The sequence below is a fragment of the Cibotium barometz genome, chromosome 1 (assembly GCF_041138505.1).
Source record: "Cibotium barometz isolate CiBa-2024 chromosome 1, ASM4113850v1, whole genome shotgun sequence".
Classification (NCBI taxonomy): Eukaryota; Viridiplantae; Streptophyta; class Polypodiopsida; order Cyatheales; family Cibotiaceae; genus Cibotium; species Cibotium barometz.
The window spans coordinates 21121131-21265309 of NC_141046.1; the positions used below are offsets into that span (position 1 = coordinate 21121131).

A 144179-nucleotide genomic window follows, 5' to 3' on the forward strand; every position below is an offset into this window, starting at 1 on the left:
GTCATGCTGCTCATGGAAGTTTCCTAGAGAACTAGGTAAAAAGTTGGATTTGAAATTTTGTCGCTCGTAATATATTGCTCATATGTTTTTGCTGAGAATACTGACACACCCTGCTTTATGGAAGAAAACCGCCTTTCTCGTGGACGCCTCTCCCTTAGATCAAAATCCATTGATGTGATTTTCATGCTTTGAAACCCCTAATCCCACTCTCATACAGCATGCTTATGTAAAAATTGTCCCTCCTTGTGATTCAATGGCGTTTTAGCTGGTGGCATGCTTTTCTTTTTCTCCTTGCATTGATTTTTGCACATCATTTCTTAGCTTAAGCTAGACTTAGCTTAGCTAAGCTAAGTCTAGCTTAAGCCTAGACTATAAGTCTTTAAAACCTTTGACCATTAGTTTATACAAACTTACAAGCTCCATAATATAAGCCTTTTGATATCTGCAAAAAGGAGGAACTCAAGAGAGCACATTATCAGTTGTAAACAACAAATAAATTTTTAGAATTTGGGGCCAATTAACTTCATTTTTTTTAGAAGACTTCAAAGGTAGAATTTCTTGAGCTCCTTGTTGGCATATATGTGTCCACTTTGATATTACTCAATGGATTGTTTTATCACTCACAAATTATTCTTCTTGCCACACACTTGAATAAGTCGATGACTTCTTACAAATTATAGGTAAAAGCAATAAGCATTACCATCATTTGAGAAATTTTCAATTCTATCTATCTATTTGCATATAAAGTTTACATTTTTTTAAAATCTATCTACATTCCTTCTTCACCATGAATCCTTAAGTCCCTTCTGTTCATGAGCAACTCCTGACACTTAAAACACAAAGTCATAGAAAGGGAGATGACACTTAAAACACAAATAGTCATAGAAAGGGAGATGAGAAGGAAGTTAGACAACCGCTTAAACCGTAGAAATAGGAGTAGAAGTGAAGATTCCATAGATTCTGAAGATTATCAAATTCAAAGAACTTTAAGGCCACCCTTAAATCTCAAACTTCTAGAAAGAAATCTTGCCTTAGCCAAAAAGCTTTTCAATTTCAGAATTTTGATGGGAGAAAGGATGCACGCGATACAATTTTCAGAGAAAGATAAAAACCAGTGTGCATACAATCATTTAATTGATAATGCATGATTATGGGCAGAATGCTACTAATAATGTTGAGATATAGAGCTCATCTAGTGAGGCGGTGGACACTATGACCCGCCTGGGGGATAGACCCCACACTTACACCACTGGTGTGGTTGGTGAGATCATGGGTGATATGCGGCCAGTGGGATGACAGGCTGTGTGATAGCCATTCTAGAGACTGACATAGTTATAGTGCCAGCTCATTTAGTTGGATTCACACTCTAGTATGTATTTGGTTGAGTACCTTTTCATATGGTGTGTACTCTTATCTTTGTATATGGTGTGTTGAGTGTTGTGTGAAGAAGAAGAAGATTTTCAGCCTCTCACCTTGGGTGTTCTCTTTTAGGGTTTTGTGTGTGTGTATGTGTGCTTGCAAGAGCTCAAGCTCTCTTCTCCCCTGTATCTTTTCATGGTATCAGAGCTTGGTTCATACTAAGAGTTGAGCTACAAGCAAGAGAAGCACAGGAAGCGGTACGAGGGTAAGAGCTTCATCTACTCTTCCCTTTTTGTGTTGGCGAGGACTACACCCTTGTCGGGAGCTCTATAGGAGGCACCGGCAAACGATCTCTGATTGAGGAGCTTTCTTCGCGGGGAGTAAAGCTATAGGGCAACTATTTTGTCCTATCGGACCTCATTTTTCGGGCCAAAAATACGTTTCAGACGCGTTAGAACCTCCGTTTTTTGTCAGAAAGCATGCAATTTTGAGCACTGTGGGTAAGTCATCGATTCTTTGTATGTGCAGAAGTCTGTTTTAAGAACTGCAGGAAGACAGATTGGTTGTGCAAACATTGTGTGTGCTGCAAGGAGTTCAACAATTTCCATTGGGTATATGTATGCACATTGAAATCACTGGTTGTGACATTTGAGTGTAGTATAATACCGCTGCAGAAAATACAGTAGTTTGTGCATGACAAACCAGAGTGTTGTTTCTGGTAAATTTGTGTGTCTAGCAAGATGTCAAATGATGGCATAAACCAGATTATTGCTGAGAAGCTTGATAAGAACAACTTCAATGCTTGGAGGTTCAGGTTGACAAATTTTCTGATGATGGAAAAGGGTTACTGGGACTATATAGAAGGTGAGCATGAAGAGGCACCAGAGATACCGGAGATCAATTTGACTGCTGTAGATGTGAAAGAGTTCAACGATTGGAACCAAGGAGCCAAAAAAGTTATGTATTGGCTCTCTATCAGTATACAGGACACCATGATTGGGCACATACAGGATGCCAAGTCCCCCAAGGAGGCGTGGGACACCTTGGTAAAACTCTATGAAACGAATACCAAGGCACGAAAGATACAGTTAAAGAATGAACTTCATACTGTGGAGAAAAAGAGTATGTTTGTGAATGACTATGCATTGAAGATCAAGGGTATTGTGGAATCCCTTGCATCTATTGGCGTTTCAGTAGTTGATGATGATAAGGTGGAAGTCTATTTACGTGGTCTTGGGCCACAATACAAGGCGTTCAAGACATCTATTCAGACTCGGGAAAACATTCCCAATTTCACAGATTTGGTGTCTATATTGATTATAGAAGAGAAGAGTTGGGTGAAGACCAACAGTCTTCACAAAACAAAAACAGTTCAAAGCAACAGGCCTTCTACACAAGTTCAGGAAGAGGACGAGGTAGAGGAGGCCGTGGACGCGGCCAAGGAGGTGGCCGAACAGGTAATCAGAATTATGGCCAGCAGTAGCAACAACAACAGTCCCAGAATTCACAACAACAACACGCAAGTGGAAGAGGCCAATTCAGAGGCAGGGGCAGTCAAAGAGGTCGTGGAAATTGGCAAAGGCAGTATAATGATATATGTGGATGTTTTTATTATGGTAAGCCTAGACATGTGCAGGCATATTGTTATAAGAAGCAGGCTGACATGCAAAATGGAAAATTGCAGCAAAACAACTATGCATCCTCGAGTAGAAACAATGAGGATAATGAAAGGTTGTTTGTTATGCAGCATGTCATTAATGCCATGTCTGAAAATGTTAAAGCAGCACATAAAGATGATGTATGGTACGTTGATTCAGGTGCTTTCGAACCACATGACAAGTCATGGGGAGTGGTTCAAGGATATGAAAAACCTTGAAAGACCAGGTTTTGTGGAAACAGGGGATGACACTGATCCAATTGCCCATGTTGGAGATGTGCCATTGTCTATGCAGGATGGCAAAGTGAAGTACCTTGCAGATGTACTTCATGTTCCGAACATAACAAAGAATCTGGTTTTAGTTAGCTAGATGATTGAGCAGGGTTTGCAGGTTCGGTTTAACCCTGATGGGTTGTTATGTTGAAGACTTTAAAGACAAGTGCAGGTTTGTTGCAAAAGGCAACAGAGTGGGCAGAATGTTTACATTGAATGTAAACATGCCTGAAGTGAGTGCTAGGATGTTTGCAAATGGTTCACGAATTATTGCAGACACAGACATTTGGCATAAAAGAATTGGACATGTGAATGTGCAGAGAATGAAGTCTATGCAGACTAAAGGAATTGTGACAAGGCTGCCAAAGTTTAAAGTTGAAGGTATGCACAAAATATGTGAAGCATGCCAATTTGGAAAGCAAACAAAGCATGTATTTTCACGTGACAGAAATGTGAGCAGAAATACACTAGATGTTGTGCATTTAGATGTATGGGGTCCTACGAAGACCATGTCTATGGGAGGCTGCAGGTATTATGTGACATTTATTGATGACCACACAAGGAAAGTGTGGGTATACTTCATGAAGGAGAAGAGTGAGGTGTTCACTCATTTTTAGAATTTCAGAGTTATGGTTGAAAAGCAAACAGGGAAACATGTAAAGTGCCTAAGGTCAGATGGAGGGGGAGAGTACTTCTCCAATGAGTTCTTTGAATTTTTGAAGAAGAATGGTATTCAGAGACAGTTTACATACAGATACACTCCGCAGCAAAATGGAGTTGCTGAGCGAAAAAACAGACACATTGTTGAGATTGCACGAGCATTGATGGGAGAGAAAAATATGTCGCATAGCTATTGGACTGAGGCTATTTTTACAATAGTTTACATCATGAACAGAACTCCAACTGCATCCATACATGATGCAACTCCAGAGGAGAGGTTTACTGATAGAAAACCTGATTTGTCTCATCTGAAAGTCTTTGGATGCATTGCATATGTGCATGTGTGAGTGGAAATGTGGTTACATAGAATACAAGTCAGCAATCTCACAGTCTTTGAGTGGACCAGGAGAGTCCTCATCTAGTGGTTCAGTTTTGATAGACCAAGGAGTGACAGGCTGCGTCATAATACCAGCCCTGCAAATGTGATTAGTACATCACATAAAGACAAAGAGAAAGTGGTTGAGCCCCTTAGTATGCCTGACATTTCTGCAGGGCATTCTCATGTTGATGGAGAGGCTAGTGGCTCAGAGATGAGCCTTGATGAGGATCTTGGGATACCAGCTATGAGAACACCTGGTGTAAAGAAGGCTATAGAAGCCATGAATGCAAAGCTGCGAAGATCTAGGAGAGTGAAGAATCCTGTGCAGAGGTTTACCTATGATGGTTATGTGGCACATCACTATGCATACATGGCAAAAGTTATATAGGTTGTAGAGCCCACATGCGAGGCTGTTGGAAATGTGTGCTGGGAGAAAGCTATGGATGAGGAGATGGATGCACTATATGGAAATGAGACTTGGGATTTAGTGCAATTGCCTGAAGGCAAGAAAGCCATTGGATGCAAGTGGGTGTACAAAGTAAAACATAATAGTGATGGAAGCATAAGTAGGTACAAGGCTAGATTGGTAGCCAAAGGATATGGCATTGATTATGAGGAAACTTTCAGCCCAGTTGCCAAGATGGAAACAGTGAGAGTTGTGATAGGCAGTGGCTGCGTCAAAGCAATGGTCTTTACATCAGATGGATGTAAAGAATGCATTCTTGCATGGGGATTTGCAGGAAGAGGTGTATATGTTGCAACCACCTGGTTATGAGGATGTGAGTCACCCCGAGCACATTTGCAAGTTGAAGAAGGCCTTGTATGGCTTAAAACAAGCACCAAGAGCATGGTCTGACAAGATTTTTGAATATCTTGTCACTATTGGCTTTCATGTAGCCAATGCAGATTTCTCGCTGTATGTGAGACACAGTGATAGAGGGGTTGTGCTTGTTGTCATCTATGTAGATGACCTGATCATTACGGGGGACCATGATGCAAAGATCTTTGATGTAAAGATCTTGCTTAGACAGAAGTTTGAGATGAAGGATTTGGGGGAGCTCAGATATTTCTTGGGCATTGAGGTGATTAGGTCACCACATGGTATTGGATTACTGCAGAGACAGTATGGCTTGGACATGTTGTCCAAGGATGGTATGACAGGCTGTAAGCCTATCTCAGTGCCATTGGATCAGAATGGCAAGTTGAGTGCAGATTTTGGAGAGATTTTGGAGGATCCTACTATGTATAGACGCATAGTAGGAAGCTTGATCTACATGACGATCACCACGCCAGATTTGAGCTATGCTATTGGGTTGGTAAGTCAGTTTATGCAGGTTCCTCGGAAGCCGTATTTGGATACATTGAGACGCATACTGAGGTATGTGAGGTCTACTTTGCATTGTGGACTATTTTATGAAACTGGGACAGAGATGTGTACATGGGTACACAGATGCTGATTGGGCTGGTAGTATCTCAGATAGAAGATCTACTAGTGGCTTCAAGTTTTCTTTGGGGAGTGCTGCTATGACTTGGAGCAGCAAGAAACAGCCTACGGTTGCTCTATCCAGTACTACTACAGAGGCCGAGTACAGAGGTGTTGCTATGGCAGCATGTGAGGTAGCTTGGTTGAGAAAGCTACTTGCAGATTTGGGTCTATCGGTGGATAGACAAGTTATCATTTTCTGTGACATTAGTAGTATACAGTTGGCCAGGAACCCAGTTTTTCATGCTCGCACGAAGCATATAGAGGTCCACTACCATTTTGTCAGAGAGAAGGTTTTGGCAGGAGACGTTGACCTTGTTTATGGTCAGCACACAGGATTAGGTCGCTGACATCTTCACAAAGCATTGGGTACAGAGAAGCTCCGCAGATTCAGGGCTTCGCTTGTGGTGTACATGAGATAGAGTTGAGCTCGAGGGGGAGTGTTGAGATATCGAGCTCATCTAGTAAGGCGGTGGACACTGATGACCCGCCTAGGGGATAGGCCCCACACTTACACCACTGGCATGGTTGGTGAGATCATGGGTGATATGCGGCCAGTGGGATGACAAGCTGTGTGAGAGCCATTCTAGAGACTAGCATAATTATAGTGCCAGCTCATTTAGTTGGGTTCACACTATAGAGAACCCTAGTATGTATTTGGTTAAGTACCTTTTCATATGGTGTGTACTCTTATCTTTGTATATGGTGTGTTGAGTGTTGTGTGAAGAAGAAGAAGATTTTCAGCCTCTCACCTTGTGTGTTCTCTTTTAGGGTTTTGTGTGTGTGTGTGTGCTTGTAAGAGCTTCAGCTCTGTTCTCCCCTGCATCTTTTCAAATAAGGGCTATCATAGCTAGCTAATTTATCCTTCAAGCTCTATTAAGCAAGTTCATCTATCATCCTCAAACACAAAAAAAGGGCTATCATAGACCCAAAACTTGGAAGTCATTTTAAAAGCGCATTAAAGAAAATTTCTTGGCACCATAGTATAAGGCTAGGGCTAGGTAGTAGTGGGATAACCTTCAACAATTGGAGGAGGAGACAGTTCAGAAGTACTTAGATAAATTTTGGCAAACCCTAATCCAACTTCAAGCCATAGAAAAGGTGTCTAAGAAGAACTAGAAGAGGAAGCTTATAGCAAGACTCAAGACTAGCCTTTGGGCTGAAGTGAACATGTTCCATCCCTCTTCTCTAACTTCTACTATTTCCTTAGCTTTGAATTGTGAAGAATGGAATTCCTAAGAAGGCTAGATCTTATGATGCGTGTACTTCTAACTATCAAAACAATGGTTCTTTTTCTAAAAAAATTAATATGCATTCAAGGATGCAATCAGTTTAATAAAGTTCCTAACAACAACAACAATAATGTCGATGTCTGGTCTAGACCCGGCACTTGCATCAAGCTAATGCAATGAGATTATGTGGGTTTGTTATCAATCAATTGTCATTATCTTTCTATTAGCCTAATCACTCTTTGTATTTTCTTAATCAATATACGTAATCATATTCCTCATATGCTTTGATCCACCTTGATCAAGCTTGATTTCTTAACAAGGTGAAGTTATGCCAAATTTCAACTCCACTTTAACCCGATCTTAACATACTATATCACACTGTTTTAACTTCTTTGGAAAATCAACTTGGTAGAGTTGATGGCCACCAAAGCAAAGCTTACACCTTTTCGTCAGACACAGGGAGTCACAGATTTTTTGCGCAGAAGAAGGTTATGCTTGATCTTTCTCATCATGTTGATTACAGTCCTTGCCATACATGCCTATAGACTTTGGACCTATTTGCAATGCTTCGATTGAAGCTGCTAGAGAGAGAGAGAGAGAGAGAGAGAGAGAGAGAGAGAGAGAGAGAGAGAGAGAGAGAGACCCCCTCTTTTTGGTGTGTTTACGTGTGGGGGGTGTTTCTCTGTGTGTGTCTCTGTGTCCATCATGGCTTTTGCAAATGTGGAGTTCTTATGGTTTGTGGGTGACCTCGCCTAGGCTACTTTGACAACCGGAGCCTCCGAGATGCTTTACAACATTACAGTGAAGTTATCGAGTCCTAGATTATGAACAATTGTAAGACATGCAGATCTCAAGGGTTTGGGTTTATGACTTTTGTTGATGAAGAGTCTATGTTGGATGCTATCGGCTCTATGAATGGGAAGGAGTTGGATGGCCGAAATCGAGAGAGGGAGAGTTTATCAACGTGGAAGGCCAAAATGAGTAGTGAGATGTAACAGAACATGCATGAAGCATCTATATTCATTGCAACAAAGAAAAAAATAAAATTTGATGGCTTCTAAACCAGCGAGTGCCAAGAGCCATGCCCACCAACGACTCCCCACTAGGTCAAAAACGATGATAAGATTTCGGCAGCTAGGTTCTCTCCCACTAGAGACTCAAAGTCTCTAGAATCTACAAGTAAGCAACTGGACAAGAAAATCATACACTCTTTGATTATGGAAAAATATTACATGAATTAATCAAATTGGTCGATTTTGCTTTAGTTGATGTTGTCGAGGATCCAACCATCCATGGGTTCGGTAAATCGGGAGACTATAGTGAGGAGCAACACATCGAGGTCTAGTTTCTCCCTCATATAGCTCTCCTGCCACTCGGAATTTTATGTTCCCCCATCTTCCTATAGCCACTCTATGAAAGAAGAGACGTATTAACACCTTGACCTGACTTGAACTATGCAAAGAACTACTACACGAGCTGGTATGACCTGTCTTTCTAATGTGTAGGGATATAACTATGGTAGAGCATTCTCTTTCCAGACTCACCAAAGTCGATGTTGTTCCATCTATGTTGTTCCATCTAGATTGAGTGCAATTTAAAGTAGATAAAATCTAGAAATCGGGCTCAAGCGATGGTGAAGCTTCACTAGGGGTAAAACCTTCATGCAAGAGCTATGCAGCATACTCATTGGAGAGGGAGGGCTTGGGAGAGTCTACCTCGCTAGTTGTTGGAATCTAGCCAAAGAATTACCGTGAAAAGATAGAACGCAGTTGCTGACATCTTCGGATTCCAAGCAAAAGTAAAGCTGCTTTCACATGTGCATCACCGCTACATAGTCAAATTCTTGGCCTACTGGGACGAGAAAGGTTAGAAAGGGTGAATTGTTAATCGAAATAATTAGCACTAATGAGCAACTTTTCTGCACAAACGTCCCCAACTCCGCCCACGTTGGTGACCCACACCAAGTTGAAGTAGGAGTGGCCGTTCAGGGGGTGAAGTGGATGCCACCCATCTTGAGGCATGGGACCCTCTGGTAAAGCATGGACACGATTCCACCTTTATAGATGCAGACCTTCACGAAGGTCGATTGCGCCAAGTTGAAGTGCTACAATGATAGTTGGACACACAAACTACATAGAAGAAAGCAATCAGAGCTTACCATCCTTCCGCATGCCAAAGTGTTAGATATCCGTAACGCCACTACGGGCGTTACCACAAGAGGGGACGGCCTCTGGCTCACCACCCAGCCATAGAGGAAGAATGAGGATTGCCCCTCATCCCCCAGGCTATATAGTGTGTGGCCTGCCATCCACACTAGCCTGGCCGCCCATGACTCCGCATGGGCGTCCTCTCCCACTGAACCCCGGACATGGCCATCCGGTCTGCCGTCGGTCTCACAGGCATTACAGCCTATGTGACATTACCCCCCCTTAAGAAGAGTTTTCGTCCTCGAAAACAAACTGGGGAAACCTTTTGGAAATTACACTACGGCGTTCCCAGGTAGCTACCTCCTCATCCCTATCTGTCCATTTAACAAGTACCTCCTGGTACACTTTATGTCGGGTTTGTCTGTCACGATACTGTAGAATCTTTTCAGGTTCATGTGGTATCTTTGGTGGCTCTATCAAGTCCACCAAAATCTCTGGAGAAACTGCGTTCTCTAACCCGTGAACTGATTTCTTTAGTTTACAGACATGGAAGACAGGATGGACTTGAGAACTCTCCGGTAACTCAAGTTTATATGCTACATCCCCAATCTTCTTAAGGATTTTAAAAGGACCACAATATCTCGGAGAAAGTTTATCACACTTTCCCGTTTTCATGGTTTCTGACTGCGCAGGAACCTTGAGGAATACAAAGTCACCTTCTGCAAAGGTCACCTTTCTTCGTCCTTTATCCGCATAAGTTTTAGCGCGATCCTGAGCGCTACGAATGCTCTCACGTGCGGCTCTGAGCATATCATTCATATCTTCAAGGAAATCCTTGACAGATTGAATCTTCTCCTTTTCTAGGCCTACAGCCATCGGAGATCTCGGCTGGAATCCATACATTAACATGAATGGTGTAAATCCAGTTCGCTGAGTGTTTGGAGCTGTTATAGGCAAACTCCAATAAGGGCAAGTACTCTTCCCAATTAGATTGCTTCTTACTAACATAAGAACGCAACATATCCTCTAGAATTTGGTTAACTCTTTCAGTTTCACCATCAGACTCCTGATGATCTGCCGTACTCATACTCAGAGTAGTATCCAACTTTTTGACTTCCCTCTAAAAATGACTGTTGAACTTTCTATCTCTATCCGACACTATATCTGCGAGCAGGCCATATAGCTTGTAGAGATGTTCAATAAAGAGTTTTGCCAACTCTGACGTTTTAACAGTTTTCTTCGTGGCGATAAACTTTGCCATTTTAGTTAACCTGTCCACTACCACCCACACCGAGTCATTCCCTCGACTCGTCTTGGGTAAACCAGTAATGAAATCCATGGAAATGCTTTTCCATTTCCCTTGAGGAATCTCCAGTGGGATGGAGTAGTCCTCCAACCTTAAGACGTTCATGTTTATTGACCTGGCACTTACTGCATTTCAGCACATAAGTCTGGACGTCCTTAAACAAACTACGCCAATAAAACTATCTTTTTACTAGTGCATAGGTCTTCTGAATCCCAAGATGACCCGCACTTGGACTATCATGACTTTCTTTAAGAATTTGAGCCCGAAAGTCACCAATAGTTGGTACACATACTCTACCCTTGTAAAGTAAGTACCCGTCGTCAATGGAGTAATTAGCATATTTCTCCCCCCGACGAAGTTTATCACTCCCCTTTAAAGCCGTGGCAGTCAAAGGTGATGAAGGGCCTACGTCAGAGCTCTCCGGCTCCCAACTATACCCGAAAGACACGGCTAGTCTCTCCGGACTAACTCTCGCTTCCCTTCCCGTTGCACCTTCGGCCAGTCTCTCCGGACTAGTAACATGTGCCAACGAGGGAGGTGGTCGCGTCTGTGAAGAAGTGCGTACGCGTACAGCGCGCCAGACCTCTGTAAAAGATGGATCATGCTCACATAAACTACGTAGTGACTCCAAGAAATCATTCTTGAAGACTGTGAAACTAAGTTCATTAATCTGTGGCATGCAACTAAGTGCATCTGCCACCACGTTATACTTACCTTTCTGGTAACGTATCTGAAGGTCAAACTCCTGTAGAATCTCCGCCCATCGAGCTTTTCTACCCTTTAGTTCATTTTGACTTGAAAGCCATTTCAGACTTTCATGGTCCGTCCGGACCTCAAAAGTAGCACCATATAAATAGTGTCTCCACTTTTTCAGTGCATGAACTATCGCTAGTAACTCTCGCTCGTAAGCCGAGTAGTTACGCTGTGCACGATCTAACTTTTTACTCTCAAATGCAATTGGGCGTCCCCTTTGCATAAGTACGGCCCCAATGGCCTCATTACTAGCGTCTGTTTCCAAAACAAACGGCTCATTTGGATCGACAATAGTCAAAACAGGTGCAGCTGCTACGGTCACCTTGAGCTTATCAAAGCTTTTCTGTTGGGCTTCCCCTCAACTAATGTTTTTAGTCTTTGACCGTAACTGGCCAGTCCTCAACGGGACTGCGATCTTTGCGCAGTCCTTCACATACTGTCGGTAGAACCCCGACATGCCAAGAAAAATCCTTATTTCCTCGAGATTCTTTGGTGATGGCCATTTAAGAATAGCCTCTACTTTTTCTGGCTCCATCCGCGTACCATCGGTGGATATAATATGGCCAAGGTAGTGAATTTCTATTTCAAAAAATTCACATTTGCTCTTCTTTGCAAATAGTTTGTGCTTTCGCAACAACTCGAACACTAGACGCAAATGCTCTATGTGTTCTTTCTGTGTCTTACTGTACATAAGAATATCATCTAGGAAAACTACTACGAATTTTCCCATATATGGACGTAAAATACTGTCCATCAGCGTCATAAACGTCGCTGGAGCATTGGTTAGCCCAAATGGCATAACCAAAAACTCAAAATGCCCGAAACGGGTCCTAAATGCTGTCTTCGCAACATCTTCTGCTTTTATTCTAACCTGATGATACCCAGATCTCATGTCTATTTTTGTAAAGTATCTCGATCCATAGAGTTGATCAAACAACTCATCCATGCGTGGCATTGGATACTTGTTCTTAATCGTTATCTGATTAAGAGCCCTATAGTCTATAGTCTATGCACATCCGCATAGATCCGTCTTTCTTCTTTACCACCAGAAGAATAGGCGATGCCCACGGACTTGAACTAGGCCGAATGAAGCCTTTGTTCAAATATTCCGCCGTCAATTGTTTTTCCACCTCCTGTGCCTCGGAGTGGCTTAATCTATAAGCAGGTTTGCTTATAGGTTTTGATCCTGGCATAACTTTTCGATGCCATGGTCTACTTCTCTAGGTGGTAAACCATCTGGTAAATCATCAGGAAAAACATCCTGAAATTCCTCTAATAAATTCATTAAAGTATCTGCGTACTTTTTCTTTAATGTCTCATTCACCTTGGATTTTTTCTTGTTTGAATCACATGCATGCCAAACAGGGTTTTCAAACAGTGGGTCTCATCCAAGGTTATCTTGTTTTCCTTATTTGTCTACGCAAACGTCATTTATCGTTTCATCTACGGAAACAGAATTCAAAAGAGGGTAACAAGCATATACCTTTGCTATCTGGTCTCTGCGGACCGCTGTACACAGCTCCATGGAGGAAATAAGTGGTGTGGCAGGGACAGTACGGTCGCCCTGCAAGGTAATGACTCTTCCTCCGTGCTCAAAACATAGCATATTATGTAAGTAATTCCGAGCTAGACTAGGGCCCAAGCCATACAGCCACTCCCTGCCTAGATATACGTCTGCTCTGGCTAAGTGCATGACCTGAAAGTCAAGCGGAGCCTCGTAGTCCTGCATAGATAATGGGACCCCCAATACTATGGTATTCCATACCATTTTATCATATCCGTTAGCTAGGCCAACAGTATACTCATGATCACTCCGGGTCTCAGTCAACCCCAACTTCTTGACTAACGAGTAGTTCAAGAAGTTGTGGCTAGCTCCATCATCAATAAAAACTGTGACTCTACGGCCACCTATGGTGCCATACATGCGCACCATGTCATGCGGACCTACAATAGGCTGCCACATGGCTGGTGTCACTGAACAAGCGTGATGCTCATCACAATGACACACTGTCACCTCTCTGAACTCTGCGGAACTGAGAGGGAGTCTCTGCACTGTATGCAACTGCCTAGAAGATTTACCATCTTTTTTGGGCTCGTTGCCACTCGTGCTGGCTTTAGATTTTGGACACTCAGCCTTCGTGTGCCCTACTTCATTGCAATTAAAGCAGCGATTTTCCTTTCGCGCTTTAATATACTGCTCTTTCTTGTGGATTTCGCTGTCTCTTTTCTTCTTGGATGGTCGCGGTTTTTTACACCAATGACCACCCTATCCTTCCTGGTCTGTCCTATCCCCTTGTTTATCACTGCGGAACCCTTTTCTTTTGAGGCCTGACCTCCTCTTTTCACTACCCTCGGCCCTGCTAGAACCACCACGCGCACTATGGCGCTTGATGTCATCAAATATCTGCGGATATTTAATTGCCTCTACTAAGTCTTTAGGCTATAAGGGCTCTACGTACTCAAGGTAATCATCTTTGAGGCCTCTTTTAAAGCCTCGCAATGTTTGGAATGCATCAATTTCCTTTAGCTTGAATACTATCTCCCTATAGTCTGAGATGTACTGAGTTAGGGATTTGTTCTCCATCGAGCACTTGTCCCATAACTCCCAACTTCTCTCTGCCTCATTAACAGGCAAAAAAATTTTTCGAAACATCGTTTCAAATTCCGTCCAAGTGGCAGGGCGAGTTGTCAAACTCATCCACCACTTGTACGCTTTGCCGGTTAATGAGAGGCTAGCCTACGGGCTGTATCCAGCTAGGCTGCTGTCGCAGCGCGTGCAAATCTGACCACTTCGCTAGAAACATATTGACCGAGTCCTTGTTTCTCTCCTTTTCCTCGCCACCAAAACTAGGCGGCTTTAAGTCTTTTAATAACCACGAAGCTGTCGCTCTACGGACGGCCCCGCAGGCGCATCGGCCTGTACTCCTGCAACCACTGGCGAGGCTACGCTCACCCGTGCCGCAGGAGCTTGGCTACCACGAGGAGTCGGAGTACTAGCCGATGCGGCTGTCAGTGTGTGTGGAGATGCTCTGTAGCATCGTGACTAAATCAGCCTGGACTTTACCCATATTGTTTAGTTTGGCATTAAGATATTTAAACAATCCACTAGAGAGCTCCGTCTCTGTCAGGACATCAGTAGGGTCCAAAAGGTCATAATCGTCGTCGTCATAATCCAAGAGGTCCTCCTCGGTCCCCTCGGCGACGTCGGTGTTCATGTCCTCTGGCTCGTCGGCCAGAAAGGGGTCATCTGCCAATGTGGCCACTGCAGGCTCGCTGGGTCCTAAGGCGGGGTCAATAGACGAGGAGGGCGCTGGCGGATCACGCGTGATCGACGAGCGCACTCCGGACCGAACAACGGTCGGGCGTGTATGGCCTGACAATTCGGTCGGGGTCAAACCCGCGACCGAGGACAAGAGACTTGAAAAACCTAGAGAAGTAGAAGGCGGTGGGGACACACTATGCCTAGCAGACATCTTTAATTCTTGCAAAAAACAATGCGAGAACTCGAAAATTACTTTTAAAAAAACGCTAATAAAATGAGCAGTGGTGGAGAGAGAATAGTCACCCCCCTTTACGGTTGCTTGTCGATTTGTGTTTCCTGCGAGCCTAGACAGCGCCGCTTCTCCGGGATGCTCTGATCCGAGAGAAAAAATGCCTGCGTTTTCTTGCTGTGTGTGACAGAGAGAGAGAGAGAGAGAGAGAGAGAGAGAGAGAGAGAGAGAGAGAGAGAGAGAGAGAGAGAGAGAGAGTTCTTCCCTTCAAAATCTTCCTTTCAATTCTGGCCGCCTCCCTCCACACACTCCTTTGTGGAGATAAGGATGAGGAGATGAATGGTTGAAAACCATTGAGTGGGCTCCGGTCGTCCGGTCACGCGCGGACCCTGACGACCCCCATCGAACCACGCTCTGATACCAGTGTTAGATATCCGTAACGCCACTATGGGCGTTACCACAAGAGGGGACGGCCTCTGGCTCACTACCTAGCCATAGAGGAAGAATGAGGATTGCCCCTCATCCCCCAGGCTATATAGTGTGTGGCCTGCCGTCCACACTAGCCTGGCCGCCCATGACTCCGCATGGGCATCCTCTCCCACTGAACCCCGGACATGGCCATCCGGTCTGCCGTCGGTCTCACAGGCATTACAGCCTACGTGACACAAAGTGACATCACACAGTGCACCTACTCATAGATCAATGCCAGTGGAGCCATCTTCAAAAAGCTCAACCTCATGCAGCTCAATGATGTAACCCTAGCACTCTTCACAGAGTTCTTGAACTATGGCGACTTTTTTTTTAGCAAGAGAAATGTTTATATATTTAATATATATTATTTGCGGGAAAAAGGTATACATTCGAATTTACACATAGTTCTATAGTACAAAATTTGAAACGACTATTATTTATTGGTATGGAATATTTTGCTTGGTGTAGGCTGCAAGTCAGAAAGGTTCTTGTTTTTTGCATTTTTAAGCGAGATATGGATAGTGCTCACTAAGTTCTCCATAGGCCTCCCGCATTATTGGAGGACCATGATGTTGGTGGGTAGTTGCTCTTACTTTCTCTTTTGTTTGTATTTTTTACCTTGCACCTCATGGTGGAGAAAATTTAAAATACACGACAACTCATGCTAGAGAAAATTACCACCACCGCTTTTCACGCGATAAAACTTACAGAGGCTGAGCGAGAGAGAGAGAGAGAGAGGTTGTATTAGAAATCCCATAAGCAATGCTTTTTTGAATGCCAACCTCGAGGTCCTAGCATCAAAGCAAGAATAAAAAAGTTCAGAGAAACCATTAGCACTTTTGAACCATGAGGAATGACAGTTAACAAAAGATCATTGATTGTGTTATTTTAGAAAATGAGTGGAGTGTACTGTTTTAATTTATCAATCAAGGGTACCTATGTGCTTTTGGGCTAATTATTCTATAACACAATATAACATTTTTTTCAATAGATATTGGATTTTTACAGAGGACGAGTCTGAACTCTGGCTGACATAAATGTGGTTTTTGTTAGATATGTAAAAGAAAAACACTTTAAAAAAACATAAAAAATTATGAGATGCTTTCAGCCTTGGTGCTATAGATCATGCAAAGAGAGCATTTGCAGTGTTAGGGTTCGGAGGAGGGACTTACATTAGTTAGTAAGTTTGTGCATAGGTATAGGTATGCTATGTTTGTACTTATGTATGTCTAAAGATAGATTAATATAGACGTTGTTCATATGTATAAGTATTCTATGTGAGTACCATGTTCACATATATGTGCAAATATATACTCTTTTCCCACTTATATACGCATTTGCATAAAGATAAGTTAAATATGCATATACATGTATGTATACTTGATTGCTTCTATGCATGGGTACATATGGATGTACAGGTATATTGTTATGTGTGTGTATGTACACACACACACACACACACATGAATGTGTATATATAATGTATATATGTTGTGAACATATATATTTATAAAAACATAAAATATGTTTATGTATGTAGACATATGTGTGTGTGTGTGTATGGATAGACATATATGTGTGTGTGTATATTTTTATATGTGTGCCAATTCCTAAAGTATTCATGTATGTGTGTATGTATATGCATCTCTATATTCTTTTGTCTCCACATGTATGTATACACAAAACTGCATGTATGTATATTTATACATGTGTGTGTATATTTTGGCCAGTCCATAGCTTTCGCATAAGCAAAGATATTTTGTGTGTGTGTGTGTGTGTGTGTGTGTGTGTATAAACATGAGAGAGAGAGAGAGAGAGAGAGAGAGAGAGAGAGAGAGAGAAGCTATGTCTGTGAGTCTCTCTCTCTCTCTCTCTCTCTCTCTCTCTCTCTCTCTCTCTCTCTCTCTCTCTCTCTCATGTTTATACACACACACACACACACAAACTGTAGGGGGAGATTGAGAGAGAGAGAGAGAGAGAGAGAGAAGCTCTTTCAAAAACAAATCAACTCTCTCTCTCTCTCTCTCTCTCTCTCTCTCTCTCTCTCTCTCTCTCTCTCTCTCTCCCCTTGCACTTTATCTCTCTCAGTCCTACTCTCTCTTTACATAGAAAATGCAAAGAGAGACTTTTGGTTTGTCTATGTATGTGGAGAAGAGAGAGAGAGATCAAAGAGAGAAAGAGGGAGGGAAAGCTATGTATTTTTTTCACTATGCGTATTTGTGTGTGTGTGTGTGTGTGTGTGTGTGTGTGTGTGTGTGTGAGAGAGAGAGAGAGAGAGAGAGAGAGAGCCACATGTTATTCATAATGGTAGCATGGTCCTTTCTACGAGGTCACTGATATATTCTGTATACTCCATTGCTTAGGGGGAATCTTTATGAGGTTATATTTAAATAGATTTGGTGGAAGCTTAGGAGTCTATTTTCTATTTTTAATTTTATGTTTCATTAGATGGCTACTTCCCGTTGAGATGGGTCATGCCACTTCTTACTATATATAAAAGAGAACACATCTCTCTCCATGTGTCTATGTATGCCAATTTTAGAGCTCTATTCTCAAAGAAAACGAAGTGCTTGAGGATCTCCCTTTGTGGATATCTATCACATATTAACCATGGTGGACAACCAAGGCACAAGGAGAGGAGAGAAAAAAGAAATCCTGGATTTCTTAAAAATAAGAGGGAAAAATCCCATCAATTTGAATCTTTGTATTCCATCTTCCATTCTTGATTCAACCCTTTGTATTCCGACTTCCATTCCTGCATTTTGCTTCTTAATGTCTTTTACATACACCAGCAACGCGCGGATTGAGTACTAGTCTCTACTATATATTACAGGGCTTCTCTTGGAGGTGCCACGTGTTGCGTTTTTTGAGGAGAAGGGGTCCACTGCCATGCAGTGCCTACTACCAATTGTCGTCTTCAGAGGTTGGAGGGGCACGTTGGATGCAAAGGCAATTCAAGGGCATGTCGAATGCCAAGGTGATTCAGGGGCACGACGGATGCAGAGGGGCTCCAAGGGAATTTGCAGCCACCGCCTGTCGGATGCAGAGGGTTGCACAAAAATTAAAGTTGCCGCTCACTGCCTTGGTTTCAAATTCCCTCCTCGGCCTTCTCCTTCGTGCATATGGTCTTTGCTAACGTTCTGTCCTCCCTCCCCCCCTACAATTGAACAATCCATGCTGAGGCGTTCTCCTCTCGCTCTCCCCCTACAAAAAAACCAGAACCAAGTTAGCGTGAACTCTCTCTCTCACACACACAACTAACTATTACATTGTTTTTTTAAATTGTAGGTTGTTCATCATTCTCTCGCTCTCCCCCTACAAAAATCAAAACAAGGTTAGCATCAAAATCTCTCTCTCTCTCTCTCTCTCTCTCTCTCTCTCTCTCTCTCTCTCTCTCTCTCTCTCTCTCTCTCTCTCTCTCTCTCTCTCTCTCTCTCAACTAACTATTACGTGGTTTTTTTCATTTACAGGTTGTGTGCTGTGCCATTCTCTCGCTCTTCCCCTTCAAAAGTCAAAACCAGGTTAGCATCAAACTCTCTCTCTCTCTCTCTCTCTCTCTCTCTCTCTCTCTCTCTCTCTCTCTCTCTCTCTCTCTCTCTCTCTCTCTCTCTCTCTCTCTATTACATGTTGGCCACCCCCTCTCTCCCCGCATGCATAACTCTCTCTCTGGTCTGGCCCGCTCACATGCTTTACAAATACTGTAGGAAGAGAAAAAGCCAGGTTGCTCTACAACATTGCGTGGAGGTGCGCAAAATTGCATGGAGGTGGCACCAGGTGGGAAGATCGACTACGTTGCTGCCCCCCTCTAAGATGGATTGTTCACCACCCTATCACCCAACCAGTTGCTCTACAACAATGCGTGAAGGTGCCCGCTTGCTCTGCAGCTTGCATGGAGGTGGTGTCAGCCCCTCTCTCCCTGCATACATAGTTGACGTGTTGGCCATATAATAAGACCATAGGCCCATGCGCGAAGCTTATACGTTGTAGCCTTATTAAGTTATTTGAATAGCAAAAGTTTTTTAAATGTTTTAATAATTTATTAATATGATTAGCAAGTGTGTGTGTGTGTGTGTGTGTGTGTGTGTGTGTGTGTGTGTGTGAGAGAGAGAGAGAGAGAGAGAGAGAGAATGTGTTGGTTGAGAGTGTTTTTTAAAAATGTTAAAAAAAAATTATGATGTTTTATTTATTTGAATTGTGTGTGTGTGTGTGTGTGTGTGTGTGTGAGAGAGAGAGAGAGAGAGAGAGAGTGATTGTTTAAACTTTGTGTGTGTGTGTGTGAGAGAGAGAGAGAGAGAGAGACAGAGAGAGAGAGGGGTAGAGTTATTTCGACGTGTCTTAAGTTTTTGTGTTCTTTGAGAGATTTGTTTTATTAATGTTGAAAGTTTTTTGAAATGTTTATTAATTTGAATTGTGTGTGTGTGCGCTTTTTTTTAAAGATGAGTAATTTTAAAATATTTTACTTATTTGAATAGCAAAAGTGTGTTTGGGTATGTGTGTGTGTGTGTGTGTGTGTGTGTGTGTGTGTGAGAGAGAGAGAGAGAGAGAGAGAGATTTTAGTTACCTGAACAGGAAAAGTGTGTGGGGGGGTGTGTGTGAGAGAGTTTTTTAAAATGTTTTATTAATTTGAATAGCGAGTGTGCACACGCGCGCGCGCGCGCGCGCGTGTGTGTGTGTGTGTGTGTGTGTGTGTGTGTGTGTGTGTGTTTTGCCTAAATTAAAATACATAATTATACACAGCTGACAAAATGTCAGAAGACCAAAACAACTCCGACAAGTAAATGGGAAAAATTGTATTATTTCATTGAAATTATACAAGATTTTCAAGTGAAGAAACAATGTTTCAAAAGAACAAAATTGCCCATAGGCTTTACTGTCCAGCAGCAACATCAACCCAAAAACATCCTATTTGAAAAGGTGAGCTCTGTTACCTGCATCCATACACAAGCAACAACAGAAATGTTAGTCCCTGTGCATATTACAGGTGTCATAAAGCCCAACCACGTGTTATAGATGTCCAACAAATAGGATTTTTTAAAGTTAACATTTGAATCATTATGAAATTTATCCAGAATATCATTGTCAGATATTCTACAAAGTTTGTAAGCCCATCAGTTATTCATGAATATTCTAACATTTGTAATATTTTAATATTAACCAAAGTCTTAATCTGGCCACAAGCAGTCTAAAATTAGTTCTGCACTTAGACAAGATTGGTGCAGATCCTTGAAAAATTGCAGTTCCGGGTTTTACCTACCAGATACATTCATTACAGATTATATACCATAAGCAATTTGAAACTTTTTACCATCCACTCAGAGTATGTCAAACCAGTATGCAACTCTAATACTGTTGAAACATATAAACTCGAATGCTGTCTAGATGAATTACGTAATTTTTTCATAGGCTTAACAGATTCATTAAATGTTTCATTCTACATGTTAATTTACAGATTATATTATAGCATACTAGAATACCCCTGTATATTGAAAACAAGTAGATGACTACATAGTAGCAGTCATGTACAAGTTGTACCAACATTATCAGAAATCCAACCAAATCAGATCAAAAGCACGACATGTGTGTGTGTGTTTTATTAAAGGTGAAATTATTGTAAAATATTTTAGAAATTTGAATAGTAAAAGTGTGAACTTTTTTTATTCGAATAGGAAAAGTGTGTGTGTGTGTGTGTGTGTGTGTGTGTGTGTGTGTGTGAGAGAGAGAGAGAGAGAGAGAGAGAGAGAGAGAGAGAGAGTTATTTTGGCATGTCTTAAGTTTTTGTGTTCTTTGAGAGAATTTTTTAAAAATGTTGAAAGCTTTTTGAAATGTTTTATTAATTTGAAGTGTGTCTGTGTGTGTGTGTGTGTGTGTTTTAAAGGTGAAAGTATTTTAAAATATTTTAGTTATTTGAATAGCAGAAGTGTGTGTGGGTGTGGGTGTACATGTACGTGTATGTGTGTGTGTGTGTGTGTGTGTGTGTGTGTGTGTGTGTGTGTGTGTGTGTGAGAGAGAGAGAGAGAGAGAGAGAGAGAGAGAGAGAGAGTGACCAAGACGGAGTCGCTTTAGTTATTTGAATAGCAGAAGTGTGTGTGTGTGTGTGTACATGTGTGTGTGTGTGTGTGTGTGTGTGTTTTATTAAAGGTGAAAGCATTTTAAAACATATTAGAAATTTGAATAGTAAAAGTGTGAATTTTTTTTATGAAGGTGAAAGTTTTTTAGAATGTTGCCTTTAAATTGTGACAAAGGTTATGTGGGGTTGTGATTTGAATGGCATGTATTTTGTATATGTGTTAACTTTGTAGTATACATTATGCCATATGTTGCAAGAATCCAAGTTGCACTTACACCTAGGGGGAGTGGATTAGTAAGAGCAAAATCTTATGCACACACACATGCACTCACACACACGCACTGAGAAAAGGGTGTGTACTTACACACATGTACATACACAAAGGGTAAGCACCCAAATGTCAAATCCAAACACCCATGTAAACACACATAGTAGTTGCAATTATGATTTTTTACACCCATGCGCACGCATTAGTAGTTACAATTATGATTTATACACACATACACACACACACACACACACATAGTAGTCATGCATCTACTTGTATGTATGTATGGTTGACAGAGATAGAAGAGGTGACTTGCATTTTTTTAAGCACGTGAGGAGTACTCTTTCCGAGGAAACGATGAATTTGGCTGTAAAATTTGAGCGTCGCTTTTTTCATAGTCCAAAGAAGAGCTAGACGAAGCATTGAAGGAAGACATGGATGCGTGAAGAGAAGCTGCCCCACGACAAGAAGACTGAAGACAAGAGAAGATGTGAGGCTCCAAGAAGTGAGGAGCCATGTGAAAATCTGAGAGAGAGAGAGAGAGAGAGAGAGAGAGAGAGAGAGAGAGAGAGAGAGAGAGAGAAACCCCACAACCCAATGTAACCTACCCCAATAGAGTAAAACCACCTCTAAGCCACCGATGATGTAGGCCATGGTAGATGTATGTGTGAGCACTTTAGTCAAGGTCACGGGCACTTGTAGTACCCTTGGACACATAGAGAGAGAGAGTGTCAAGGACTATGAGTTTAGGGACTTGAGGCACTGGTCGTGGACTATCAAGTAAGAGGGAAACTTGGTATAGGGTCCAGGTGTGCTAGGAGTATTCACTTGAGGGGAGGTGTTGAAATATACAAGTGAATAGGGTGTGTGCGGGAACAAGCCCTTGGCAAGAGGCTGTAAAAGAGAATCTGTAAAAGAGAAACTGAAATATACAAGTGAATAGGGTGTGTGCGGGAACAAGTCCTTGGCAAGAGGCTATAAAAGAGAATCTGTAAATGTGAGAGAACCTGTGAAAAGGTGAGAAGTATCTACTGGGAGAGAATAAAGGGTAGCATAAGGAGATTTAGGAGGTGTGGAGATATTCTGGGAGAGGTGGAGAGAATCAAGCAAAAGAGGTGGAGTGAATCAAGGAGAAATCAGTGGGATTAGATGCTTGGATGTAAACTCTATAAATTGAGGCATTGGCCTAATGAGAATTTGCTGGTTTTTTATTATCCATGCCTACATTAAGCTATCAATTAATTGCTCACTAATCACGTGTTAATTATCATCTAATATCTTTGTTAATGATGTTGATTCTAGCATTTGATCCACCATAGCTCATCACATTGCTGTAATTTTAACAAGTTCGTCTCGGCTTTGAATATCGGATGCAACACGTGTGACTCGCCGGTCGTAATCATTTACAGACAAGGACTTGCATTTCGAAAATAAAATGTTACTAATTTAACGGATTACTTTAATGAGAATGGAATTGAAATTGAAACATTTGGAAGGGTTGAAAATGAGGAGGAGCATAGAGAATTCCATGGTGGAATCCACTTAGATTCAAGTAACAGAGCAATTGCCAATGCTACAGTACTTCAAGAACCTATTAATGAACATCAGAATGCTCAGGCACATAGCAATATGGCACGAGAGATAATCCAGTTGCCCAAAGATTGTGTTAAAGCTTTGTTCAGGTGTGTTGAGATTGTCAACATTATATTGAAATGGAATGCTAGATGCATATTTACGTCAAGTTTGGTGCTTTAGTCAAAGAAATGTAAGTGCTTTAGGAACTTCTACGTGGATATATATGGCAAGCATGGCGTGTTTATATATAGGTTGGCAAGTTGAGGCCCATCATGGGCTTCAAATATAAGGCTTATCTCTACTCACCCTCCGAGAACAAGCATTTTTTTTGTTGGAATTGGCTAGAATTAGAAAGTGCAACACAACACACACACCCATGCATGCCATTGCTTGTGCAATGAGGGCTTGAACCCGTGACTTTGGGACTCTTGAGCAACAGCTCTCTCCACTGCACTAATTTGTGGTCGACAAGGATGAGCCCTTCGTTTTTATACATGCAAGAATGCTCTTGCCCATCATGGATGGGTCAAGCCACTAGTAGATGCAAAGCATGGTGCCTTGATATACAAGTATACCAATTTTGATGCTTTCTTCAAAGTCTTCCAACCATGAGTGCCAAATGGTCTTCTAGAATTATCTAACCTGGCTAACGCTCCCCCTCCACGTGGTGGTTTTTTTTTATAGCAATGTCGTGCACCCGCCGCAATTTATCATCCTACCTAGTGCTGCATCGTCTTCCTCTCGCCGATATTTAGCTTGAAATTGTCGTAGGACACCGTGCACCTGCCGCCAACATTTAACCATGTAGGCCACCTTGTTTGCTTCCTCTCCGCGTTCCTATTTTCTTCCTCTCCACTACGTTTGCTCTCTGATACATGCGTTTGAAGTTCTCTCTCTCTCTCTCTCTCTCTCTCTCTCTCTCTCTCTCTCTCTCTCTCTCTCTCTCTCTCTCTCTCTCTCTCTCTCTCTCTCTCTCTCTCTCTCTCTCTCTCTCTCTCTTTGTGTATGTGCAGATGTCTCCGACTGTTTCTCTCCGGGGTCGCCTTCGTCATCTTTCGGTCATCGTCGTCTCTCGGTCAGGCCTCCTTTTCTATCGACACTTCAAGCTTGAGAGAGTTTTTCTTTTTTATGTGTGCAGGGGTATGTGTGTGTGTTTGTGTTTATTTTTAAATATTTTTTTAATGTATACAAGTTGTGTGTGTGTGTGTGTGTGTGTGTGTGTGTGTGTGTGTGTGTGTGTTTGTGTTTGTGTGTTTTTGTTTTTTAATACTAAAGAGAGTGTATATGTGTGCGCGGTCTCTGTGTGTGTGTGTGTGTTGTGTGTGTGTGTGTGTGTGTGTGTGTGTGTGTGTGGGTGGGTGGGTGGGTGTGTGTGTTTGTGTGTTTGTGTGTTTTTGTTTTTTAATATTAACTAGAGTGTATATGTGTGCGTGGGCCGTGTGTGTGTGTGTGTGTGTGTGTGTGTGTGTGTGTTTTTAAATATTTTTTAAAATGTATACAGATGGGTGTGGGTGTGGGTGTGGGTGTGTGTGTGTGTGTGTGTGTTTTTTGTTTTTTAATATTAAAGAGAGTGTATATGTGTGCGCGGGCCATGTGTGTGTGTGTGTGTGTTTATTTTTAAATATTTTTTAAAATGTATACAGGCCATGTGTGGGTGTGGGTGTGTGTGTGTGTGTTTTTGTTTTTTAATATTAAAGAGAGTGTATATGTGTGCGTGGGCCAAGAACAAGTCGATTCTCTAAAAGAGCAAGTATGTACATTAGGCTTGGAGGTATTGAGCCTAAAGGTATCTATTAATCGACTCAATGCTATAATGAAAAAGATAAGCCATATGTTGGAGACTAGGGTAGATGCCTAAAGATTTTTGTGACAGTAATGATGCTTTTGCTCAAGGAGCAAATTGTATTGCAACTTTCTAGATCCGGCTCATTGTGGTGATATTTTTGAAGTTTCTATTTTCTCAAATTGTTTGCATCTCTATTTCTATTTTATTCTCTCAGTCTTCTTAGTATTTGTTATTTTGTTTTTCGAAGAAAGTTGAACATGGTTAGGAGTTGCATATATCTAAGCTTGAGCCAAGTTTGTCGGCTTCGAATTTCGGATATAACATGTGTGTCTCGCCGTAATTGTTTCGCAGATAAGGACTTGCATTCAAAAACAAATTGTTACTAATTTAATGGAGTACTTTAACAAAAATGAAATTGAAACATTTGAAAGGGTTGAAAAAGAGGAAGAGCATAGAGAATTCTATGGTAGAATCCATTTAGATTTGAGTAACAGAGCCACCCCCAATGCTATGGTAGTTCAGGAACCTATCAATGAGCATTAGAATGTTCAGGCACATAGAGATATATCACAAGGCTGCGTTTCTTTTGATTTGAATGAGCTACCTACAAATGAGATTGGTTGCATTGATGATCTTCAGATGTGTTATTGGCGATGTGAAAGGTATTAAATCCCAATGTCACTCTATAAGACGTGTGTCCATTACCTCGAAATGTTAAGCACCCAGCAACTATGGTGGTATGTTCTGGAGAATGTACCCTTCACTCTATAGAAGCCCTTGATTATAAGTGCCATTTTTGTCATGCACTAATTTGGAAATGTGAGGCATCAAGGAAGCTTAGACAATATGTGGGCAAACATTGTTGTGCAAGTGGGAATATCTCTTTGCTGCCTTTGGGAAATCCTCCTTCTTCATTGGTTGAGTTATTACTTGGTAATGATAATGCAAGCAAGGAATATAGAAAGAATATACGCTCTTATAACAATGCATTGACATTTGTTTCACTTGGTACTCAATTAGATAATTAATTCATTAGAAGGGGGAGGAGTATTTAATTTTCAAATCCATGATTCTACCTATCATCATGTTGGTTATGTAATACTTGATGAAACACGAGGTGCGGCTCCTCAATTTGCCCAATTATATGTGTATAATACGGAGCATGAATTGGAGAATATACTTCATGGAATGCCTTCTTTAAATCCTATCGTGCTTCAAAGGTTGCAAACAATGATGTATGAACATAATTCGTATGCGCGTGCTTCTTATAATGAGAGAAATGTTGCAGAGAAGTCCACATGTTGATTTGAGAATGGTCATCAAACGGAAGCTCGACCAACCTCAAGGCAATACTTGGTTCCTACAGGGAGTGAGGTAGCTACTATCATGGCGGGTCAAGGAGATGATTTTCATGTAGGTCGTCATAGAGATATTCAAATAATGTCACGAACAAGTGTTATAAAAAGAATATCTAGCTTGCATCGTTCATATATGCCTCTATTATATGTTCTTCTATTTCCTCTAGGAGAGAATGGTTGGAATCTTGGAATTCCACTTCATGGTAAGAATAGACAAGGTTTAAATGAGGATTTTAAGACTATAACTCAATGGCAATATTATGCATATAGATTACAAATAAGAGAAGATACAAATGCATGCCTTCTGTGCGGTGGCCGAATTTTGCAACAGTTCATTGTTGATGAATATAGTAGCATGGAAGAATCAAGATTAGTATGGATATGTAATAACCAGAAAGCATTGCGTGCCGAAGTATACTACTAAAGGCTTACAGATATGGTTAATACAAGAGATGGGGTAAATAGAGTCTCTAGAGGCATTGTTAGACGTAGGATAGTTCTACCATCTTCATATACTAGGGGTCCTCGATATATGCATCAATTGTATCAGGATTCAATGGCAATTGTTAGGAAGATGGGTAAGCCTGACCTCTTTATTACCTTTACTTGCAATCCTAAGTAGGATGAAATAAGAAATGCTTTACTACTGGGTCAAACTGCCCAAGATCAATCGGACTTGATGGCATGGGTCTTCTATGAGAAGCATAAGGATATGATGCACTTATTGGTGAAAAAAACATTATTTGGAAGGGTGGTAGGATTTTTTTCTATTATTAAATTTCAAAAAAGAGGTTTTCCATATGCACATATATTATTGATATTGGAAAGTGGATGTAAACCGACTGAGGTTGCTCACTATGATATGCTGGTATTTGCTAAACTTCTAAATAAGGTGATGTTTCCTGAGTTGCACAACATAATTAGTCATTGTAATATTCATGGACCATGTGGGGATCTAAATATGCGCTCTCCTTGCATGGTTAACGAGAGCCGCAAACATCAATATCCTCGGAAGTTTTCTGAGACTACTATTGTTGATGATAATGGGTATCCAACATACATGCGGCGAGACGATGGTAGTTTTATCCAAGTAAAAAATCATAGGGTGGATAGTCAATAGATTGTTCCATATAATCCTTTTCTCTCTATGAGATACAAAGTGCATATTAACATAGAAGTATGCTCTACTATTACATTAGTCAAGTATTTGTATAAGTATATATGTAAAGGACATGATAGAGCTACTATAGAGTTGCAAGATGATACACATGGGGTTATTGATGAGGTTAGTCAATATCTGGATACACGGTACATGTCTACGTCTGAGGCATGCTCGCGCTTATACCAATATGATTTGCATGATGAAAAGCCTGATATACAAAGGTTATATATTTATCATCCAATGCAAAATAATGTGATATTCAATGACCACGATGATTTGCGTGATGTAATTAGTTTGACAAAAACCAAAGAACTACTCTCTCTGAATGATTCAGATTCTTTGAATGATTCAGAGCCAATGAGTTGCATGCAGATGTAACATTAGGAGAAATGTGGACTCATTTTTGGGCCTTTTAGTTTTAGAGAGAGAGTGGCACTCAACCAATGACGAAGAGGCTTCCGTAACGGAGAAATTCGGCATTTTAAAGCAAGAATTCAAGTAAATAGAGTAAAATTATACTCAAAATGCATCTTAAAATAACATTTACTTAACTTAAAGTAATACTACTACCGAATCTTTGAACGTAAGCTAAAAGATAGTGGTAGTTAATGATAGAGAATCTCTAAGTTCTCCCCCAAAACTAGCTCTGATCTTCTTCGTCTCCAACATAGTCGTTCTTTCTTTTTCTAAGTCTCCTCCAAATTAAGGTCTCATCTTCTTCTTTCATGTGTCTTTTGCTATACAAAATGGCAATATGTAAAAAGCCTCGTACTAGCATTTCAGCTATTACTGTATTCAATAGTTATAATAAACGGACGATGGGACATGGATACCATCTACAATTACAATCGGGAGCTGGGTACTTTTACAAAGAAGGAAGAGGAAGAGAAGAAATGCTAATGAATTTGTGGAGCCATTCAAGGGACAAGTTAAAGAGTTCAAGGTATGTGAATCTAGCAAGCGTGTGATAGAGGTACTAATACAACATGTTTTCCAGCATGTAGACTTGAGGGTGAAAAAATTTCCTCCTAATCTTCCACGATATCATCCCAGTTGTTGTGAGTAATATCTCAGTCAAAGCTTCTTTTGTTTAAAAGTGTTTAATTGTTGTTATTATGCAGTTGTTTATCCATTCAATCATGTTTCCTTATTGTTTTAAAAGTGTCTAATTGTTGTTTTAAAAACGTCTAATCTTTTGGTTTTATGCATATATTTATCCATCCAATAGGATAGACTGACAACCAATGGAGAGTATAAGTGGGATTTTTTATGCTTTCCATGCATATGTAGGAGAACAAATTTACAAAGGAAGAACTCATAGAGATCTTGCAGACCACGGCATATTTTTCTATGATATGTAGTACTTTGAACCAAACACGTCTTCTGGATGGGGTCGTTTGACTCCATTATCCCTCCCATTATTTGGAAGCACAGATTGGCCATTGCCAACTTCACAAACTAGTGAAAGTTATAGGATCAGGTTGTATCATGACATACAGAAGTCTCTTAAGGAATCTGTTGCCAACAAAGAATGTCAAGCTTACTATTTTTACGTCTATCGAAGTGTTTGTTGACTTTTTCTTTGATGAATAAATAAGAAATAATTCAACAATGTTTATTTGCAAGTCAAGTAAGGCACTGGACTTTTTGGACAATGGTTGGGACAGGAGAAAGACAGAAGGTATCATTTCTGTTTTGGAGAAGAAGTCAATAGTTTGCAAGTACATTATTGGCTCTCAAAACTTCATTGCAACTTTTCACTACACCAGATATCATTATGTTAATGGCAACCTTGTTCCATTAGATCGAGATTTGGAGTCAGATCCAGAGAATACGCCTCTAGTAATGGAGATATATTTGGAAGGGCAATTACTTACAATGCTGAACACACTATCTAAAACATCTCTTTCTCAAATTAGAGAAGACCTTACATACAAGGAGATTGAACAATTGCCAAGAGATTATACATTTACAATGGATACTAAAAAGATAAACCATTTATACTTACATTCATCATTTAGTATGCTATACATAACATTATAAGATACCACTAATAAAACCCTATTTTTACAAGTGCCAAGGCGAAAAGAGAAAATGACTTTCTGCAAAGAATCTCTCTCATACTATTCACTTGATTAGTCGTTGAATGATGACAATCAAAACATTGTAACTCCAAAAGCAATTTATTATATGAAAGTTTTTTTTCTTACAAAACAATGTCAGGTATCTTACAAAATTAATGTTAATGTTACAAATGTAAATAAAAGTCTAATGATGTTGATGTCAATCAGAAGATTTTGGGGCACGCAAGCGACGCTATGATTGAGAACTCAACTGTGCTTGGGGCTGAGCGGCCTTCGATTTTGCTCCTCTTGTAGTCTTTCCATTTCTTCCCACTGTCTTTCTTATCTTTCCCTCTCCACCTGCATCTCGACTTGCCTCCTGGAGTCCACCCATTCATCCACCTCAGCTTGCAGCCTGTCTCATAACCATTGAGGGCCAGCCACATGTGCTTTGACTTGTCTTTGTAGCTCCTTGTCTTGCTGACGTACTCTCTCTGCAGCTTCCCTTACAAATTCGTCTGCCCTCCTGATCTCTTCTTCTGCACGATCATGTGGACAGCCAAAATAATTCTTTGTACAGCTTTGGTCCTGAACTGTTTTTTGTGCATGGGAGCATATTTGTTCAGAATTATTTCCTGTACACAGAGAAAAGCTTTGTTAGGGACATTATAGCTACGTTAGATTATGCAAGTCTACGTTACAAACATCACAGTAGGAATATCAAAAGTTTTCTTTATTAAAAGGTAGGCGTTTAGGGCTATCCTCCATCCACATCTGACATCTCTGGGCTGGACTGGCACCCTTATCCTACAATATGTCATGTTTTGTACAAGGTTCAACTCCATTAAGAGATGTTCCAATGCATATACAAATTTTTTAGCACATTTGAGAGGTCGAAAAAACAAGCATTAGCTTATCCTGCTTAAATAAATCTACATGCTTGTGGAAGAGGAAAATGTCAATAGGGACTTACTCTCTAACGCGGCCATGATATTTTTGAACAGAGTTTGCAAAATAACACGTGTTTTACTCAATGTCATACAAAAGCAAACTCCAGTGCTGACTAAAAAAAACAAAGAGGACATAGGTGTTATTAAAGAAAACACAAATAGATTACCAAATATTTGATGTCAATTTAAAACTTAACATGAGACTCACTCTTCATGGTAAGCCGTGAAAATAAGTCTTGCCAAATCGAGGTTCACTGGTTCAAACCAGGACATAAGGCTCAAAAATGATGAGCTATCATTTTGTAATGCCGCGCGGAAATGAGAGGATCCACAGTATATGTATAGTTTTGGACCTCTTCTGGTAGTAGTAATATACAATACCTAAAGGCAACAATGAAAAGAACAAAGAATTAGTCCATTGGTACTTACAGCTCAATCATGCATCATACTATATCCATCATGCATTATATATACTATACATACCATGGTAAAATATTGACAATGTTATCTGTGATTTCCATCGCGTCATTCCTCAAAACACGTAAATCGAATCCATCCAGACGCCTAACAAGTCTTTGGCCCCGAAGTGAAAATGCCGCTCTAACCAGCAGAGCTGCCTCCAAAACTGTCAATTCTCTGATATTCTCTACTTTAACTAGACTTAATTCCCTCTCTATCTTGTCTGCATCTTCTTCTTCTTCTTCTCTGCAAATTCAACTTCAGCGGAGGGTTGTGGCTGTGCTGCAGTAGCCTTCGGTTGTGGTTGTGCCTCTGGTTCTAGTTGTGTGTGAGGTTCTACTTGAGGGGCATCATCACTGTGGTGTTCTAGTCTTAACCTACTATGCGAATGGGTGTCCCTATCATGAGGAGCACGGGAGCTCTCAGATGGCCTTGTACGAGGATGGAGGGGGGAACTGTAAGGATATGGCACATTCGAGGATCGCTTAGAGAAACGGAAACAAGCATCTGGTCGTATCTGTACCGTAATCGACAAAGGGTATCAAAATCCCTTTACATTATTGTCAGCCTATGGGCATGAGCGGCGAGGAAGTAAGCATCTTCAAAAAACTCGATGATCTAGTCCTCAGTGATTTCTTGAAGACATAATAATGCAGATGCTTGCCACCGCATGCCAACACTCCTTTGCTCACAAATTTCACGCACAATCTTCTAGAAAGGGAGCCTGGATATCGCAGGCTGCATGTGTCGCTCAATGCGACAAAACTCCTGCAAAACTACCCTGTGAGCTTGATACCTCCTTGTTCTGTCTTGCGCCTACAGTGACTCGATAGGTCTTTCAAGCCTCCGACGAGAAGTTGCCTTGGTACTACAAGCCATCCAAACAAATAAACAAAGCGTGATGAGAAACGCATTTAAAAAAGTTAGTACCAAGTGATATAACACAAATAGGATTCCAGAGTACATTGTATTGCTTGGTACTGACCCCATGACCAACGTTATCACAGTGGGGTCGGTACCAAGCGATATAGAGCAAACAGGATTCCGGAGGCCTTTGAATCACTTGGTACTGACCCCATGAAAAATATTATGGACAACGGGGTCGCCACCAAGAGATATAAAACAAACAAGACTCCAGAGGGCTTTGAATTGCTTGGTACTACTGACCCCACAAAAAACATTATGACAATGGGGTTGGAACCAAGTGATATGAAACAAATAAGAGTCCAGAGGGCTTAGAATTGCTTGTTAGTGACCCCATGACCAACGTTATCACAATGGGGTCGGTACAAAGCGATATAAAGCAGACAGGATTCCGGAGGCCTTTGAATTGCTTGGTACTGACTCCATGAAAAACATTATGACAATGGGTCGCTACCAAGCAATATAAAACAAACAGGACTCCAGAGGGCTTATAATCGCTTGGTACTGACCCCATGACCAACGTTATCACAGTGGGGTTGGTACCAAGAAATATAAAACAAACAGGACTCCAGAGGGCTTATAATCGCTTGGTACTGACCCCATGACCAACGTTATCACAGTGGGGTTGGTACCAAGCAATATGAAACAAACAGGAGTCCAAAAGGCTTCGAATCGCTTGGTACTGACCCCATGACCAACGTTATCACAGTGGGGTTAGTACCAAGCAATATAAAGCAGACAAGATTCCAGAGGCCTTTGAATCGCTTAATATTGACCCCATGAAAAACATTATGACAATGGGTCGCTACCATGCGATATAAAACAAACAGGACTCCAGAGGACTTGGAATCGCTTGGTATAGTGACCCCATGACCAACGTTATCACAGCGGGATCGGTACCAAGCGATATGAAACAAATAGGAGTCCAGAGGGCTTAGAATCGCTTGGTACTTCCCCCATGACCAACGTTATCACAGAGTGAGGTCGGTACCAAGCGATATAAAGCAGACAGAATTTCGGAGGCCTTTGGATTGCTTAGTACTGACCCCATGAAAAACATTATGACAATGGGGTCGGTACCAAGCGATATGAAACAAACAAGAGTCCAGAGGGCTTAGAATTGCTTGGTACTGACCCCATAACCAACGTTATCACAGTGGGGGTCGGTACCAAGCGATATGCACAGACAAAAACACATAGGCCTTTGAATCGCTTGGTACTGACCCCATGACCACAAGATATCACAATGGGGTCGGTACCAAGCGAGAATCAAGTAAGCAGAAATTCACAGGCCTATTAATCGCTTTATATTGTCCCCATGACCAAAATTGTGCAGGGTTTGTGCCTGCGGGATTTGAACCCGTGGGCAACATTCCACAAGAGGGTTAGTACCAAGAAACTTGCTAATCGCTTTAGTACTAGACCCATGGGCAACGTGAGCCAAGGGAGTCAGTATTAAGCGATATGGGACCAGAAGGACCCCAATGAAACCCTGAGTGCTTTGTATAAACACTATTATCAACATTCACAAAATAGACCGCAAAATGTTAAGAGGGTTTGAAAGAACTCTGAAATACCTGCAATGGATGTGGAGGCCGAAGGCGTTTGGCTCAGTTTGGGGGGCATTGAGGAGGCTGATGTAGTCGAAGACTCAAAGGACGATGGATGTAGCAGCGATGGCATTTGGCTCTTGCTATTTTGTCAAAGACTCAGAGGTGAAAAAAATAAACACATGCAAGAAAGGAGAGGAGTGAGCACATAGTACATACCATATTGATGCGTCATTAATGTGTCTTATCTTTTAAATGTCCGCACGAGTGGTACGAGTCGATAACGTCCCAAATCTCCCTTGGGAGCAGTGTCAGGGAAAATATTTTTGAGAAATGTACCCAAATTCCCATTAGACTCTTCTCAGACCAGCAAATCAAGCAATTTGGGACATACATTTTTAGAAATTTACACTATTTCATAAATTTTCTTTGCAAGCTAAAATCCTTGTAGGTTTAATTCTAATAGCTAACTGGCTCTGTGAGATAAGCTGAGACACCCATTTGCATTGAGTTACCCTACGTTGCCATCTCTCTGCATCGCTAACGCCATCGCCCCTTCGTCTTGGAAAACTGAAGCTTTCAATTTTTTCTGCAGGTATGCCCATCTCTCTCCCTCCCTCTCTCTCTCTCTCTCTCTCTCTCTCTCTCTCTCTCTCTCTCTCTCTCTCAAAAACACTCAAAAGGAACACACACACACACACACACACGATGAGGTGGGGGGGCGAGCCGGTTTGAGCCCCCCTCCACTAAATCAAAAACCTCCAGCCACTCGGATGGTTGGAGAAATAAAAATTGGGCCCTCAAATTTTAAGGCTGCAACGGCCTTCAAAGGCATTTTAATTTTAACCTTCAGGTGAAGGCCACCATGGAAACTAAGGTTTCAATTGAAATCAAATTTTCTAGAGTAGTAATGGTTTGCAAATATGTAAACATGAAGGCCAAGTAAGTTTATAGGCCTTCAAGTTGAAGCTTAGGGCAAGCCTGGGGAAGACAGACTATTTCAGCTTACTAAATACAACTAAAATACAAAATATGCCATTTGTATGTTTTTTATTTAATGTATAAAGGCTTCATCTCAAAAAAACAAAACAAAAAAGCGCGGTGATAGCTCTTGAATTCTGCGTGAGCCCTCTACCGCTTGGTACTAACCCCTCATCCATTTGCAAATGTGTAAATGGATGAGGTATTGACCCCTCATCCATTTGCAAATGTGTAAATATAAAGGCTAAGTAAGTTCATAGGCTTTCACGTTGAAGGTTAGGGTAGGCCATCAATTTTCAGGCCTAGAAGACATACTATTTCAGCTTACAAAATATAACTAAAATATAAAATATGTTGCTTGTATGTTTTTTATTTAATATATAAAGGTTTCATCTCAAAAAAAAAACTTATTCACCCCTTTATGTCTCTTTAAATTTAGGGTTTAGTACCAAATTTAGGGTTCAGTACCAAGCAGTGATGGGCTCGTAAATTCCGCGTGAGCCCTCTACCGCTTGATACTAACCCCTCTATCGCTTGGTACTAACCCCTCTTTTTTTTGGTGCTAGTACTAAGCGCGACAGGGGGCTTGCATTTGTATATCCAAATCTCCTTATCGTCAGGTATTGACCCATGTATAATAAGTGTGCATGTTCTAATTGTGAATGACTGAAATGTTTTTTTAAAGACGTGTCTTCAAAAGAGTTGGACATTGTCTACGAATCGGATGATGAGACAGAAGTCTTGTGCAGAAAAGCTATTTATGTTCTTGTACAATGCACAAGCCCACGAGCGTTTGCATGAGTTGTCTTCACTGTTCAACAAGGAACTTTCTCTTGAGAACGTCATTAATTCTTGTAGGATTGTTCTTGGGTGGTGACCGTGAGCAGGAGTATGAAGACACTATTTTTGCCAATATCGTCATGTCCGATAGTGAACGATATGTCCATTCATCTGATTTTGCAACAGACAAGTCATGAAGAGGAGGCTTAGCCGTTGTCTTGAAAAGATTCCCAGCTGCAATAATAGAGTAGAGGAGAAATGCCTAATAAACTCAAAGAAGTGTCGCCTGCTCCAATTTAGTTATGGTTTTCTTTTTTTTCTACATCTTCGTACTGAGGACTCAGAGCCCGAGACAGTGACTTTGGCAAGCACTCAAGTGCCAATCGAGGATGATGGGGTTGAGGAAGAGGTGGATATAGACCCAGTAGAGGAGAGGGTAGAGGCCAAAAAGGAAACCTTTGAGGCTAATGCATCCCTTATCCCCTTCGATACAGCACCTATTTCATTGGAAGACAGTCAATCTAATGAGAATGAACAGGGGGAGTTGTCACTACCTTCCTTGCTTAGCTTTACTATGGTAGCCCAAGCTGATTATATATTATTAACAGACATTATGTAACATTTAAATATTCGTGAAGACTATTGCTTGGCTGCCTTAGCAAATTTTAGTGAAGCAGACATGGGCTGGATAGAGGAGGAGTTGACAATTATCTACTAGTAGCTAATTCTGCAGTCCAGGACTCCGAGTACTTGCCTAGTAAGAAGATATTAAAGAAGATGTTCGATGAAGCTAGGACATATGAAACCCAATTGCCTTCAAAGGAGGAGGCTGCAGCAATTGCCGACCGTCTTAGTTTGGCAAATATGGGTAAATCTTTGGCACCTACTGTGCATGAAGATAGTAAGTCCACGATCCCTTTATGGACAAGATCCATGCTTGAGGGTGGGTGATGAAAATCAATAGGTAATAGAGATGAAGATTTTTCAAACTATAAGAATTTGATTTATGTGGACTTTGTCAATTGTGTCAGTTAAGCATATAACATTGGTACCAGGTTTTTATATATGATGATGATTTTCTGAAGAGAGCATCCGGATCTTCCACTTCAAAGTCAACAGGTCATCGAAAGGATGTTGCTCTCGCTCAGTATATAAGACATTTGAATCATCAAAAGGTATGTGCAATTTACAACACTTGCTTAAAATTGACAACAGCAAGCAGTGACATGAGTCATGATGATTATAATTTTCATACTCAGATCATTATATTTCACAAGGAATTCTCAAAAGACAATGCAAAATTCCCTTTATTCGCATTCAAAGTACTATCCAGGTTTTGTGGTGGACATGAAGTGCCTTTAAATGTTGAGAAGGTGGTGCTTGTCGAGAAACAGTTTGCACTACGGGTGTTTGGTCAGGGGTATGGTTGCCAAACACTAAGATGCCCCAATGACCTGTCGAGAAATAGTTTGCACTACGGGTGTTTGGTCAGGGGTATGGTTGCCAAACACTAAGATTCCCCTATGACCTGTCATATACAACGCATGCTATTGTAGCGGGAATTACAGACCCAAACACATTGCATCCATATGGAAAAAAGATATCTAATAAGGACAAGAAAAAGCCGGTCGGAACTGTTGCCTCCAACGGTGCAAATGCCAAAAATAGATCTCCCAAGAGATGAAGAGGAAAGAGGAAAAGGAAGACGAAGAAGGAAGACCACTGAAGAAGATCAAGCCCACCTTATCTAGACCACCAACCCTAACTCTTGAGCGACGCCACATCTGATGGCGCTCTCTCGCACTTGACTGATTCCGAGCGCATTGTCATTTTTCTTTATTAATCAATTGTATTGCACGTGTCAATGATAAGGACTTGAATGTGTCTTTTTGTTTTGCTTTGTGAATCAATTTCTTGTAAGTCCATTGATATAACTCTAAAAAACTATTGGCTCGATTCTTGCCTCCACCATGTCTAATGTGCTTAAAGTAACCTGTTCTTGCCATGTAATGTGACTTCTCCATGCCTTAAGTTGACCATATTGACAATCAACCATATGTCTTTACGAAATATGGTGTATGATTATATAGTATATGCTGCAATCAATGACAAAACAGAAAAAAATCAGATGTATGTATTAGTTGGTCTCACAGTATTGAGATTGCAGCAGTTTTTAAAGTTCTTACCATGTAATGAGTTACATGTTGATCACTCCATCCTACAATGAATGCCTTCCTTCGAGTCTCTAATATGTTTTCAAATAATGTTATCTCACTATTGCTCCAGGTCTTTTTCTCCATGAATGCAAAGATCTTGTCAAGTGAAATCCACACATCTACCTTCCGATTTTGGATTGACTTGACTATATTATGTAGATCTTTCCATTGATTAAACATATTTTGCTTGTTTTTATCTCGATAGTCTTTGAGGCAGTATGACAAAAATCTTTTAGCTTTCACACCACCTATTGATGGTTTTTTTGGTACTTTGTTGCCCCCTTGTGATCGCTTGTCGTCCTCCTCGCCCCCCATGCAAGCCAATGTTTGATAGCACCTTTTCTATTACTTTGATCACTTTTAAAGATTCTTTTTAGGCTTTAACGTCCATGCAAAGCATATGTACAAATACACTAGCTTCTCTACAATTCTACACAGTGCATGCAATGTGCATATGTGCACTCTGGATAGAGGAATATTAAGCACTGCTTTGAAATCTTTATCTTTTAAATGCATGTCAAGAGCTTTGTTCCATAGTACACGATCTAAAGTCTTGGCACTTGACATGCAATATAGACATGGAATCTTTGCATTTGCACCTTTTCTTATGTTATACATGCATTTTAGAGTCTTCAAATCACCTGCCATGTGCCATTCCACTTTATAGTCACCGAACCCAGGCACATGAAGGGCCCTTCCATTTCTTTGCTCACTAATTAGTGATGGAATTGTAGTTTGATGAAACACCCAATGCAAAATTTCAAAGTCTTCTTTATCCACCTATGTCATTAGGAAGAAGCTCATGTTTAATACAAGTTTCGTGTTTAAATTATTTCAACGTAATACATAGTCATATTCAATGATAAAGAAGATACCTCAAAAGATCCAAGTGGCAATATGTTATTCTCCGATTGAACACTAAAATATCTTGCATCATCTTTTGTAATTGATATGTCTAAGGCCCTCTTCATCATTAGAGTGATAGTAACCCCCTCCATTTTTCTGTTCTTTAAAATCTCACACTCATCCAGTTTCAAAACAAATTTTGGAACTCCTTCACATTCTTCTTGACTAATCTCAAAGAACTGAACTCCGTACCTTTGTAAAGCTTCAAGATCAAAGATAATATTGTTATGCTGGTTAAAGAGTACCTCTCTGTCTTTAGCAATGAATGTTGCTTCAATATTTATTGGTGAACCAACCTTCTCAAACACCTCTGAGTTCACATGTTGGCGTGCAGACTTTACTTGCATTGGTTTTGGAAGTAACGAACCTTTATGCTTCTTACTTTGACATTTCTCTGCTAGTGCCTTAAATAGTATACTATATGCTTTCTGAGAGATGTTAGTCTCATCCAGCATTGCTTGCACCTGAGTTGCAAAACGAGTTGGTTCTTGTAAATAAAAGAAGACACATGCTTCTCATTGATTTTTTGAAACTTCTTTTGATACAACATCTCTTCCACTATTCCTTTTTGGTACCAAATGACTGTAATGCACTCCAGCTTCAGAATGTACCTTGGACTCTGGATGAAGTAAAGATCTAAAAATAGAATAACATCAAATCTGATTACTTATGACTAGTTTCAAACAAAGAACCTAATCTAAAAAGAGAAATATATATGAAACAAGAGTTAACATAACCTTACAGCCTGTGCTCGCTTCTTCATCCCTCCACTTCTAACTTTCATTTTCTCTATGTGTTGCAAAGTTGCCTTCTTCTTTTACGTGGCCCTAGTACTATGTCCTTTCTCCTTAAAGCATCAATCTTTTTCTCTAAGTCTTGAATTGTTTCTTGTTTGCCATAAGCTTCTCTGCATACAACCCATTTAGTTTTTTTATTTCAATGTTCTCTATCTGTAGAAAATCCCTCTGCTGTTCTGCAACCATCGCTTTTGTTTCCAAGTGTTGGGCATAACCCAACAAACCTTGTCTACTACCCAACACCCGTGAAATGTAGTAGGTTTGTAATGTTGTAAAATAGAGGTGGTGCATTTGTAAATGGATCCTTGGGATACATTAACCCATTGGTCCACAAGTCCAAACGACGCTCTCCATTATTCCTCCTTTGCTCTTTTTGCTCATAACATTAAAAAAATCTCTTATTTCGTTTCTTCAAAGGCTGATACTCAGATTGTATGTCCACATGAAGATGGTAAGTATCATATGTTCTTTTACATGCACCATTTCTACTACTGTTACTGAGACTTTGAGTTTCTCCATGTGTTGTTGAAGGTGGATTAATTGGAATCCCCAAATTTGGATTAATGTTCTCATTTGCAAAGCTAGTATTTTCTGTCATCATAAAACATATTAATAAAGAATTGAAACAAGAATTAACTAGATTAGTAATAAGGACGTTTTTTTTAAGTTTCAGCAGGAAAACCCCCACGGTCGAGATGATGATTAAAGCTTTCCTCGAATCTATTAAATGCATAACTACCTCAAATCTATGAAATCTTGGTTGTGTGACAAGTTTTACGTGCATCCAACAAAGAATACCGCCTCATGATGAAACCTCATTGAAAGAATATGTATATTTTAATATATTTAAATTAATTATTATAATAGTTAAAAAATGAGCTGAATTGCAAATTTGGATATGTTTTAAATCTTTTTTATTTTCTCTCTGTAAGCTGAGTTGGCACTTCTTACAGGGCCCAAAATTGAGTCCACATTTCTCTAATGAATAGCTTGCTATATGTTGATTTCCCTTGCAAGTGGGTTTGGAATTCAGCTCTTCGATCATGGACTAAAAGGAAAAGGGAAAATATGATTGGCCGTATGTATAATGTTAGCCCGAGTGCAGGTGAGCAATACTACCTATGCATGTTACTCCTCACAATGTGTAAAGGCTCTAAATCCTTTGAGGATGTACGAAGTGTAAGTGGACAATTGTATCCCTGCTTTAAGGCTGCATGTGAAGCTAGAGGAATGCTAGAGAGTGATGAGGAGTGGTGTATGTGTCTTCAACAAGAAGCTGCACTGTAGAAAATAGAATTCCAACTACGTCAACTATTTGTCACTATACTGGTTTTTCGTGAGTCTATATCTCCTGGACAGCTTGGAGCAAATTCTACACAGAACTTTCAAGTGATTTTTTCATGGCTTGCAGAGAGAGGGTGTGATGATGGTGTTTGTCTTTCTATAGCAAAGAACCAAGCTCTGTTGCACATGGAAGAGCTCTTACAAAACAATATGGCAAATGACTACATGATTTTGAAGAGTTGTCTATTCCTGATAGATCAAGTGTTGCTATTATCAACAATGGTTTACTGATAGAAAAGATGATGTTTGATTCAGTTTAACAGGCTAATTTGTCTGTATCCATGGAAAGGAGTTTAAATAGTTGTCAATTAAGAGCATTTGATACTATCCCCTTGAGACTGTTGCTTTGAATAATGGTGGTGTTTTTTTCCTTGATGGACCAGGTGGATCAGGCAAAACATATCTTTATAATGCCTTGCTATCTCGATTACGTGGAGAGAATCAAGTTACTTTGGTACGTGCATCGTTTGGAATTGCTGCATTGTTACTATCAAATGGTCGTACATCACAATCACGTTTCAAAATCCCGTTGGTTCTGAATGCTTCTAGCACATGTGGTATCAAAGGTAATAGTCCATTGGCTGAGGTGTTAAAGCTTGCAAGGTTGATCATTTGGGGGATGAGGCTCCAATGATGTATTAGTATGCCTATGAAGCATTGGACAAGACATTAAAAGACATTATGTAAAGTGATATTGTGTTTAGTGGAAAAATTATGCTTTGGTAGTGACTTTAGGTAAATCCTACCAGTTGTGGCAAAGGGATCGTGTGAGGATATTGTTGATGCAGTGTTATGCCGATCATATATTTGGAGATATGTGAATGTTAAAGCTCACCCAAAACATAGTGCATTTGATTGTACAGAACTAGAATTTGTCAAATGGACTTTACAAATTGGAGATGGCTCTTTAGATGATCCAAACAATCAAGGTGGAGTGGTAATTCCACCACGAATGTTGATCCACGGAAACTCCCTTTTGAGTTTGGTTGAATGGGTGTACAAAGATGTTCAAAGAGTGGAGGACTATGCATGCTTCTTCTGAAAGAGAATACCTCAGGGCAGACATGATTGTTTCATATGAGAATGATAGAATAATGTATCCACTTGAGTACTTGAATAGTTTGAATTTAGGTGGTGGATATCCACCTCACCGCTTGCTTTTAAAGATGAATGCTCCTATCATGCTGCTCCGCAATTTGGACCCTCGACGGGTGCTTTACAATGGTACCAGATTGATATGTAAGCAGTTTCACTCAAAGGTGATAGAAGCATAATAAATCATACCAACTATACCAACATTGGAGACAAGGTCTTTATTCCCACGATAACATTCATAACAACTATGCTTGAATTGCCTTTTGACACATGAGAAGGAGATAGTTTTCTGTGGGGCTAGCTTTTGGTATGTCAATAAATAAGTCCCAAGGACAAACATTGAGTGTTTAGGACTTTATTTGTCCACACAAGTATTCACACATGGATAGTTGTATGTTTCTATGTCACGTGTTAGATTATCTGATGCAGTGAAAGTGTGTATAAATAAATCCCAAGGACAAACATTGAGTGTGTTAGGACTTTATTTGTCCACACAAGTATTGACACATGGATAATTGTATGTTTCTATGTCACGTGTTAGATTATCTGATGCAGTGAAAGTGTGTATAAAGGAAACTGTGGAACATGAAAGCAGCATAGAAGGTTCAAAAGAAGTCTACACAGCCAATGTTGTCTACAAAGAGGTATTGCAAATGGTATGTAGAAGAGTGAGCTATTGATATTGTAGCCTACAAATGGTAGAGACTACATTCCTAGATGTGGCATGTATTGTAATCAAGCAAGCATTTGAAAGGAGAATGCTTGCAGAGATTTGGCATGTGCTACCTTATGTTGTCTTTCTATAAGTGTGCATGCTTTTAAGTTGATTGATGCTTCTTATAGAATGAAAACTATTTTACTGTGTTGTGAAGACATGAAGTTTAATAGGAGTTGGATGGCAAATTTCCTTCAATTTATCTCTTGTTGGTAATTTTGAATTGATATATATAAATCTACTTACATTCTATGGATTAAATGGCTGACATCGAGGTAAAGCCACCATACAGATGCACAATATGGTGTGACCCATTTATTGTTCAAGGGATGGTTCAAATTGTTGATATGGCTATAGTGGCTCGGTGAGTTCATGTTTGTTTTTTTAAACATTTGGATAAGCAATGTTTAGCTTCTTACTTCCATTTACAGTGGCTTTATTTATTTTTCTTGCTTTACTTAAAATACCGAACGTCCCATATATATATATATATATATATATATATATATATATATATATATATATATATATATATATATATAGAGAGAGAGAGAGAGAGAGAGAGAGAGAGAGAGAGAGAGAGAGAGAGAGAGAGAGAGAGTGGCCTCAAAATCTTGATTTGATATCATAGGTATATTGCTTAGCATGGATGTGGAAATGAGATCATCTATTTATTTATGGTGATGGACAAGATATTAAAGGTATCCTTCTTGACATTCTCTATAATATAGTCATCATTGTTTACCATAATCTATATTAATTTTCATGGTTCAATGGTAGACTTGTCGTTTTGGGAAGGACAAGCAACATCTCTAATAATCGAACTATTAGAGAGCACATGTGTATTACTGCATGAAAACTAGCTTTTTATGTAGCTTTTGTGTTTTATGTCAATAAAAAATATTTTTGATTTTGATTTTTTTGCTTGCAGGGAATATCTTTATTTTTTAGAACCTGGATTATTGCTAGGTTTGTATGGTCGAGACACTTATAACGATAGTTTCGGGCTCCTTGGAATTTACCAATTAAGATTGTAAAAGATTGCGGATCAACTTCATGTACATGTAATGTTTGTAGACTATGGAATTTACCAATTAAGATTGTAAAAGATTGCGGATCAACTTCATGTACATGTAATGTTTGTAGACTATGGAAAGCCTAATAAGTTAGATTTTCGGTGCATAGGCACTGGACATTATACAATATTCCGCTTTGCTATCTACAAGCCTATTGAAATGCCATTCGTCTCAAATGTTGATCGGATGGGTTATGCCACTAAGTACAGGTATAGTTGTGTGAGTGTGTAAATAAGTGTGTGTGTGTGTGTGTATAAGTACATGTATGCTATGTTTGTACTTATGTATGTCTAGAGATAGATAGATGTTGTTCATATGTATAGGTGGTCTATGTGAGATAGATAGATGCTGTTCATATGTATAGGTAGTGTATGTGAGTACCATGTACACATATATGTGCAAATATATGCATTTACATAAGGATAAGTTGAAAATGCATATACATATATGTATACTTGATTGGTTCTATACATGGGTACATATGCATGTATAGGTAGTATGAATGCGTATATATAATGTATATATGTATGTGAACATACATATGTGTATCTGTATTTAGGCATATATGTGTGTACGTAAATATATATGGATAGACATTGTAGATGTATGTGTATATGTATATATGTTATATATGTTTATATGTGTATATATGTGTGTACGTAAATATATATGGATAGACATTGTAGATGTATGTGTATATGTATATATGTTATATATGTTTATATGTGTGCCAGTTCCTAAAGTATAGATGTATGTGTGTATGTATATGCAAAGAGATTTTGTATGCGTGTATAAACATGAGAGAGAGAGAGAGAGAGAGAGAGAGAGAGAGAGATGTCCACGACTCTATGGTACCCAAACCTTTCATATCCGGAGGATGGGGGATGGGTTGTGTCTTCACCAAGCTGTCTTTTTTAATGGTGTGGTTAGCTTAGCCCGTGGTGTGGCCAGTACTCAAATATAAAGCCTGCTCTGGGGACTAATAGAGAATAATACAACGTCCTTTCTCATTTCCTATATATAGGTAATCACAATAGCCCGCGCCGCAGTTTCGTTAAGGCAAAAATGTGGGGAAGCTTCACGTCTTACCAGTGATTTAGAGACACGCGTAAGGACGGCACTCGGACACTCACGCTGCAGAAAAGACCCGAAACGAAGCGTTGCTCTCCTCGTGCCTCTGTCACCAGAAGAAAACGCCATTTTGCGCACCTATTTCTCTGTAGATACCGAGTTAAAAATGAACACTCTGCGGCGCAGGAATGGGGGCGACGACAAGCTAACTGCGAGCGGGAAGCCATATGTGTTGTCGCGGGAAGAAGAAATAGGAGAAGATAAACAAGATGAAGTTGCTTCGTCTTCATCATCGCTCCATGATAAGCCCTCAGATAAGGCTATGGCGGAGCAAAAGCTTACTTCCCATGGAAAACTTGAACAGCCTGAAAAGAACTCTTCTTCTGAGAAGCCATCAACAGATGGCGAGCTTGAACTATGCGAGAAGAAGAAGAAGAAGACGAAGAACAAGAACAAGAAGAAGCTCTCGCCTGACCCTCCTCCTTCACATTCTTCTTCTTCCGTGGAATCAGATAGACGAAGCGAGCTCAAAAACCTTAGCGACGATATATCCAGCTCCCCTTCCATCATCGATGGCAACTACGAGGTCCCCTCTTCAGCTCCTGCTGCAAAGCCTTCCTTGTCGAAGAACAAGAAGGCTTCAAAGCGCAGTGGCTGGGGATGCCTGGACACATGCTGCTGGCTCATCGGCTACGCGTGTTGCGTGTGGTGGATGCTCCTGGTGCTCTACAAGGCCCTGCCTTCTCTCTCTGAGGCCATCTCGGGCCCCCTCCCAGATCCCCCAGGCTTGAAGCTCCAGAAAGAGGGGCTCAAGGCGCAGCATCCCATTGTCTTTGTTCCCGGCATTGTTACTGGAGGTCTCGAGCTCTGGGAAGGTCAGCCTTGCGCAGATGGATTGTTCCGTAAGAGGCTCTGGGGAGGGACATTTGGCGAGGTTTACAAGAGGTAAGTGCTCCAAGATCGATGGATTTACTAGGAGTGTGTTTAATGGATGTGGGCTGCAGTGGTGGTTTATATGTGGGCTGCAGTGTGCATGTTACTAACCCAAGAAGACCCTAGTGGGTGATAGGTGCTTCACAAATCATCTCCATCATCCATGTGAGGCTTGTGAAGGAAACCGCTATGTTGATGTGTGCACATGACACTAAATCCATAAATCCAGATTCCATCCACCCCGACACCATGTTGTGGGCATAAATGTTGAGGAAGCCCACCGTATTCTCCCGAGTCCTAATGTTGGCTAATCAGGGATTAACATAGGAAACAACCATGTCAATTTGCACATGATAGTTAATTCATAAATCCGTCCACCCTGATGCCATGTTGTAGGCATAAATGTTGAGGAAGCTCACCCGGTCCTCCCCAGTCCTAATGATGATCCACTGAGCTTTCCCTTGGTTCATGGTGTGTGAGTTCAGAATTGAACGGAGTAAGTGCTCACTAACTAAGATTCAAACACTCCCCTTGTTCCCCTCTAGACAAAAAGCGGGCGACCAGAACTGAAGGGAGAAAGTGCTCACTTATTGGGAGCTGAATTTATAGTCAAGTGTGATCACCAAAGCTTGCAGTACTTTGTCACGTTGATGGCACGGAAGCGGTAAAGCTGTTTACGCCCTTATAGCATGCCACACTTCCACACACGCATGCAAACACACCAGAACACCAGACCAAAGAGCATGAACAAAACTTATATTTTCAGATCTGGCTTTCTCAACTTGTTCCCAAATGAACAAAGGAGAAAAAAAAGAAACTCTCTGGCTTCACCAAACACCAGCCACAGCTAATCAAGAGAAATTTACAATTCTGGCTTGAGTCTCCAGAAGAGGTAGAAATCCACAAAAGACCACACACACCCTCTCTCTCTCTGGCTTTCTGCTCAGCCAACTCTGCACAGCTAGCAAAAGAAGCACACCACTCCGCCCAGAGGCGAAAACCTCGACAAGAAGCCTACTCTGCTCTCTCAGATACCAGCTGGAGCAAACCCATTACCATTATCAACACTCTCTTTGGAGGAGAGCAAAAGTTTTACAGCCCATCGACTCAACACAACCAGAATCATCCTCTACTGGTGTGACCTTGTAACTAAGCTGCGATGGTCATGACCATCACCATAACAGAGCCGCCCAATTCATGTTTTAGTTGCACTTCAACAAGGTAGTCATCTCTGCACTACCAGCCTTTACGCCATAAGCAAACAAAGCAACACCTAAAACTTCCGCTATCAAAGGCGGCCAACTCAAAAAGGAACTCCCTCTCTCCGTCGTTACTAACCACTGCAGCAGTCCACTTCTCTATCTTTTTGTTGCCTTTCACTGTGAGCTGGCGGCTCCGCCAAGCAAAAGGACCCACCTCTGCAGAGCGTGCTATCACCAGCACCTCCTTGGCTCCCGTTCTCTGTCAGCTGCACCAGTTGTCACCAAGTTGAACGGCAGCTTTCAGGCTTCCCTTTACTCGCCACGCCTTCACCTACACGAGCCCGTGCTGCAGCCAATCATCAATCACCCTCTGCTCTGTTAGCACATGCTTCACAACCTGTTCGCCATCTGGGATCGCCGCCAGCAGCAATGAATCCCCCAAAATATTAATGTTTCCCTTTGCTTTCTTCTCCAGCTACGCCGCCTCTCCTCTCTGCTTATTGCACCTGCAATTCAATCCTTGCTCTCTCTCAACACGGCCTGCTCCTGCGCACCAACCTTGCTTTTCTGGCTACGTGGTCAGCCCGCCTGTCTCAGCTGCAGCTCAGCTGCTACACCTTAATCCAATTGGCGTCTCCAATCACTACCCCAGCCCGTCCTCAAGCACCTGGACCACGCTACCTACTGTCGCCAGCCTATCGGCTCCCCTGCAGAATCACCAGAGTCACTCCCTTTTCCAGGCCCTCGTCCTCTTTTTTTCGGTCCCCCTCGTTCCGAGCCTGGCGTCCATTTCCTTCAAGGCGGCCACCTTCACGTGCTTGCCATCTCTCTAGATGGTGTGCGCTGGCAGCCAGGCTACACATCCATGTGGTCATTTATTGGCGGCCACATTAATTATCTTTTCATTCCTTTTAAAGCCTATGAGACGGCCACCTATATTGCTTTCACACCAACCAATTTTAAAGGCAACAAAGGCCCCTTCACCTATTAATTGCCCTCCCTTCCCCTTCCTTCAATGTGACCTTCGGTGCCCACTCATTTGGACGCGCACACAAACTCAGAGCCAAACGAGGAGCTGAAATCAACTCTAGTGAATCTCCAGAAGACCACGTCCAGACAGGCCTGTACATGCTCACATCAATACCATCTACTCTGTACACCTGGCAACGCTCTCAAAAGCAAAACTTCACACACACCATGTACATGTATGTACACTTATGAGGCCCTGCATTGGCATATTTAGCTGATATTATTTAGGATTTTTCTAACCTTTTCTAGGCTATTTAGGCATATTTATGCTCAAGGACAGCTGTCGGCCTGGAACAACTGGCCGACCAGCTCATATGGGACATATATAAGGGATCACTCCCTTCTCTTCAGATCCCATCTCATTCTTGCATATCTGCCGGAGGTCATTGGCTGTAGCAACAATCTCTTATACTTGTAAGCACCTACGGGCTTCCCTCGTGCTCATTTTTAGCAATAATCAATTGTTCCCAGCCTTCTACAGTTTGTGCGTTGGGCCTACAACTTGTGTTTTCTCTTTCTTTCAATTTCCTCTCCATCAGATTTTGTGCTCCTGGCAAGAAGAATGTGGTTGCAGATGCCTTGTCAAGAAAGCTATATGTGGTTGCAATTGGAGTTGTCTGGGATGAGAGACATGTATCATTTGGATGTTGAATTTGTAGATATATGGGCTGATTTGATGACTGGTCATGCATATGTCTCATATGTGGTGAAAGATGGCTATCTCTTGAAAGATAATTGCCTACGTGGTGGGGTCTCGAACATGAGGCCAAAAGTTTTGGACGAATGTCATGCCTTGTTTTATGTAGGACAGAGGAATATTGCCAGCAAGCTCATTTCTTGCCTGTCAGGAAAACCATAAAGGTTGAACCTATGGTCATAATCCTTGTATCATAGGTGTTTAAGCATCATGGGATGCCCAAGTCAATTGTGGGAGATAGAGATTCTAGGATAACGAGTCTCTTTCAGAGGGCTCTCTACAATGTGGGCACTAAGCTGAATTTTTTTGTCAGCTAATGGATGAGCAAAGTGAAACTGCAAATTCAGTTGCGTTGGGTTTGCTTAAATGATGATCATAAGACTTTCTAGGAGAATTGCCGTTTTATGGAATTTGCATACAACACCACCATGCATTCTTCTTCAAGGAAGGCCCTATTTGAAATCACGTATGGCAAAGTGCTATTGCCACCCACCCTTTGTACAAAGGATGAGATATTTGTTGACGATGAGTATGTTAGGGACTTTTAAATTGCGTTTGCATAGATGCGGACAACCATTGAGCATTAATAAATTCTTGAACATTGCACGTTATACGACAATGTGTTGTCTAATTGAATGTCTCCTAACCTATGTGCGGTAACAGAATATTGTGTGCATGTATGATTAACACAAGGCAGAATAGAGAGTTAAGTTCATCTCGATTCCTTTTAATATTATGCTCTTTCTTGCAAGAAAAAGTTATCTGCTAAACTCATGGAATATGGGGGAGGTTATCTCAATTTTAGGGCTTGGCTAGAGTTACACAGTGATGGTGTGGTTATGTATGTCAATTGTTGTATTAGGCCTTTTTGCTGGATGGAGCACATGGCATTGGACAATATAACAGGATTGGATCCACCAGGTGTGAGAGTAAGACCTGTTTCAGGATTGGTGGCAGCAGACTATTTTGCCCCAGGATATTTTGTGTGGGCTGTTTTAATAGAAAATCTGGCAAAGATTGGTTATGAAGAAAAAAATCTGCACATGGCAGCTTATGACTGGCGGCTTTTCTCTCAACTTTATACGGACCCTCCCACTTTGTCTGGAATGCAGTATGAAAAGTGCTATCCAGCTTGCTATTATACCTGAGAACCAGATCACCTTCCTCAATTTCTTTCTGCTCCACCTTCTCATTCTCTCTCTCTTGTCTTTTCAATTGCATAGCTGCATAGTGATCAAATGCTAGCTCTCTGTCCAGTTGAACTATTTGCAAAGCCAGTAATCTTTCTCTGTAACAGTTAATAGGTTCATGCCCTTCTTCAATCAAAAACTTCAAAGCTGGAATTTCCCCATCAATAGGCATGAGTGCTTCTTTCCCATAAACTAAATGAAAGGGTGAGAATTGTGTACCAGATTTTACAGCAACCCTGTATGCCCATAATACACGATTCATCTCTATATCCCAATTCTTGATATGGCCTTCTGTCATTTTGGTTATCATCAGCTTAAATTCACCATTGAACCTTTCATTCAAGCCATTGCATTGAGGGTGATAAGGAGTGGAGTATTTGTGGTTGATATTCAATCTTCTGCATAAATGGTCAACTACCTCTCCTCTAAATTCAGGTCCATTATCTGATAGTATCTCCAGAGGAATTCCAAACCTGCAGCATATATGTCCATACACAAAATCAGCCACCTCTTTACTATCCACTCTCTTTACTGCCTTCACTTCCGCCCATTTTGATAAGTAATCTACCGCAGTAAGCACATAACACTTTCCTCTGGCTGTCCTGGGAAGTGGTCCAACTGCATCCACTCCCCATCTTTCAAAAATATCATATACCAGCATGATATTTCTCGGCTCCATTTTTAAGATCCTCTTCCCCATTCTCTGGCACTCATGGCAAGACCTGCACCAGTGTTGAATATCCTTCTGGATGGAAGGCCATACATAACCCTCCAGTAATATCTTCTGCAAGGTGATCTTAAATGCATAATGACCCCCACATGCTCCCTCATGATTTGAAGACAGAATATAATAAATCTCTTCCCTCCAGGGAATTCTCCTCAATACCTGATCAGCTCCCTGCATGTATAATTCATCCCCAATCATGACATAATGCTTACTTTTCCTGATAAAATGATACTTTTGGCCTTTTTTGAGCTCCTCAGGCAAGCGACCTGAGAGTAGATAATCCACCACTCTGGACAGGTATTCCCTCCCTCTGTATAATGGCTCTTCGATTTTTGCAATTACTGGATCCTGATTAATTGCCTCCTGAGCCAACTCATGTGCCATATGATTTTCCTCCCGCCGCACATGTTGAATACTCCATGCTGTAAATTGATGTAGCAGCCTTCTAACCTTAGCCAGGCATTCTTTTAATCTCGGATTCTTTGCTCGCCAGCTACCCAAGACCTGCTTTACCACTAATAGAGAATCTCCCTTTATGATTAGCTTTTGAATCTTCTGCTTTAAAGCAGCCTGTAACCCTTGAAACAATGCTGTGTACTCAGCCTCATTATTACTTTCAGCTTCCAGATATATTCCATTCTTTAGAATCAGCATGCCTTCTGAATCCTGGATTATATATCCCCCGGTGGCCTGATGTATACTCCTTTTATACGAACCATCAAAGAATAAAACATGAGCTCCAGGAATGATAATCTGTTCCTCTTTTTCTATCTTTGAATCCACTTCCTTCACCAGTATCGGGCCATCTTTGTATGTTAGAAGATCTGCCAGAGTTGCTTTGCAAGTATCTTCAATCAAAAATGAAAAATCATACTCTTGAAGCTCCACTAACCATCGCATCATACCTTTTGAGAGTGAAGTACCATTCACCAGCTGAGGGAGTAAAGTATAATTTGTCAGCACCACAAATGGTTTCATCAGGAGATATGACCTGAATTTCCTGCAAGCATACACCAGACTTGACAAAACCAATTCGGCCTCAGTATATTTCCTCTCTGCTTCTGTCTTCACTCTACTTGCAAAATACACAGGCTTCATATATCTGGATTCATCTCCTCTCTGCATTAAGATTGCTCCAACTACATCCGGACCAAAAGATGGATTCACATAAAAGACCTGAGAGAAATCCGGAGCTTTCACACTGGAAATACCTCCCAATACCTCCTTTACTTTCTCAAACACTTCCTCGCATTCTTCATTCCATTGCAATGGTTCCTTCTTCATAGCCTGCTGAAGAGGATAAAGCAGTTGAGACATTAAAGGAACAAATCTTGCCAGATATTTTACCTTCTGGACAAAAGTCTGCAGTTGCCTGGATGTTGATGGTGCAGATAATAAGACAAGAGCTTTTATCTTCTCTGGATCAGGCTCAATTCCATTCTGAGATATCATATGCCCCAACAGCTTCACCTTTGAATGTCCTAAATGACACTTCTTTGGATTCAGCTGTCCACCTGCATCATCCATTTTAGAAAATACTTGCTCCAATTTATTACCATGCTCTTTTTGAGAACTATATACACATATATCATCCAAAAAAGCTCTCACAAAATGATCCGTAAGAGGTGCAAGTACTCTATCAGTGTTCCTCTGATACCACGAGGGTGCATTTTTCAAACCAAATGGTACTACTCGGTAACAGAAGCAACCCCACGGTGTAATGATTGTGGTTTTAGCCTGATCCTCCTCAGCAATTGAGATCTGAAAATACCCAGAGAAACCATCGCATACACTATACCTCTCATATCCAGCTACCCTGTCCAAAATATCATCAATAAACGGCAGAGGATAATGATTGCTTTTTGTTGCAGCATTCAGAGGCTTGTAATCAATACAGACCCTCCAACCACCTGTATGTTTTGGAGTGAAGACCACTGGATTTGCCCAATCTGAGTGATCAATTGGATAAATTAACCCTGCTTTTAACAACTTACTCAGCTCCTCTCTTAATACAGGCAACAACTCTCTATTTATTCTCCTCAGTTTCTGAAACACTGGCCTCACACCCTCTTTCAATACTATAGGCATTGGCTCACATTTGAATCCTCGGATCTCTTCATATGAAGTAATAAACAAATGAGGGAATTTATGTATTACCTTCATATACTCTTCTTTCTCCACTGGCTGCAATTTAGGATTCAGCATGCCCTGTAACAGCTCCTCTTTCTCCGCACTGGGTGATGGAGGCTGCATCAGACTGTCCATATCTTCAAGTCTGCTTTCTTCTTCCCTCTTTAACTCCTCTTCAGCTTGCATCATATGCTTGCTTTCTTCCTTCATTATAAATGATACCTGGCTCTCATCATCTGAAGTAGAACTCTCTTCTTCAGTTTCACTATCTGAATACCCATCAACACTTGTTTCTTCAGGCTCACTCTTCATTTCCCGCTTACTACTCATGTTAAATTTCCTGGCTCTCCCTCTCCTATTATGTACTGTTATGGTTCCCTTTTTCCAGTTTTGAATGGCACCCACCTGTCTGAGCCAAGGTCTGCCCAAAATCAGTGGATAGGCTCCCAAACCAGCTGGCATAATATGGCAATTTATATTGCAAACCACACCAAAAGCAGTCACTGGCACTTCTGTGCATATACCCAGACACTTTACTTTTGCATGATTTGCCAGACGGAGTCTAAAGTCTGAACTAGCATTCAGCTCCAACCCCAATCTCTCCATACAGGACTGAGTCATCACACTGATTTGTGCACCGCCATCAACATATGCCTCTCCAACACTCACATTTCCACACCAGGCATCAACTGATGGACAAATATCAGGAAGGTCTTCCACAGACATCAGCTCCATTTCGCCTTGTGTGGGTTCCTGCTCATTTACTTTCCTCGGATTTGCCAACTTCTTCCACTCTCTCTTAAGCTTCGGACACAATCCAAGCAATTGGGCAAATGTTATATTGGCTACCCTTCCCTTTAAATCTCCCATTAATGTATACTCCTCTTGGCCTTGACCAATATGCAAATCTGAAGTTTTATAATGTCTCCTTGGCTTCCTCTTTTTCTTCTCTGGTTGAGGGCTTATATCAAATTGGACATGCTTACCTTTTTTAGAAGATGGTTCAGGTTCTGCCATTGTACTCCTTGTCCTCTTTGCCACAGGCATAATCTCTGGAATGGTCTCCACTTCTATCAAGCTGAGAGCCGGTCCCTTTCCCTTATCCTCCCATTTGACTCCACTGGTAGAGGGTTGATTTGGATCTTTTACTTCAACACTATGATCCCCCGATCTATCATTAGTCCTCTGCATCACAGGATATATTCCACCACCTGCTCTGGGCGGCTTGTCACATTGAGGGCTGATATGTCCCCGCTCCCCACAGTTCCAGCATTGGACATTACTCAAATAGTAGCCCCGTCCTCTCCCTGTTCCTCCCATGTTCCCTTCACCTGTTGAGATACTGTCCCTTCTATTATTTGGTGCACCTCGGCTTCTTCCCTTTCCACCTGCTTCCATCCAATTCAAACTTAGAGACTTCATGAGCTCCACTGCATCATGTATGTCCCTCTTCAAAGTGTCTTCCTGTTCTGGAACAACAGCAGCTTCCCTTTCAGGATGTATACTCTCAATCTCTGGCATCTTCACAAACTTCTTCTGCTCTTCCTGCATTCCCATCTGCCGCAGACGCTTCACCTTCCACTCCTTCTCTCGAGCTACTCTGACAGCCTCCTCAAAGCTATCCAGGTTCTTCAGCTCCACCTTCAGACGGAGGGTTGGCTCCAGACCAGCCACAAACCGGTCTCTCTTTATCATCTGCGGGGGTACTTCAGGAATCAGAGCCTCACACCATAGACTCCACAGTCTACCAAACTCTATCAGATACTGATCCACATCCTGACCATCTTTCTGCTGAATGTTGCACAATTCCTTCCACACCTCATTTGGACTCCTCACTGGGGCAAACTGTGCCAAGAATGCAGCTCTGACTACACGGTACTCGGGATCCTGTTGATGAATGTTCCTGTGTGTAGTCACAAACATCTGTAACCATGTTTTTGCATCACCCTGCAAGCAATAAGCCAAAATCTGAGAAAGGATCTCCGGGGTTGCCCTGTCTTTCATCAAGGCTGTAAATTCCATCTTCTCCAGAAACCTGACTGCACTTTCCTGTGGCAATCCCCAATACTCTGGAAAATCTTGAGCCATCTCCAAATCTTTCTTCACACAACCCTATTCTCTTTCACAATCCAGAGGAAATCTGTTCCTCTGTGGGGGCACCAAAAAGTGATGGCACGGAAGCGGTAAAGCTGTTTACGCCCTTATAGCATGCCACACTTCCACACACGCATGCAAACACACCAGAACACCAGACCAAAGAGCATGAACAAAACTTATATTTTCAGATCTGGCTTTCTCAACTTGTTCCCAAATGAACAAAGGAGAAAAAAAAGAAACTCTCTGGCTTCACCAAACACCAGCCACAGCTAATCAAGAGAAATTTACAATTCTGGCTTGAGTCTCCAGAAGAGGTAGAAATCCACAAAAGACCACACACACCCTCTCTCTCTCTGGCTTTCTGCTCAGCCAACTCTGCACAGCTAGCAAAAGAAGCACACCACTCCGCCCAGAGGCGAAAACCTCGACAAGAAGCCTACTCTGCTCTCTCAGATACCAGCTGGAGCAAACCCATTACCATTATCAACACTCTCTTTGGAGGAGAGCAAAAGTTTTACAGCCCATCGACTCAACACAACCAGAATCATCCTCTACTGGTGTGACCTTGTAACTAAGCTGCGATGGTCATGACCATCACCATAACAGAGCCGCCCAATTCATGTTTTAGTTGCACTTCAACAAGGTAGTCATCTCTGCACTACCAGCCTTTACGCCATAAGCAAACAAAGCAACACCTAAAACTTCCGCTATCAAAGGCGGCCAACTCAAAAAGGAACTCCCTCTCTCCGTCGTTACTAACCACTGCAGCAGTCCACTTCTCTATCTTTTTGTTGCCTTTCACTGTGAGCTGGCAGCTCCGCCAAGCAAAAGGACCCACCTCTGCAGAGCGTGCTATCACCAGCACCTCCTTGGCTCCCGTTCTCTGTCAGCTGCACCAGTTGTCACCAAGTTGAACGGCAGCTTTCAGGCTTCCCTTTACTCGCCACGCCTTCACCTACACGAGCCCGTGCTGCAGCCAATCATCAATCACCCTCTGCTCTGTTAGCACATGCTTCACAACCTGTTCGCCATCTGGGATCGCGCCAGCAGCAATGAATCCCCCAAAATATTAATGTTTCCCTTTGCTTTCTTCTCCAGCTACGCCGCCTCTCCTCTCTGCTTATTGCACCTGCAATTCAATCCTTGCTCTCTCTCAACACGGCCTGCTCCTGCGCACCAACCTTGCTTTTCTGGCTACGTGGTCAGCCCGCCTGTCTCAGCTGCAGCTCAGCTGCTACACCTTAATCCAATTGGCGTCTCCAATCACTACCCCAGCCCGTCCTCAAGCACCTGGACCACGCTACCTACTGTCGCCAGCCTATCGGCTCCCCTGCAGAATCACCAGAGTCACTCCCTTTTCCAGGCCCTCGTCCTCTTTTTTTCGGTCCCCCTCGTTCCGAGCCTGGCGTCCATTTCCTTCAAGGCGGCCACCTTCACGTGCTTGCCATCTCTCTAGATGGTGTGCGCTGGCAGCCAGGCTACACATCCATGTGGTCATTTATTGGCGGCCACATTAATTATCTTTTCATTCCTTTTAAAGCCTATGAGACGGCCACCTATATTGCTTTCACACCAACCAATTTTAAAGGCAACAAAGGCCCCTTCACCTATTAATTGCCCTCCCTTCCCCTTCCTTCAATGTGACCTTCGGTGCCCACTCATTTGGACGCGCACACAAACTCAGAGCCAAACGAGGAGCTGAAATCAACTCTAGTGAATCTCCAGAAGACCACGTCCAGACAGGCCTGTACATGCTCACATCAATACCATCTACTCTGTACACCTGGCAACGCTCTCAAAAGCAAAACTTCACACACACCATGTACATGTATGTACACATTTCAACTCCTATTTTTGTCCACACAACGTAAACTAAGCTTTTTGAGAAACATATGAGGATGGCCAATTTTTGTTGGAATATATCATCTCCAAAGGGTTTACATGTACCTTTTCATGCTTGTACTGGTCATTTTTATGAGGCCCTGCATTGGCATATTTAGCTGATATTATTTAGGATTTTTCTAACCTTTTCTAGGCTATTTAGGCATATTTATGCTCAAGGACAGCTGTCGGCCTGGAACAACTGGCCGACCAGCTCATATGGGACATATATAAGGGATCACTCCCTTCTCTTCAGATCCCATCTCATTCTTGCATATCTGCCGGAGGTCATTGGCTGTAGCAACAATCTCTTATACTTGTAAGCACCTACGGGCTTCCCTCGTGCTCATTTTTAGCAATAATCAATTGTTCCCAGCCTTCTACAGTTTGTGCGTTGGGCCTACAACTTGTGTTTTCTCTTTCTTTCAATTTCCTCTCCATCAGATTTTGTGCTCCTGGCAAGAAGAATGTGGTTGCAGATGCCTTGTCAAGAAAGCTATATGTGGTTGCAATTGGAGTTGTCTGGGATGAGAGACATGTATCATTTGGATGTTGAATTTGTAGATATATGGGCTGATTTGATGACTGGTCATGCATATGTCTCATATGTGGTGAAAGATGGCTATCTCTTGAAAGATAATTGCCTACGTGGTGGGGTCTCGAACATGAGGCCAAAAGTTTTGGACGAATGTCATGCCTTGTTTTATGTAGGACAGAGGAATATTGCCAGCAAGCTCATTTCTTGCCTGTCAGGAAAACCATAAAGGTTGAACCTATGGTCATAATCCTTGTATCATAGGTGTTTAAGCATCATGGGATGCCCAAGTCAATTGTGGGAGATAGAGATTCTAGGATAACGAGTCTCTTTCAGAGGGCTCTCTACAATGTGGGCACTAAGCTGAATTTTTTTGTCAGCTAATGGATGAGCAAAGTGAAACTGCAAATTCAGTTGCGTTGGGTTTGCTTAAATGATGATCATAAGACTTTCTAGGAGAATTGCCGTTTTATGGAATTTGCATACAACACCACCATGCATTCTTCTTCAAGGAAGGCCCTATTTGAAATCACGTATGGCAAAGTGCTATTGCCACCCACCCTTTGTACAAAGGATGAGATATTTGTTGACGATGAGTATGTTAGGGACTTTTAAATTGCGTTTGCATAGATGCGGACAACCATTGAGCATTAATAAATTCTTGAACATTGCACGTTATACGACAATGTGTTGTCTAATTGAATGTCTCCTAACCTATGTGCGGTAACAGAATATTGTGTGCATGTATGATTAACACAAGGCAGAATAGAGAGTTAAGTTCATCTCGATTCCTTTTAATATTATGCTCTTTCTTGCAAGAAAAAGTTATCTGCTAAACTCATGGAATATGGGGGAGGTTATCTCAATTTTAGGGCTTGGCTAGAGTTACACAGTGATGGTGTGGTTATGTATGTCAATTGTTGTATTAGGCCTTTTTGCTGGATGGAGCACATGGCATTGGACAATATAACAGGATTGGATCCACCAGGTGTGAGAGTAAGACCTGTTTCAGGATTGGTGGCAGCAGACTATTTTGCCCCAGGATATTTTGTGTGGGCTGTTTTAATAGAAAATCTGGCAAAGATTGGTTATGAAGAAAAAAATCTGCACATGGCAGCTTATGACTGGCGGCTTTCCTTCCAAAATACAGAGGTAATTTTTTTTCTCATATTCATGTCTCAGACAGCCTGTAAATACTAGCTTATTTAGGAATGGATTTGATATTGATATTTTTTGGTAAAGAGCAGTTACGTGACAAAAGTTTAAGCAGACTCAAGAGCACCATCGAACTTCTGGTACAAACAAATGAAGGGAAGAAGGTGGTAGCCATTCCTCACTCCATGGGGACTCTGTATTTCCTGCACTTCATGAAATGGGTTGAATCCCCTGCACCAATGGGTGGTGGTGGAGGTCCTGATTGGTGTGCTAAACACATAAAAGCTGTCATGAACATAGCTGGACCTTTGCTTGGTGTCCCAAAAGCTGTGTCTGGGCTCTTTTCTTCTGAAGCTAAAGATATAGCAGTGGCCAGGTAAAAGCTTACAAACTATTGGTCTGTTGGTTCAGTACATATTATCAACACTCTTTTGTTTTGGCTGCTGGTGGGATATTGCTGTAAACCTCTTTTCATATGCTTTGCTGTTTTTCACAATAAGACGTGGGTATTAGTTATAACAATGATGATGCAATAGCAAGTCCCGTGAAGCTAGACCATGTCTTTTGGTATCTATGTAGCACGCATAGCAAGTAAGTGATTACTACACTATCATGCTCAGTTTGGATGCCACATTCTGGAGCTGTCATGGAAAATTATGAAAATGATATTCGTAGAAATGTATGTATGAATGCGGGTGGCAATGTTAGAATTTAATGCGCCCTGGTTTTGGGCTTGCTGTGGTCACAAGGCCTCCATTGTGAGGAGAAGATTCCAATGCTGCAACCTTAGGGTCATGGTTGAGCTACTAATGATGAGTGCACAAACTATCAAACATTTTGCAGTCTTTGGACAAATGAATCATCATCAAGATGTATGGAAGCACCTCCATGAAGCTGGCTGGGGCCTGGGCATTAAAGGGGCTCCAGACAGCATGGCTCAGTACAAATGCTAGACATGATGCTGAACAGCTACAGGCATGGCAGGCCATGCCTCTGAGCCTGTTAGTGAGGGGAGGCAGAGGCGATGCCTTCATCTGCTGCCCCGGCCTGGCCGAATCTTAAAGAATGGGGCTGTGAGGAGAGGCGATGGGGTTGTGTGAGCTCCACCCGTTGGGTCGGTTCTCCCAAAGCCATAGGTGCCAGGATGCGATGCCCATGACCTCAAAGGGGGGGGGGGGGGGGGGGGGGGGATCGATGTGCCACTTCCGCCCTTGTAAGCCCACTATGCAGAACCATCAAAGAACTGTCGAGTGCGGGTGAGGCATCTGTCACGTGCATCTTGCACTTGGATGCCATGTGGACATATCTGAACAAGCAGTTGTAGGACCTGGAGTGGAAACTGGTCCCTTGTGAGCCCCAGTTCAGGATGAGTCAGCCAGGGTTCCACCCTAAGCATCCAAGGTCAGGTGTACAAGTCCCATACACGGTCTTGGTCAAGTGTGCAAGTCCTGCACATGAAGTAGCGACAGTTTGCACTTTGAGTCACCCTCTGGAATGATGACAGGTGTTCGTCTTGTAGCCAGATACTAGGCATCTGAGTAGAGCATGTAGTTGCATGTAGAAGGAAGGGGTAGCCCCAGAAGAGGGTTTGAGATCCTTGCCTAAGAGGGGGGTAATCTTTGTGGATCACCCTAGGGCGAAGGAGGCCCATGGCCAAGCCCAACAGCCAAACATGACAGGGCATGCTGTCGGCTAGGCCTAGAAGGACCTGGGCAGCCAGTCGGCCAGCCCTTATGGCTTGGCCAGCCAGTCGGCCAGCCCCACTGGACTGGGCAGCCAGACTGGTAGGCGGTCAGTGCACAAAGGCTGCCAAGCAGTCTGGATAGCAAACAACCAGAGCTTGGGCAACAAGGCACAGATATTATGCATGAGAAACAGGTCGTGTGTAACATGCATCGGAATTATGTGTAGATGTGAATGCTGAAATCTGCTGTAGGGCTGAGAAATGCAGGTTGACTGAATCACTTCTTGCTTATGCTGATAATGCTGCATTTTGTTGAAGGCTGGCTGCCTGTATGTTGCAAAAGGATGATGATCCAACTGCTGAATGCTGAGATGGCTGAGATGATATGAATGATGCAAGCGATGGCTATTTATATGAGCATATGGTGCTGGTTGGTTGGCTACAGAGCTGGCCAATTGCTGAATAAAAGCTACACGACTTGAATAATGTGATACATACTGTTTTTAATGGTAATAAGCTGGCCGACTTAGCATTAAATGCTACCAGCCATATGATAATAATGGATAAATGGTGAAATAAATTCTAAGGCTTATGCAAGGGTTTACATGCACATGGGATGAATGCTATGCAGTGCAGAATGCTTTCTAATGCAAACCCTAAAGCTTCTACTAACTTCTATATGCATGAATGATTCTCTTCAAGGGGGTTAAGGGACTTGATTGACTGATTGAGGCTGAGGAATGACCTATACCCTTTTCAGTTACATCCCCGCAATGGCAGATCTGCTTGAGATGGCTGAGAGACATGTGAAGATCCCGAACTCCTCATGTTCCCAATGGACCGTCAGTTGGATGGGAATAACTATGGCACATGGAAGGTTATGATGGAATCTGTTCTGGAGTCATACGACCTTGTTGGTTTCATCGTTGTTGGGGTTCCACGGCCAGAGGTAGAGGAAGGGGAGTTACTGTTGATTCGTAAGGATCGGGAGGCACAGGCACAATTATGGGATTGTGTCAATGCCAGGGTCTGTTCATTCATCTTCCTCAACTGCACACCGCAGGTAATCAATCATATAAAGCATATGGCGCTGGCAAGAGGTATATGGCAGCATTTGGCTTCTCTTTATAACAGGGTATCGCCCATGAAGAGGATTTCCTTGGAAGTACAGATGCGGGTTATGAACCCTGCAAAGTGATCGACGATGCGGGAGCACATTAACAAGCTGTAGGCTCTTCAGCAGGAAGTTCTTCAGGCTGGGAAGGAGATATCATCGGAGGACATGGTCATAACATTGCTGTCGCATTTGCCCTCTCAGTACGCAGCATTCTACTCGTCTTTGATTACCAGTGGTAGGCTCAGCACCATCACGTGGGAGGAGCTTGTGCCCATGGTCTTGGACCAGGAGGAAAGATTCTCGAACCCTCCACAGGGGAGAGGTTCGGAGGCCTTAACTGGCCAACGGTCGAAAGGCCGTAACAAGGGCAAAGGAAAGGCTTCATCGGAGAAGTCTTTTGAGAAGAAGTCCGACTTAGACCGCGAGAAATTGAAGGCAGAGAGGACCTGTAATGATTGCGGCGAGAAAGGCCACTATTGGAGGCAGTGTCCCAAGCGAAACACCAAGAAGGGCGAAGAATCCTTAGCAGCAATCGTGAAGACTCCAGCATTTGTGCACCTGGAGGTGATGGACATTGATGTTTCATTTTCTTCGCACAGGGAGGAGGTTGGAGGACTCGCTGCTACGGATACTCGGGAGTGGATTCTAGACAGTGGTGCTTCCAGGCACACGACTCCTTCCCGTTCAGATTTACAGGATCTCTGCAAGCTTACTGGGGATACATCCACTATCCCAGTTCACAGTGAGGGCAGGTTGGAGTTAGTTCGCGATGGCAGAGGGGGGAAGCATTCCTCCCAAGTGTTGTATGTTCCATCACTTGGTTTTCATCTGATGTCAGTGCATCAGGTTTGCAAGACTGGCGTACGGGTGGAGTTTGATGAGCATTTTGTTGCTCTCCGGGACAAGGCAACAGGCCAGGTAGTTTGGAAAGGCGGAGTGGAGAATGGAGTTCACAAACTTTCAGCACTCTCTCTCCTAGGTTCTTAGTTTTGTGATGAGTGGCAGTCTGGTAACGGCCACTTAAGTGTGGATACGCTCCAAGTGCAGGCTTTCTGGGACCAGATGGAGGATAGCTTGCCAATTGATGGCAGCAGTTGGCACGAACTTTCCAGTACAGATGTTGGTAGTTCTTGTGTTAGTAAGTCAGAGGAAACTTTACAGGTAACTTATGCTCGATGTCTTGTAGTATTCGGGACAAAGAAACTCCTGTAGATGAGGAAGTTCTTTCCACGGGGACCTCTTGGAAAGCTAGGCAGGTGACAGTTGATTACTTGCAGAAGGAGGTGGATGTTGCACATTCTCCAGGCTTTGTGGTTCCAGACTCAGAGGGGGTTGGTTACAGGTTTCCGAAGGCCTTGAGTGGTCTTTAGCAGGTTTCCAGGACTTGGCATCCCATCGTAACAGTTGTTGATCCTTGTGAGCAGTATGGTGCCTCTCTGACTTGGAAGCAGAATGGTTCATTGATTTGGTTGAGGTATACCAGCTTGGACGGGAGCTTCCTGATGAGGCTGTTGAGCTCATGTTTGCAGATGACTCTTTGGGAGGCAAGATTGCGTATCTTGTGGTTTCTACAGCATGCGAAGGATCTTGGACTCTTTTACACAGGAGAGGGATTGATGGATGGAGTTCGACTCCACGGTTGGAGTGACTCAGATTGGGGAGGAGATCCAGACACGAGGAGATCTACTTCAGGTGACAGTTTTACCCTCAGCTCAGGAGCAATTTTTTGGAGCACTAAGAGGCAGCTATATCTTGCCTTGTCGACAGAGGCAGAGTACCGGGTTGCTTGTGGTGCTGCTTGCGAGGTGGTGAAGTTGCAGAGGTTACTTGGTAGGATTGGGTGGAATCCTTGGTCATCCAGAGGCACTTTGTTCGTGAAAAGATTGTTGCTGATGACATCTTGCTAGAGTTCTGTTCGACGGAGGACAGTGCGGTGGACCTCTTCACGAAGTCACTATCTCAAGCGTTGCTCCGGTGGCACTCCAGCTCCTTGGGGATGGTTCCACAGCCAGGAGCTGAGAGGGGGTGTTAGAAGTCATCTCTTGTCTATACATATACACCAGGACCTCTGTTGTGGGTGTGTCGCCCGTATTAGGCGTTTTCTCATTTTTCCCCACTCTCCATATTTTTTCCCATTTTTTCCCTATTTTTACCAAGTGTGGGAGGCAGTTTTGTGGCTCCTGGCTGATCCAGACACTGGTCGACTGCCGGTCAGGGTGTCCTGGATGCTGGCCGACTGCTCCTTCTGATCCGCAACCTCTCATGTGTGCTGGCCGACTATGTACAGCTGGCCGACTGGTGGATATAGCTGGTCGTGGACATCTAGGTCCAGTTGGCTGCCTTTTCTACAGGCCGACTGCATGTTTGGGGCCATATAAAATGGCCCCATGGCCCCCACACCATTGTATCTTGTTTTCGGGATTTTCCTTGTGTATATAGAGCAGAGTTTGCTGCGCCTCCTATGATGGTAGAGGCCATATTTCAGACTATATGCCTGCTAGACAGATTCAGAGAGATGCCACAGGACAGATTGTCATACAGAGCTTTTGAGGCGTCTAGTGAAAACCGGCCTTCAGAAAGCAAAGGGCGGTGGAACAAACACTTGCACATAAAACACTTCAACGCCATTGAGGACCTAGAAAAGGAAAACAAACAGAGGGAGCTAGAGTGCTCCTACAAATAGTACACGGACACCGATTGGCCCCAAAACGCAGTGGCGCCCCTTGCGGTATTTCTTTAATTGATTATAAAAGCTTTGATTACAATATAAGGCTGGAAAACACAGCCGTCACAATAGAACCCTGGAAGCCTGCAAAGAACCTGCATCTGGCTTCTTTTCCACTCGGCATCCACAAACAAGTCCAGCCATTGTTCACATCGAAAGACTCTCTCACATTGAGTCTGCATACAGAAGCTTTCTCCCATGATCAAAGTTGCCACAACCATCCATAGCCTCTCACACTATGAACAGCATCACACCCTGACACATCCAGTGCTCCTGTATCACAACACAGACTCCCAAACTGTCTCTCAGAAGAGTATCACAGCACAGCATAACATAGAGTCGACACACCTGTACCAACCCTCTCTACCTTCCAAGGGTACTATCCATCTCTGTCATGGATTCCCTGACCCCTGTCTTGTCAGTAGCAAGGCTGAACCAAACATGTGTCCATTCCTGTACCTTCTGCCTGCATGTGACCTTTCTCCTGGAGAAACTCAAAAACATGTTTCTTCGAGAAAACCTATGACCTGTTCCCACATGAAACCCTTCGGCCTGTTTCCCTTTGAAACTTCTGTCTTGTTTCCCATACATCTAGTTACCTGTTCCCTCATGAAACATCTGGCAACATAGAGATGCCCATAGCTGTAGTTCCCACTGTTCCTTTCTAGCAGGAAGAAAACAATCTGTTCCATGACTACGCAGCCATGCGAGCTTGCTTCACTCCCATGCCAAGAAACATAACCACATGACCTGTACTTGTAGCCAGAAACCCAAGTACATTGCTGAATTTGCAGCCAAGCAAAAACAGCCCATAAACTGTCCCAAAACAGTCCTGAATCCAAGGCAAAGAGAAGCTGAAAGTTCCATCAGTTGAACGCCATCGACACGATGTCTATGTTCATGAATATCCAGCCCTTGTTCACCTTTATGCTGACTTTGAATGTACAGATCTGAAAAACAGCCCCGTACCCGTCTGTACCACCTCGGGATACGTGCCAGGAATCGTACTTGCACAAGCAGCCAGCTGTCCTGATTCTGGTCGCCTGAATCTGTGTAACCAGGCCTGTCCAGCAACTGTCTGCACCGCTTGCAGCAACTGTACTTGCTGTACGTGGCTGTCCGTACACTGTACGGCAGCCGTACAGTACTGTACTTGCTGAACCTTGTCTGCACAGCCTGTTCTAGTCCTGTGCGCAGCCAGTCCAGCAGTGAAGAAGACCCACAGCTTGTACCAGAGAGAGAGAAAGAGAGTGTACTTGCACAGATCTGGCCGTACAGTGCTGTACGGCTGATTTACACTCAGAAAAACAGCAGCAGCACTCCAAGATCTGCAGTCGACTTGCTCTCCAGCTTCTCCACGCGTGTGTACATGCGCTTGAAGGCTCCTCCACGACTCCTTTCCCAAAAGCTAGAGAGAGAGGGAGGAGAGAGAAGCACTCACTCCAAAAGTGGCCCTCTTCCCCAAAATAATCCCTAGGGCCCCAAACTTTAATAAGTTCCCTAGGGCCACTAAGGCCTAGGGGCAAACTTTAATAAACATTAAAGTTTAATGTTTCTAGTTCCCCCCTTCACACCTGGGGTTGTCCCCACATGGGCTTCCATCTTCACTCCCACCTGATGCCATTCACACTGTCCACCATGTCCCCGTGCACATCTACATCTTGTCCAGAGAAAAACACAGGGTCATGACATACCCCCCTCTTGAAAAATGGCAAGCGTCCTCGATTGCACTCAATGGCACAGTAAAGCATCTCATGAGCAAAGATACCCCATATGGCAAAAACAATGGCCTTCCAATGCATCTGGATGATAGAACAATCATCCTGCACAATAAGCCACACTGTCCTCTTGCTTGTTCCTTCAGACCCTACAGCAAAAGTCTAAAACCAAATGGAAACACGTTAACTGTGTTAGCCAAAAACAAAACCATGCATCATTCTACATATGGCACACATATGCATGACACACATATGCATTCGCAAACAATATGCTCCTCAAAATGCTCTACCTACTCCAAAGTAACAGTCTAAGGGCTGCTCGCAAGCCTTACGCCCATGGGCATCCCGCAGGTCCCACGACTGAAGGTAAAACATGAGCATATGCAAGCACTCAATGCATCCAAACACTACATCTAGTAAGTACTTTCCCACATATGTCTCATGGCCATCCCGCAGGAGTTACACCCAGTGGTGCATCCATGAACATAATAAAGCACTTGATGTATCATACCAACATACATGCAGCACAAGACACAATGCAGAGTATTTCCCAATGTATTCTCAATGATACCAGGATCCAATGGCACCAGAATACAAAAATACCTCTACCTCAAAAAGTGAAGGCATACATGGACAAACAGAGTTCGATTCATATTTCCATGAACCAAACCAACTCTAGGACTGCTCGCAAGACTTATGTCCTCCATAGAGTTATCCATAGTTGCAGTTATAGTTCCAGGTGCGCGCGACTGTGAACCATACTCAACCACCATCTCCTGTGTCTAGAACACAAGATCATAGAAGTCCCATAAGCAGATGTACTGTCAGCCTCAATACCTTCGGGTGAATATAAAGATGTCACCAAGCGACTCCTACATAACAAATGAGCTTGTCTGTAACAAGGGAGCGGAGGTGCTACCCCGCTCTTGAGCATCAGGCAATGCTCCAGACCCATGCTCTGCTGAACCTGAATGAGCCGTAACAAGAGTTGACTCCAACTCATAGGCATCAAGATAAAGCTGCAACTCCTTTCTCGGAAAAAAAAAAAAAAAGCTGCAACTCCTGAGGTGAATCTGCTAAGTCACCCTCCTCCATCCATTTCGCATCCATCAGTGAACCTCCTCCATTCACTTCGCATCCATCAGTGAACAGCTCTTGAACTTCACAGGATAGCGACGGGAAACTTTACCCTGTACCTTTCTTTCCTTATGTGCCAGTATATGCTCAGGAATGAGAACCTCGTCAAGTTCCTCCACTTCCATCTGAGCCTCATCTGATACATCCTGAGGCACCCAAAACCTGCTTGCACTCCACCCAAGTGATAAGCACAAGTCCTCGATGAAGCATAGTAGATCACCACTGCTAAACATAGAAGGAAACTGTCTTCCGAACCCATGAAGCCTCTATGAAGATACCACCGGTGACAAACTGTCGAAAGCCATAGCCTTCAACGCATCTCCTGCACCATAACACTTCAACTGCTTCTTGTTCCTGGCCGACTACTTCTTGTCCTTGGTGTCTTTTCTCCTGAGCTTCATCTTCAGCTCTTGCTCTTCACCTCATATAGGCAAAGACACAAAATCCTGTACTGTGTCCTGCACTTCCTTTTCACTTTCCTCATGTTGAAGCTTTTGATGTGACTCTCATGAGACAACCACGAGCTCGCCCCCTTAGGAAAGTTGGCGATTGTCCCGACCAAAGCAACCACGGACTCGCCTCCTTGAGAAAGTCGACGATGTGTCCCGGCAAACGGAACCTTGAAAACCGGCCTTCAGAAAGCAAAGGGCGGTGGAACAAACACTTGCGCATAAAACACTTCAACGCCATTGAGGACCTAGAAAAGGAAAACAAACAGAGGGAGCTAGAGTGCTCCTACAAATAGTACACGGACACCGATTGGCCCCAAAACGCAGTGGCGCCCCTTGCGGTATTTCTTTAATTGATTATAAGAGCTTTGATTACAATATAAGGCTGGAAAACACAGCCGTCACAATAGAACCCTGGAAGCCTGCAAAGAACCTGCATCTGGCTTCTTGTCCACTCGGCATCCACAAACAAGTCCAGCCATTGTTCACATCGAAAGACTCTCTCACATTGAGTCTGCATACAGAAGCTTTCTCCCATGATCAAAGCTGCCACAACCATCCATAGCCTCTCACACTATGAACAGCATCACACCCTGACACATCCAGTGCTCCTGTATCACAACACAGACTCCCAAACTGTCTCTCAGAAGAGTATCACAGCACAGCATAACATAGAGTCGACACACCTGTACCAACCCTCTCTACCTTCCAAGGGTACTATCCATCTCTGTCATGGATTCCCTGACCCCTGTCTTGTCAGTAGCAAGGCTGAACCAAACATGTGTCCATTCCTGTACCTTCTGCCTGCATGTGACCTTTCTCCTGGAGAAACTCAAAAACATGTTTCTTCGAGAAAACCTACGACCTGTTCCCACATGAAACCCTTAGGCCTGTTTCCCTTTGAAACTTCTGTCTTGTTTCCCATACATCTAGTTACCTGTTCCCTCATGAAACATCTGGCAACATAGAGATGCCCATAGCTGTAGTTCCCACTGTTCCTTTCTAGCAGGAAGAAAACAATCTGCTCCATGAGCACGCAGCCATGCGAGCTTGCTTCACTCCCATGCCAAGAAACATAACCACATGACCTGTACTTGTAGCCAGAAACCCAAGTACATTGCTGAATTTGCAGCCAAGCAAAAACAGCCCATAAACTGTCCCAAAACAGTCCTGAATCCAAGGCAAAGAGAAGCTGAAAGTTCCATCAGTTGAACGCCATCGACACGATGTCTATGTTCATGAATATCCAGCCCTTGTTCACCTTTATGCTGACTTTGAATGTACAGATCTGAAAAACAGCCCCGTACCTGTCTGTACCACCTCGGGATACGTGCCAGGAATCGTACTTGCACAAGCAGCCAGCTGTCCTGATTCTGGTCGCCTGAATCTGTGTAACCAGGCCTGTCCAGCAACTGTCTGCACCGCCTGCAGCAACTGTACTTGCTGTACGTGGCTGTCCGTACACTGTACGGCAGCCGTACAGTACTGTACTTGCTGAACCTTGTCTGCACAGCCTGTTCTAGTCCTGTGCGCAGCCAGTCCAGCAGTGAAGAAGACCCACAGCTTGTACCAGAGAGAGAGAAAGAGAGTGTACTTGCACAGATCTGGCCGTACAGTGCTGTACGGCTGATTTACACTCAGAAAAACAGCAGCAGCACTCCAAGATCTGCAGTCGACTTGCTCTCCAGCTTCTCCACGCCTGTGTACATGCGCTTGAAGGCTCCTCCACGACTCCTTTCCCAAAAGCTAGAGAGAGAGGGAGGAGAGAGAAGCACTCACTCCAAAAGTGGCCCTCTTCCCCAAAATAATCCCTAGGGCCCCAAACTTTAATAAGTTCCCTAGGGCCACTAAGGCCTAGGGGCAAACTTTAATAAACATTAAAGTTTAATGTTTCTAGTTTCCCCCTTCACACCTGGGGTTGTCCCCACATGGGCTTCCATCTTCACTCCCACCTGATGCCATTCACACTGTCCACCATGTCCCCGTGCACGTCTACATCTTGTCCAGAGAAAAACACAGGGTCATGACATACCCCCCTCTTGAAAAATGGCAAGCGTCCTCGATTGCACTCAATGGCACAGTAAAGCATCTCATGAGCAAAGATACCCCATATGGCAAAAACAATGGCCTTCCAATGCATCTGGATGATAGAACAATCATCCTGCACAATAAGCCACACTGTCCTCTTGCTTGTTCCTTCAGAACCTACAGCAAAAGTCTAAAACCAAATGGAAACACGTTAACTGTGTTAGCCAAAAACAAAACCATGCATCATTCTACATATGGCACACATATGCATGACACACATATGCATTCGCAAACAATATGCTCCTCAAAATGCTCTACCTACTCCAAAGTAACAGTCTAAGGGCTGCTCGCAAGCCTTACGCCCATGGGCATCCCGCAGGTCCCACGACTGAAGGTAAAACATGAGCATATGCAAGCACTCAATGCATCCAAACACTACATCTAGTAAGTACTTTCCCACATATGTCTCATGGCCATCCCGCAGGAGTTACACCCAGTGGTGCATCCATGAACATAATAAAGCACTTGATGTATCATACCAACATACATGCAGCACAAGACACAATGCAGAGTATTTCCCAATGTATTCTCAATGATACCAGGATCCAATGGCACTAGAATACAAAAATACCTCTACCTCAAAAAGTGAATGCATACATGGACAAACAGAGTTCGATTCATATTTCCATGAACCAAACCAACTCTAGGACTGCTCGCAAGACTTATGTCCTCCATAGAGTTATCCATAGTTGCAGTTATAGTTCCAGGTGCGCGCGACTGTGAACCATACTCAACCACCATCTCCTGTGTCTAGAACACAAGATCATAGAAGTCCCATAAGCAGATGTACTGTCAGCCTCAGTACCTTCGGGTGAATATAAAGATGTCACCAAGCGACTCCTAGATAACAAATGAGCCTGTCTGTAACAAGGGAGCGGAGGTGCTACCCCCCTCTTGAGCATCAGGCAATGCTCCAGACCCATGCTCTGCTGAACCTGAATGAGCCGTAACAAGAGTCGACTCCAACTCATAGGCATCAAGATAAAGCTGCAACTCCTGAGGTGAATCTGCTAAGTCACCCTCCTCCATCCATTTCGCATCCATCAGTGAACCTCCTCCATTCACTTCGCATCCATCAGTGAACAGCTCTTGAACTTCACAGGATAGCGACGGGAAACTTTACCCTGTACCTTTCTTTCCTTATGTGCCAGTATATGCTCAGGAATAAGAACCTCGTCAAGTTCCTCCACTTCCATCTGAGCCTCATCTGATACATCCTGAGGCACCCAAAACCTGCTTGCACTCCACCCAAGTGATAAGCACAAGTCCTCGATGAAGCATAGTAGATCACCACTGCTAAACATAGAAGGAAACTGTCTTCCGAACCCATGAAGCCTCTATGAAGATACCACCGGTGACAAACTGTCGAAAGCCATAGCCTTCAACGCATCTCCTGCACCATAACACTTCAACTGCTTCTTGTTCCTGGCCGACTACTTCTTGTCCTTGGTGTCTTTTCTCCTGAGCTTCATCTTCAGCTCTTGCTCTTCACCTCATATAGGCAAAGACACAAAATCCTGTACTGTGTCCTGCACTTCCTTTTCACTTTCCTCATGTTGAAGCTTTTGATGTGACTCTCATGAGACAACCACGAGCTCGCCCCCTTAGGAAAGTTGGCGATTGTCCCGACCAAAGCAACCACGGACTCGCCTCCTTGAGAAAGTCGACGATGTGTCCCGGCAAACGGAACCTTGAAAACCGGCCTTCAGAAAGCAAAGGGCGGTGGAACAAACACTTGCGCATAAAACACTTCAACGCCATTGAGGACCTAGAAAAGGAAAACAAACAGAGGGAGCTAGAGTGCTCCTACAAATAGTACACGGACACCGATTGGCCCCAAAACGCAGTGGCGCCCCTTGCGGTATTTCTTTAATTGATTATAAGAGCTTTGATTACAATATAAGGCTGGAAAACACAGCCGTCACAATAGAACCCTGGAAGCCTGCAAAGAACCTGCATCTGGCTTCTTGTCCACTCGGCATCCACAAACAAGTCCAGCCATTGTTCACATCGAAAGACTCTCTCACATTGAGTCTGCATACAGAAGCTTTCTCCCATGATCAAAGCTGCCACAACCATCCATAGCCTCTCACACTATGAACAGCATCACACCCTGACACATCCAGTGCTCCTGTATCACAACACAGACTCCCAAACTGTCTCTCAGAAGAGTATCACAGCACAGCATAACATAGAGTCGACACACCTGTACCAACCCTCTCTACCTTCCAAGGGTACTATCCATCTCTGTCATGGATTCCCTGACCCCTGTCTTGTCAGTAGCAAGGCTGAACCAAACATGTGTCCATTCCTGTACCTTCTGCCTGCATGTGACCTTTCTCCTGGAGAAACTCAAAAACATGTATCTTCGAGAAAACCTACGACCTGTTCCCACATGAAACCCTTAGGCCTGTTTCCCTTTGAAACTTCTGTCTTGTTTCCCATACATCTAGTTACCTGTTCCCTCATGAAACATCTGGCAACATAGAGATGCCCATAGCTGTAGTTCCCACTGTTCCTTTCTAGCAGGAAGAAAACAATCTGCTCCATGAGCACGCAGCCATGCGAGCTTGCTTCACTCCCATGCCAAGAAACATAACCACATGACCTGTACTTGTAGCCAGAAACCCAAGTACATTGCTGAATTTGCAGCCAAGCAAAAACAGCCCATAAACTGTCCCAAAACAGTCCTGAATCCAAGGCAAAGAGAAGCTGAAAGTTCCATCAGTTGAACGCCATCGACACGATGTCTATGTTCATGAATATCCAGCCCTTGTTCACCTTTATGCTGACTTTGAATGTACAGATCTGAAAAACAGCCCCGTACCCGTCTGTACCACCTCGGGATACGTGCCAGGAATCGTACTTGCACAAGCAGCCAGCTGTCCTGATTCTGGTCGCCTGAATCTGTGTAACCAGGCCTGTCCAGCAACTGTCTGCACCGCCTGCAGCAACTGTACTTGCTGTACGTGGCTGTCCGTACACTGTACGGCAGCCGTACAGTACTGTACTTGCTGAACCTTGTCTGCACAGCCTGTTCTAGTCCTGTGTGCAGCCAGTCCAGCAGTGAAGAAGACCCACAGCTTGTACCAGAGAGAGAGAAAGAGAGTGTACTTGCACAGATCTGGCCGTACAGTGCTGTACGGCTGATTTACACTCAGAAAAACAGCAGCAGCACTCCAAGATCTGCAGTCGACTTGCTCTCCAGCTTCTCCACGCGTGTGTACATGCGCTTGAAGGCTCCTCCACGACTCCTTTCCCAAAAGCTAGAGAGAGAGGGAGGAGAGAGAAGCACTCACTCCAAAAGTGGCCCTCTTCCCCAAAATAATCCCTAGGGCCCCAAACTTTAATAAGTTCCCTAGGGCCACTAAGGCCTAGGGGCAAACTTTAATAAACATTAAAGTTTAATGTTTCTAGTTCCCCCCTTCACACTTGGGGTTGTCCCCACATGGGCTTCCATCTTCACTCCCACCTGATGCCATTCACACTGTCCACCATGTCCCCGTGCACATCTACATCTTGTCCAGAGAAAAACACAGGGTCATGACATACCCCCCTCTTGAAAAATGGCAAGCGTCCTCGATTGCACTCAATGGCACAGTAAAGCATCTCATGAGCAAAGATACCCCATATGGCAAAAACAATGGCCTTCCAATGCATCTGGATGATAGAACAATCATCCTGCACAATAAGCCACACTGTCCTCTTGCTTGTTCCTTCAGAACCTACAGCAAAAGTCTAAAACCAAATGGAAACACGTTAACTGTGTTAGCCAAAAACAAAACCATGCATCATTCTACATATGGCACACATATGCATGACACACATATGCATTCGCAAACAATATGCTCCTCAAAATGCTCTACCTACTCCAAAGTAACAGTCTAAGGGCTGCTCGCAAGCCTTACGCCCATGGGCATCCCGCAGGTCCCACGACTGCAGGTAAAACATGAGCATATGCAAGCACTCAATGCATCCAAACACTACATCTAGTAAGTACTTTCCCACATATGTCTCATGGCCATCCCGCAGGAGTTACACCCAGTGGTGCATCCATGAACATAATAAAGCACTTGATGTATCATACCAACATACATGCAGCACAAGACACAATGCAGAGTATTTCCCAATGTATTCTCAATGATACCAGGATCCAATGGCACCAGAATACAAAAATACCTCTACCTCAAAAAGTGAATGCATACATGGACAAACAGAGTTCGATTCATATTTCCATGAACCAAACCAACTCTAGGACTGCTCGCAAGACTTATGTACTCCATAGAGTTATCCATAGTTGCAGTTATAGTTCCAGGTGCGCGCGACTGTGAACCATACTCAACCACCATCTCCTGTGTCTAGAACACAAGATCATAGAAGTCCCATAAGCAGATGTACTGTCAGCCTCAGTACCTTCGGGTGAATATAAAGATGTCACCAAGCGACTCCTAGATAACAAATGAGCCTGTCTGTAACAAGGGAGCGGAGGTGCTACCCCCCTCTTGAGCATCAGGCAATGCTCCAGACCCATGCTCTGCTGAACCTGAATGAGCCGTAACAAGAGTCGACTCCAACTCATAGGCATCAAGATAAAGCTGCAACTCCTGAGGTGAATCTGCTAAGTCACCCTCCTCCATCCATTTCGCATCCATCAGTGAACCTCCTCCATTCACTTCGCATCCATCAGTGAACAGCTCTTGAACTTCACAGGATAGCGACGGGAAACTTTACCCTGTACCTTTCTTTCCTTATGTGCCAGTATATGCTCAGGAATAAGAACCTCGTCAAGTTCCTCCACTTCCATCTGAGCCTCATCTGATACATCCTGAGGCACCCAAAACCTGCTTGCACTCCACCCAAGTGATAAGCACAAGTCCTCGATGAAGCATAGTAGATCACCACTGCTAAACATAGAAGGAAACTGTCTTCCGAACCCATGAAGCCTCTATGAAGATACCACCGGTGACAAACTGTCGAAAGCCATAGCCTTCAACGCATCTCCTGCACCATAACACTTCAACTGCTTCTTGTTCCTGGCCGACTACTTCTTGTCCTTGGTGTCTTTTCTCCTGAGCTTCATCTTCAGCTCTTGCTCTTCACCTCATATAGGCAAAGACACAAAATCCTGTACTGTGTCCTGCACTTCCTTTTCACTTTCCTCATGTTGAAGCTTTTGATGTGACTCTCATGAGACAACCACGAGCTCGCCCCCTTAGGAAAGTTGGCGATTGTCCCGACCAAAGCAACCACGGACTCGCCTCCTTGAGAAAGTCGACGATGTGTCCCGGCAAACGGAACCTTGAAAACCGGCCTTCAGAAAGCAAAGGGCGGTGGAACAAACACTTGCGCATAAAACACTTCAACGCCATTGAGGACCTAGAAAAGGAAAACAAACAGAGGGAGCTAGAGTGCTCCTACAAATAGTACACGGACACCGATTGGCCCCAAAACGCAGTGGCGTCCCTTGCGGTATTTCTTTAATTGATTATAAGAGCTTTGATTACAATATAAGGCTGGAAAACACAGCCGTCACAATAGAACCCTGGAAGCCTGCAAAGAACCTGCATCTGGCTTCTTGTCCACTCGGCATCCACAAACAAGTCCAGCCATTGTTCACATCGAAAGACTCTCTCACATTGAGTCTGCATACAGAAGCTTTCTCCCATGATCAAAGCTGCCACAACCATCCATAGCCTCTCACACTATGAACAGCATCACACCCTGACACATCCAGTGCTCCTGTATCACAACACAGACTCCCAAACTGTCTCTCAGAAGAGTATCACAGCACAGCATAACATAGAGTCGACACACCTGTACCAACCCTCTCTACCTTCCAAGGGTACTATCCATCTCTATCATGGATTCCCTGACCCCTGTCTTGTCAGTAGCAAGGCTGAACCAAACATGTGTCCATTCCTGTACCTTCTGCCTGCATGTGACCTTTCTCCTGGAGAAACTCAAAAACATGTTTCTTCGAGAAAACCTACGACCTGTTCCCACATGAAACCCTTAGGCCTGTTTCCCTTTGAAACTTCTGTCTTGTTTCCCATACATCTAGTTACCTGTTCCCTCATGAAACATCTGGCAACATAGAGATGCCCATAGCTGTAGTTCCCACTGTTCCTTTCTAGCAGGAAGAAAACAATCTGCTCCATGAGCACGCAGCCATGCGAGCTTGCTTCACTCCCATGCCAAGAAACATAACCACATGACCTGTACTTGTAGCCAGAAACCCAAGTACATTGCTGAATTTGCAGCCAAGCAAAAACAGCCCATAAACTGTCCCAAAACAGTCCTGAATCCAAGGCAAAGAGAAGCTGAAAGTTCCATCAGTTGAACGCCATCGACACGATGTCTATGTTCATGAATATCCAGCCCTTGTTCACCTTTATGCTGACTTTGAATGTACAGATCTGAAAAACAGCCCCGTACCCGTCTGTACCACCTCGGGATACGTGCCAGGAATCGTACTTGCACAAGCAGCCAGCTGTCCTGATTCTGGTCGCCTGAATCTGTGTAACCAGGCCTGTCCAGCAACTGTCTGCACCGCCTGCAGCAACTGTACTTGCTGTACGTGGCTGTCCGTACACTGTACGGCAGCCGTACAGTACTGTACTTGCTGAACCTTGTCTGCACAGCCTGTTCTAGTCCTGTGCGCAGCCAGTCCAGCAGTGAAGAAGACCCACAGCTTGTACCAGAGAGAGAGAAAGAGAGTGTACTTGCACAGATCTGGCCGTACAGTGCTGTACGGCTGATTTACACTCAGAAAAACAGCAGCAGCACTCCAAGATCTGCAGTCGACTTGCTCTCCAGCTTCTCCACGCCTATGTACATGCGCTTGAAGGCTCCTCCACGACTCCTTTCCCAAAAGCTAGAGAGAGAGGGAGGAGAGAGAAGCACTCACTCCAAAAGTGGCCCTCTTCCCCAAAATAATCCCTAGGGCCCCAAACTTTAATAAGTTCCCTAGGGCCACTAAGGCCTAGGGGCAAACTTTAATAAACATTAAAGTTTAATGTTTCTAGTTCCCCCCTTCACACCTGGGGTTGTCCCCACATGGGCTTCCATCTTCACTCCCATCTGATGCCATTCACACTGTCCACCATGTCCCCGTGCACATCTGCATGTTGTCCAGAGAAAAACACAGGGTCATGACATCTAGACAGCTGGCTGAGGCAGGAGCCAGAGGATCATGGTATGCACAGGTCACACATTGGTTCTTACAGCATGGTCTAGACATGGATCATCTACCACCATTCCAGTATGACAGGGATGCACCACATATCCGTCTCTCTCATAGTGAGAGGAACAGAGTATTGAGACAGGATCTATGGCAGCTCTATACACGAGAGACATGGATATCGCCTACACAGCCTCTTCCACCGAAGATGCTATACTACAGAGATCACTTCATGAGTATCACTGATGATGGATTTATAGAGAGGCCTAGATACATGGACGGCTTTTTACCACACGGCTCCCGAGTGGCTATTGGTCAGCTTAGAGTTTCATCACACCGATTGGAGATTGAGACTGGCAGAGCAGCACGGATCCTCGAGAGGAGAGGGTATGCAGATTGTGCAAAGAGGTGGAGAGTGAGGAGCATTATGTATGCAGATGCAGAGCATATACAGCCATGAGAGAGAGAGATCCCATTTTATTCAGAGAGCCAGATTCCCTACGCCAGATCTTTGAGGCAGCAGACCAGCGCATACGGGGGAGATTCATTCTAGACATACAGCGCCACAAAGAGACATCATTACAGGCTCAGACAGCTCCAGAGGGGGGACGACAGACATAGATTACTACATTTTTTCAGAGATCCACCCCCCTCCCAGCCCCTACACGGCAGGGAATTACTCTCCAGAGAGCAGAGACACTTAGAGCCCGCAGGAGACAGAGGACACCTGGCTTTCGGACACCACGCCTATACCAGAGAGAGATGACAGAGATCAGAGCTCAGTTTCACAGAGAGGGTGCGGAGCGGCTGGCTCGCTTCAGAGCACACCCAGGCATGTTCTTCAAGGAGCTGTGGACACCCCCTTCATCACCCAAGATCTTACCAACCATGCCAGTGGTGTAAGTGTGGGGCCTATCCCCCAGGCGGGTCATCAGTGTCCACCGCCTCACTAGACGAGCTCGATATCTCAACACTCCCCCTCGAGCTCAACTCCATCTCATGTACACCAAGTGAAGCTCTGAATCTGCGGAGCTTCTCTGTACCCAATGCTTTGGTCAAGATGTCAGCTACCTGATCCTGTGTGCTGACATAAACAAGGTCAAGGTCTCCTGCCAAGACCTTCTCTCTGACGAAGTGGTAGTGGACCTCTATATGCTTCGTGCGAGCATGAAAAACTGGGTTCTTGGCCAACTGTATACTGCTAATGTTGTCACAGAAAATGACAACTTGTCTATCCATTGATAGACCCAAATCTGCAAGTAGCTTTCTCAACCAAGCTATCTCACATGCTGCCATAGCAGCTCCTCTGTACTCGGCCTCTGTACTGGATAGAGCAACCGTAGGCTGCTTCTTGCTGCTCCAAGTCACAGCAGCACTCCCCAAAGAAAACATGAAGCCACTAGTAGATCTTCTATCTGAGATACTACCAGCCCAATCAGCATCTGTGTACCCATGTACACATATCTCTGTCCCAGTCTCATAGAATAGTCCACAATGCAAAGTAGACCTCACATACCTTAGTATGCGTCTCAATGCATCCAAATGCAGTTTCCGTGGAACCTGCATAAACTGACTCACCAACCCAACAACATAGCTCAAATCTGGTCTGGTGATCGTCATGTAGATCAAGCTTCCTACTATGCGCCTATACATAGTAGGATCCTCCAAGATCTCTCCTGAATCTGCACTCAACTTGCCATTCTGATCCAATGGCACGGAAATAGGCTTACAGCCTGTCATACCATACTTGGACAACATGTCTAAGCCATACTGTCTCTGCAGTAATCCAATACCATGTGGTGACCTAATCACCTCAATGCCCAAGAAATATCTGAGCTCTCCCAGATCCTTCATCTCAAACTTCTGTCTAAGCAAGATCTTTACATCAAAGATCTCTGTATCATGGTCCCCCGTAATGATCAAGTCATCTACATAGATGACTTGATCAAGTCATCTACATGGTCCCCCGTAATGATCAAGTCATCTACATAGATGACAACAAGCACAACCCCTCTATCACCATGTCTCACATACAGCGAGAAATCTGCATTGGCTACATGAAAGCCAATAGTGACAAGATATTCAGAAATCTTGTCAGACCATGCTCTTGGTGCTTGTTTTAAACCATACAAGGCTTTCTTCAACCTGCAAACATGCTCGGGGTGACCCACATCCTCATAACCAGGTGGCTGCAACATATACACCTCTTCTTGCAAATCCCCATGCAAGAATGCATTCTTTACATCCGTCTGATGTAAAGACCATTGCTTTGACGCAGCCACTGCTATCACAACTCTCACTGTTGCCATCTTGGCAACTGGGCTGAAAGTTTCCTCATAATCAATGCCATATGTCTGCGCATACCCTTTGGCTACCAATCTAGCCTTATACCTGTTTATGCTTCCATCATTGTTATGTTTTACTTTGTACACCCACTTGCATCCAATGGCTTTCTTGCCTTTAGGCAATTGCACTAAATCCCAAGTTTCATTTCCATATAGTGCATCCATCTCCTCATCCATAGCTTTCTCCCAACACACATTTTCAATAGCCTCATCAATGCATGTGGGCTCTACAACCTGCACAACCTTTGCCATATATGCATAGTGATGTGCCACATAACCATCATAGGTAAACCTTTGCACAGGGTTTTTCACTCTCCCAGATCTTCGCAGCTTTTCATTCATGGCTTCCATAGCCTTCTTTACACTAGGTGTTCTCATAGCTGGGATCCCAAGCTCCTCATCAAGGCTCATATCTGAGCCACTAGACTCTCCATCAACATGAGAATGCCTTGCAGAAATGTCAGGCATACCAAGGGGCTCAACCACTTTCTCTTTTCCTTTACGTGATGTACTAATCACATTTGCAGAACTGGTATTATGACGCAGCCGCCACTCCATGGTCTATCACCAGACCCACTAGATGAGGACTCTCTTGGTCCACTCAAAGACTGTGATTGTTGACCTGCATTCTGTGCAACCACACTTCCACTCACATTAGCCCCAACAGCTTCTTTTTCAGCAGCATACTAGCTGCTCATCTCATCAAAGACAACATCCCTGCTTACCCTCAACTCACGTGTAGCAGGGTTATAACACCTGTATCCCTTTTGCTCAAGGGAATATCCAATAAACACACATTTTTCAGCTTTTGGATCCAGCTTAGTTCTCAGCTCATCTGGCACATGCACATATGCAATGCATCCAAAGACTTTCAGATGAGACAAATCCGGTTTTCTGTCAGTAAACCTCTCCTCTGGAGTTACATCATGTATGGCTGCAGTTGGAGTCCTGTTCATGATGTATAAACAGCCTCAGCCCAATAGCTATGCGGCATATTCTTCTCTTCCATCAATGCTCGCGCAATCTCAGCAATGTGCCTGTTTTTCCGTTCAGCAACTTCATTTTGCTGCGGAGTATATCTGCATGTAAACTGTCTCCGAATACCATTCTTCTTCAAAAATTCAGAGAACTCATTGGAGAAGTACTCTCCCCCTCCATCTGACCTATTTCCCTGTTGCTCTGAACTGTTTTTGTTTTGTGAAGACTATTGGTCTTCACCCAAGCTCTCCTCTTCTATAATCAGCATAGATACCAAATCTGTAAAGTTGGGAATGTTTTCCCGAGTCTGAATAGACGTCTTGAACGCCTTGTATTGTGGCCCGAGACCACGTAGACAGACTTCCACCTTATCATCATCATCTATTGACATACCAATAGATGCAAGGGATTCCACAATACCCTTTATCTTCAATGCATAGTCATTCACAGACATGCTCTTTTTCTCCACAGTATGAAGTTCATTCTTCAACTGTATCTTACGTGCCTTGGTATTTGTTTCATAGAGTTTTACCAAGGTGTCCCACACCTCCTTGGGAGACTTGGTATCCTGAATGTGCCCAATCATGGTGTCCTGTATACTAATGGAGAGCCAATACATTGTTGGATAAATGTAATCCCAACTTCTTAGTCCAATTTAAATGTGGTTGATAGGCTAGTGGTCAGTGGTTGGTGTGTAAAGCCTACAAATGGTTGGTGCATGTTGTTCATGCAACTCATGCAACTAAAAATAGGGTAGAGGAGTCTCTAAATAAGGTACAAGTCGTGATCAAGTGATTATGTAAGTTTGGTTCATGTCTAATCACAATTAGTGTCTTCTTGTGTTAATCTCATATCAATTTTCTGCATATACCAATTTTTGTCTCTCATATTCATGATGTCTTGTACAATCTTTGATCCACCTTGAGGATGTTTTGATCAATCTTCATAGCTTAGTTATCAAATCTAACATACATAACTTTCCTGGCTCCTTGGTTCCAGTCTTTAAACTCTTTGGCACTCTGGTTTGTCCTGCACAAACTGCTATATTTCTGCAGCGGTACTGTAGTACTCTCAAATGTCACAACCAGTGACTTCAATATGCATACATACACCCAATGGCAACTGTTGACCTCTTTGGAGCACACACTGTGTCTGCACAGCCAATCTGTCTTCCTGCAGTTCTTAAAACAGAGTTCTGCAGAGAATCGATGACTTACCCGCAGTGCTCGAAATCGCCTGCTTTTTGTAAAACGGAGGTCCAGACGCGCCCGAAACGCGTTTTCGGCTCGAAAAATATTGTCCGATAGGACGGTATAGTTGCCCTATAGCTTTACTCCCGCGGAGAAAGCTCCTCAATCAGAGATCGTTTGCCGGTGCCTCCCGTAGAGCTCCCGACAAGGGTGTAGTCACCAACACAAATAGGGAAGAGTAGTTGAAGCTCTTACCCTCGTACCGCTTCCTGTGGTTCTCTTGCTTGCAGCTCAGCCCTTAGCACGAACCAGGTTCTGATACCATGAAAAGAGCAGGGGGGAAGAGAGCTTGAGCTCTTGCAAACACACACACACACTCACAAATCCCTAATAGAGAACACACAAGGTGAGAGGCTGAAAATCTTCTTCTACTTCACTCAACACTCAACACACCATATACAAGATAAGAGTACACACAATATGAAAGGTACTCAATCAAATACATACAAGGGTTCTCTATAGTGTGAACCCAACTAAAATGAGCTGGTGCTATAACTATGTCAGTCTCTAGAATGGCTGTCACACAGCCTGTCATCCCACTGGCCGCATATCACCCAAGATCTCACCAACCATGCCAGTGGTGTAAGTGTGGGGCCTATCCCCCAGGCGGGTCATCAGTGTCCACCGCCTCACTAGACGAGCTCGATATCTCAACACTCAAGATATGAAGCAGTTGCTGACTTTCACTCGTATGTTAAGATATCTTGCTAGGTTCATTTTTCTTTTGTCCCAAGCTTTATATCCATTACAGTAGGCATCCCAAAGGGATTCTTTTAGTTGGCAAGACAAGGAGGAAGAGGCCTTTATGCAAGTGAAAGAGATTCTGAGTACTTTACCAGTGGTTATGCCCCCTGATTGGAGCAGAGAGTTCTTTGTGAATCCAAGTGTGGGGGAAGATGCTGTGGGTGCAGTGCTGTTGCAGCAGGGGAATGAGCATTCATATATGAGGCTTGTGTACTTTGTCAGCAGGACTAGGACACAAGGAAAGAGGACATACTCTGAGGCAGAGTAAGTGATGGTGGTTGTGATTTTTTCTCTTAGAAGATTTAGGTCCTATCTACTCCCAAAGCCATTCACCATTCTAACCCATTATTCTCTGCTTCCTCATCTGATCTAATTTGACATTTCTTCCAGGAGATTATCCAAGTGGTTGGTAGAATTGTAGGAATTTCAGTTTACTTGTATGGTGGAGGATAGCACTAGAGCTACATTGGCTGAGATACTGTCATATAGGCATAATCTTGTGGTGTTGAAGGAGGAAACAATGGCAGAGAAGAAAGTGACTAGATGGAAGGACCCATTGATAGGGCTTTCAAGAGGAGCTCAGGGATGGCAAGTGGAGGTATAGTCTTATTGGATCCAGAGGGCCAAGAAGTATTTAAAAAAGGGATCAAGTTGTAGGTTCACACCAGCAATGAGGCTGAGTATGCTACCTTGGTATGGGCTTCAGTAGTGCATTAAGAAGGGGATCAAAAGGCTTATCATCAAAGGAGATAGCTTGTTGGTCATTAGGCAGCTTCAAGCTTTTTGGAAGGCCAAAAACCCTAAATTAAAGGAATGGAATTTTCAGATAAAGAGGATGCTCCACATATTCCAGGAAGTGCAAATACAACATGTGAAGAGGGAGTTAAATCAGGCTACAGATGCATTGGCAAAAAGGGGAGTTGGGCAAGGATGTGGATATGTATGCCATTGCTGTAGCCCATCCCAGGCTCCAGCTATGTTGGAAGAGAGAACTTGTAGGAAATTGAAGACTTTTTACACATAGGTCATGCACCTTTAGATCTATCCAAGAGGCAGAAGTATGGATTCATAAGGAAAGCTTTGCAGTACATCATTCTGAATGATCAGCTGTACATGAAGGGAAAGGACCTGATCCTGAGGAGAGTTCCTAGTAGGGAGGAGATATTTGCTATTTTAGCCTCCTGTCATGAAGGTGTGTGTGGGGGACACTTTGCCCTGAAGTTAACACTCAGAAAAGTTTTAACAACTGGGTATGTTGGCCTAGTTTGAGAAGAGATGTATATCACTGGTGCAGGAGCTATGAGCCTTGTTAGAAGCAAGGCAGTAGGGTTTTGCAATATGAGATGAGGAAGAGTATTGTATCTTATGGAGCCTTTGGTCCTCTGCCCACTACTGCTAGGGGTAAGACGTACATTCTAATTGGAGTAGACTATCTGACAAGATGGGTTGAAGCCAGATCTGTGAAGAACATAACAGGTAAAGAGGTAGCCAAGTTTGTGTTTGAGGACATATGTACCAGATTTGGCATGCTTTTGGAACTGTTGATTGATTAGGGCCTGGATTCAGAGGAGAGGTTGTATAAAAGCTGATGCATAAATTACATATCACACACAGGTTTTCCACTCCATATGATCCTCAGTGCAACGGGCTATAGTAGAGAGGTTCAATGGAGAATTGTGTACTATGCTGATCAACTATCTGGAGGAACATCCCAATCAGTGGGATCTGCATGTATCCTCAGTTTTGTGGGTGTCAGATCAGCTACTGAGTTCTCACCTTACCATCTTGTATTTGGAAAACAAGCCATCATGGCTATAGAGGTGGAGATTCCTAGTTTGCAGATTCTTCTGAAACATCAAGAAAGTGGCCAGGATGAGTATGAAGAGAGGTTGTTGAATCTTCAAGAGTTGTAGTTAGCTAGAGAGGAAGCCTTGGACCACTACATTCAGTTAAGCAATCAGAGGGCTGAGCATTTCAATCAGACTGGTAAGAGGTATTAAAGAGGGAGATCTGGTTCTCAGGTACAACAACAGACTGGATAATACCTTCCAAACCAAATTTCAGATCAAATGGGAGGGACCCTTCAAAGTGGTATATATATATGAGAATGGTACTTATCAGCTAGCTGACTTGGATGATCAGCTGCATTCCAAGAGGGTAAATGGCTACAGGCTCAAGCCATACTGGTGCAGAATCATGAATGTTCAGAAGGATCCAGAAGGAATGGATACTAGTCTGCCTCTGCAGATGCAGATGTTCCAGTTGAAGCATGAGATTTTTCTTGGGACTCGGATTTACTTTTCTTTGAGAACTATTCTAGTGAGCCAGCAGCATGTGGTTGAGCATGAATGCTCTAACCAAGGGGGATTGGGCAAACTATGATGGTTTTTTTGTGTCAAGACCTTTGTGCCCAATAGATGTGCCTGTCCCAAACCCCATAACTGAAATAAATGGTTGGGTATGTATAGGACCTTAGGAATAAGGTTGTTGCATGGCCACCTAAGAGTGAATATCAGAGTTGCTGGAGGTCTGGTTTGACATAGGAAGACAGTTGGAGGAGTCAACTGAATCAGTTTGAGGGGTTTAGAGAGTGTTCAGGTATCCGACTTTGTCAGTTGAAGAATAGAGAACATCAACTGAGTGGGTTGGTACCTTGATTTGGTGTTGTGGTGCTGGTTGTTAGTATCCTCCTCACGGTGGTGTGTTTGGACGAGCTATAGAGGTAGACTCTCCCAACACATCAACGCGATGGTTTGCTTTTCTACAAAGCTTAAGTTTGTGTTTTGAAACAGTTCCAAGCAACTCTTCTCCACGATGCAGATAGGGTGGTTACAATGTCTAGTTTGTCAAAAGGTGAAAGCTGCTCATGGGAAGAAGATAGGGTGGTTACAGTCTTTACTAATTTTCGAAGGATCTTTTCAAGACATTTGGATGGATTTTGTGATGAATCTGCCTCCCAGTCCGGGCAAGGGTAATACGTAGTGTTTGATGATTGTCAATCGTTTTAGCAAATTTGTTATGCTTATTCCTTGTAGGGCTAATGTGACTGTTGTGGATGTTGCTAGGATGTTTATTCGGCATTGGTACCCCATAGGTGGCATACCTACCTAGGACCATTTTGTCAGATCGAGATGCCAAATTTACTAGTCATTTCTTGAGGGCATTATTTGATAACTTTAGGACTAATCAGAATTTTTTCAATGCATTCCACCCACAGATGGACAGCCAGATGGAGATTTATAATCAATCGGCATTCGATGTGTTGAAGTGTTATGTTCACAACCAGCAGGGTTAGTGGGAACGGTATTTGCCTTTAGTTAAAGCTGTTTTGAATGACTCTTTTTCTTTAGCTATTGGTAGGACTCTATACGAGGCAACATTTGGAAAGACCGTTCTAGGTTTGTTGACCAGGACGTCATTCTCAGTGCTTGAAGTGAACAGATCGATAGAGTCTTACTAGGAGATCTTGGAGTCTATGAAAGACCGATTAGCCAAAGTGCAGGAGGCCTACACTTGACATGTGAACAAGGACAGACGTGATGTGATCTTTTCGGAACGAGATTGGGTTTATCTTAGGATAATGAAGCAAAGGTTGAAACAGGCGGGCAAGCGATGTCCAAAGTTGTCGTTTCGGAGCTTCAGACTTTTTCTCATTTTGAAGAAGATCAATGAGGTTTCCATGAAGCTGAAGCTATCACCCAGTTGGACCATGCACGATGTGTTCCATGTCAGTTGCTTGCAGCCTTATATTAGACTTCCTCTCTCCGATGTCCACGATGAACAGGAACCAGACATAGTGGACGAAGCTGAAGTCATGGTTACAGAACATATCCTTCTACATTGTTTCAAGCACGGCTCCGGCTGAAAAGAAAGACAGTTCCTCACAAAGTTTCAAGACCCAAGGGACACATGAAGCGGTGTGGCTTGACAAGACCTTCTTTGAAGATTTTACGGCATTACCGACGGACTATTTGGAGGCTTTTTGGCTTCCATCAAGTTAAGCATAAGGGGTGTCATGTGCATCCCGCACTTGGATGCCACGTGGACATATCTATACAAGTAGGTGCATCACCTGAGTGGAAATTGGTCCCTTGTGAGCCCCAGTCCGGGACGAGTCAACCAGGGTCGTACAAGTCCCGTACATGGTCTTGGCTAGGTGTGCAAGTCCCACACATGAAGCAGTGCCAATCCGTACTGAGTCACCCTCTAGAATGATGACAGGTGTTCCAGGTGTTCGGCTTGTAGCTAGATACTAGGCATCTGAGTTGAGCATGTAGAAGGAAGGGGCAGCCCTGTGGGCCACCCCTGAAGAGGTTTTGAGACCCTTGCCTAAGAGGGGGGTCAGCTTTGTGGGTCACCCTAGGACCACAACAGCCAAACATGGCTGGGCATGCTGTTAGCCAGGCCTAGAAGGACCTGGGCAGTAAGGCGGCCAGCCCTTATGGCTTGGCCAGCCAGTCGGCCAGCCCCACTGGACTGGGCAGCCAGACTGGTGGGCGGCCAGTCCACAAATGCTGCCAAGCAGTCTGGACAGCAGGCAGATCTTGGGCAACAAGGCGCATATATTATGCATGAGAAACAGGTTGTGGAAGTATAAAACAGGCCGATTCTTGTAAGAACCCACCAACCAGCATCTAAAAGAGGTTATAAAAGCATAGACTAGATTGTCATTTAGGCATCTCGTAATTTACAAAGTGTTGAAGGTATTCAAGGGCCAGGACAGCCAAGGGAATTCTGTGAAAATTGAAGGTCAAGAACCAGATCATCTACAGGCTGAAGGTATACAACCACGGGAAGATCTACAGATTTGAGTCTTTTCTCATCATTCAATATAGCAAATACACCATCCTTGGAGCGCAGAGGGTATTTGGGACCCAATTGGGTGTACTGTGCCTTATTGTCTCTCTTGCACTCTTATTTCCACTACATTGCGCAAATCGTCAGGAACCAAGGTGCTGAATATTTGTTATTCGAAGTATAATCCCGTCTGTAAGCTTCCACATGTTACAGCATCCGTGGGGACCGTCTTCCATGGTGATCAAGGGAAGGCTTCCCACCAAGCTGAGAATCAAGAGGTGGACGTTGGTCCTAGAGAAGGAATCCATCCACGCATCTTTCAGAGGGCTGGCAGGGGGGAGAAGCCAATTGGGGGGGATGGTTGTATCGATGTCGAGGCACGTGGCGGAGGCACCATGCAGACTGAGGAGCTGCTCCTGCTGAGTCCTCTCGGGGAGAGGATGAAAGCCTTTTAGGTTCCAGGGCTTGGCAGGTTCGGAGCAGAGTCTGGCCTAGGAGAGATAAGATCGGGTCCCAATTAGATGGCTGGAAGGGAGGCGGAAGAGAGGGCTACAGGGGATGGGTTGGCGCTCTTAGACCTCCTTTGTGGGTGGGGGCCAGAAGGGGAGGGGGGACCTAGATCAATGTTGGGTGGAGGGCATGCCAAGCCTAGAAGAGGCTGGCGGCAAATCTCTTGGTGAAGGAGGTGCTGAACTCTCTCGAGGGGGCCGCAAAAAAGAACCATCACACATTTGGGGTCTAGGGTTGCCTTGGGATGGGAGCTGAGATGAAACGTGGTTCAAGACAATCCTTCCGGGGCTCTGTCCCTAGTTGAAGGCTGCAAACTATCAATTTTCCAGGAGGTCTCTGCTTTGTACTGCGGGGTTTGTGAGGTCATGGCTGCCCCGCTTTGCTCTGATGGTTGAATAAGTACTCGCTAGGCCACCTTGGCCCTTGTAGGCCCACCGTCTCCCCTCTCCAAAGAAAGTTCCATATCACCCATTGCACCTGGCTAATGCAAGAATGATGGAAGGCCCAACACGAGATCATGTACCATAAGGTGGCAAGGAAGACTTGATTGACCGCTATGCATAGTTGTCTACGAAACTAGTCCCGCTCATGAGGTATGTAAAAAACGGTACGGTACGAAACTATGCAAGCGAAACTAATGCGAAACTGTTTTTTTTAATGGCCCTTTTTGGGTGACTTTTTTTATGCCCTTTTTTTTTTTCTTCCTGTTTTGTTTTATTGTTTTTTCGTTTGGCGATGGGGGCTTTCTACCTTGCCACCTTCTCTCGACTTTGTATCTCTAAATGTGTACAAATATCTATTTTTCAAGTGTTTTTTTTAAAGTCGATCTTACCTCTATCGAACTTATTTTTTTCGAAATAAAAAGTCCCGCACCGGTACCATTTTTTCATACCTTTGTCTCGCTTCGTACCTTCGTACTTGACAACTATGCCACTATGTCCTGGCCGCCAAGGGAGAGGTGGGCGGTGTTTCAATAGAGAAGTTTCTTTTGAATGCTCAGGAGGAGGGGGGTATCTCTTGCCTTCGATGTGACGTCAAGTCCCAGCTGACAACCAAGGTAGTGTACTGAAGTGCTACGGAGGATTTGTAAGAGAATACAACGTGCAGAGAACACTCACAAGAAGTAGGACTTTCACATCACAAAACTTAAAACTCAAATTGCACAATAGAGATATAGAAGAAAACTGTACTAGTAAAGTGATACAATAGATGGCAAATCCCCACACCTGTGTCCTCCTGTGAAGGGAGCTTCGATGGCTGATCTGGAATTGCTATTATGGAGGCTAGAAGCTAAACTCACAGTGATGACTGATGACAAATGTATAGCAGTATGTTAGTGATTATTCACATGCCATGGGCAGATGGTAGTGATTGTTCACATGGCATGGGGCAGATTGTATGATCTTGGCTTGCATTGGACACTCTGTTGTACATGGCACCTACTTATATGGACGTGGTGGTTTTGTTGGCATCGATTCCCATCATTAGGATTTTAATAGTGTGATGAGCGATTTGGCCAAGACTCAAGATTTTGATGCATCATGGAGATGTTTTAGGATGTGGACGACATTGCCACATGTATTCACCATGGGCATGACTTATTAGGAGTTTCGATATGGGTGGATGGGCCATGGTCATGATCTTGGTGTTATTGATACATATTGCTATATGGCAGATGATGATCGTGATTATCATTCTTGTGATGCATTATGTGAGTCATGGTTTGACAGGATTGAGTCCTTGGGAGACACGTCTGGTGCATGCTTACACATATGTCGTATTGCAGTGGTGTTCACATGGGCCTTGATTGCTTCTATGACTCGTCCACGACATCCACTAGCCATCATCTTACTGATTCTCACTCACCTAGATCAATCCATTCATTGTATTATGATGTGGATGTTGATGATGATGGTGTATTATACATGCACGCACATGATGATATTGATACACATGCACATGATGATATTGAGACATGTGAACATGATGATAATATTGACACATATGCACATGATGATGATGTATGTGGTATTGATGTGTGCAAGTCAGATCATGTCGACATGATCTCAAGGGCTGGCATGGCACCGAGCATTGTGGGTGAGGATATGTCTATTATGCCTACCTATCTTCCTAGGGATCATGTGGATGAGCTCTATCCCTTGCCTAGATTGCTTTCTCGCAATACTTGAGGACTGATCTACTGCAACTATGTAGTTGATCTGTTGATGACTGATCTCAGGCATGGAGAACCACAGATGACAAGGCTGTGTGGTAGACTGCGTTACTCTGTTGTTTACTGAGCCTGTGGAGGAAAGAACACAACAGGCGTTGGTGATGACCAACTTTGCAACAGGGTGGAGCTGGTGGGTACAAGATAGAGTCCTATTGTGGGGTAGAGAACCTCTAGGGAAGCTTCTCCGTAGAGGATACAATCAGTTTTAGAGATAGGGTCAACCTCTTTGAGGATGGTGTAGGTGGCGAAAAGCTGTGGTGCGGTGTGCCATTGAACAATACACTTAGTTGCATTATATGTGAGAGTGCTTCTTTGTAAGACACTGCTTGTCAATGCCCTTGCTAAGGAGTTGGATATCTGTTATGCAACCTTGTTTGCCAATGAGGGCAGATTGCAGGTCATCTCTAAAGTGGCTGTGGGCAGGTCTGCTGCCATTCCTCCACTAATCTTGCCCACTATGGTAACAGATTTTAGGTGGCTGCTGAAGTGGCCAGAGACTGAAGGTCCACCTCTGATAAGATTCAGATGAGGTGTCCTCAGTTGAGGTAGGGCTGCATGGAGTCCTCGAAAGGGTGTGGAGCCAGAGGCTGTCAAATGCTCTGGAAGCACATCTCCTATTGGTGATGCATGAAGGGGGAAAAGGGGAGGAAGATCAGGAAAATTGCTACGCTTTTCCATGTGCGGGCAGTGGGTGTTATTTGTTCTTCTTCCTCCATTTTTGCCCCTTTATTAATCACCAACATGAGCTGCATGTCATGAGCATTTGACAGGCTGGTGTTTGCGGAACGATACAGGCAGGGGGTGTGCTAAGAACTGGGCAGTGGGAAGAGTGTGGAATGGCAGTGGGATGGACTGGAAGCTGGACGGCAAGTAACTGTGGAGGGAAGCTGGGGGGCATGCATGCTAAGCAGGGGAAGGGAGAACGTAGGACTATCTCCATATATTGGTTGTCTATTCCGAACACAAACTGACCATCAGCCGACTATGCTCAACACTTACACAATTCTCAAAGGAGGACAGAAAGTTTATTGCAAACGCATTGTCTAAGCCTTGCTTTGATATCTGATGTCACAGAAGCCTCACGGAAGCGATTTAATTAGCACAATCAAATTGAAGTTTGGATCGCATAAACGACTGGAAATTGAACAATCATCCACATAGACGCTGGAGCTTGGTCCCAATGCTCAAGCTCCAGCGTCTATGTGGATGATTGTTCAATTTCCAGTTGGTGTTATTTGTTCTTCTTCCTCCCATTTTCCCCCTTCATCAATCACCAACAGGAGCAGCATGTCATGAGCATTTAGTAGGCTGGTGTATGTGGAACGGCACAGGCAGGGGGTGTACCAAGAATTGGGTAGTGGTCAGAGTGTGGAATCTCAGTGGGATGGACTGGAAGCTGGACGGCAAGTAACTGTGGAGGGCAGCTGGGGGAACATGCATGCTAAGCAGGGGAAGGGAGAACGTAGGAATCTCTCCATATTGGTTGTCTATTCCGAACACAAACTGACCATCAACCGACTGTACTCAACACTTCAAGAATTCTCAAAGGGGGAGAGTTTTTTTGCAAACCCATTGTCTAAGCTTTGCTTTGATATCTGATGTCAAAGAAGCCTCGCGGGAAGCGATTTAATTAGCACAAACAAATTGAAGTTTGGATTGTATAAACAACTGGAAATTGAACAATCATCCACGAGCTTGGTCCCAATGTTCAAATCCCCCCCACCCCCCAGTATTTGCTATATTTTTATGAGAATAAAAGTACAATGTAAGTTCACTCTTTACCTTCTGTGCTCCGACTGTTTTATCAAATCAACAACTTTTTGAAGATTCCTGTCTAGTTCTGTCCAGTTCTCTCTAGTTTTGTCTGGCTATTCAGTCCATCTCTGATGAGTTCTGTCCATCCACTTCTGTCCGGTTATATCTGTTACTTTTCGTCCGGTTCAGTCCGTCAGTTCTGCTTTCTGTCCGAATGTGTTGGTCACTTTCCATAAGATCTATCCATGCAGGCTGCTCACCATTCACATGTGGGTCGTTTTTCGCTCGAGGGAGAGCTGAGGGTTGATGATGTGAGGAGATCTGGGGCCTATTTACAGGAAAATTCCTCCCCAATTAACACAAGTCGGTCAGACCTTTGTAAGCCCTTAACAAAGTGTGATAAAAGCACTTAATGTGTTCATCCGGGGCTAAAATGCTCCCAATCCTGGGCCTGGTCTGCAAATGCCTAGGCTGCCCAAAACAGGTCTGAACTGCCCCAAACATGTCCATTCTTTCCGGTGCTGATCTGCTTCTGATTTTTCCCTATGCAAGCATTGGCATTTCTAGGTGTCCAACACGGGTCTTCATTGCTCTATGATTCCTGGCTTTCATTCTCTTTGGTCATGTGCTTCTGGATGACTGTAACCTGTCATTAGCGTCCACCTACATCTACGCATTGTATGCGAACCCTAACCTACTCTCATAGTCACTTAGTTGACAGTGTCCCTTCTTGAGGGCCCACAAAGGTCTGCCAAACCTTGAATCTCCTATGCTACCATGTGCACATGTCCTCAATTTGGGGAAAAATTAAGTTCGTCTTTTGGTTTGGTGTGGATATTTTATGTAGACCTTGTCCAAAGTTATGGTGATGTAAAGTAACAGGCTTGATAAGAAGGGGAAAAAGGGGGTGCTGAAAGTTATTCAAGTAGCCTTTGATGTAAGGTGGGTAAGCTGGTGACCTTGAGTTTCAAATAAAGTCAATCAAAGTTTATTGCCTATTTTTTTAGTCTCAGTGTTTGCATCATAACAGGGCTATAGCTCCAGGGGTGTTGGATTCGGAGATGTTTGGTCTGCAAACTCTCCAGCACATCATGCGTGTGACACGGTCTTGGGATTCGACCATGTCTATGATTCCTAAAGGTGGTGAAGTAATATGGGGAGGGATCGATTGGTCACCAGAAGAGGGGTTTCAATGCTCATCAAAAAAGAAAGAAAATGATGAGGAAGGCCATGGCCCGACTGTAAATCCAGAATTGACTTCAAAGGAGCTGGGGCCCCATGGGAAACCAATGGCTCACTATGGAAGATTGATCTCATTTGGCAAGGACGAGGCAGAATTGCCATCACATAAGTTAGAAATGGAACATTTCAAGGTATGCAGGGTTGGAACTTTGACTGGGTGCAAAGATTGATTACATCAGCAGCGCCTAACAGTTTTCTTTTTTCTGTAGAATGTAAGAGGGGGTCCCCCAGTGAGTGCGAATCTTTCTTGTGGGGATGCATGGACCGAATACCATGAGATTAGTTGGGAAAACATCCAAGCAGTTGCAGACCATAAAGTGTACACTGCAGATACAGTCCCAGAACTTCTTAGATACGTGGCTCCTGCAATGATGCAGCGGGGAGATGCTCAGTTTTCACATGGGCTTGCCGAGGACCTTCATGATCCTAAATATGAACACTTCAAATATTGGTCAAACCCTCTAGAAACATGGTAAGAACTGTTTTCCATTGCAACCAATTCCTTGCATTTGCAAGCTAGTGTGGAGAAATGATAGATAGAAAGATCAATCAACTGGTGGAATTAACGTGTTTTGATGGCATATGAGACGCAGTTCATGTATTCATCTATTAACATGTTTAAGTTGTAGAAAGAACTGTGACCGGGGGGCCTACTGTCTAGTTGCAGTGAGGCTAATGGTAGCTAGAGTTGTCCCTTCTTATGAGAGGAAAGTGTGATTATTATGCTGCCCAAGAATGATGGAGAAAATGTTAATGGGAAAAGCAGGGCATTTTTATCCAGGTGTAACATAGCATGCATAACCCGTGTCTTGGGTCCTTGTCTTGTATGTGAAGTGATGTCAGCCGAGACAATTAGGCAATGGTTGGGTGATATGAGAGGTTATATTTTGTATTTCCCAAGTAGTGAATTTTTGTCATTCAAGGATTTCCGTCTAGTTCAAAACTAGGATTTGGGGACATTTCAGCTGCTTAGTTTGTGACTCTATTCATAAAAGGGGGTCATACACAAGAGAGCTGGCTGTAACTGCTGGCATGCTTTGGAACAGCGTGGATCTTAGCATGCAAAGCAGTGCTCGAGCAAAGTTGTTACCAGCAACCGATGACTAACAAAGAAGCTGCCAAATGCATGAGTCGTTCAGATTCCTGTGGGACATGACTATAGGATAGAGAGCTAAATAGCTGAAGTGGAAAGGTCCTAATGTGAGTAAGGAAAAGAAGACGTCCATAGACTGGATAGTGAGTTCAGGTAGTTTTGGCCATCTTTCCTCCCTTCAAACACTGTTCACGTTACTGATTCAGTGGTCTTTTGGTAATATTTCTCTGGGCCTAGCCTAAAAGAGACTTGTAATTATGTGAGAAGCTCCATCTGTTTCTGAGAGTTCTATACAGAGTGCGTTTCCTAATACCTGAGCTTCTACAAAAGCAGTTTCTCAGAGTATCTTTTGATCTGTTGGTGTTGTAAAGGTTGCCAAATGCACCGGACCTGGAGATTTACTGCATGTATGGGGTTGGCATATTAACGGAGCGTTCATACATCTACAAATTGTCACCTCGAGCAGAAACCTGCCACATACCGTTTCGCATTGACTCGACAGCAGAGGGTGATTCTGAGGGTTGCTTGAAGGGGGGTATCCAGTTTGTGGATGGTGATGAGACTGTTCCAGTTCTAAGTGCAGGTTTTATGTGCGCGAAAGGCTGGCGTGGCCCTACACGGTTTAATCCCTCTGGATCTGCAACTTTTGTGAAGGAGTATAACCATGCACCTCCTGCCAACTTGCTGGAGGGACGTGGTACACAGAGCGGTGCACATGTTGACATCATGGGCAACTTTGCTCTGATTGAGGATGTCTTGAGGGTTGCAGCAGGGGCTTCAGGAGAAGAGATTGGTGGAGATCAGATTCACTCAGACCTTTTAAAGTGGGCCGAGAGAATCACTTTAAAATTGTAGTGCATTTTCCATGAATATCTTCAAATGCAAAGCCATGAGCCTAGAAGCTGAAGAATACATTGATGTCATGTGCAAATGTGTATGATACAGTCATGCAAAATTTTGATATGCTTGTTTTTTTTTTTTTTTGAGTATCATCCATTAATTTAATTCAAAGCCGTATCAGTTTAATTCCACACAGATATCTATGTTGTAGCGTCCTGTTAGAAGTACTGCTATGGTACCTTCTTGAAAGGTTATGTTGATATCGAAGAGTAGTAACTTTAGCTGCAACAAGCATTATTGGCCAACCACCATACATTTGGTTCCTAGTTTGTTTACCATTATAACTTTAGATTGCACCCCTAATCTATATAAATGGTAGCTAGTTGTGAAATTATAACTGTATTTTCCCTTGTAATTATTGATGGTGGTCGATTTGTGAGCATTCTTCTCATGTATGTGAAAACATTATCGACATACGTGTGGTGCATAAAAAATTTACATGAATGTGCAACGCAAAATACAAGAGATTATTTGTTACTGATTGCAAGTTACTCAAGTGAAAAGGGAGGAGAATGGTCGGTTTGTTTGATTTTCTTGCCAATGTGGATGCGTTTTGGGCAATTATGAGACTTGGTGTAGGTGTGGATTTTTCCAATTAATAAGAGTGGGCAAATGAATTCACCTCACCCATAAGTTGGTTAGTCGGCCCTATTTCCATGCACCAATGTGAGAATCTGCTACACCCACATCAAATTTGGGTGTATTCTTCAATGAAAATCTAAGAATCAAATACTACTTTACTCATAATTATTGATTTCATCATCCTTTCTGCGGATCGATCAGTAGTAAACAAAACTTGAGCTCATCAAATCGTTCATAATACTCTGAGCTGCGTGGTTTTTAAGACCATTGGCCATTTCCCCCCTTTTAGCCCTTCGAATCCTTTCGGCAAAGAAGTTAGCGTTAGAGAGGCTACTGCAGGTGTTGTGATAGGCATAGACAACACACTTTTTTCTATGAAACCACTTGGTTTATTAAGGATTGTATGGTACATTCATAACTGTGCCAACCTTGGGACAGCTACTACTTGGATATTAGAAACAGTGGAAAAACACTTCCAGTAGGAAAGATCTTCGAGGTCAAAAGTGTTATCTAGCTTGTAGCAGCTACGGGGAGCTCGAGCGTTCTCCGCGACATTCTATTGGAGCGTGGGTTGAGAGTGACGGGATTCAAGGGAAAGGGTGTTCGGGTGTAGTTCTATGGGCGATTGGATGTGTGTGTGAAGACAAGCCACTATATATGTCTGATGGTGAGGTTCCCTATCCTCATTCTTTCTATGGTTGAGTGGTGATCTAGAGCTTTTCTCTTCCGTCATCTACATGTTTGAAGCAAACGTGAATAGCAATTGTTTGAAGCAAGCGTGGATAGCAACCTCCAACTGCAGTAGTTGCAAGAAGCAAGGAAGCATGGGATTGGGGGTGGTAAATCTCCCTCTCTCCCTCCCTCTCTCTCTCTCTCTCTCTCTCTCTCGACCTTGGTTGCAACACAAGCATCGGGGGGTCTTTATCTTTTACACTTTTGAAGCAAGCGTGGATAGCAACCTCCAACTGCAGCAGTCGCAAGAATCAAGGAAGTTTGTGGGCTTGGGGGTGGTAAAACTCCCTCTCTCTCTCTCTCTCTCTCTCTCTCTCTCTTCGGGCGGGGGCAACTGAATCTCCCTCTCTCTCTCTCTCTCTCTCTCTCTCTCTCTCTCTCTCGGCTTGAGGGGCAACCCCAGCCACCCAAAGGGCAGCCGGGGTCACCCCTTGGTTGCTACAGTAGCAGCCCCACAATCAAAAGGGACAGCACAGCACACACAGAAAAAGGCGGTGGGACAACTTCTCTCTGTTAAGAATTCAAGTATGATTTGAATTCATGGTGGATCAAAACATATGAAAATCATGATTAGGCATATGATTGAAGATAATACAAAAAAGTGATTAAGGTAGTAATAAGATAATGACAAGTGATAAAACACAAACCCATATAATCTCCTTGCATTAGTGTTGATCCAAGTACATCCTTTTATAGTTCTCATGGAGCTCCCAATCCATGCTTTGTGTGTACCCTAGTGTCAACCATGTGTCCATAAATGCTCACACTACATGTGCTCCCCTGTACTTTCCATGTGCCATTGTTTTGACCTTTGACTTCACCTTTTACCAATGACCATACAAATCAGTCTTTGCTAATGTACCCTTATTCTATTCCTCTTTTTAATGTGCATGCTCCTCTCCTTACTCTTAAGACTATTCATGTTGCACCTTCACACATTGCTTTTCTCAACACCTCCTCTCTCAATGTGATAAGGGTCTTAACACCTAACATGCATTGATCTGACCTACAGTCCATACTCATATGGTTGGAGTTGTCCATCTAGGTTGCTTTATGAGTTACAATGTTGGCTTTGTCTTGACACTTTACACACCGGGAGAGTGGGGTTACAACCAGGGGTTAGGAGCCATGCTCCTCATATCATCTAGAAGAGATGATTGGTGTTGCCTCCATCTTGCGACGCCACATCACTCTCTTCCTTATTTGACATTACATTGGCTTCTTCGGCTCTCTTTTTGTGCCAGCAATCCTTTGCTATGTGACCAATCTTTCCATAATGATGACATGTTATCTTTGTCCTTGGTCCTTCTCTGGTCCTCGGTCCTGGTTCTCTTGAGAAGAGCGCTTTCTCCTCACTCGATGTAGCTTGAACTGTCTTCCCTCGAATTCGCTTCTCTTCTTCTATGAGTGCTGCTTCCACTCTTACAATGGTTGGATCTGGGAGGTTCTTCAAGATAGCCACTAAAGGCCCATACTTCTCAAGTGTCATGCTTTTTAACAATATGGCTATGGTATCTTCTTCTACTTGTGTCCCAATGACAATCAATTGTTGAGTTATACTCTTTATTTTGTTAAGGTGCGCTGAAAGTGATTCACTATCCTTAATGTCCAGCCAAAGAATTGTATTTTGAAGCTTATTTTTGAATTCTTTTGCTTTGCTCCAAACAATTTCTCTAGCACATCCCAAGCACCCTTAAATGTGTCTTGTGATGCAATGTGATGGATAAATCTATCTCCCAATCCTAATGCAATGATATCTAATCCCTTTTCATTCCGACTTAACCATTTGTTCTTTTCATCCCTTTCATCATTCAAATATTTTTTCCTTCCATTTACAATGCTCCATAGCTCATCCTTCATTAACATGAATTTGATTTTAACTTGCCATGTATGGAAGGACTCCTCTTTGAATTTATCAAGCACAAATGAAGTAGTCATTCTTAGTGTTTGAGACGGTCTTAACACTTGAGTACTACTCAAGGTCAGTGTCTAATCTTAGTACAAAAGAGATTTGAATGCAAGTGACCACTTCTTGATGCAAGACTTTAGCTCTAATTTTTTAATTAATCTTAATTATTGGTAATTATATCGTAATGATAAGATTAGTATCCAAAAATTGTGATTAGCAAGCTTGTGAGCTCAGAGTCTTCAATTGAGCTTTAGGAGAACTTTTTGATGGGGCTTTTTCTATACATTGAGTGATCTTGATGAGATGAATAGGCAAATGATAGCTTATACCTTAATTTTTATCGAATTTCGTGCTAGACTCTTGCAAACTGACGATTGGTCTTTTGAATGCTGTGCTGCGTGTACTTGATCAAAAGTGACAAGCCTTGAGTTGTGAGCTCTTTAGGGCATGCACAAGGAGCTCACAAAAGGGCTCGGCCCAATTAAGCTCACAGACAGAGAACCGTGCAAAAATTCAGACTATAAAGAATCGTGCAATTCGAGCTGGCACCAACGAAATTAGTGAATTCCTTGAGCGAAATTATTTTCCTCGATGATGAGAAGGAGATGCTCCTAAATTTTGATGGAAAATGGTGAGCAGATGAGGGAGAATTGAAGGCTTCAATCTTAGCCACAAAGGGGGAAGGGTAAGATAAGTGAAATTAAGGCTTTAATCAAGCTGAGCTTAGTAAAATAGAAGTAATTAAGGACTACAGAGAGATCAATGGCTCTGATACCATGTTAAGAATTCAAGTATGATTTGAATTCATGGTGGATCAAAGCATATGAAAATCATGATTAGACATATGATTGAAGATAATACAAAAAAGTGATTAAGATAATAACAAGATAATGAGAAGTGATGAAGCACAAACCCACATAATCTCCTTGCATTAGTGTTGATCCAAGTACATCCTTTTGTAGCTCTCGTGGAGCTTCCAATCCATGCTTTGTAAATCCATGCTTTGTGTGCACCCTAGTCCCAACCATGTGTCCATAAATGCTCACACTACATGTGCTCCTTTGCACTTTCCATGTGCTACCTTTTTGACCTTTGTCTTCACCTTTTACGAATGACCATACAAATCAACCTTTGCCAGTATACCCTTAGTCTATTCCTCTTTCTAATGTGCATGCTCCTCCCCTTGCTCTTAGACTATTCATGTTGCACCCTCACACATTGCTTTTCTCAACTCTCTCTCTCTCTCTCTCTCTCTCTCTCTTTTGGTGTATGAGCAACAAAGGAAGTAGCTCTCTCTTATGCTAGTTGCGCGCGCATTTCTACCATAGCCATAGCCGCAACATTGGGCCATTCCATGCCGCACCAATGTTGTGCGTACTACATCCTTGACATCGATAGCAACATCGCCTAGTGCGCCTATTGTCCCTTCGAGTAGCCTTGCCCCATAGTCTGCAGGAGATTTCCCGTCGACGTTGCAATAGTGCATCAACCGTCGGTACACCGATATATTGACATCGACGAGACCACGTCTCCAATGGAGCCGGCACACTCTATGGGGGACTCAGGTAGCTAGTTCCAATTTCTCCGCTGTTATTTATTTATTTATCGTATTTCCTTTTATTTATCTACAAAATAAAAATAAATAAAAAGAACAAGGCTTGAAAATCCAATTCCAGCATAGCTAGCGGGTGTAGTTTCCCACCCATTAGGTGGATTAGGGAGTTTTCTCATATGCTATCCTCCATGCCCAACCTGTCCCAAGCCGAGCTGACCGTATTCGTTAGGTAGTGGACCGCTTAGCAGTTTGAGATGACACGCGATCTCTTTCCGGCTCGCGAGGGATTGGAGATGTTCTCATTGACGTAGCTCCTAATGTTTCCTTGTCCGTTAGATGACCCCATAGGTCCGTCTGTGGGTGACGGACAATATTGAGTTAGTGGACGAGGAACCCTTGCAGGATGATGACACTAATGAGAATTACTTCGAGGACAATCTTGTTGATGAGATGAGGACGCCTATGGAGATGATACTCGACCCGTGTATGTGGAGTTAGAGGCCAAGATGGATATCGTGAGGGGCTTCATAGCCTAGTTGTTTGTTGCAAGGACTAGCACATTAGAGAGAAACTAGACCGGGATTTTGTGAGTCCTTAGGAGTATTCATGACCATTTGGATGCTACTCCTCCTACTCCTACTACAGGGAGTGTTATTGCACCAAGATCTGCACACAGAAGGGCACATTTTCCTCCCACTGAGGATGTAGTGCCTCGAGTAGGATTGCAGGAGACGGAGTGCTTGCAAAGCAGTCCACATCGACTGCTAATCTCCTTAAGGATCTCAAGCCGCCAAGCTTTGGGAGAGAGGAGAAAGAATGCAACAAGAACTCGGTGAATATCTTTCTGCATAAGTGGTCGGATATCCACAACCTTAGGTGGCGCGAGCAGAGGAGGTGAGGCTCGTAGAGGCTAGCTTCTTGTTGTGACAGAGGCAAGGCGTACAAATGGTGGATGAGTTTGGCCGAGCATGACAAACTTCCAAGTACTTGGGAAGAGTTCGAAATGATGTTTTGGAAAGAGTTTTTGCCTGTGAATGAGGTCATGGCATGATTGGGATAAATACTTGATGCAGGGCATTTCCCTCACACAATTGATACATCTCCAACTATCATGAGATTGTGTTGAAATTAAAGGGAATCGATGAATTTCAAACTTTACGCGGATTCATAAGAGGCTTACACCCAGACTATGAGGCTTTTGTAGAGCCGAAGCCACCAATAGATTTCGGGGAGGCTATAAAGTATGCACAGATTTATGATGACATTTCACGTCGCTCTAAATCCGGGCTTAGCAAGACAACTGTGGGTAAAGAGGGCTCCAGTTTAAGAGGAAATTCTTTTTGGGACGACAGGAGGCAAGAGGGCCAGAGTGAACCAAGGCAGAGTGGGCATTAGGCAAAGAAACTGTGCCGTTTTCAAGAGCAAAACTTATCTAAATCCACTAAGAAGGAATAACACGAGAAAGCTAGAAAGGAAAATCTATGCTTTAATTGTTTTGAGGCTGGACTTAGCAAGGCAACATGTCCAAAGCTAGGATCTGAGGTAGTTCTAGCAATGCCAAGAAGGATAGTAAATCCTCTCGATAGTTACCTACTATCCAGCGGTTACCTCTTAGCTCCGTAGAGAGGTCCGTAGAGCTCAGAGAGGTTAATGTAGGACATAGTATAGTATCCATGCTTGTTGCGTTACACCCAGGAGATGTGGTAGCCATCAGTGGGACCACATGATTTGGTCCGCTTGTGTGGCAGGTTAGGTGGCCGTAGAGTCACCGTCATGATTGATGATGGAGCCACTCACAACTTCCTTAACTATGCGTTAGTCAAGAAAGTTGCGATTGCCAGAGACCAAGATCGACCCCATAAGTACACTGTATCATTAGCTAATGGTCACGATAAGAATGTTTGGAACATAATGGACTTGGGGGTACCTTTAGCTATGCAGGGCTATGAGGCCAGTTTGGATTTTTAGGTCATGCACTTGGCCAAAGCCGATATTTATCTAAGCAGGGAGTGTATAACGTTGGCCCTACCTTGAGTTGTAGCTACTAGGACAATAGCTTAGAGTTTATGCATGAGGGGAGAATAGTGAGGCTACAGGGTGAGCATGAGGTTCTAGCTGCACCCATGATTTCGTCCTTCTTAGAGTTGTGCCGTACTATTGATGTTGACATACAACATGTATACATTTGTACTCTCTTGCATCAATTTATTTTCGTAGATGAAATAAATGTGATTGATGAAGTTTTTGTAGTTGAAACTAATTTAAGTTGTGATAACATAAATGGCATTGGTGGTCAAAACCACTGTTTTCCAAAACTTGTTTTATCTTCTTGTAAACAAAACATAAATACCAAGGCTAAAACCGAGAATAAAACCAAAGTATGCAGTTTTTTGAGTGATTTATTTGTGAGAGTTTAGGGATATGTTTTTCGCTGATCTTCCAGATGGTGTTCCACTGCCTAGCGAGCTTAACCATGGTATTGATGTGCTACTAGGACCAAATTTATAAGCAAACCTGCTTACAGGTTAAGCCACTTCGAGGTAAAGGAAGTGGAATGACAATTAGCTGATTATATGAAGAAAGGGTTTATACGCCCGAGTTCTTCACCATGTGCATCACCCATTCTTTTGGTAAAAAAGAAAGATATGTGGATGTGCATAGACAAATGTGCTCTTAATTAAATTATGCTTAAGAAAAATTATACAATGCCATGCATTGATGAGTTGTTTGACCAACTTAATGGTACAAAATACTTTTCTAAGATTGATCTTACATCGGGCTATTACTAAGTTAAGGGAACAAGATACCGCATTTAGGACTCGTTTTGGACATTATGAGTTCCTAGTCATGCCATTTAGCTTAACGAATGCTTCAGCAACATTTGTGATGCTGATGGATAAGGTTTTACGTCCATATTTGGTAAAATTCATAGTAGTTTTCCTTAACAACATGCTTATATATAGTAAGTCAAAAGAAGAACACTTACAACATTTGCACTCAATGTTCAAACTCCTTAAGGAAAATAAGCTATTTGGGAAGGAATCCAAGTGTGATTTTTTTGCTAAAATGAGATCCACTATTTAGGCCATATTATCTCTGTAGATGGTACGCGGATAGATCCTGACAAGGTGCATGCCGTTATAAGATCGCCTGAACTTAGAAATCTCGAGGAACAACAGATTTTTCTAGGTATGTTGGGGTTCTACTGCTGATAGTATGTAAAGGACTACGTAAAGATCATAGTAACCTTAACCGATAAGTTGAGGACAAAGGATAAAACTATTCGTTGGGGAATCCTCAAACGAAGAAGCTCAAGGTGGCCATCTAGTTTTATTGCAAAGGGGACACCCTGTTGCATTTGAAAGCAAGAAACTTGATCGTACCCACAGCGTAACTACTCGGCTTACGACCGAGAGTTACTTGCTATTTTTCATGCTTTAAAAAAGTGGTGACATTATTTGTATGGCGCCATGTTTGAGGTCCAGATAGATCATGAAAGTCTCAAGTGGATTTTAAGTCAGAGTAAGTTAAAGGGTAGAAAAGATCGGTGGGCGGAGATCCTATAAGAGTTTTACCTTATACTCTACTAGAGAGGTAAATTTAATGTAGTAGGGATACATTGAGCCGCATGCCGATGGTCAACGAGTTGAGTTTCACCACCTTAAAGAGTGAACTCTTGGAGTTACTACGTGGTTTATGTGAGCATGATTCATCTTTTTCAGAGGTATGGTGCACTGTACGCTGCAACACTTATATACAGCAAGCATCTGCCTCCCTCGTCTCAAAAAGAAGTACTAGTTTGGAGAGATTAGTCGAGGTTTCTACGTGAAGAGAAGCGAGTGCTAGTCCAGAGCAACTAGAAGAGTATCGTGGGTTATTACTGAGACTGAGAGCTTGGGGTGGACTCATCACAACCATTTGACACTAGTTCACTTGGAGGTGATAAAGTTTGTCGGGGAGAAAAGTATAGACACTATTTCATAGATAATGAGTACTTGCTCTATAAGGGTAGAGTTTGTGTACCAGCAGTGTTGGTGATTTTCGGGTCCAAATTCTTATAGAAAGTTACGATAGTTCGAGTGCTGGTCATCCCGGGATAGAGAAGACGTATGCACGAGTCAAAAGACAATTTTATTGGCCTAGTTTGTTTAAGGATATTCAGGACTTCATGCTGAAATGCAAGAAGTGTCAGGTTAATAGTTCGAAACATTCTGCGACTAGATTTAGTCCATTCAAGGTTAATAGTTCTTATAATAGTTCGAAACATTCTGCGACTAGATTTAGTCCATTCATGTTGATGTATGGCTTACAACCGAGATCTCCTATAGCTTTAGGGCTAGAGAAGGAGAAGTTACAGTCGCTCAAGCTATTCCTTGAAGACATGCAAGATATGATGTAGGTAGCAAAAGATAGCATACATAGCACACAAGATTGTGTGAAGACGTATGCAGACAAGGGTCACAAAGAAGTAGCCTTTGAAGAAGGTGACTTCGTATATTTGAAAGTCCCTACAAAGTTAGAGACCTTAAAGATGGGAAAGTGTGAAAAACTTTCACCTAGATACTATGATCTTTTTAAAATCCTTAAGAAGGTTGTTGGTGGATTAGCGTACAATCTTGAGTTGTCGGAGAGCTCTCGAAATCATCCTGTTTTTAACGTCAGTAAACTGAGAAAAGCCGTCGACCATAAGGAGAATGTAGTTTCTCCAAACATTTTAGTGGAGTTGATAGAACCACCATCTATTCCACTTGAACCCTAAAGGATTCTTGGGTTTAGAAATTGGAACACGAGGCACACTGTGTACTGAGAGGCACTTGTTAAATGGAAAGATTATGAGGATGAGGCATCCTCGTGTGAGTGCTCGAGTACGTTAACCCAGAACTTTCTGGTGTTTGTTTGCACAGACGAAAACTTCTTCTTAAGGGGGGAGTAATGTTACATAGCTCATAGCAGCTACGCGGAGCTCGACCGGCCTTTGAGGCCATCCACTAGAGCATGGGTGGGGAGGAGTGAGCCGGGATTCAAAGGGAGAGGGTGCCCAGGCATAGTCCCGTGGTGGGTAGCCAGACATGTGTGGGTAGGCATGCCACTATATATGTCTGGCGGTAAGGATCCCTATGCTCATTCTCTCTATGGCTGGGTGTGGTGATCCTCTAGAGCTCTCCTCCTTTGTCGTCCATGCATAACGCTATAGTTGTCTAACAAAAAGAATCTCAAGGTGAAAGGTAAAGATCTCCTTAAAAAAGGAAAGCATATGATCTTCTCATGGTAGAAAATCAATCGATTTCATACATGGTAGATCATCCACAAAGCCCAATATCTATTCGAGGAAAGGAAAACCATGTAATCTAGCAAAGGTGAAGAAAGGCGGTCGAATATCCAAAAGAATTTCCTGAAGTTGAAAAATTGCCCTCTCAAGTGCCGTGACAGCCTTGTCCCCAGGAGAGCACCACTCGTTAGTGAATATTGAGTACATTCAGGCCTCCATGCATTTTGGGAGTGCATACAAGTTTTTTTTTGAGAAATTTGACAGCCTTTCTATTTGTTTTTGTCTGCCATAAACATTCTAAAGCTTTGGACATGAAACCATTAATATCCTTATTTGACCAAGGCACAAGAGGAAAGTAGAACTAAACATAGGCCATGATGATGGATTGGACAATACACAGCCATACATGCAATGGCCATGTCAAAAATTTCCAATAATCAATCTTATGATTCAGCTTATCTATCACCCATTGCCTTTCTTTCTTGAGAGACACTTTCCATCCGATAGGATATCCAAGATGCTGTACTATCTAGTTTGGAGGCAATATGAAACCTGGCCAAAGAAATCAGAATTTAGAATTTCTGCACTAGTCTTTTCAAAGTGAACCTTCAGATCACGATCCATCATGGCCGCAACTGATAACAGATTCCTTTTTATATCTGGCACATAAAGCACATATGATAACTTTTTAGTAACACCGTCATTTGACAAAAAAGAAATAGTACGTGAACCTTTTGCTGGGCATTTGGCATCATTCCCAACTGCTACCGTGATGTCATCTCCCACTAGTTGTAGAGAGGAATACCAATCTTTATGACTGGTCATGTGTCGGGTCGCACCACAGTCGATGATGATCATCAGTTCTAGCTGTATGAGTTGCACAGATTTCTTGAATAGCAACCCATAACTCCACCTCAGCTTGAGCATTGTTGCTTGACTCCTTTGTTGAAGTAGAGGACTTCAACGTTCCATTCTTCTCATCTGCAGCCTTCTTTCGACATTCTGTTTGAATGTGACCAGGCTTCTTGCAGTAGAAGCACTTTATCTTCTTCTTCTTCTTCTTATCCTTTGCAGAAGAAGAGGGGTTACTAGAATCTTTACCTTTTCCTTTCTTTGAACCTGCAGAGAAAGCAGAATCCTCTCCTTGCAACCTCTTCTTTCGCAGCTCTTCCTCTTGTAGCATGGCACAAAAATCCTCAAAACTGAGTGGAGGAACTCTCACCTGAGTATTCAGAGAAGTTGCCAAACTGTCATACTTTGGAGGAAGAATGCGAATACACCGTCTAGCAAGATCTTCACTCTTGATAGCAACACCAATTGTTGCTGCCACATCTGATCTCTCAAGTTTTTCACCCTTGTGATGAACTGCTCCACAGACTTTGTCTCGGACAATTTCTCATTCGCCAGTTGATTTTCAAGATTCTGCTTTCTTGTTTCATTGGTTGTCTCATACTAGTTCTTGAGAATTTTCCACGCTTCTGCAACAATATCCACATGCTGAATCAACGTCAAAACATTATCTTTGATGCTTGTGACAATTGAGCATAGGGTGTCTGCATCCCTTCGACTCCAGGCCTGGACTTCAGCCGGATCAGGTTGAATGGTTTGACTGGGGTCATTAAGATCTTGCATAGGAACAGGCTTTTGATCTGCTCCAGTAGCAGTATCCCAAAGCTCATAAGCATTGAGAATCGCCTTCATCTTGAACCTCCATAGAGTATAGTTAGATCCATCTACCTTTCCTTTAGTACCCCATGCTGGGAGCCGCACACGTGAAGGTGCGTTTGCTGCGGGTTGAGCCATCTCTCCTAATCACCTTAGATAAAAGCTTCTTGTCTAGAGCCTATGCTTTGATACCATGAAAGAAATTACGAAACAACAGAAGCCAAGATATTTGTAGACAAGAGAAAACACAGAGATATGGAGAATCAAAATTTTTTGATTAATGTATGCAATTACAATAGATAGCTACCGCTTCCCAGCCATGTGCTTCGGTGAAGAAGCTTTGATAGCTTACTGGAAGAAGTGAGAGCGAAGGCTGTATGCAAAAGCGTGGGTGAAGAGTGATTTTAGTGGAAAAGACCGTCTCGCTAAATAGAGCTTTGCGTGCATGATTTTTCATCATGTAATCATAAATGACCACCGAATCTATATTCCGGTTGGCCTACAAAGTCCGCATGGAGTTTAGCATAAACGGCCCTTCGGGCCGGGGAGGGAATCATCTCCCCCCTCGGACCCCCTGCTCTACAGAGAGGGGCTCACGCCCCCCTCCGCACCTTCCCCCAAGTAGGCTGGTGTGAAAGTGCGCACCGCAACGGACCCAAAATTTACAGCCCATATGCAGTAGGTGTATAATAACTCACCGCATATGCATGTAGCCTGGTTGGCAGTGTGCCAACCTTCTCCAGAATCGTCTCATGCTATCTGGCCACAATCGGCCACCATCCGGTGTTTAAACCGGGACCTACCAGGCGACCCGTGCTACTCATAAATGCCTTCTCCTCATATAAGGGGGGCTCACAAAGTAGAGTTAGCCGGTGCCTGCGTAGTTACCTGAGGGTGGAGCAGTGATATCCAACAGGTTATAGTAGTCAATGGAGTTCCATAGTTGATCATGTCCCTTCAGAAGTGAGATTCTCTAGAAGATATGGGATGGGGTTTTTTATGGGGTGAAGAAAAGAAGTGTGATAAGGGGTTACTGGACATCTCTAAAACAAATGCTCATGGACTCATCTACATGTGTGAGTCATCCTTAATGTTTTAAAAAATGATTATGTTAGCATTTTTTAGGAGAAGATATTTTTCTCCACTTCTCTTTTTTGTCCTTTTATTGTTCTTGTGATTTATTTATTTTTTTGTCCTTTTATTGTTCTTGTGATTTATTTATTTTTTAGGCATATGAGTATTGTAGTTTTTTATTTTAATGGTTAATCACCAATGCTCTAGTTAATATTAATGGTTACACCAATGCTCTAGTTAATATTGAGAATATTAGTAAATAATGCTAGAAGATGCTCAAGAGGGTTGGGGTGGGAGGAGGTCATGTTATATATATATGTAACATAGCACCTTAGCACATGGACAGTTTTTTTTAAATTAAGGGAGGTTTTTAATTCAAAATATACTTACAAAAGGATCAATTGTGTGGAAATATAAAAAGGGTATTTCAAATGCATGCATGCATGCACACAATATATGAAATTTCATAGAGTGGCCCATTAGAATTGTGAAATTTTATAGAGTGACACATTAGTATTGAGAAGATTAGTAAGTCAGGCTATGCATCAAGAAGGTGGGGTGAGGGGGATCAATTCATATGTAACATAAGACCTTAGTGCATGGATTCATTTTCTTAAATTAGGCTATGCATCAGGGAGGTGGGGGGATGGGGGTCAATTATATATATGTAACAGAAGACCTTAGTGTATGGAGGGGTTTTCTTAAATTAAGGAACTTACATGATGTCTATAATTTTTTAAACCAGGGACTTACATTATGTATACATATAAGAGGGGATTAAAAAATATTTACTTAATATTATTAATTTATGTTAATATACAAAGGGAGGGTTCTAAATAAACATGTATACTTACAAAAGGTGGCTAATAAATTGTATAAACATTTGTACGTTTTAAAAATTAAGGGTATTTTAAATGCATTCATGCATGCATTAGGAAGTGAATGGGGTCTTCTTGGGCCCTTTAATTTGCCCAAGCCTAATCAAGGTGATTAAGGAATAGCCAAATGGGGGGTTGCCATGTGGACTGAAATGTGGGTTTTTAAGAGAGGCGTAAGAGTGGTCAAAGGGTGCACTTTTTTCCCCAAAAAGGGGAGGGGGACAATTTTACAATTTTCGGACCTCCATAACTTCTACATACAAGCTCCGATTTGAGCGGAGATTACAGATCCATGATCTACGCATCAAGAGCTTTCCATAGATATGTTACATGATATGGTTTTATCCGCTAGATTTTAAATTCTATTTTCCCCCCAAAATTCAAATTCGAATAAAGTAGCCGTTTTGAAGCTTCTAATTAGAAAATGTTTCTTCTTAAGAGAAAAGGTTTGACTCCCTTAAACTGCCAAATAAAAGGGCCCAAGAAGCCTTCCATTGAGGTCCTAATGGCAAGTATTTTAAATTTGTATATTTTAAAGTATTTTGAGTATATTCATGCATGCAAGTATTATTTGAGATTTTATAGAGTGACACCCTCCACCCACACTCCCCCTTCCCTACTCAAGAGTAGATGTAAAGTAATGATGAAGTGTAAAAGTTAGTCAAGGATGATCAGGATTGTGGTAACTATGACCATATATAGTGCTATAGTGGTGTGATAGGCACATATACAACACGAGTGGTTACATGGCATAGACACCATCACTACCCACCACAACATGGCCAACCGGCCAATCGACAACTAATAATAAACCCATACTGTAGGCCAGGGCCTCCTACCCTCGGCCCCGCAAGGATAATGCACTAGGTCCCAAGTGACGCTTTAACCCTTGACCATCTCCTAATCATCAATGGTCACAATAATGACCCCATCAACGTCTAAGTTGGAGTTCCCACCAAAGACGTGCACCAAAGGCTTCTCCTTCTCATAATGGGGACCTTTACAAATGTTCCCTAAACATCGATATGTGAGATACATGCTAAGAGGCAATATAATAATAGTGTTAAGATTTATGGATCAAAATCTCCTAATGAAAATACATCTACCTAATAATAAACTAATCCTATACTAATGACAACACTAATCTGAGGTGCATATGTGTGAGTAGCATTCGTCACATGAAGATAGTGATAATTAGCTAGACTCAAGTTAATTAGGTTGCAAGATAGATTAACTTGCACTCATAAAGAAACTTAAGGAATGTGCGCCATATTGCATTGCTTGAAAATGTCCCCCTTTTATATGAGGGAAGTACAACTTTCTTTGCCAACTCATATGGGATAAATTGGCCTAGATGATGTGGCTCACTTCTCATGATTTCTTCTTCTACTCATACCTTGTCTTTATCTTGTGCTCAAGGCACCACAAATCTCAACACCCCCCTGGTGCCTAGATGTGTACGTTGCTACTACTGCTGCTGCAAGGTGCTTGGATGATGCGAGTTACAAAAGATCCATCACCCCCCCTTGGTGTAACATGCTACTTAAGGTGGTTAAGTGTGGTATTACAATATGTCATCACCCCCCCCCCCCCCCCGAGTGCATAAGTTACTACTCTCAAGTGGTGAGGTGTGATAAAAAACAAAAGACTAGTTCTATTCATTTGGTGACCTTTTACAACCATGGGCTAAGGTGGTGAGGCTTGTTGATGTATCTTTGGTTTTAGAAGAGATGCTCATCGGGGGTCTTCTCTTTGCTTGATGAAGGCTCCTCAGTGAGTGATGACTTCTTGCTTCCTCCTGCTTTGTTAATGTCATCCTAGATTTGTGTCTCATTCTTTCTCTTGTTGGTTGCTTCTTGGCACTTGGTCCTTTCTCTTTGGCTTGACTCTTGACTCTTTGATAGATCCTTTGGTGTGGACTTGATGCTCCTTATGTGCCTTTAATGCATTCTATATGGATGGCATGCTATGTGATATGGTCATCTCATGTACTTGTTCTTTGAGCATGCTATGTGATATGGTCATCTCATGCACTTGTTCTTTGAGCATGCATAGGATAATTTTTTGTGTAGTCATGCTATGCTTTGTGTGAGGTGCTTGATATGCTCGAGGTATGTCCCTTCCCCGATGAGCTTTCCCATAATGCTCAATGCCATGTGAGAGGGTCTTACCAATGAGCTTGTGACAAGTCTCTATGGTAGTGTCTATACTCTCTTACAAATCTTAATGATATGATGTAAAAGAAGAATTAGGATGCAATGTGGATGATGTAAAATAGAAAGACTTTATTTTGATGCTTGAAATGCGGTGAAAAAATGCTTAATCCAAAATTCTCCAACTCTTATACACTCTTATACACTCCCAACATTTCTAAACTAGCTTCAAATGATTCCCCAAAGGTAATGCAACCCTAATGATGTCATTTTAACTTTGATTGGACTCAATTTTGACTAATCACTTCTTAATTATAATGATTAAGTGAAAAATTGATGATTAGCAAGGCTGAAATTTGGAGGCTTTAATTGAGCTCAATGGTGAGGATTTTTATGGGAATTTTACCATGCTAGTGAAGATCTTGATAGGTAGCTTTGGATGCAGCCAAGAAACGAGCTCAAAGCATGCTCAAATCGACACATAAAGGCGATTTCCATTGACTAGTTTTCTTCTTTGTTCTTCACACACAGTGGACCAAATAGGCTGATATTCAAACTGCAGACTCCTTGGGTCATAGACACGACACTCCTGAATGGGTTTTACCCAATGTGCAACACATGAGGAGAACTGTTCAAAAGACCAGAGATGGCTTCAATCAAGCAATCGCAGCCGAATTTGGGAGAATCCTTTGAAGTGAGGTTGCACCTTGGTGTGCTAAAAGTGCCCCCAAAAAGGCTTGAGCGATGGTTGAGTATGCAAGGAGAAGGAAGCTCTACAAATCAGAGCCACAAGAGGGAGAAGTGGATAAGATAGGGATTAGTGGCTTAATAAAGGCGATTAATCATGTTGAGAAGGGATTAAAGAAGGTTAAAGTTAAGCTAATGGAGAGCCTAAACCTCACTCTGATACCATGTTAAGACTTATGGATCAAGATCTCATGAAAAGATATCTACTTAATCATAAACTAATCCTATACTAATCTAAGGTGGATATGTGTGACAATACTAATCCTATAAACTAATCCTGTACTAATGACAATACTAATCTAAGGTGGATATGTGTGACAATACTAATCCTATAAACTAATCATATACTAATGACAATACTAATCTAAGGTGGATATGTGTGAGTAGCATTCATCACATGAAGATAGTGGTAATTAGCTAGACTCAAGTTAATTAGGTTGCAAGATAGATTAACTTGCACTCATAAAGAAACTTGAGGAATGTGCTCCTCCATATTACATTGCTTGAAAATGTCCCCCTTTTATATGAGGGAGGTACAACTTGCTTTGCTAACTCATGAGGGATAAAGTGGGTGGCTCACTCCTCATGATTTCTTCCTCTACTCATACCTTGCCTCTATCTTGTGCTCAAGGTACCACAAATCTCAACAAATAGAATCATGGACTCTCCTTGCTCTTTTTGGTGGTGGGTTGAGCTTGAAGAGAAGGAGAATTATTAATTGATAAAATAGGATCTATGAAAAAAATAAAGGTGATTTCATAGTGGTTGAGACACTTGGCATCTTGGATGGGATTGGTTAAAAAAGGGCAAAGTACACATGGGACTCCCCCAATACATTTGATGTCATTAATAATAAATTATTAGATAACTTCACACCAGTAAGAATACACAAAACCAATGGATACAACTTGACTTCCTCAGTTGGGATCCTACGCAGCCTTAACCACACAAAAGATCAAACCATAAGGACCTTAATTTGTAAGAAGTTTGAGAGAACAATTATACATTTTAAAAAATACACAAAGAAGAGAGGACTCTATATCAATTATCAACAAGAATATACCCAAAGCAACATCGACAATTGAGTGCCACCGATAAAACTAGTCAAAGAGTGCAAACAAACAATGGAGTGCAACAATCTTTAATCCACCATGTGAGGAGAGAGAGAACCATTGTTTTTTTAATGGTTATATCTCCTCATTGTATGAGTATCCACACCCTCTATACAATGCTTATGAGTATCCACACCCTCTACACAATACATCCTCCATCCAAAGTCTATCTAAATTTCCATCTAAGCTCTACTTAAGAGTGCATGGCTGGAAAACACCATCACAATACCTATCTCAAAATTTTAAATTCTATCCACATTACATATTGCATTGTCTATTACACTTTATTTTGCTATCTATCTTTTTGTTGTGCTATATTCTTATATGGTATCAGAGCTTGGGTGCTTTTAGCAAAAATTGTGCATCAAGTCTAATCTTTCTTTGCATAAAGTATACTAGGAGTGATGGCTTCTATCTCAGCTTACTGCTGATATTGATGCACTAGTCCTGTGTGCATTCGTCCACTAGCCTTAATGTCACCTAAGCAATGATTCTCGTCATGCACCCAAGACATTGACCCATCTCGGTCGGATGTGGGGGCATTCTCGATGCAATCAGTGTGGTGGGGGTGGCTCCAGTTGTTGTATTTGGGCAGGGCAGGTCTAGGGACTATGGACATGCACGTCAGTGTCATATAACTATTGTGATTTGTTGGCTAGAGTGTTCTTGCCCTACTAGTGGTATGGTGCAGATCCCTTGATTTTGGTGTGACTGTTGGATTCAAATGTGTGAGCCTTGTGGGCTCCTCTGGTTTGTTTTGGTATTTTAGGGTTATTGTTTAGCTATGTGGTTGATGTTGAGATTTTAGTGATCTAGCATCCATTAGTAGCTCATTAGTAGTAGTCCTTAGTGGATAAATGTTATGTGCACCTTAGGGATAGAAGTTCTAAGGTTCATAAGGTCCCCAATTACCATGGTTAACCAGTGTAAGCATGGTAGGTAGCACCCTTGATCGTGGAGTCCCTTTATTGTGAGTCTGGTGAGACAATCAGGGGGGAAGGTGGAGACATCCTATGGAGCTTAAGCGCTTTCCTCTAGGAATCCTATATAAAGAGGACTCTACACTCATTGTGATGTGATGAGAGGAGCCTTTGTAATTGCTTCGTGCCAGTTATCATTTGTTGGCAATATACTTGGTGGATCCTTTGTAGGCATAAGGCTATCTTCTCTTGCATTAAGGTAATCTTGGTATTCATTGTTTATCATTTCCATTCATGGTGTTTATGTGTGCAAGAAACTAGGGTTGGCCACTCAAGGCGTGGAGAAATTATGTTTGAAGCTCAAGATCAACATCAAATCCAATTGATTACAACATTGGATGTTAGAACAACATTATTGAAGGTATCATTTACTAGTTTTTCTGAACATGTGTTTGGAGCCTTCCATTGCACCTTTGTGGGCATCTTTTCTAAGAATTTGGTTAGGGATTCTGTAGCCCAACAGCTTAGGGCAACTCGAGTGAAGCCCTAAGTCTTCAAGAATACCCTAGTAATCGGCGCCTCCAACCCATTAACCAAGTGGGGGTATCAAGTGGGTACAGAGTAGAGAAGAAAGATAATTTTTAGAGGCCTTCAAAACAGTCGTATTTTGCAGCATATTTGGCAGAATTCCTTAGGGCCTCTGTGGTCCTGTCTGTGGTGATCTGGCTCAGCAAAAACATCTGAGCAAAAACGCTTCTTGTGTGCGCATATTGCAACATTTTCTGCAGACAGGGTTTGCTATGCCCTTCTACAGAAACCAGTCGTTAATTAGACCACTAATTACCCTCAAATCAGGTGGTAATCACCACAACCTTCAAGAGTTCCCTCTGGCACAGCTGACGGCCCGCCGAACTGCTCCACAAAAACAGCACGAATTGTTCCCCCGATTGACCTCCATCAAGCTGCCTACTTTCCTCCTCCATTTTAGGAGGGAAAGTTCTTTTCTTGGTGATTAAAGTTTTATAAGGTCTAAGTTGTAAAGCATTTAACACATTGCTTTTGAGTATCACATCCTTGGATTAGCCTCATTCATCATCCTAAGTGGAAATTGTATGCATGTCTTTCTGACAAGATCATTTTGCAACATGCTCTCAATCTATAAAGAGCACATCACATCCTTCTGAGTGCAGAGAGTAAATCATGCCTAGGTTCATTCACACTCCAACCAAGGCACAACTCGAGGAATCCAAAGATTCTTATAAAATTAAAAAGGCAAAGGCACTGCCCCACTACTACCACCTTGCCACAATCCCTTAAATTCTCAGAACTTATGTGTACTCAAATGCATCTATTTGGGGAAGGTCAATTCTAACTTTGTAGTGTGTGGTCATCACTTTGTGTGAACTTGGATAGAGTTCTATTGTTGCACCTCTCTGTGTGAGAGATCATACCATTGTACAAGGATCCTATTTACTCATAAAGCATCTCACTTATCACTCTCTGTGTGAGTTGAGATAGTGTTGCATTATGTCTACTTCATCAAGTCATCATCACACGATGGACACTTCTTAAAGAAATCTGAGAAGTTTGATGGTTCAAAATACCATACATGGAGTATCAAAATGCAAATGGGATTAGTAGATCTAAAACTCTGGGCCATAGTCAATGGCATAAAGAGAAAGCCTTCTAGGGTTCATGATAGTATCACTAAGTGGACAAGTAATGACTCAAAGGCATGATCATTTATCATGTGTGGATTAGAAGATAACCAGATTCATCAAGTGAGCTCCTCCAAGAGCTCTCACATGAAGCATGGACTCATCTCATATCCATACTTGGCCAAGTCAATGCAACAGCAAGGATGTTTCTTCTAAAGAAGCTATACAGGCTTGAAATGGATGACAAGGAGATAGTGGCTAACCATGTGAACAATGTCAAGAGTTTAATAGATCATCTTAGTGGAGCTGGGACTACTATTGATGAAGAGGAATCAGTGTTTATCTTACTTGCCCAGTATGCCTGATGTTTATGATGAGCAATGTGTGTCTACTCTAGCCAACCAAACCAACATGACCCTATCATCAGTTGCATCATTCTTGATCCTTGAAGAAACCAAAATGGAAACCAAGAAGACTTCCAAAGAGTCCACCTCACATGTTCAAGTGGAATGAGCTCTCATCATGGATGAGAAGAAGAAGAAGAAGTTTCTCAGGACTTACTACTACTGCAAGAAGAAGGGGGACATGAAGCAAAAGGGTGTTTCAAGAAGAAGTGGGATAAGGAGAACAAGAAGAAAGAAGACAAGCAACCTAGGAGTAGTCATCATGAGGCCAATGTGGCCACCGATACACTTTTTTAGCTTTGTGCTACTTATATTTCTTAGGGTCTATGTGACATTCATTGTAACACTCTTAACTACACACCCTACATGTGGTATGGATGTAGATCAAGAGAGGTGTTGAGATTTTAGTGATCTAGCATCCATTAGTATTAGTCCTTAGTGGATAAATGTTATGTGCACCTTAGGGATAGAAGTTCTAAGGTCATAACGTCTCCAATTACCATGGTTAACCAGTGTAATATGGTAGGTAGCACCCTTGATGGTGGAGTCACTTTATGGTGAGTCTGGTGAGACAATCAGGGGAAGGTGGAGACATCTTAGGGAGCTTAAGCGCTTTGCTCTAGGAATACTATATAAAGAGGACTCTACACTCATTGTGATGTGATGAGAGGAGCCCTTGTAATTGCTTAAAGTAAATTAAGTAAAAATTTTACTCGTAAGATGTAGAGATCAATGTCGCTGAAGTGTAGCTTGTAGATAAGTTACGGCGTGGTGAGTGTGTATTGATGTTTTATTGTGTATCTACACACCTATCTTTAGTAGTAGATCTGACAATACTACTCTAGAATCTGATGAAGAACAATGTAAATCTGGTCCTCGAAGATGTCTGTAGAAAACCAAAAACCATGTGAACGGCCCCTAAAATGAACTCAAGGTGAAAATATGACCGCAAAACTACAGCTCGAGGAACTGCACACTTCACAATCCTCTTTCTTCTCCCAAAAGATTTCCTTGATTCGATTCAAGAAGATAGGCAACTCGGGGTGAATGGTAGGCAATAACAGGGGAAAGGAGTGTATGCTCTGATTTAGTAGCAGATGTTGGAATTAGGCAGGAATGCACACACACACACACACGCATAGTGGAGAAGCTTAAGGGAGCACACAATGATATGATAGATAGATAATAAATGTGTGTTGTATAAATATGATAAGTATACCCCAAGATGGGTGTATACTAGCACAAGAGAAAAAACCTTGTAAAGAGGAAAAAAGTCTCCCTAGTGTGTTCACACACATCACTACTAGATATGGATACAATTGTGGTACATTATGATATAAGGCCCTGAGTGAGTCACTCTACCTTTATTTTAGTTTCCACTACCATATTGTTATACGTATAGAGGGGTAGGCGTCTCATAGGTGGTATCAGAGCATGGTTTCAATTTTTAAACACATCAAGTGTTAAACCCTAAGAAAAAGGGGATTGTTTAATCAAATAATGGTTAAACCTTAATTTTTCAAGAATTTACCAGACTATTATAAGTAGTGATGGTAGAATACAGAAAGGATGTACCCGACTATTATAAGCAATGATGGTAGAATAATGAAAGAATGTACCTGACTATTATAAGCAGTGTGGTAAAATAAAGAAAGGATGTACCCGACTATTATAAGCAATGACGGTAGAATAATGAAAGAATGTACCTGACTATTATAAGCAGTGTGGTAAAATAAAGAAAGAATTAAAAGGTCAGTTATTCCTATTTATTTAGTTTGTAAATCACTAGAGAGTTCAAATGAGTGATGTATTATCATATAAGGACAAATCAATCATCTCTATTCGTGATAGAGGTGGTTCGAATATCCTCACATGTTGATACAATCCTAAGAAATTATGCTTGTATCTTGTGGCACATGTAAGATTAGTAGTAACCTTTTAAGAAATACATAAGGTGATCTTATTAGGAAATCAGTGACATGAATGACTAGAAGAATGGATTGAAGCTCTATTTAGAGAAATTTTTAAGACATATCTCATTGTTTTATAATAACAATATATCTCCATTAGGGAGAGAACTGTGTAAGGTACCAATATAAGATTGAATAGTTGATATGTGGATGTCACCCATATCACACCAGGGAGGTCATCCAATATCTTAACCCCATCAATGAGACAAACATGGGTCTAAAGCTAGATGTTTAATTCCCAAGAGAGGTTGTACCGTCGGCGGCAGATGTGTGATTCTCGAGTACATTAGGTGTTGGTATCCTAGATGCTATGACAAAGTGATCCTCAGTACCTTGGAAGCAAAAGAAATTCTTAAGAAATAAATGACAAAAAATGATAAGTGGTTAAAGGTTTTGGTCTTCATGGTAATCTTATGGTATAAACAATAAGAAATGGATTCAGTTTTGAATTGTTTTTCCTAAAATATTAACAAGTTAATTGATACTTGAGATTTAATCTCTTTTTGAAGTTTATATAATCTTCTGAAACCTTGCTTATTGAAACAAAAATAGATTGAGAATCCAAAGAATAAAAGAGGGTTAACTTTTTTTGAAGAATGTGCCTTGAAAGGAAAGTGAGACAACTACCGAAAAGGGTCCAATGTCTAAGTCAATACGTCTTGAACATTTATGACCAAGAGGAACAGTGAACTAGAACAAAGTCAAAGGAACAGTGAACTACAACAAAGTCAAAATCATGAATCAAGGACAATTGGATTAGAGAGGAGTTTTTTTCCCTTAAGCATCTATCATAAATGTGCCCTCTCTCTGTCAACGCATTAGATTTTTTAAGAGAAAATAGATGTTTTAGATGCCAACAAAATGATCGTCAAATGAAGGATTACACACCAACCAACTGTTGCCATATATATATAGGCAGTGATGTGTGTGAACACACTTAGGACTGCCGGGGCACTTTTTCCCTCTTTAGGAGGTTTTTTCCCCCGGCTTGTATATACGCCCATCACTCTAGGGCTAACTTATCTTTTGTACATTGACACAATCTAATACTTTGTGTTGTGTGCATTCTTGCTCCTTCTTCTCCAAGCTTTGTGTGCTTTCCTGCAACCCTAATTCCAACAATTGGTATCAGAGCAGGCATCGGTTCCTAGGGCTACGCCGCCAGCACCCTCCGACTCACGTTCTCTGATTGAGGTGAGCTTTCACGAGCGCTTCCAGGTCCCTATACTCTGCAAATGCGCCCGTAGGGCTAAGCATTCTCAGAAATCGCATCTGAGGTTGTTTCGGGCTCCGTTTTTGCATTTCAAGTTCTGCACAGGTGTTTTCGTCATTTTCTGCAGAAATTTTGGCAGTGCAGTTTTCTGCAAAATAGGCATACGTACTCTATTGTGGACCATGCTACATAGCACGAGTTGTTTTCTGTTCAGTGTTTGCTTCATTACATGTAGCTTTTGCATCAGTTTCAGTCAGTGACCATGGCTGATAACAACAATGATGTATTTCGCATGTTATCTGCTGATGACAAATTGGATGGAGACAGCAACTACCCACTTTGGGCATACATGATGCAGCATGTTTTGGTTGCAAAAGGAGTGTGGAACATTGTGCAAGGTATGGATATACGTCCAGGTTCTGTGGATGTAGGATCTGTTGAGGATGTTGCAGGTTCTAGCAGCTCTACTGTTGCTGCTGTTTTACCCACTGCTGAACAAGCTCGTTGGGATGGTAAAGATGCGCAGGCTCATGCCTTGATTGTACTTTCTGTCAAACGTAACATCACTCCACATATTCGTTCAGCTAAAACAGCAAAACAGGCTTGGGATATTCTAGCTGGTTTGTATGCAGGTCGTAACGAGGCAAAAATTGTAACTAGCTGGTTTGTATGCAGGTCGTAACGAGGCAAAAATCGCTTACCTGCGTAAAGAGCTAGAATTGAAGATTATGCAAGAAGATGATGACATGAATGTTTTTCTTGCTGAGATTAAAGATCTCAAAGAACAGTTGATTTCTGCAGGTGAGATTATTTCTGATCATTCTCTTGTGCAGACTGTTCTTAATGCTTTACCTGAGACATATCAGACTTTTGCTTCCACGTGGAGACTTCTTAATGAGGACAGACCTGATGCTGTCAAGTATGATACTTTAGTCAACAAGCTCTTGCAAGAAGCGCAGTCCAGGCAAAACAGGGCCAGGCAGCGTGTAGTTGATCAAGCATTTATTGCTGCCCAGCAGCAGAGAAGAAGTGGTAAGGCAGTCCCTTCCACTGTTTCTTCTCCTATTAGTAGGTCTGCAACTTCTTCTCCTTCCACAGGTAGCAACAACAATAAGTTTGAGAAGACTCTTGATAAAGGCAAGAAAAAGACCAGGTGCAACTATTGTAAGGCAAATGATCATGTCATTAAGAATTGCCCTAAGCTAAAGGCTAAAGAGGCAAAGAAGAAAGAGTCAAATGCAACCACAATAGCGGATGCTTCTACAAATGCAGATTTTGCAAATGTTGTGCAGGATACAGAATGGGCATTTAGCGTGTATTGCCAGTATGACCCATCTGTACATGATGCATGTTTGGCAGTTTTTGTTGACTCTAATGTATGGTATTTTGACAGTGATGCTACATAGCACATTACCTCACATCGTGATATGTTCACTTGTCTTGAGGTTGTCTCTAATGGGAATATTGTCACATGTGCCAATAATGCTTCTTACCCAGTGAAGGGCATTCGTAAAATTATGCTTACTGTTGCAAATGGCAGCGCTTTCACACTTTCAGATGCTTTGTATGTGCCAGGGATAAAGAAGAATCTATTGTCTGTCTCTGCGCTTGCTAGACTTGGATTTGTAGTCAAATTTATGGATGACAGATGTACTGTTCATGATTTGACTTCTGGTGATACGATTATTGCATCTGGCATCTTGTTTCGTGGGCTGTATAGGCTCAATTCTTATGACAACAAGTGTGTGGAAGATTTAGCAAATGCAATTTCTGATGAAAAGGCAGTTTCTGATGAAAAGGCAGTTTCAGATGCAAAACTATGGCATGCTCATTTTGGTCATCTGAACTTTGCTAGGGGCCGTATACCCCTCAGCAAAATGGTGTTGCTGAGAGAAAAAACAGGTCACTTATGGAGATGGCACGATGTATGGTCAAGAGCCAAGCTTTGCCACATGCATTTTGGCTTGAGGCTGTCATGTGTGCTGCATATGTACTCAACAGGTGTCCCACTAAGGCCTTGCAGTCTATTACTCCATACGAAGCTGTCATGTGTGCTGCATATGTACTCAACAGGTGTCCCACTAAGGCCTTGCAGTCTATTACTCCATACGAAGCTTGGCATGGCAGGAAGCCTTCTATTGGTCACTTGCGTGTCTTTGGTTGCTTGGCCTATGCTTTAGTGCCTGTGCAACAACGCAAAAAATTGGATGATAAGGCTGTCAAATGCATTTTTGTTGGCTGAGAGCAAGGATTACAGATTGTATCATCCGCAGTCAAAGCATATCTTGATTAGTCGAGATGTTGTTTTTGTGGAAGATGCTATGCAGCCCTTGTTATCATGTACCAAAGAGACAGGTGTGAGCTCACGGGATGTATTTGATACATTGTTGCCTCTGTTTACAAGTGGGAATTCAAATGTAAGTCCTAATGAGGTAAATATTCAGCCTATGCAGATTTCAAACGACATCATAGATCAGCCTATTTCTGATGCAGATTTACAGGATGTAATTTCTGAGGATAGGGCTAAAAATGAGCAGGCTAGAGGTATGCCTAAATGGCTGGTGCAAACCTTGCGTGATAGTAAAATTGATGCACCTATATCTAGTCGTACTCGTTCAGGTTTTCAGCATGCCTCTTATGCATCAGATTGTTATGCTTTGGCTGTGTCTAGTATGTGTGAAGAGGAAGAACCTCTTTCATTTGATGAGGCACAAAAATCAAAAAATTGGTTGGCTGCAATGCAAAGTGAATATGATGCTATAATGAAGAATGGTACATGGTCTTTGTGTGATTTGCCTATTGGTAAAAAGGCCATTGGATGTAAGTGGGTTTTTAAGTTGAAACGAAAGCCAGATGGCAGTGTTGATCGCTATAAGGCTAGACTTGTTGCAAAGGGTTATGCTCAAGAAAAGGGCATTGATTTTGATGAGACCTTTGCTCCCACTTGTCGTATGACTACCTTTCGCAGCATTTGTGCATTGGCAGCTCATAATGGTTGGAATGTACATCAGCTGGACATAAAGACTACGTTCTTGAATGGAAATTTGCATGAGGAGGTGTATGTATCGCAACCTCGTGGTTTTGTTCAAAGAGGGCAGGAAAACAAAGTGTGCAGGTTGAAAAAGGCTTTATATGGTTTAAAGCAAGCTCCACGAGCTTGGTATGAAAAGATACATGCATATTTGACTGACATGGGTTTCAGAATAGTCCAACAGAAAGCACTTTGTATGTTAAACGTGTGGATGGTGTACATCTAATCATTGCTCTCTATGTCGATGACATGCTACTCACAGGACCAAATGAGAGTCATATTGCTGATTTTAAGGCTGATTTGAATGTCTCTTTTGAGATGTCAGATTTGGGGCATTTGCATTATTATTTGGGGATACAATGTAAGCAGTGTGATGGAGGTATTGCTTTGTGCCAGACAAAGTATATTGAGACATTGTTGCGGAGATTTGGCCTTGAAGACTGCAAGCCTATTGCTACTCCAATGGAGACAGGTTTGAAGTTGAGTCTTCATGATCCTGGAGATCACTTTGATGTCACACTCTATCAGACAGCTGTTGGTTGCCTCATTTATGTATGCATTACGAGGCCGGACATTCAGTTTGCAGTCTCACAGGTGAGCAAGTTTATGCATAGCCCAGGGTCTCAGCATTGGAAGGCAGTTAAACGCATCTTTCGCTACTTGAGTGGCACCATACATCTTGGGTTGTTTTATCCCAAGGGGGGATCGTTGCCGCCAGATTTGCATGCTTTTTCGGACTCAGATTGGGTTGGTTGCTATGATACAAGAGTGTCCACAAGTGGTTTTTGTTTCATGCTCGGTAGCTCATGCATATCTTGGTTGAGCAAGAAGCAACCTACTGTGGCCACTTTGAGTTCTGAAGCTGAGTACAGGGCAGCTTTCATAGCTACGGTTGAGTGTGTGTGGCTCAGACGGCTTATGGCTGACTTGGGTGTTGGATAGGAGTCTGCCACCTCTATCTTCACTAACAGCCAGAGTGCATTGGCAGTTGCGAGAAACCTAGTTTTTCATGCTCGCACAAAGCACATTGAGGTGCATTATCACTATGCAGGGAGAGACTCTCAGCAGGAGAGATCAGCTTGGCCTATGTGCCAACACAGGACAACCTCGTCGATCTTTTCACAAAGGCGCTTCCTCGTGAGAAGTTCGAAGCTTTCCGCAAAGCTTTGGGCTTGCTCCCCTTTGTGGACTGATCTACTTCGGGCATGGCACTCCCCTATACATGAGTGCCAGCTCTCATTCACACCATCACTCCTAGGGGAGATTTGTTGCCATATATATATAGGCAGTGATGTGTGTGAACACACTTAGGACTGCCGGGGCACTTTTTCCCTCTTTAGGAGTTTTTTTCCCCCGGCTTGTATATACCCCCATCACTCTAGGGCTAACTTATCTTTTGTACATTGACACAATCTAATACTTTGTGTTGTGTGCATTCTTGCTCCTTCTTCTCCAAGCTTTGTGTGCTTTCCTGCAACCCTAATTCCAACACCAACTAGGATCCTCCCTAACTAGACTAACAGAGAGAGACCATTCATTCTCTCATATAATCGAATTCAAAAGAAGAACTCTCCCCCAACCTTCAACAAGAGTATACATGGGTACCTATGTAGCCAGCTCTTTCATAATGATAAATGCTTCAAGTGCCTTCACAACAAGGCTAAGGAAAGATTATCCAAATTAACCAAGGACCTCTCCCAAAGCTTGGGAGGGAAAAACTCAAAGGAATGAACCCATATCTAGTTAGCCACTTTTAAGATTGTTACATTTTTACAAATGTAATAGATCTCTTTGTTATATATAAATAGTGATATAATAAAGAGAAGTTTTCTTTCTCTAAAATAAGTTGAATTATATATTCTATTGATAGAGAAATATACTACGTGAATGTCACCCGTCGTCTTGTAGGGCACAAAGAGCTCGAGACGATGACATCTCAAATTTTTTAAAGGGGGGAGGATGTAAGATGCCTTTTATTATTTCAAGAAATAAATAAATAAATTAGATTTATTTCATCATTTATTTTAAGAGAAAAATATTAAAGAGCAGGGGTTAGAAGAGGAACACCCATGATAATTTTGATTTGGATAACAAGCCTGAGAAATAAGGTTGAATAAATATATGGGATTATTTTCTAAAAATAAATGGGCAACATTGGTGTGTACAAAATTTAATGGAACCCTCTCATGTGCACATCAAAAAAAGTTTAGAGAAAGAAAATAACATGAGCAAGCCTTGTGAAATAATTAAATGCAAGGCAACAATATTGAGGAGGAGTGCCAGTTAAGAAACACACTACAAATTCAGTTGTTGTTGTCATGGGTTTAGATATCTTGACTCAAAGGAGCTGAGAGTGTCTGCTCTAGTTGCGTCAGCTAGATCGTCAACACTCCGACATCAAATTGGACAATAGTAATCAATTGTTGACAGTAAAATTTCTTTAAAGTCATATCGTCCATCTCAATCACATCATCCAATGCCTTTATCTTTACAGAACTTGAGGTGAAATTTATGTGCCTTGATAGGGAGCTTGGCCTCTATACTTGAATTTCCATTTAGTGTTCTTGACATAGCATACATAAGTATTATGTATCCTAACTTCATGCACATGTCCTTGAGTTGGTCATCAAACCAATGCTCTCTTACACCGTAGTTTTTCAACCATCAAGCTATAAGTGCATCACAATCTTTGTTTGCTTAGTTTCTCTAAGGAAAGAGCTTAGTTTCTCTAAGGCAACTAACCTCTTTGTGAGAGGGTTTTCCTTAAGGTTATTATTTTTGATAATTTGAAGGCTTGGAACCGTGTTGGCATGACTATGTCAAATGAAGCTTAGAAAGGTGTGCTCTTGACCAGTTTGTATGCACAATGTGTTAGGCCCATAGAGCAGAGTACAACTTGTGCTCCTAAACAATCACTCCTTAATACCTCTAATGTCTTGGTGAGAATAGTGCACAACACATCTTGCTTGTGCTTTTGGCTCGTCCATTTTCTTATGAAATAGTAAGGTGTTGACTTTTTTTAGGTAGTAAGGTGTCAAATTTCTGTGCACACCATAAGGAGCTCTTTGAGTAAGAACTCCATGATTGCTCATTGTTTTGAGTGGAAAACCGAAATAAGTAACCACTTGTTTATAAAGTGTGTACCATGATCGCTATTATTTCTAGTGAAATTTTTAAAATGATGAGTAACCACATTCTCATAAGAGTAATGTGGTAGTAGAACTTGCATTAACACTTTCTGTAGCTTTAGCCTTTGCCACTTTGTGAAGAAATAATTGGTGGGCGACTATAATGAAGCATGCTTGGATTCCTTTTGAATTGATGGGACCCATGAAGCCTAAATACTATTTTTCAAATGGTTAATTCAAAAATATAGGGGCTATGTGCATTTGATCCTTCTGTTGGCATTCATTGCACAATGTTTTGACAAACTTAGCTACATCTCCAAAGAGTGTAGGGAACCATAATATGGCATGGAGAACCTCAGCGGATAGCCGTATCACCCCAACAAAGTGTCATATACCTTTGCTAGAAGAACAATGACAGTCATCTTCATGAACACATTTCCTCATAATGTTGTCTTGACCCTTCTTGCAAAATCCATTCTTTCCAACATAGCCTGCCTACTGCGCATGGTTTGGTATACACCTTCTCAAAATATATGATCAAGGTCCATTTTATATAGTTGACAACCGGCTACTATCACCATGAATTGATTTTTGAGAGTTAATCTCTTCTTATCATGTATTTTGAGAAACTTAAACTAATTAGGAATAGTCTTGGAATAGTAGCATTTCATCTTACTAGTTGGGCTTGCCACCATGAATAGTTGAGCATCTTCTAGAAAGTTTGTCCTCTACACCAATTGGAGCTTTTCTTGATTCTAATGTTGACAAAACAACAAATACTACTACATATTGATTTCCAAGAGTGTGCTTGATGGTGAAGTTGAATTCTTGAAGCAATTGTACCCATTTAGCAAAAGCTAGCTTAATTACAAATAAATCAAATTATGCTTTATGATCTAAATGAAATTCAAAGGTGTTACCAAATAAATCAATGTTTTATGATCTACATGAAATTCAAAGGTGTTACCAAATAAATCATTAATTTATGATCTATAAGTAATACGCTTGAAACTTTAATGGAATAAATCATTCCTAGTGCTTCCTTCTCTATAGTGAAATAGTTTCTTTGTAGTGGAATAGTTTCTCTCTACCTTGCACAATCTCTAGGTTGCATGGTAAACACGGGTTGAAACCATCCTTCTTGGGATTTCTACATCAAATAACTTCCAATGGATACATCAAATGCATCCACAAACATATGAAATATGAGGCCAAATTTTTGTTGTTGAAGTATGGGTTGCTAAAGCAAGCATTTTCTTAAATTCTATAATGATGCATCCTAGCAGCCTCCTAACCAGACATACTAAGACCTTATTAGAAAAAATGAGAAAAATCTTGCACTTCAAGGAATTTTGAATTTGAGAGGTTTCATGTAATTTGGGAAAATGTGTTGATCGTTCTTGCAAGGGGATTGATAGATCATATAAGGAGGTGGTGTTGATAAACACCATAACAAGTAAGTGGCATTTGTCTCTTACATACACTTGCAACAATTAGATTCAACATTGTTCAGACAAAAAAACTTATAAAAAGAAACTTTATTTTAAGCCATCTAATTGATATGATTGCTAGGCATGAAAAAAAACCATCATAGGCTAGGGTAGATAGTTCACATTAAGTGCCAAAAAAAGTTTGATACAAAAAAAAGCTTTTCTTTTGGGAGAAGCATAACTCTAACATCCATAAACTTGATTCTAGATTCTACTACTCCTCAATATAGGCACAATCAAGTTGATCCCTATCAAAGTTGTATGTGCCAATGAGGCCCAAGCCCTCTTGTGCTTTTTTTATTGCACCACCTGGTATCTTAATTCTTGTATATGACACCAAACAATTGAATCAAAACTTTCTAATATATGTGGATATGACATGTTCTCCACCCAATACTTGCTCCAACAATCACTGTACACCTCTACATCAGTCATGCCATTCTTCCTCACAGAAGGTGCTGAGTACTATATCAAGAGCTTCCTGTAGTTTGGAGACATCTTATCCATATCAATGTCTAATTCAGCAAGCTAAATGGGATCGATGTCTACATTATCAGGGTGGAGCAAGATAAAGTCCCCTTGCTTTGACATCTAATATTGGGTTAAATTCTTCCCTTGGTAGAGGCTCATAGTAATGGTCTGTGTGCTCCTCATAACCCATAAATGGTTTAAATTGCGATTGAGCATCCAAAGTATTCAATTGATTGGCTCCTTGATATCTTAGCCAAAAATCTACATTTAATCCAACCTCTGACGCTATTGGTTTCCCAAGCTCTTGGATTACATTATTCTAATAATCTATCACATGCCTATAATATCTTGGCACACATGCACCACCCCTAAGCTTCTGCTGAAATTTCACATAAGACTTTATTCTTAATATCACCATGCCCCTTCAAAATTTTGCCGTTGGCAATAGAGGTAGACAACCTGGTAGCAACATCGGTTTACCTTCATTGTCTTTCTTCCACAGCTCAATACCTCCATCACTAGGCCTCCAATCAGGAGTTTTTGGATGCCCCTTGAATTGCATTAACGATGTGTCACCTGCATAAAGAACCAAATTGAAGAGGCTTTAAGTGGCCTGCAAGTGTCTCTTACCTATCCCCCAAAGGTAGGCATTAAAATATGCCTTGAAGTTTGGGACTTTTGTAAGCAAGAATGGTGCTGGAGAGAAGAAGTTGAACTAGTCCTTAATGTATTCATCAAATGTGGTAAATGAAGGTTTGCTCAGTTCTCAATTTCTCTGAAAACCTGCTAAACATCGCATCTATGTCCTCATGTGTGTGTCCCACCATCGCATCTATGTTCTCATGTGTGTGTCCCACCATTAGAAATCTCAATTGAACAGTGAAGGTGAAGGTCTGCTTAGTTCTCAATTTCTCTGAAAACCTGCTAAACATTGCATCTATGTCCTCATGTGTGTGTCCCACCATTAGAAACCTCATGTGTGTGTCCCACCATTAGAAACCTCATGTGGTAAAGTGAAGGTCTGCTCAGTTCTCAATTTCTCTGAAAACCTACCATCTATGTCCTCATGTGTGTGTCCCACCATTAGAAATTTCAATTGAACAGTTTTTAAAACACCCCTTGTAACAAGAAGAGACATATATGCAAACAAGTACCAATTTTTTGTTTTCTACAGCACAGTTATCCAATTGTAGCACCAAGTTCTCTAGTAGCTTGCAGAATGATGAGACCGCCATGGCATCTTCATTTGCAAATAGTTGGTCACCTATTGGCACTCTGTTCTTGGAAGTAGAAGGAGCATTATCACATGACACATGTTTAATAATAGGCTCTTTACCGTCACAGATATTGTGGTAGTCTAAAGCTTCTCTTGAGTTCAAAGCACAAAGACATGAAACAATATTGCTCTTTGAAATCCCATTTGTTACTAGATCACCAAAGAGTGTGCTTATTCATCCTCTCCAAGTTATGTAAACATCTTGTTGTGCCACAAAAAGGCACCACATAAAGGCAATTCCTTGTGTCATTGGTGTTTTAAAGAGTTACAAAACACACTTGGTCTATTTCATAAATGGGAAGAGCCTTATTACAACATAAGGAATCGACTTATACACTTAATTATTCATTTCTCACTAGGCCTCTTAGGAATAAATAGCATGATGGTGTGTACTATTACGACCCTTACACGTGGGACGTTGTCGTGACGTGGGCGGTATCGCTGGGCAAGTGCGAGACTTCTGGCTGTGAGAGTAGCTTCAAATCCCAGCAACAAGGAAACAGAATATTTATCTCTTCAAGGGGAACCACCAGCAGAGGCTGGAACCATAATATTTACATACCAAATCTCAGTAAGACATATGAGTTATACCAAAAACCATCATAAGCATCATGGCTCAAACCAAAATCCAAGGTTGTAACTTTTTCGTCTGTCTGCAGAACCCAGGGCTTCACTCTCTCTCGCCTCTGTAGACTCACGAGCCTTCCTTTATCCAAACTAAAGTAACCACTCACCATGTACACAAAAAAGGAGCACCCCCCCTTGTAAGGCAAGGGACCTAATACAACCCATAAGAGCATCAATGGAGCAACTGCCAAACTGTTGATACATATGTTTATTGGGTAGCATCATGCTTGAATAACAACTTTAATCCATCAATGCATCATAGATCCAACTCGTTAAGTCCCAACAAGTGATCCACAGCCTGCTTCGACCATAATAAAGGAGCTAGAAAACACCCAAACTCACATTCGGCATACGACCTTTGCTTAATGCTTTTCCCAATCACTTACACACATAATAGCTTATACTATATCACAATATGTAAGAAGGAAACCTGGATTATGAAAAAGGGTGTGAAGAAGACCCAAAATACCACACCAACTTAAAGCGCAACCTACACCTTAACCATGAACAAACCTTGCTCGAAACACATCTTTTCATTTCTCTTCCCCATGATTAAGTGTTTCCTTGATAAGTTCATCTTAAAGTTTCTCCATTCTCTGATCAATCCGGCAAGATTTCTGTAGCATCTCTTTGGTTTTTTTTTTTGCCAAGCCTTTTACATATCGCATACCTCCTCTGGTTGTTGCAGGTGACTCCTCGGCTTCAGTCAACGCCAGCAGGCAGCTTATACTCACGAACGGCAGTCTCTGCTTCTTCACGATTACCCAGGCATCTCTCCAAGGCTTCAGTTCTTCCTCCTTTGCATGAAATTGGCAGCGGATCACTTCATTTTTCGAAATTTTTAGGAAGCGTATCACTGGTGAAGCTTCAATTACTCTCTAATTCAAACCCCTACAAGGCTTGAACAGAAATTATCTTCCCTAAATGAGACATTCTGCAAAATCAAGCTCTGGTTTTTCCTCCCCTCACCTTTTTGCATACTTCTCCTCTCGTATCTCTGATTTTCTGGGCTTTTCCCATTTTTCCCCGCCGCAAGGGATCCGAGCTCAATTCGCTTTTGCAGCCAAAAATTCAGATTCCCCCATTTGAAATACAATGCGCCTCCTTTTTTCTTGCTTAAAATTTGGATATTCCTTTTTTAAAAAACCTTCGTAATTTCCCATGCAAGATGCCACCTTCGAATACGTCTACAGCTGCTACCTCTGCTAGGCGGACTTCCACTCCCCTCGCTTCTGTCTGCTGCAGTAGGGATTGCCTTCCCATCCTCAAATGCTACCAAGCTTGCACGTGCATCAATAGCACACGTAAAGGATACTTTGTCTGGCATCATGCCATCAAGCAGCATAATACGAAAAAGATCCAAAGCTCCATTACCCTGCTCATTCTCAACCAGCACAGCCATATAAACATTCCAAGTGACAAGCTTCTGAGAGAGAATTTTGTCAAATGCACTCCTTGCCTTGCATAAATCTCCACATTTGCCATACATGCTGACAAGAGCAGTCCCCACGATATCAGCATCAGTTGAAAAAAAAATCCAAAGCGTTCTCATTATATCCATTCTGAGCAAGCGCAGAAATCATGGCATTCCATGAGATGACATCCCGAGAAAGCATTTCCAAGAACACCTTCCTTGCACTGTGCATGTTGCTGCACTTGCCGTATATGTTTATGGGTGCATTTTCATCCATGGTATCAGCACCATAAATGTTATCAATGATAGTGTTATGAATCTCCTACCCTTCTTCTAATGCTGCTAAGCTTGCACATGCATTAAGTGCACATACAAATGTAATGTTGTTAGGTCTGATGCCTTCAACTTGCATCTCATCATACAAACCCAGAGCCTCCTTGTTCTGCTCATTCCGAGTAAGAACAGAAATCATGGCATTCCAAGACACGATATCTTGAAAAGGCATTCTTTCAAAACCAATCCGTGCATCATACATGCTCTCACATTTCCCATACATGTTGAGAAGGGTGTTCCCTACTAAAAGGTCTACCATAAGCATAAAAACCCCATGATTCACACCACACTCATGTACAGAGGCTTCGAGACCTGGCTCAGCCTCATCTCGTCTTATTGAACCTCATTTACAATATGAACATATGTACTTAGGCATCATATAATGACTCAAGTCATGGCACTTAATCCCATGCATCTGGATTTGCATTTAATGGCCTCATGGTTTCACACCATAGACGTGCCATGGCACGACATCCACCCCCTCTAAACCTGCACATCCTCTGGTATGTGCCAAATCATCATCAAGATCCACATATATCTGGATGTCGTCTTCATCTTCTACATTACCAGGGAGATCATTCTCTTCCTCTTCAACCATATCCATGCTATGACTATCGAGCCTCTCATCTTGAGTCTCCTGTGAATCAAAAGGATCACTGTCATACCTTCTTTTAAATATCTTGATCCTTTTGCCTGCTACAAGATTCTTTATCTCTGTTCCATCAGGCTCACACAGGGTATACATGGTATTTCCATGCACATGCTTGACAATGTAAGGACCAAACCATCTTTTTGCAAACTTCCTTTGCACAGTGAACTGGTTGTCAAGACTACTATCATACATTAGGACCCAATCACCTTCTTCAATAGGCTTTGGCCGGAGTCTGTGTCTTCTATCAAATCTTTCTTTATTTTTCAACCTTGCATCTTTCAAACGAGCTTTAGCAAGCTCTACATCTTCAGGCCTCCTCTCCAACTGCCTTATTCGCAATGCAAGGAGGTCTTCCCTGTTTAATTCTTCCACCCAGGGTAATACATTCCAAGTTGGAACTACTTCTTCAACTAGCATTACTGGCTTCTGACCATACATTAATTCTGCAGGCATGTATCCTGTCACTGAGCTATGAGTTGTACGGTCAGCCCACAAAGCATATGGTAGCAGCCTTGGCCACTCTCGCATTCTTCCTTTGCATGCCTTAGCCAAAGCTTTAATGATTGGAGGATGTCCTCGCTCACTTTTACCATTGCCCTCAGGGTTGTAAGCACACGTTAGGGCTAGTTTGATGCCAATTCTAGAGAAGAATTGCCTTGCTTCTTCAACATCTAGCTCACCCCTGTCAGCTGTTATTTTCCCAACACAACCATACCGGCAAATCACATCTTCCAAGAGAAATTTGCATACTGTTTCCGTACTCTTTGTTCTAAGAGCACGTCCTTCCACCTGATTTGTCAAATCTTCTCTTGCAAGTGCTATGTACCGTATCTGCCAAATTCCCAAAGGCATTGTAACTAGATCCACTACCCATTTGTAGTGCATGGGTAGGTTGGTTGCAGGCCACCACGATGTCGCACATTCGAGTACATTTGACATACCATGCATGTTTCCACATATTGGGATACATCCTTGTACATTCCTTTCCACCAATATCTTTCCTTTATCTTGGTAAAGGTGGCCCACACACTTCGATGTCCAGCCCAGAGACTCTCATGGAATTCTTTCATGAGTTTCCCCTGAGTCTCTTTATCACATATAACTCTCTGTGGCATAGCATTCCTCTGCTTAGGATGCTTCCACAGGTATCCATTCTTTAGAAAATATCCATATGCCTTTCTGCGGATCCTCTTGAATTCTAAGTCAAACCAATTTTTCTGCCTTGTCCAGGTACTCAAGTATTGGCCAATAAGCAACCAATCTCCTTCATACATTTCCTCAGTAAAAGACTCAAGTGCATTTGATAAGCAAGTATGGTCCCCTTTTGCATATGCAGTAGTATAGAAATTTGTACCTACATCATCAATGTCACTAATCATCTCTTCTTCATCTTCATACCTGGCTCTTGATAGCATATCTGCAACTGGGTTATCTTTTCCTGCAATATGCTTAAACTCAGGATTTAGTGACTTGATATAGGCAATCCACCTAAGCATAGCGATATCTGGAGTGGTGCAGCTTGCAATCATCCCAAGGAGTGGCAAGCAATCAGTTTCCACAAGTACAGATGCCCCAATAAGATATTCTTTTTCACATTTTAGAGCAGTGACTATTCCCCATAACTCCCTCTTGATCTGCGGATAACTTCACTGACGAATGCTTAATACCTTTGCTCCAAATTTGATTACATACCTGTGATCATCCTCATCATCTTGCCCTACTGCCCATCCTATCCCAGTAGGACTAGTATCAACTGTAACAATCACAGGCCTGGCACACTCATAATCTGCCTTCCTTAGAGTAGGTGATGATTGGAGTAGACATTTCAGCTTCCGCATAGCTTTAATATGTACTGCACTCCACAAAAATTTTTGATTTTTCCTCAAAAGTTGATAAAGAGGATCTGCTACATGTGCATAATGTGGGATCCATATAACATAAAAGACACATGCACCAAGAAATCTCCTCAGCTCTGTAACATTAATGCATATCTCTTTCATTCTTTGTATTGCATCTATCTTGGCTGGACAAGGTCGGCGTCCATTAGTACTACAAAGATGCCCCACGATTAGCACTTCACCAACCCCAAACACTGATTTCAATCCAGACAAAGTAAGATTCACCTCTTCAAGCCTGGATAGAATCATATCACAATCTTTTATATGATTTGCCACAAACTTGCGGCACCCCTTCGAATCCAAATCCCCATCTTTATCTTTCTCATCACAGCCTTTTATTGGCACATCATCCAAAAAAGGCATAGTTATTTGTGGTATGAAGTCTCGCAAGACTTTATTCATTCCATTCATCATATGCGCCACTGAGTTGGTGGCTCCCTGTGGTGGTAAGGTGCACATCCTTACCAGACCCAAAGGAGTTTTCATTGTGGTCATGTCCCTGCTTTGTATATCCAGCTGGAACTAATCATATCCCAAATACAGATTACCCATAGAGTATATAGCTTTTCCCGCAAATGCTTCTGCAAACTTGTCCACAATCGGACCTGCTCCCACATTCCTGATTGTGACCTTGTTTACAGGTTGCATGTCTTGAATGAAGCGCAATGCTCCATTTTTCTTTGGCACGGTAAACCATCTGTTGGAATATGGAGCACATGATGGTTCCAAAATTCCCATCCTGATCTTTTCTTTTAGTAAATCCATCAGCTTTGGCAAGAGAGCCTTTGGTACTAGAATCGGCCGTAGGTTTCAGGGCACACGTGGAACAGTGAAGATCACCATTGGCGCTATTATACTTGGATCAACACAGCCTATCTCATGCGGCTGAAAAGCAAAGGCCTTCCCATGTTTTACAAGCATCTCCTCAGAGCATTTCTTTTCAACTGGTAACAGAAAATCCTTGTCACCAATCTTCAGCTCTTTTAGGGTTTCCTGTGTAAACTTATGCCCAATTTTCTTCGGATCTTTGAGATTCGGTTGCATAGAGGCTTCATCTATTTTCTCCTTGCTTCCTGGTGGCAAGGGCAAGGCAACTGGTTTCACCTTCTTTGCAACCGTTTTATACTTTGTGTCAACACGAGCATCCATCTCACAATACATGTTTTTACATTCCATTACTTCAAATTCCTGGATTATATCATACATCCCCACAGATGACACCTTTATCATCTCATTCCCACCCTGTAAGCATGCTCTTTCCATTGCAAAAAGCACACCCATAGTATCCACAAATGACACCTCATCAAGCACCCCTGAAATAAACTCATTCTTCTCCAAAAGACCACACTGCTCAAGACTTTTTTGTTCATTTTGTACATGTCGGCGCATGCCACGCTTCAAATCCTTGCTTTTTACAAAGACCAGTGACCCATAGCTAGAAAATCCCTGAAAATTTGCTGAAAAGTTATTTACATTGATTGAGTCCTGCGAGAACTCATTTTCCCTTGTACCATTGGAATCTCGCTTTACAATGGCACCTGGCCAAAATCCCTCATCTCCCTGTAGTTCATGAATTCTCTGTTTATCTTTGGGAGTGACTGTGCTCGAAGAGACTCATGGTTCCTTTCATGGTTAATGCAAACTGTCAAGAACTGAACAGCTTTCTTGCCATCTTTACTCCTTATTCTTGCATATGCCGAGCCATCATCCAAAACTTTTGTTTCCATCCTCACAGCTATAATGTAGGGTTGCCCAAGAATGAGGGGATACGATGACATCTCCTGAACAAAGAAGTTCTGATCATCTTTCACATCCCCTTTAGTTACCCTTACATTTGGACAGGCTGCATAGAGCTCTCCAGATGAGTTATTAGCCGCTTTAATCATCCACCCATGATCTACATCCATTGGCCACTTACATTTGTTGTAGAGATTTTTAGCCATAAGATTTATTTCAGACCCATGGTCGATTAGAGCGACATACGGCTCTTGCAAGTCACCTATCTTGACAAGGGTTTCAGTGGTGGCCCTTGCCCAATGGCTCCTGGAGTAATGACTCTTTGTAAGAACTTCTTTTTCATCATCCTCATCCACAAAGCGCACTTGTCGTGCCCCTTCAGCAGAGTGATTACATTCCACCACATTCTCTCTCTCTTCCTTTTGCTGTACCTGTACTCCATGAGTCTTGGAGGTGCTTGTCTCCCCTTTTGATGGAATAGATTCAATTATAGACTGCCTTTTCCTTCGTATAATATCAATTATCTCATCATGGAATTCTTTCTTTGCAATCCCCAAGAATTCCCCTAGTGTAAATTCCACCGTGACTGTTTAGAATCCTCTCTTCAAGCACCTTTTTGAGGTCTGTTGCGGCTTCAATATCAGATTGAAGCTTGTAGAGTGGACTTTTCCCTTTACCCTTCTCCTTCTCATGCTTCATTTTTGCTGGCACTTCTTCCATTGATACTTCCTGTGGAGGTTTGCTATGCGGCGGAGGCATATGTGATGGCCCAGGATCCTTCTTTTCACTACCACGGGTGACCCTTTTTGATGGCCCTCCTTCCTCATTTTCCCTCTTACGCTTTTCCTCTACCTATGCCTCATTATTCTGGCATTTTGCAATGTAAGCATGAACAGATAAAGAATCCACAGGCTCTTCCCAGCTAGTCTCAAGATGTATACAGTCACCTGCCTCATGCAAAGCCTGTTTAGACACCTCTTTGACGCAATTAGCTCCATTTTTGATGGCCAAAAATCTTCATTCTCATAGTCTTCATCATTCTCAGATTCCTGCTTTGATTGACCAACCTTTAACCCATAGGTTGCTGCCTCAACCATAGAGATGGCATGTCCAGCACACATGTCTTCAACCAGCTTTTTCATCCCTCCTTTTCCAAAGTTTGTGCTTAATGGAAGACCAGTCTTTGTAAGGTGGATTTTCCCATCTTTGAAAAACACAAGTTGATTTCTGAGGGCTTCTTTATAGCTAGCACAGTCTTTCTTTGCATGTTCTGGGTCATCACACCATATACATCTGAATGTAAACCCTTCTTTGCTTTGAGGCCTTTGCATAAAAGCCTGCCCTAATGGTAGCCCTTTTTCCTCAATCCTAGACATCTTCAATTTTAGGTCTCGCATGCCCTTAATAAGCTCTTCCATCGGCCCTTCTACCTTTGGGATTGCAGCAGCCTCTGGTTTTGGTAGATTCTCAGGGGGGGTAACAGCAGTTATAGGAGTTGCTGAGCTCATCACCATTTTATCCCTCCTTCGCTGCCGCTTTGCTAGCATGGTGACCGCATCCTCGACATCATTCCAATCATTCTTTAGCCCCTGCTCTGTATTCTTATCCTCAAGGAGAATTTCCAGGTTTTCTTGGAGGTCTTTCCTAGCTGCTTGTAAGAAGAGCTCTGTTTTTTCCCTGTCCAAGGTTGTAAGCTCAATCCTTGACAGCTGGGCATAGCGCTTCTCAAACTCTCTTAGCAACTCTGTGGTGGTAGAAATTCCCATTTTGGGTTTTGTGACGACCCATTCCAAGAAAGTTCGCTTGGTCACCCACTCAGAATCCTCCATGAAATAATCATCCTTCAAAGCAAGCATGAACTCCTCCCAATTTCTACCACCATGTGCTGCCTGCAATCCTCTTATGCGTTCTCTTATTTCAGGAACACATACCAGCTCAAAGCTTCGAACCATATCCTCCTCAGTCACCCTGTTTAACTCCATTTCCTTTGTGTAATTGCGCAGGTACTTTGTGATGTCTTTACCATCAAATTGATCCACCTTCTTTACAATTGATTGCAGTGCTTTAGTTGTAGAAATTTGTCCCCTTTCAGCCGCTTGCTGCTGTTGCATATACATGGTAAACATCTGAAACATTTGCATAACTCCGGGGTCAAAATGAACCCCCTGACCCTCAGGATTCTCAGCCATAGCTTCCCTGTGTATTTCACCACACTCTCACCCTAGCAGTTTCACGTTGGGTTCACCAAAAGCTGTCGTGACGACGTGGGCGGTATCGCTGGGCAAGTGCGAGACTTCTGGCTGTGAGAGTAGCTTCAAATCCCAGCACAAGGAAACAGAATATTTATCTCTTCAAGGGGAACCACCAGCAGAGGCTGGAACCATAATATTTACATACCAAATCTCAGTAAGACATATGAGTTATACCAAAAACCATCATAAGCATCATGGCTCAAACCAAAATCCAAGGTTATAACTTTTTCGTCTGTCTGCAGAACCCAGGGCTTCACTCTCTCTCGCCTCTATAGACTCACGAGCCTTCCTTTATCCAAACTAAAGTAACCACTCACCATGTACACAAAAAAGGAGCACCCCCCCTTGTAAGGCAAGGGACCTAATACAACCCATAAGAGCATCAATGGAGCAACTGCCAAACTGTTGATACATATGTTTATTGGGTAGCATCATGCTTGAATAACAACTTTAATCCATCAATGCATCATAGATCCAACTCGTTAAGTCCCAACAAGTGATCCACAGCCTGCTTCGACCATAATAAAGGAGCTAGAAAACACCCAAACTCACATTCGGCAGGAATCAACTTGATGTGATTGTATAATTGGTTGTTGGAGATCCCAAATCAGTTTTAGCATATTCCCCTTCTTGTTTTTAATTATGTTTTTGTGATTCATCAGAAAGTGGGAAAGTAGTGACAATGTTGTAAAAAGTATTATAAGAAACCATGAAGGTTATAGTTGATCTATACACTCAACAAGTTGATCTATGTCCCTTCAGAAGTGAGATTCTCTAGAAGATATGGGATGGGGTTTTTTATGGTGAAGAAAAGATGTTGATAAGGGGTTACTGGACATCTCTAAAACAAATTCTCATGGACTCATCTACATGTGTGAGTCATCCTTAATGTTTTAAAAAATGATTATGTTAGCATTTTTTAGGAGAAGATATTTTTCTCCACTTCTCTTTTTTTTCCTTTTATTGTTCTTGTGATTTTTTTTTAAAGGCATATGAGTATTGTAGTTTTTTATTTTAATGGTTAATCACCAATGCTCTAGTTAATATTAATGGTTAATCACACCAATGCTCTAGTTAATATTAATGGTTAATCACCAATGCTCTAGTTAATATTGAGAATATTAGTAAATAATGCTAGAAGATGCTCAAGAGGGTTGGGGTGGGAGGAGGTCAAGTTATATATATGTAACATAGCACCTTAGCACATGGAGAGTTTTTTTTAAAATTAAGGGAGGTTTTTAATTCAAAATATACTTACAAAAAAGGATCAATTGTGTGGAAATATAAAAAGGGTATTTCAAATGCATGCATGCATGCACGCAATATATGAAATTTTATAGAGTGGCCCATTAGTATTGTGAAATTTCATAGAGTGACACATTAGTATTGAGAAGATTAGTAAGTCAGGCTATGCATCAAGAAGGTGGAGTGAGGGGGAGATCAACATCAAATGTAGTGGGGGAGTCTCGTGTGTACTTTGCCCTTTTTAACCAGTCCCATCCAAGATCCCAAGTGTCTCAACAACCACTATGAAATCACCTTTGTTTTTTTCATAGATCCTATTATAGCAATTAATAGTTCTCGTCCATTAGCCTTTTAGGGGCTACTATAGCCTTTGGGACATGCACCTCAGGCTCTTTAGCTACTTACTTTTGAGGTTGAAGCTTGAGATTTCTTCTATTTGTAGCCTTAGATGTTCCCTTGTCTATTGTTCTCTTCTTGGCTTGGTGCCTTGTGATGGCATTAAGGAGAACTGTATGGATAAGCTCTCCTTATACACTCAACAAGTTCAGGATCCTTGATGGTGTGGCTATTGATACTTCTGCGATTAGGGTGATTGTCATTCTGTTGGGACAAACCTTGTAAGCACGATCAAATCCACACTTGTAGCATTTGTCTCCATAATAAGGAATGAAATTCCAGTTCATCACAAGCTTCAAAATGCCTATTGCGGTACTCATGGGATTTAGTGTAAGGTCCTTGTGAAAGGACATACGATGTGGGCCTTTGCATAAAAAGCATTGCATGGGTGGCTTACATAATATATTGTTGAGGTCTCTTTCTCTTTTTTGCACCATGGCTTTGAACAAGGAGACGCAATCTATTATTGGAGAATGTTCTAGATCATGTTCGAGATACCCATAGGGATCATACTTCTCGTATGGTTCTTGTTGCTCATAAGACTCATAGCTCTCCTATGCTTGGGTTTCTGACTCCATTGAGTACTTTCATACTAGTGCGGTGTGTCAGTGTGATGTGTGCGGTTCTTAGAGGAGCCGGTTGGGGTGGCAATTATGGCAAACCCCTTATTGAGAGGTACACATAGAATGCCATAAAGGTGTTTGTGGTAATCCCCCTTTCCATTTCAAACATCATCCTTAAAATGTCTTTTGTATATCCATGTGCAGCAGAATGTAAACAAATGGCTATGCAAAAACCTTTACCTTTGGGTTTAGAGTTTTGTTCCTCTTGGGGTAGAGTTGTGTGGTTTCCAATGGCATTAGTCTTACACTTACTTGCCTTTGAGGCTAAAGGCTTATGGGTGGCTGAGGACACATAAGTTGATTACCATTATGGAACACATAGGTTCGAAGTAGTTCATGTAATTGGCTCTTTACATTTCCTCACGTCCACTGTTCCACGTTTGAACGGAGAGGAACTAGAACTTGGTTCCGTGTTTCATAAAATCTTCCACAATGGGCTCCTTCATGAGGTGGGACTCCTTCTTGCACTCTGTGTGCTTGCTAAAACTAGTTTGTGGATTGCCCGAGTACTATAAAAGAGATATGTCCCAATAGCCGTAAACTATGGTTGTTAGGCTGCTTCGCCATGGACGGCCCAACTCAAGATCGATGCCAAAAGTTTGAAACAGTGTGGCATCTACCATCAACAGGCTGCTTCGCCATGGACGGCTTGGGGTAAACCCAACTCAAGATCGATGCCAAAAGTTTGAAACAGTGTGGCATCTACCATCAACATCCCATTGAGAAATCTTCTAGTGGGAGCGAACCTTGAGGAGGTTCCTAAGCCTACTTTGACTCCTTCACTAGAGCTTTGCCTAAAGATAGAGCGGTTTAATGCCCTTCTTAATCTTTACTGAGTTTGTTAGGGAACATTTGAGGCTCGAAGGACCATGGCAGCTCCCGTTTCTAGGGTTTCCACATGGTTCCTCGGCCTATATCTGTGCTCATTTCTTCCTAAAACTCCACGCTTTTGGCAGATTCAAAGGATTCTTGCCTTCTTGTGATAGTCCTTTTTGACAAGACCAAATGCTAGGTGGGTTTAAGGAGGGGTATGGTTTCTAACAATTAGTCCATATCAAAGGGTTCCTCTCTGAGCATGCACGTGTGTATGGAATCAAACACCAAGAAATACACAAGTTGTAAAAAAATTTACTTTTTTTATTGAGTTTCTTAAATTTTTTGAAACTTTTTTTTTTAAAATATCAATTCATGTCATGCCTATGTGCTCACTTCTATGGGCTCTTGCATGTTAGCTCACGTCTCACACTTTATTGGGCTCACGTCTCTACTCGCTCACACTTGCTTTTTGTATGAAATAGGCTCACACAAGTCTAGTGAGCTAGACTCACGACATGCATGGTATGCTCATGTCTTGTGGGATCATGCCATGTGGGCTTACACCTATTGGCTCTCACAACTCATGCCACCACTGGACTTATGAATTTTTTTAATGAAATAGGCTCACAAATTTTGATTTTTATGAAATAGACCTATTTGGGAAGGATTCCAAGTAGTGCATGGGACCTTAAGCCTATAAGACACGGTTAGTTTACATAACTATATTCGATAATAATTATACTTAATGCTCTAGTAATTGTAAAGGACAAGAATTTTCTTTGGAATTTATTATTGGTACTTTGTATAATGACATAAAAATCTTTAGAGGACATGGATATGTGTGTCCTTATAAGTCTTCAGGGTGGTTTTAATCGGCTACTATAATATTAGGTTTAACTACCTCTATACTCATGTTACGTATATCTCACGCTAGTAGGCTTACAGCTCACATTTACAAGCTCACCTCATGTCCCTGTAGACTAGACCCACATCTGATTTTTCAGGGACAACAGGCTCACGTCTCCCAACCCGAGAGGTGGTTTGGCTTGGTTTGGAGTTATTTATAGTTTCTTGGACTTGATTAGAAGGTGATTAAGATTCTTAATTCTAATAATGATATTTATGTGAGTGATTAAGTGTTTTTTTATTTTACATGCTCTAAGCTACTAAATTCAATAATGCATGAATAAAAAATATGAAATGCATGAACAAAAATCACCACTCTGATCCACACCAATTGGACCTTGTAGCTTATATTTTTGGAGTGGCTAAATCATAAATGCTTAGCTATTTCTTGATTCAATGCAATAAAATCAAAGCCTTTTGCACTTCAAAATCATGCAAATCACCAAGGAACTAAGGGTTTTCCCCTTCCATAATATACAGATGTAGATAGAATGACCTAATGCAAACAAACTTCAAAACAATTCAAAAATGATGAGTGTGACCTCCTAATCAACACCAGGCAACATTGGGTGATCCTAATAGCTTGGAATAGACGAAAAAATGGAGCTAAATCCTAAGCTAGTACCTCAGTAACACCAAATATGTTCAAGTCACGAGCTTATCTTAGTCTTTGCCAAAATAAGTGTTGTTTAGTACTTTGTCTTAGAGCTGCAAATATAACTTCTCTTGTTGGTGTGCTAGCCCTCATCCATCGCATCCTCAGTCCGTTATCACGTCAGAATACTTTCATAGATATGGGGATGAAGGAAAAGAGCTCACTTTGTCTACATGGAAGCAAGAAGAGGAGAGCCTTCTCAGAGGTTCTCTCTCACACACAAGAGGTTGATAGAGAAGAAGCTTATGAGAAGGAAAATTCTACACTCAAATCTATTCAAGCAAACAGACCATCAAGCATGCAAGAATCCAACACAATACAAGCAAGCAAGAGGATAGAGAAGAGGGAGAGCTCACAGTTTTCTTTTGCAAATATATTGCTTAATGTCAAAATTGACTTATAAACAAATGACTAGTTTTCACACTAGGCCGGATAAAACTTAAATGTAATCTCGAGTCACTAGTTCTAGTCTTAAGTAAGTATATACACAAATTTGTTGGCTTCCCTAGATATGACATTAAACTCATGGTAAAGGCCACTTCATAAAGACCAACACCATCTTACAAAAGATGAACTTTCGTTATTTGTGGGTAACATGACAAAGTGCCTTACGGATCGGGGGTGAAACTATTGTAATATGCAAAGTGGTTAACAACTAAAAGGCTTGATTTCATTAACCCTCTAAGATCTTTGTGAACTTATTAAAATATTTACAAAAATAGCAAGTACCACGTGGCTGCAATCTAATATGATGCATACTAGTGTTCGAAAAAAAACCGAGTTTAGTGTAGTTTGCACTTGCATATTCGTTCAAATTTAAAACTCGAAGGTACAAATACCTCTAGATTTTGAGAAATTATAGAACAAAACCTTGAGATTTCAAGATTTTCCTTGGTTTTCCACTTTTTGGCAAAATACTTTTTTCCCAACTATGACACTCTCACTCTCTTTCTCTCTCTCTCTCTATACATTGAACAAGAGACTCTCTCTCTCTCTCTCTCTCTTCTCTAGGAGAGCTCTATTTTTCCTAAACGGGCACATTCTCTCTCTGAAATGACAGTCTACACAACAGCAAGGGAGGGGCTAACAGAGCATGGCCTCTTTATTCTCTCTCTCTCTCTGTAGACTCTCTATTTGCTGCACATTAAGCGAGGGAGGGGCATACGGTAGAAATGCGTCTTCTCGCTCCGTTTGTATGTCTTGAGGACTGTGGAACCCTACCTGCCTACTGCTGGTCGTGGACCCGTTTCTGTTGGACGTCATGCTGTGCTTCTTCCTACCTGCCTACTGACACTGAACTGTACCTGCTTGCCGGTGCTAAATCGTACCTGTGTTCCTCCTAGCCGTCATCCACTTTCTTCTGCTCTGCCGATACATACTTTTGCAGCCGATATATACTTTCTTCTGCAGCCGATATATACTTTTGTTAGAAGGTTTCTACCGCTTTTGCTTCTGCTTCTGCCCATGCCCAGCCTCTAATCTTCTGTGTTTGCCAGGCTACACCCCCATTTTTGGCAAAAGCATTGAGCAAAGTTGTATGCCTCCCACGCTCGAATAGAAATACCCATAGGTTTTGTATATTGTGGGATACTCATAAACCCACATGGCCCAGGGGTTGCCTTTGATGTGGAGATGATTAGCATGCCCTCCCAAGATGTCTTTTTAAACTTAACTTGGGAAGATTTGTTGGCTCTTGCTTCACTCTTGTGGAAAATTTGGTCATATGCAATCAGAGTGTTCGACTGTGCTATTGCAACCACCAACCATACTGCAATGTAGTTGAATGAGAACACTCCAGTGGAAATGTAGTGCAACCCCAAAAGGGGGAAAAAATGTACTACAAGCCCCAAATGTAAACATAAAGGCAAAATGAAAGTTGCATCCACTAGTTCTCCTATGCCAAAACCTGAGGAGAAAGAAAATCATGATACAAATGCTTGGCAGACCCCCAAAAAAACAAGAAGATCGAGACTTGCTGTCTCACACAATTGGACAGAGGTTGCTTTGACTAGTGGACGTCACACTAATGAAATAGCTAATGATGTTACATGTGTTCGTTGACTTTGAATGGTAGTTTGAGCAAACCCAAGCACTGCTACTTGCAAATGTTGAGCATGACCCTGGAAATGTGAGTGATCCAAATGCTATGTTTAATGTTGAGCATGGCTATGCCAAGAGCCAGGCAACCATGTTGGTGGAAACTTGAGAGCTGTTACTCCTATTACAAAATGTGTAAATATATATATATATATATACTACTTAGATGTTTGACATACATGTTAGTGAAAACTTGAGAAATGTTTCTCCTATTACAAAACGTGAATATATACCACTTAGATGTTTGACATACATGTAAATATGTATATATACCACTTAGATGTTTGACATACATGTAAATACATGTATATACCACTTAGATGTTTGACATATAATGTACAAGGCCTCTGTCAAATAAATAAACGGCTGATTTGGGCTTACATACATAGAACTCAGCTACACAAAGTTTGCTTGCAAAAGAACACTAGCAGTATTCTTTTAGTGGGAGGGAAAGTCACTTTGCGGGTTTTCAAATCTTTAATGCTGGTAGTCATGCTTTTTCTCACCCTACCATTTTGGTTAGGCATGAGCTACATCCTCAATAGGCTTATAATGATCCTCAAGGTAAAAGTTTGGTGAATAATGAAATATTTCAGTTTGCAGCTATATATGCTTTGCAAACTTCTGCAAATTGGAGCTCAAATGTGGCAACAATTGCAAGCTTATCCATGGGTCACAAATGCTTTTTTATGTGGTGACTTCAATAATTCACCAAGCTATGAATATAATAGTTGTCAATGATTGCTTCTGAGAAAAGGACATGGAAAAATGTACTTCGAAGCACGAAAGCGTGTGACTTGTGGAAGCATTAGCCTACCCAAAAAGGACATACCTTCCATCACAATGTAGTCAATGACTATTAGGCAAAATTGGATCGAGGTGTTTTCTAAATGCAGATCAACTTGATGCCTTTACTTGCACTATGTCCATCGTCTTCTCTATGAAAACTTCATATCATTTCTCTTTATGGATGACTCATTATATTAGGACATTTTGGAGGTCATTCACAGGGCCTTTTGGTAGAGGGAGAAAAAGGAGCGCATCCAATCAAGAAGAAGGCAATGTTACATTGAAAAATAGGTTATTTCTTTTTCCTAAATCCAAAAACTCTTCTTTTCCACCTTAAAATATATTATACTTACACTTGATAGTCACTTTTCACACCCGAATGCATTAAACACACCTACACTTTTGTAGGGAGGGAAACTCGGGCTAACCTCTCCCTCAGGATGCACCACCATTCCTCCGTGATGCCTGCTGCGCTCTCTGTATCGAGGACATTGACAGTAATGGTGGATATGCTCTGGGATGTAGACATTTTTTCCATTTGTCTTGCATCACCCAGGAGCTAGTACGCTTCTCAGCATGTCCCTCTTGCCGTGCACGCATCGACCTGGCGACATACAGAGTTTTGGAC

At 42.3% G+C, this 144179-nt stretch overlaps 2 protein-coding genes and 1 pseudogene across 2 annotated transcripts; all 3 read left to right on the forward strand.

Annotated features, from left to right (window-relative positions):
- Nucleotides 1-28781: 28781 nt before the first annotated feature.
- LOC147641721 (uncharacterized) lies at nt 28782-29565 on the forward strand (annotated as a pseudogene).
- A 6432-nt stretch (nt 29566-35997) lies between these two features.
- On the forward strand, nt 35998-49362 carry LOC147641722 (uncharacterized). The gene is given in 7 exon segments (XM_086817147.1): nt 35998-36075; nt 36077-36097; nt 36189-36308; nt 36393-36553; nt 42033-42147; nt 44307-45298; nt 49077-49362. Coding segments are annotated over 7 exon segments (1773 nt in total).
- Nucleotides 49363-57684: 8322 nt separating this feature from the next.
- On the forward strand, nt 57685-93985 carry LOC147641723 (phospholipid:diacylglycerol acyltransferase 1-like). The gene is made up of 5 exons (XM_086798934.1): nt 57685-57926; nt 58022-58305; nt 91670-92012; nt 92091-92353; nt 93346-93985. Exons 1-5 carry the CDS (start codon nt 57717-57719, stop codon nt 93827-93829), a joined length of 1584 nt encoding a protein of 527 aa, XP_086655060.1. The 5' UTR covers nt 57685-57716; the 3' UTR covers nt 93830-93985.
- The last annotated feature ends 50194 nt before the right edge of the window (nt 93986-144179 follow it).

Bases quoted from the DNA above. Each gene is read 5' to 3' on its own strand.
- LOC147641723 (XM_086798934.1), top strand. From the start codon at position 57,717: ATGGAGCACATGGCATTGGACAATATAACAGGATTGGATCCACCAGGT. The intron at 57,927-58,021 runs GTAATTTTTTTT...GGTAAAGAGCAG, and splicing joins TTTCCTTCCAAAATACAGAG to TTACGTGACAAAAGTTTAAG. The intron at 92,354-93,345 runs GTAAGAACTGTT...GGTGTTGTAAAG, and splicing joins TCAAACCCTCTAGAAACATG to GTTGCCAAATGCACCGGACC.